This window comes from Henckelia pumila, chromosome 4 (assembly GCF_033568475.1).
Source record: "Henckelia pumila isolate YLH828 chromosome 4, ASM3356847v2, whole genome shotgun sequence".
NCBI classification, from domain to species: Eukaryota; Viridiplantae; Streptophyta; class Magnoliopsida; order Lamiales; family Gesneriaceae; genus Henckelia; species Henckelia pumila.
The window spans coordinates 130524401-130668579 of record NC_133123.1 but is presented as its reverse complement, the minus strand read 5'-3'; the positions used below and the strand labels follow the sequence as shown (position 1 = coordinate 130668579).

At 38.7% G+C, this 144179-nt stretch overlaps 6 protein-coding genes and 1 pseudogene across 10 annotated transcripts; 4 read left to right on the top strand and 3 right to left on the bottom strand.

Annotated features, from left to right (window-relative positions):
• Positions 1–86068: 86068 nt before the first annotated feature.
• LOC140861751 (uncharacterized) lies at positions 86069–88413 on the bottom strand (annotated as a pseudogene).
• Positions 88414–89386: 973 nt separating this feature from the next.
• On the top strand, positions 89387–91231 carry LOC140864589 (F-box protein SKIP23-like). Of its 2 annotated transcripts, XR_012144286.1 has the most exons (3): positions 89387–90373; positions 90487–90641; positions 90940–91231. XR_012144286.1 is itself a non-coding variant. In XM_073268867.1 (2 exons), exon 1 carries the CDS (start codon positions 89477–89479, stop codon positions 90638–90640), a length of 1164 nt encoding a protein of 387 aa, XP_073124968.1. In that variant the 5' UTR covers positions 89387–89476; the 3' UTR covers position 90641; positions 90940–91226. The 2 variants fall into 2 exon arrangements, 1 of the variants encoding a protein (XP_073124968.1); XM_073268867.1 differs by having other exon boundaries at positions 89387–90641; positions 90940–91226.
• A 3952-nt stretch (positions 91232–95183) lies between these two features.
• On the top strand, positions 95184–96775 carry LOC140865736 (tyrosine--tRNA ligase, chloroplastic/mitochondrial). Its single transcript, XM_073270479.1, has one exon. It carries the CDS (start codon positions 95187–95189, stop codon positions 96597–96599), a length of 1413 nt encoding a protein of 470 aa, XP_073126580.1. The 5' UTR covers positions 95184–95186; the 3' UTR covers positions 96600–96775.
• Positions 96776–98719: 1944 nt separating this feature from the next.
• On the top strand, positions 98720–101277 carry LOC140867001 (protein kinase STUNTED-like). 2 transcript variants are annotated; one of them, XM_073272067.1, is made up of 6 exons: positions 98720–99255; positions 99339–99448; positions 99525–100305; positions 100447–100689; positions 100770–100919; positions 100997–101277. In XM_073272067.1, the coding sequence occupies exons 1-6, from the start codon at positions 99013–99015 to the stop codon at positions 101105–101107; spliced, it is 1638 nt and encodes a 545-aa protein (XP_073128168.1). In that variant the 5' UTR covers positions 98720–99012; the 3' UTR covers positions 101108–101277. The 2 variants fall into 2 exon arrangements, with proteins under 2 accessions (XP_073128168.1, XP_073128169.1); XM_073272068.1 differs by having other exon boundaries at positions 99158–99255; positions 99352–99448.
• A 22372-nt stretch (positions 101278–123649) lies between these two features.
• LOC140866165 (probable glycosyltransferase At3g07620) lies at positions 123650–125804 on the top strand. 3 transcript variants are annotated; one of them, XR_012144810.1, is made up of 3 exons: positions 123650–124810; positions 125114–125350; positions 125537–125804. XR_012144810.1 is itself a non-coding variant. In XM_073271073.1 (2 exons), the coding sequence occupies exon 1, from the start codon at positions 123747–123749 to the stop codon at positions 124803–124805; it is 1059 nt and encodes a 352-aa protein (XP_073127174.1). In that variant the 5' UTR covers positions 123650–123746; the 3' UTR covers positions 124806–124843; positions 125114–125471. The 3 variants fall into 3 exon arrangements, 1 of the variants encoding a protein (XP_073127174.1); XR_012144809.1 differs by having other exon boundaries at positions 123650–124843; positions 125537–125803; XM_073271073.1 differs by lacking the exon at positions 125537–125804 and having other exon boundaries at positions 123650–124843; positions 125114–125471.
• A 262-nt stretch (positions 125805–126066) lies between these two features.
• Positions 126067–129487, bottom strand: LOC140866163 (L-ascorbate oxidase homolog). Its single transcript, XM_073271071.1, has 8 exons — positions 129083–129487; positions 128897–129006; positions 128559–128829; positions 128327–128429; positions 127650–127995; positions 127187–127555; positions 127030–127108; positions 126067–126935 (listed from the first exon to the last, which is right to left on the bottom strand). The coding sequence occupies exons 1-8, from the start codon at positions 129233–129235 to the stop codon at positions 126732–126734; spliced, it is 1635 nt and encodes a 544-aa protein (XP_073127172.1). The 5' UTR covers positions 129236–129487; the 3' UTR covers positions 126067–126731.
• A 2301-nt stretch (positions 129488–131788) lies between these two features.
• On the bottom strand, positions 131789–135004 carry LOC140866164 (lysine histidine transporter-like 8). The gene is made up of 5 exons (XM_073271072.1): positions 134484–135004; positions 133995–134131; positions 133480–133907; positions 133029–133160; positions 131789–132642 (listed from the first exon to the last, which is right to left on the bottom strand). The coding sequence occupies exons 1-5, from the start codon at positions 134885–134887 to the stop codon at positions 132154–132156; spliced, it is 1590 nt and encodes a 529-aa protein (XP_073127173.1). The 5' UTR covers positions 134888–135004; the 3' UTR covers positions 131789–132153.
• Positions 135005–144179: the final 9175 nt, after the last annotated feature.

The following is a 144179-nucleotide window of genomic DNA, read 5'->3' as shown; positions in this document are numbered from 1 at the left end:
ATCAATCTATCAATACAAGAATTAGAGAAGAATTTCAAAGAATATATTGATTTAGCAACGACTAGATTAATAATTGAACAAGAAAGACATAGTAATGAAATATTAAACTATCTTAAGAAAGTTTTTCCAATAGATAAAGGAAAAAGAAAAATGAAAGAAGAACCACCATTCAAAATTTAATCATGGTATAGAAATCCCCTTAGTTATGGCAAACATAAGTATGTTTAGTGAAACCGACTCATCTGATTTTGAACAAATAGGAGTAAATACAGAAGAATTATATCATTCAGAATTATATCATTCACATCAGGACTCAGAACAATACAGAGATATGGATATTTCAGAATCAGAATCTGAAGATGATTCTAGACCACGATTAAATCTACGAACGAATGTAGAAGGTAGTGGTGGAAGAGATTATGAAGAATTTAAATATAACAGAGACCAATACTCTGGATCTTATAAAGATGTTAGAGATATTCTTAGAGAATCAAAAACATCAGGATTTGTGAAACAAAATATCTTAGATTTAGGATGTTCAACAGCCAAAGAAAGAAAATCAAAGATAGATCATTGGGCAAATGAACTATCAGTACAAACTTAATTAACACCATTATTAGACAAAAGTGAGAATATTCAAGTTTTAACTCATGGGATGATAAAAATGACACTGGTAGGAGCAGTAAGAACTTGGGCTGAAAACCTAGTAATTACTAATCTACCACAAGGAATGACAGGACATCGATATTTCGAACTATTTGTTGATGCCTTGTACCAAGAATTTTTAGGAGTTTCTAATAATGATGCTAATTTGGTAGCTAAGAATATAGAACAAAATAGAGCAATCTTTATATTAGCTAATATTAAATTATGCAATTTATGTTACTTAGAAGAATTTATTTGTGATTATGAAACAAACTATTATCAATTAATAGATGCTGATAAAAAAGAACATTATAAACTAAGTATCTTTAATAAGATACCTAATATACCTATACACAGTAAAGATGAATTCTTAACTAGTCCTTATGCTAAAACTTTAGAAGGAGCTATTAAATTCATCAAAGACATAATAACAAAGAAATGTCATGAAGTAACACTAAATAAAAGAATCTCTAAATCCTACAAACAAAAAAATAAACTTTGTTGTGACAAAATGGAATTCACAGTAAAAGAATACGGTTGCAAAACAAACATGTCACACAAATATTTAAAATGACAGAAACAGAATAAATTTAATAAACCTTATAAATCTTTTAATAAGAAATTTATTCCCTATAAGAAAAAGAAATTTAAAAAAAATTTCTTCATAAAACCTTATAAAAGAAAATTTTATAAAAATTTTGATAACAAAAAACCACCTTGCCCAAAGGGTAAAGGAAAGAATTGCACATGTTGGTTGTGCAACGAAGAAGGACATTATGCGAATGAATGTCCAAAACGAAACGAAAAGAAAAATAAAATTAAACTTCTTGAAGAAATATATACTATTGGATTCTATCCCGTAGAAACAATTGAATTTTCATCCGATGATGAAAATATTTATTATCTTGATGAATCAAGTGAATCAGATTTTGAATCCGATTCCACATTTGATAATTCAAGAAATAATAATGATTAAAATAACGACAAGGGCATTTTCGGAAAGACAAATATAGGGAGTAAATTGAAAGTTATGTTTGATTTAGGGAGTTATCTATAAGTTGCCCTTATTTATTTTATTTTTTTCATGATTAACGCAATTTTTTTTAAATCCTCCTCTACCTATAAATATTTTGCTATATGAAAATTGTTTTTTTTTTTTTGCCATACAAACTATTTTAGAGAAGAATATTTCAACGTACTAGTTCATGTTTCAAGTAAATTTATTTATTATCTCATTATCTTTATATTCAAGTTATATTCATAAAATTTCTTTCTTAAAATGAAATTCTTTTCCTCATGTATTCCGAGTCATAGATTGAGATTATTTTGACCATAATTCTTCCTTTATATTTTTAAACAAAAATATGTCCATTTTCTCAAACCTATCAACTTATTGAGGTTTTATTCTAAATAATTTTTTCATTCCTTAAATTCCATCCTCTTACAATAAAATATATTTAGGGATTTTATTTAAGCAACTTCATTACTAAATTCTCATGCTTTTATTGGGACTGATGAAAACTGATCATGATATCTATTATTGGAAAATTATGTTTTAGTAGTTATTTTAGCCGCTGCATTTAGACTTCGTATTTTTTTATTGTAAGAGTAATTTGATTTTGTTACCCCGAGAAAATATTTCAACCCGAGCCCATGTATAATGAGTCTATCTGATAGGGCCCGATATCTTAAGGTCCAGCCCAGTCCGTAATATGTTGGGCTTTGTTATGACCAGGAGTGCCTCTGTTGGGCTTACCCGAGCTGGGCCTAATGGGCCGCGCATATCTTTTGTAGTTCAAGTAGGAATCAGATGCCTACAAGATAAGTTTGATCATCTTCAGATATTCACGAGATAGGGATAAACTTAAGGGTGGTCCAATGAATTAAGAGTCCTACTCCAGGACATGTTATCATTGGACTAGGTAACTTACTCTCTTAATCCCTATAAATATAGGTACTGTTATTGTTGTGTTCATTCATCAACACTCACTTTTACCTTTACATTCACTGTAGTAGCCCGTAACCAAAATTAGTGATTAGGAAATTAATCATAATGACTTGGGAAGGGTTCGGAAGCTCCGAAGGTGAGTTCGGAAGCTCCGAACAGGATCGGAATCTCCGAAGGAGCGATCGGAAGCTCTGATCGAATTACGTCAGGCATGACGTGTGGCAGGATCGGAAGTTTTGATCACCTCTATCCGAAGTCAACCAGTGAGATTTTGACACGTGGCAGATAAGTGAGATCGGAAGCTCCGATGTCGGGATCGGAAGTTCCAATCGTGATCGGATGTTTCGATCGAGGAACGGAGGTTCCGATCGTCGTCTATAAATAGGGGGTGCCGAGCTCACATTTGAGTGCACCAATTCCTCTCTTCTCTCTCAATTCCTTAGCCTTCTAACTCAAATCTAGGGAATTCTAGGCGTCCCGCGGGGAATCCGGAAGTGGCATAGCGATCCAGGCGTCGTAGCGGAGCTGTGGCCTAGTTTTGAGGCACTCGACAACAAAGGGCTAACGACGGACGAAGGTATAGCTTTTGCTTCCTACAAATATTTAGGAGTATGCAATAGCTTAGTTAAGGCTTTTAGAGCACTTTAATGATAGTAGTATCATTTGGCAGTGTAGAGCAGACTATAGGCGTGGACCTAGAGTTGGTAGAGCTTGCACTGATTTGAGGTACGAAAGTACTATTCGAGATATCCTGACTGAGTATGCATGTATTATGTGACTGCATGGTTTATATGTCATTGATTTATGCTGCATTCATTTGCATACTGAGCTATCTCCTTCGAGATGTCTATTAGTAGGGTTGTACCCTATCCTGTTAGTGGATGGACTTCCATGGCTTTGGGTCCAGTAAATCCACTGGTATTATGGTATGGGAGCCACCTCCTGAAGCGACAGCACAGCGTGCTACATACCAGGGCCCGATCTGTCTCTGTTATCTGATCCTTGACCTTGAGTTTATAGGGAGTTCACTTTGCATGCATGTATACTCATACTCTCGTGCTGAGCGTTTTATGCTCATGTCTCATACTCTGTATTTTCTGGACACCCTATTCCATGGGGCAGGTTTGCGATTGGATGAGGCGGGTGGATCCAAGAGGGGCTAGGCAGTGGTTGGCCAGCTGGAGCTTCGCCTAGGTTTTATTTCTGTTGTTATTTGGATTAATACAGCTGTTCGATATGGTTGTATTATATTTGGGTATTTACAGATTCCTTGCCTTGGGATTGCATATTGTTTATGATTTTTCCAGTTTTATTCTGATATCCATTTAATCAAGTTAATTGCATGCCTAAGTTCTGTTTAGTAGGTGATCTGGGTAAGGGTCACTACATTTATGGTATCAGAGCATGCAAAGTATTCTTGGGATTTAGATTCTACATAAAGATAACCGTTAGGTTAATTTTGTAGATAGCAGATCGTGACGACCAGAGTTTTCATGGCAGTATTGGTGGGCGTTGGGGTGATGCCGATCGGGAGCCTCGTCGGGAACGCCGCCATCATCATCGAGATGAGGACCGTTTCAGTGTACGTCGATTCTTGGAGATGGGGCCTAAGCCCTTGGTTGGAGGTGAGTCTTCGGAGGATGCGGAGAACTGGTTAGACCGCATGGAGACGACTTTTCAGACTTTCCAATGCACCGAGGAGCAGAAGATGGAGACACTGGGTTATCTTCTGGATGGACGTGTGCGCAGGTGGTGGAGGTTTACTTCTGCACCTTTTGTTGCGGCGAGAGGAGTGGCCACCTGGGCCGAGTTCCGCACATCTTTTCAGAAGCTGTATTTTCCTCCTGCACTCCGCCAGTCGAAGGCGGGCGAGCTACTGAGTCTGCGACAGGGAGCTATGTCTATTTATGAGTATCAGCAGAAGTTCTTTGATCTGCTATCCTATTGCCCCGAGATTGCCGACAGCTCCGAGATGAAGTATAATCTGTTCCTTCAGGGCCTTAACCCTGAGATCCATGACCGTGTGGCGGTTGGTGACGACATGTCCTACGAGGGTTTGGTGAGCTGTTGTCACCAGGCAGAGGACAACATTCGATGGAGCAGGTCTTTCTCTCAGTCGAGACCTGCTAGTTCTTTGGGTCCCCGTGCCCAATCTTTCATGAAGTCTGGATCTACTTTTTCTTCCTCTGGCTCTGCTGGTGTTGTTCGTTTCGGAAAGAAGGACAAGTGTGATCACTGTGGGAAGAACCATCTGTAGTGACCCTGCATGGTATCACCTACTAACTGGCAACTAATAGCATGCATTAAACTTAATACAGCAAAATAACTTAACAGAGTAAAACATGCGGAAACAAAACCATAATTTACATATCAGCTTAGTAACATAATCCAGGCTTAAATCTGTAGTGATACAATCAAAACCTTAAATAGTAAACATTATACAGCTATATCGAATCCTGCTGTATAATAAAATCCTCAAGGCTCCTGCTCCCTAGTCCTGCCTTGAACTACCAGCTCCGTCCATCCTGCGACCTGCCCCATGGAATAGGGTGTCCAAGATAAAAACTAGGACGTGAACACCAACGCCCAGTACATAGACATGAGTAAACATATGTATATAATGCATGCAACATGATGACTGGTACAGGGTCATCTGAAAAGTCATGCTCAGAACCGGCGCCACATGAGTGCTGCCACCGCACGGATCAACCTCTGGGTACAACCACACTCGTCCAGTACACCAGAGTAGACAGACATAAATTCCCCCGCCGTCGCGGTACTCTCAGTGACAAACTATCGAATATAGAGCTGAGCGGCTCTATAGTCAGGTATAACAAGGTATAGGCTCAACGTGTATATGCACATGATATATGAATATAGAAAACGGTAAATCATATATCATGCCATATAATAATGCCAAATAAATGCAACATATAAACATGTATACTCGCTGGCAATCTCAGTCAATGTGTACGTACCTCTAGACTAGTTCAAGTATAGTAAGATCCTAGGTTCTAAGCCTATATTCAAAAGTTCACCGTATCACTACATAAATTCTATAAGCCTTAACTAAGCTAATAAGTACTCCCAAAACTTAAATAGATTCCCGGACCATACCTTCGTCCGTAGTTAGCCCTTTGGAGTCGCTAGTTCCGGATGACTATAACCACAACTTGGTTATTCTAGAACCTCTATTATAACTGATAGGACCCTCAAGTGTATATCTCACACTATATAACTGAAGAAAGAAACTCAGGAATTCGTATTTAGAAATGAATCTGAGAAGCCCTATTTATAGGCAAAATTCCCGGCCAGGATCGGAACTTCCGATTTCAAGATCGGAGCTTCCGATCCAGCTCACTGCGTTCATGTGTGACACGTCAAGATCGGAACTTTCGATCGGGCGATCGGAGCTTCCGATCTGCTCTACGTTCATCACTTGTCAAAACTCGCGGCTGAGTCATCGAGCATTGCTGGCAGCAGGAGATCGGAATGTCCGTTCCAGGATCGGAGCTTCCGATCTCTGTGCTTCCGATGAGGTTCCGAAGTGGCTAGGATCGGAGCTTCCGATCTGGGTTCGGAGCTTCCGATCCAGCCCAAAATCAAAAACCCAATTTAAACTCCGGAATCAGTTAATTACTAACCCTTAATCATGTTTAACATATTATTATCTTAAAATAGAATCTGGGTGACTACTTAACATATTATTATCTTAAAATAGAATCTGGGTTACTACACCATCCATCCGACAAGTGTCGTAGAGCTTCTGGAGCTTGTTTCCATTGTGGGGAGACTGGTCATATCCGGAGGGATTGTCCACTATCTGGGGGAGGCGGTTCTGGTTCTGGTTCAGGATCTGGTTCTCAGGGCACCGTTCAGCAGAGGTCGCAGGGACAGCCTGCTGGGAGTTCTCATTTGAGGCCACGAGCTTCTGGCCAGGTGTTTGCCCTGAGACATGATCAGGCAGTGGAGGAGAATGAGAAAGTCATCGCAGGTACATTTCTGCTTTATGGTATACCTGCTCTTGTACTTATTGACACTGGTGCATCTCATTCCTTCATTTTTGCACGTTTTGTTAAGAGGCATAAGTACTCATGCATTGCACTAGATGTAGTGATGTCTGTTTCTACTCCGACGGGCCAATCTACTTTGGCTAAGCGTCTAGTGATGGGTTGCCCTTTAGAGTTCGAGGGAAACATTCTGTTAGCAAATCTCATGGTTCTTGCGATGGATGACTTTGATTGCATTCTGGTAATAGATATGTTGACTACCTATCGAGCTTCAGTGGACTACAACTAGAGATTAGTACGCTTTCATCCGGAGGGGAGTGATAGCTGGTTTTTCTATGGAGAGGGAGCGCGTCCCCCGATGCCTTTGGTATCAGCTTTGAGAGCCTGTCGAGCTCTAGAGTCTGGCGGGGAAGGATACCTTATCTATGCAGTTGATTTGTCCGCTTAGAGCATTGAGATAGAGAGTATTCCTGTTGTGGATGAATTCCCAGATGTATTTCCTGATGAGATTCCGGGTTTTCCTCCTGTTAGAGAAGTAGAGTTTGGCATAGAGTTGATGCCGGGTACTTCTCCTATTTCTCGAGCACCGTATCGTCTGGCTCCATCAGAGATGCGTGAGTTGAAGAATCAGCTACAAGATCTTTTGGACAAGGGGTACATTCGTCCTAGTGTATCTCCTTGGAGAGCTCCTGTTCTTTTGGTGAAGAAAAAGGATGGGTCTATGCGGTTGTGCATTGACTATCGGCAGCTGAATCGAGTTACTGTGAAGAACAAGTATCCTTTGCCTCGTATTGATGACTTGTTTGATCAGCTGCAGGGCACTTCAGTTTACTCCAAGATTGACTTGAGATCTGGGTATCATCAGTTGAGAGTCCGAGATCAGGACGTAGCCAAGACTGCATTCCGTACTCGCTATGGGCATTACGAGTTTCTAGTGATGCCATTTGGCTTGACTAATGCGCCGGCTTTATTCATGGATCTGATGAACCGTGTTTTCAGGGAGTATTTGGACAAGTTTTTCGTGATCTTCATTGACGACATCTTGGTGTATTCGCGTAATACGGAAGAGCATGTTTCTCACTTGCGGTTGGTACTGCAGACTCTTCGGGATGAGCAGTTGTACGCCAAGATGAGCAAGTGTGAGTTCTGGATGGATCGAGTGGTCTTTCTTGGCCATATCATATCTAGGGAGGGGATTTATGTTGACCCAAGCAAGATTGAGGCGGTGCTTAATTCATCACGTCCGACGACAGTTGCTGAGATCCGTAGTTTTCTGGGTCTAGCAGGGTATTATCGTCGCTTCATTCTGAACTTCTCTCAGTTAGCTCGACCTTTGACGCAACTTACCCGCAGAGGTGTTGATTTCGAGTGGTCCTCCGAGTGTGAGGAGAACTTCTTGAGCTTCGACGGCGGTTGACTTCTGCGCCGGTGTTGGCATTACCATCAGGATCTGGAGGGTATGTGGTGTACACTGATGCTTCTCTGCAGGGGTTTGGTTGTTTCCTGACTCAGAATGGGTATGTGATCGCATACGCTTCTAGACAGCTGAAGCTTCACGAGGACAACTACCCAGTCCATGATTTGGAGTTAACAGCCATTGTGTTCGCTTTGAAGATCTGGCGTCATTATCTGTATGGCGAGAAATTTGAGATCTTCACCGACCATAAGAGTCTCAAGTATTTGTTCACTCAGGCAGAGTTGAACATGAGGCAGAGACGTTGGATGGACTTGCTTAAGGACTATGATTGCGAGATTAAGTACCATCCAGGAGCTGCTAATCTCACCGCTGATGCATTGAGTCGCGAGGTGCGACTATCCGCACTTCAGACTTGTTCGATGTCTAGTGCGATTAGTGACTGTTGTACTTCAGGATATACTTTCAAGCATAAGAAAGGAATGCAGAGTATCCAGATGTTTGCGATATTATCTGAGCCAGCTTTGTATTCGCGGATTCGAGATGCTCAGATGTCTGATTCGAAGACCCAGCGTTTAGCTCATCTAGCTAACGAGGGTAGCTCGTCTGGATTTCACTATCAGTCAGATGTCTTTCTGTGTTTGTCTGGTAGGCTTGTGATTCCGCAGGATGTAGAGTTGCGAGAGGAGATTTTGTCTCAGGCGCATCGCACTAAGTTGAGTATTCATCCTGGGAGCAACAAGATGTACAAGGATCTACGTACTCGTTTCTGGTGGAAAGGAATGAAACGCAGTGTTTATCAGTTTATTTTGAGATGTTTGGTGTGTCAATAGGTCAAGGCAGAGCACCGACGACATGGAGGATTGCTTCACAGTCTGCCTACTCCTGAATGGAAATGGGAGTTTATCACAATGGACTTTGTGACCCATTTGCCGGTATCCCCGAGGAACTGTGATGCTATCTGGGTTGTGGTGGACCGACTCACCAAGTCAGCGCATTTCATTGCCTATAGCCGGGAGTACAATGTGGATCGTATGGCTCAGTTGTACATTCAGGAGATCGTTCGACTTCATGGAGTGCCTGTAAGCATTGTCAGCGATCGGGACCCCAAGTTTACTTCTAGATTCTGGGGGAGTGTTCAGCGTACGATGGGTACTACTCTCAGTTTAAGTACTTCCTATCATCCGGAGACTGATGTTCAGTCAGAGCGCACTATCCGTACTTTGGAGGATATGCTTAGAGCGTGCGTCATGGATTTTGGTTCAGCTTGGCAGGATCATTTGCCATTGATCGAGTTTGCGTACAACAACAGCTATCATACTAGTATTGGGATGGCACCTTTTGAAGCGTTGTACGGACGACGTTGTCGTACTCCACTCTTCTGGGAAGAAGTGGGGGAGAGACAGACTGAGGGACCGGATTTTATCCAGCAGGCGGTAGACATTGTTGATCAGATCAAGAAACGGATTAAGACTGCACAGGATCATCAGGCCAGCTATGCTAACACCAAGCGTAGGCATTTGCAGTTCGATGTCGGGGAGAAAGTGTTTCTGAGAGTGACACCTTTTCGCAAAATTCTCAGATTTGGCCTTAAGGGCAAGTTGTCTCCCAGATTTATCGGTCCGTTTGAAATCTTGGAGAGCATTGGCGATTTGGCTTATCGACTAGCTTTGCCACCGCATCTTTCCAGTATTCATGAAGTGTTCCACGTATCTCTATTGCGACGATATATGGCGGATAAGTCTCATATTTTTTAGAGGTCTGAGGTTCAGGTGAGCAAGGATTTGACCTATGTTGAGAAACCTATTTGTATCCTAGATTATAAGGATAAGGTTTTGCGGAACAAAGTCATTTTTCTGGTTTTAGTTCAGTGGCATCGCCGAGACACTGAGGAAGCTACTTGGGAGCTTGAGGACAGGATGCGTGAAGACCATCCTGAGTTGTTTTGATTTCATTCTTAAAGTTGTATTCAGTTACAAACTCTGTAAACGTTTGATTTGAATAAAGAATGTTTCTAATTTCTGTATTACATTCAGTACTTAAGATCTGATTTCGAGGATGAAATATCTTAAGTGGGGGAGAATGTAGTAGCCCGTAACCAAAATTAGTGATTAAGGAATTAATCATAATGACTTGGGAAGGGTTCGGAAGCTCCGAAGGTGAGTTCGGAAGATCCGAGCAGGATCGGAAGCTCTGAAGGAGCGATCGGAAGCTCCGATCGAATTACGTCAGGCATGACGTGTGGCAGGATCGGAAGCTCCGATCAAGATCGGAAGTTCCGATCACCTCTATCCGAAGTCAACCAGTGAGATTTTGACACATGGCAGATAAGTAAGATCGGAAGCTCCAATGTCGGGATCGGACGTTCCGATCGTGATCGAACGTTCCGATCGTGATCGAACGTTCCGATCGAGGAACGGAGGTTCCGATCGTCGTCTATAAATAGGGGTGCCGAGCTCACATTTGAGTGCACCAATTCCTCTCTTCTCTCTCAATTCCTTAGCCTTCTAACTCAGATCTAGGGAATTCTAGGCGTCTCGCGGGGAATCCGGAAGTGGCATAGCGATCCAGGCGTCGTAGCGGAGCTGTGGCCTAGTTTTGAGGCACTCGACAACAAAGGGCTAACGACGGACGAAGGTATAGCTTTTGCTTCCTACAAATATTTAGGAGTATGCAATAGCTTAGTTAAGGCTTTTAGAGCACTTTAATGATAGTAGTATCATTTGGCAGTGTAGAGCAGACTATAGGCGTGGACCTAGAGTTGGTAGAGCTTGCACTGATTTGAGGTACGAAAGTACTATTCGAGATATCCTGACTGAGTATGCATGTATTATGTGACTGCATGGTTTATATGTCATTGATTTATGCTGCATTCATTTGCATACTGAGCTATCTCCTTCGAGATGTCTATTAGTAGGGTTGTACCCTATCCTGTTAGTGGATGGACTTCCATGGCTTTGGGTCCAGTAAATCCACTGGTATTATGGTATGGGAGCCACCTCCTGAAGCGACATCACAGCGTGCTACATACCAGGGCCCGATCTGTCTCTGTTATCTGATCCTTGACCTCGAGTTTATAGGGAGTTCACTTTGCATGCATGTATACTCATACTCTCGTGCTGAGCATTTTATGCTCACGTCTCATACTCTGTATTTTCTGGACACCCTATTCCATGGGGCAGGTTTGCGATTGGATGAGGCGGGTGGATCCAAGAGGGGCTAGGCAGTGGTTGGCCAGCTGGAGCTTCGCCTAGGTTTTATTTCTGTTGTTATTTGGATTAATACAGCTGTTCGATATGGTTGTATTATATTTGGGTATTTACAGATTTCTTGCCTTGGGATTGTATATTATTTATGGTTTCCGCAGTTTTATTCTGATATCCGTTTAATTAAGTTAATTGCATGCCTAAGTTCTGTTTAGTAGGTGATACGGGTAAGGGTCACTACATTCACGCACTCATATTCTCTTGTTTTCGCATTCATCATACTCTCTGCCTTCAAGACACTGACTTAGGCATCGGATGGGTCACGCCGAAAACACCTTCGGCGCCCCCCTGACCTAGTTATTGCTTGTGCAGAGTTCATTGGTACCCGACCTGATCTGCTTCATAAAGGATTTGGAGGATCCAGTCTACCAGACCGAACCCGAGGTAAAATTCCGACCTCATCAATTGACGCCGTCTGTGGGAATTTGAAAAACAAACGTTTCGTTGGCTAATCTGAATAGAGATAATCCAAACATGGAGCAATTAGTGGCACAAGCTATCCAGAGGGCTTTGGCAAAAAGGGATGAGGCTAATCCTTTGCACCCCAATCAAAACACTCACATGGAGGAGATCAAAAAGTTGAAAGAGGAGATGGAGCAACTAAGGAAGAAGCAGGCCGGGTATCTAGCTACCACAACCAGAAACATTCCTTTCACTCAGGAGATATTGGATGTCGACCTCCCTAATCATTTTAAATTGCCTCATGTCGGGGAGTATGATGGTAAAGGAGATCCAGAAGAACATCTAGCACTCTTTGAGAATGCAGCACTGTTGCATAAATACTCTGACTAGATTAAGTGTAGGGCTTTTATCACTACTCTCATAGGACCAGCCCAGCAATGGTTTAATATGCTACGCCCTAGGGAGATCAAGGAATTCAAGGATTTTAGTAAATCCTTTTTGCATCACTTTGCTAGTGGAAAAAATCATCCTACTACTACTTTCAGCCTCTTTGCAATCAAGCAACGTGAACATGAAAACTTGAGAGAATATATTCGCAGGTTTAGTGTCTTGGCTCTCAAGGTACCCATGGCTACGCCAGACCAGCTTATCAGTGCCTTCATGCAAGGGCTGGATACAAAAGACTTTCTCAAATCTCTAATAAAGAGGCCGCCTGAAACGTACGAGGAATTACTCGCCTGAGCTGAGAAATATGTCAACATGGAATAAACACAGGTCTTGCGGGCAGTTGTAAAGAGGGAACAGCCCAAAAGACCAAAGAGCAATAGGGTCCCAAGCAGTAATCCAGGGATGGGACAATCATCCCGACCCGCATTTTTGGGTGAATTCACCTCTTACACTCCTTTGCGCATGAGCAAAGCCCAAGATCTGCGAATTTGTGATGATCGGCAACTCACAGAAAGGCCTCCATGGACTGAGAAGGGACCTCGAAATCGGGAATCAGATAAATATTGTCACTTTCACAAAAAGTATGGGCATACTACGGAGAACTGTCGTCAGTTAGATCAAGAAATTGAAAGGATAATGCAGCAAAATTCTGAAGTAAAGAATATATTAACTCGTCAAGAGGGATATCACCCGAATAGAAGACAGCGAGGAAGATCTAGACAAAGAGCCAGAACTGCTCCTCCCCAATAAGATTTCAATCGTCCTAATCAAGACCAGGACAGGAATGACCGAGCTCATCAAAGACCAGCTCCACTTGCTCGAGGAATTATTAACATGATTTTTGGAGGGCCCACTGATGGAAATTCCAACAGAGCCAAGAAAACTAGCAGCAGAAAATTAATAAATATGGAGATTGACAATCAAATTGTCCATACTGGTCCGACCCTCTCTTTTGGGCTGGAATATTTGAAAGGGGTTTATACCAATCATAATGATGCACTGGTAATAAGGGCCATGGTCGCAAATATGATGTGGCCCGGATATTTGTGGATTCAGACAGCTCTGTAATGTTCTTTTCCATGAAGCAATAAATCAAATGGATTTGTGGCAGTACAAGATGGAGCCCGTCGTAACATCACTTTTTGGTTTCACGGGTTAACTTTAGGAAAAAGAAATTCTCGTAAGACCAGGATTGTAAGTTTCATTATAGTAGATGCTCCATTTGCCTATAATGTCATACTAGGCAAACATGCCATGACCACCTTTATGGCTGTCACCTCAGCTCTGCATAAGAAAATAAAGTTCCCGGTGGGTAATGAGGTCGGCGAGGAACATGGTGATCAAGTTATTGCTCACAAGTGTTATGTGGAGGATGTCAGAATAGAATAGAAAATTGCTAGAACTGATAGTGTTGACCGACCTGGACCCTCTGGCATGGAACAAGTCAACCTGATAGAAGACACAACCGTCACTACGGAAGAAGAAGTCGAGGAAATCATGATCTCCCCTCCTTCGAGAATTGTAAAAGTTGCTCGCACCCTTGAAGCACAGTTGAAGAAACACTTATTGGAATTCTTGGAAAATAATAAGGATGTTTTCGCATGGTCAGTTGCAGATCTAGTTGGTGTACGTCGGGAGGTAGCAGAACATAAACTCAATGTAATAAAATATTGTCGTCTTATTATTCAAAAGAAGCGTCATTTTGGTCTCGAAAAAGATGCGGTAATAAAGGAACAAGTCGACAAGTTACTCAGGGCTGGACACATTGAGGAAGTCCACTTCTCGACCTGATTATCTAACATAGTCCTAGTTCCAAAGTCTACGGGAAAATGGAGTATGTGTGTAGATTTTCGAGATCTAAATAAAGCATGCCCTAAAGATTGCTACCCCTACCTAGAATCGATCAGTTGGTCGATTCAACTTCAGGACATGAATTACTTTGCTTCTTGGATGCTTATCAGGGATATCCAGATCCCTTTAGCAATGGAAGACAAAAACAAGGTGAGTTTTGTGACTTCCACATGAACTTATTGTTATGTGGTCATGCCGTTTGGGCTCAAAAATGTTGGGGCTACATATCAAAGACTGATGGATAAATTATTCAAGCATAAAATTGGCAAAAACATTGAAGTTTATGTGGATGACATCCTGGTCAAGACCCGGACTTCCCACCAATTCATTGCCGACCTAACTCAAACCTTTCAGATGCTGAAAAATTATCTACTGAAGCTAAATCCTAGCAACTGCACTTTTGGAGTTCGGGCTAGAAAATTTCTGGGTAACATGGTTACAAGGAGGGGAATCGAGGCTTACCCTGAGAAAGTCCAAGTCATCATCTCTATGAGCTCCACTAGGAACATACAAGAAGTACAGAGATTAACAAGAATGATTACAGTGTTAGCTTGGTTTATAAGCAGATCTGCGGATAAAAGCTTATCTTTCTTTAAAGCATTGCGGAAGACAAAAATTTTTGAATGAAATGAGGAAAGTGAAAAGGCCTTTCAGGATTTGAAAGCCTACTTAAAGAAATTGCCCGTACTGAATAAACCTACCCAGGGGGAAGAACTGTTCTCTATTTGGTTGTTACTCCTCAAGCAGCCAGTTCGGTCCTGGTCAGGAAGGAAGGAATAAATCATCACCCCGTTTACTTTGTGAGTCATGCCTTGAAAGGGGCCGAGCTCAATTACTTATCTCAGGAAAAGCTTGTTTTAGCTTTGGTCATCACAGCAAGAAAATTAAGGCCTTACTTCCTCTCACATCCCATCACCGTACTCACTAATAGTGCTTTGGAAAAAATTGCAACTAACCCAGACGCATTAGGAAGACTGGTCAGGTGGTTCACAGAACTGAGAGAGTATGATATTAAATTTGAACCCCGATCAGCCATAAAAGCTCAGGCCCTAGCTGACTTCTTGGCCAAAATAGTTCAGTTAGATCACGAAGAGCTATGGAGGATTTTTATCGACAGGTCATCATGTCAAACAGGAAGTAGAGCTGGAATTGTAATCATATCGCCTTGGGGTTAAGAAACTAATATCTCCATTAGGTTGGACTTCTGAGCCTCTAATAATGAAGCAAAATATGAGTCATTATTACTTGGACTCAAGGCAGCACGGAATTTGGGTATTTTCCGGGCCACTCTGTACTCCGATTCCCAATTAGCCATCCAGCAGAGCAATGGAAAGTTTGAGATCAAAGATGATAAGATGGTGAAATATGCCAAGGCATTAGACAAAGCCAAACAAGGATTCTCCGAGCTGAACTTGGAGCTCATCCCCCAAGCTGAAAATATCAAGGCCGACCATTTGGCTCATTTAGCTAGTGCATTGAGCGACAGGCCTGACCCCATTGACTCAGGTCGGGAACTCGTATCCCAGCTAAAAACGCTTGATCTTATTATAGCTCAAGTACTAGATGGGGATTGGAGATATGATATACACAAATATCTGACCACGAAAGAATTGCCGAGTGATAATAAGAAAGCTAAGGAGATAAAACGAAGGGCACTTCGTTTCGTCATGATCGACCAAATTCTGTTCAAAAGATCTTTCTCTCAACCTTTGTTAAAGTGTTTGGGTCCCGACGAGGCGAAGTATGTATTACGGGAAATTCATGAAGTTTCTTGCGGAAGTCTTGCCCTAGCTCGGAAATCTCTTTTAGCTGGTTTCTTTTGGCCCACTATGCGAAGGGACTCATCAGCCCTGATTAATTCATGTTATAATTTCCAGAAACATGCTCACTTACATTGGAGACCCGCAGAGTACATGAAGGCAGTTGTGACAGCCTATCCTTTTGATCAATGGGGGATGGATATTGTTGGGTCATTCCCCGTCAGCACGGGACAAATGAAGTTCTTGCTAGTTGCAGTTGATTATTTTTCTAAATGGGTAGAGGCCGAGCCTCTAGCTAAAATTACAGAAAAAGAAGTGCTAAATTTTCTAAGGAAAAATTTAGTGTGCCGTTTTGGGATCCCGCGCAGGTTGGTATCAGACAATGGGAGACAATTCTGTGGATATACATTCCGAGCACGGTGTCAAGAAATGAAGATCGAGCAAGTTTTCACATCTGTAGCGTACCCGCAAGGGAATGGTGATAAGTGCAATTTATGCACTTGATATATATATGATTTGTCTTGACTTTCTTGATGTATCGAGTGGATATTATGTGTATTAGTTTTTGTTTTTGTGAATTGCAAGGATTGGTGCAAAAGTAGCAAGAAGAAGTGAAAGGATGCATTATGGAGTATCAACTTCAGAAAATTACTGGAAATGATTGAGGCATCAAAATCCAATCTCTAACGTCCATAATAAATTTTAGGATGTTTTGAAGCTACTGTCAAAATTTCAGCTCAATCCGACGGTTAGATTGTGAGATATGATTTTTTAAAAATTATCGCGCGATGCAGATTTTCTAACCCGAGAGGTGTGCGCGGGCATGCCTCATTCACGCGCGGGCGCACGTCAGGGAAAATTTTGAGCATCCGGAGACAGAGAGTCATGCGCGGGTGCCCCTCTCTTTAGGCGTGGGCGCGCCATCGCGAAATTTGATTTTTTTAGTTTTTCGAGAAGGAAACCTTTGGACTTTCGTGGGCTTTTATTTGTTGGATTTGAAACACATATAAAAGAGATTCTTTTGCACACAATTGAGGGGGGAAGCCGCCGCACATCAGAGGAGAATCAAGTATCGATCAAGAGAGATTTTGGAGACTTTGAAAGAGAAAATTCTGCACAAGTTGGAAGAACATCAAAGAACAAAGACGAAGATAGATCGTCCGGACACGGAAGATCGAATATTTGGATTTGTTTTCTTTCTCTTGAATTTATATTATTGATTTGATGTCTAGTTTCATGAATATGAATTGGTTTCAACTATTTTTAATTATGAACTAAACTTTTTAAGTCTAGAGGTTGATGTAGCTTGGTCAAGACATGTTTATGAATTTTTGATTTTATTGAATTGAGTTCTTCTAAATTAATTGTGATTCTAGTTTTGAAAGTCTTTTCAATTTACTGGCCATAAATTGATTTGTCATATTTATTTAGAATCCGGCACTCGGGAGAGGGGATTTAGAATAGGATCGATAGAGTTCACACTATTAATTGTTTATATGACTCGGAAGAGCTTATAACTTTAATAGAGCCTAGAAAGAACATTGTTTTACACATATCGCTACAAGTAGATTCTCAATAGGGATATTAGAATTGATCTGTGGTTGATACACTCTGTTTGACACTCGAGAGAGGGAAATAGAATTATCTATGTGTTCTTGGTTATTAATTGAAATGAACTCATGAAAATAGGTTAATTAGGAATGAATATTGTCGAGACCAGGTGAAATCAAAACCTCTAGACTATTTTTCTCTGATTTATAATCTTGTAAAGATTGTGTGTGCGCGTGCTTTACAACCTTATTTATTTATTTAATTTGTCAGCAAACCTCTAAAGTTCAATTTTCTAAATAAAATTAAGACTATTTTAATTACAAGTATTGAATATTTTCAATTTACTCCTTGTGGGATCGACACTCTCTCTATCACTATATTAAAACTTGACACTCGTACGCTTGCGAGTAATTTTCACAACAAGTTTTTGGTGCCGTTGCCGGGGAGTAAATTTTGATTATTTTTTAGTCTTGTTACCAATTAGTATAGATTTTAATTTAGAGTTTTTTATTTTATTTTTAATTTACTAATTAATTTCTTCTTATTTTTAATTGCAGTTTATGCGACGATCTCAAAGTGCTAATTCTCTACTGTTTGATCCGGAGATTGAGCACACTGAACGTGCTTTAAAAAGAGCTAGAAGAGAAGAAATTGAGAGAATGGCTGAATAAGAAGCAAATCAAGCTCCCCTGGTGCCAATTAGAGATCACTTCAGGCCAGTAATCCAGGCTCACTACTCTGGAATAGCTCGTGGAACTATCAATGCCAATAATTTTGAGCTGAAGACGGCCTTGATCAACATGGTTCAATCGAACCAATTTAATGGGAGCGCCACAGCTGATCCTCACTTACACCTACGCACCTTCTTAGAAATTACTGATACGGTAAAAATTAATGGTGTGTCTGAGGATATTAGACGCTTACACTTATTTCCGTTTTCTCTCAGGGATCAAGCCAAAAGTTGGTTGCAGTCACTGCCGCTTGGAAGCATTACTACTTGGGAGGGGATGGCAGAAAAATTTCTTGCAAAATATTTTTCACCTGCCAAAACCACCCAACTGAAGATCAAGATCAGTACTTTCAGGCAGATGGACTCTGAACAGCTCTACGAGGCATGGGAAAGGTACAAAGAATTACTTAGACGTTCTTCTAACAACAATTTTTCAGATTCGGAACAGATCGAGTGGTTTTACAACGGACTAAATGAGCCTACGAGAATGAATGTGGATTCTGCGGCTGGAGGTACTATATTTGCAAAGGATCATGTTCAGGCTTATGATATGTTGGAGGAGATGACGGTCAATAGTTTCCAATGGCCATCTGAGCGTATAGGAGTAAAGAAGCCAGCTGGAGTGTATGCTGTGGATCCTCTCACGTCCATCACTGCTCAATTATATGCACTGACTACACAGGTAGCTTCTTTGAATAAGATTAATGTTGCAGATTCAACTGGAGTTGAAGGATCACATGCCCTAGAGGAAGTTAATTATATCACTCCTAATGGCTACCGTGGTTATGGAGCTTACAGAGGTAACCCTGTACCAAATGCTTATCACCCTAATTTGCGGAATAATGAAAATTTTTCATATGCTAACAATACTAATAAGGGTGATGGTAAGTTTTCTTTGGAAGATGTGGTTAGTACGTTTGTGCAGGAATCAGGTAAGAGGATGGCGAGAACTGAGTCTCACCTAGACAACCTAGAGACGCATGTGGCCAACATGGGCGCGGTGTTGCAATCCATGGAGACTAGCATTGGGCAGTTGGCGAACGCACTGAAAGACAACAACTGTGGTCAATTCCCAAGTAATACTGAGGTGAATCCCATAGAACACTGTAAGGCCATAGAGTTGAGGAGTGGGAAAGAAGTTGGAGTCCAATAACCTGCTATTGAAGAGAAGAAAATTGAGGAAGAAGTCGAGGAGCAACAGTGTGAACCTAAACTGAAACCGATGTACAAGCCGCCACTTCCATATCCGTAGAGATTCAAGAAGAAGGCGTTGGACGAACAGTTTGCCAAGTTTCTTGAGATCTTCAAGAAACTTCACATCAATATTCCATTCGCCGAATCTTTGGAGCAAATGCCGAATTATGCTAAATTCTTGAAGGAAGTGATGTCAAAGAAGCGGAAGTTGGAAGAGTTTGAGACAGTGAATTTGACTGAGGAGTGCAGTGCTATCCTGCAAAAGAAGCTACCACAAAAATTAAAGGATCCAGGGAGTTTTACGATTCCTTGCATTATTGGTTCTTCTAATTTTAATAAAGCACTTTGTGATTTAGGAGCTAGCATTAACTTAATGCCTTTATCTATTTTCAGGAGCTTAGGACTTGGCGAGGTAAAGCCCACAACAATCATGTTGCAGCTAGCTGATAGATCTATCAAATATCCGCGTGGAATAATCGAGGATGTTCTGGTAAAAATAGATAAGCTTATTTTTCCTGCGGATTTTATAGTGTTGGATATGGAGGAAGATGGAAATATGCCATTGATATTGGGGAGACCGTTCTTGGCTAGAGGTTAGAAAAGGTGTGTTGACGATGGGTGTAGACGGTGAGAAAGTTACTTTTAATGTGTTCAAGGAGGCTGAAAATCCATCAACAGAGAAGGTGTTCCTGATTGAACAATCAAAGAAGATGAAGAGCTGCTATGAAGTCGAGAGAAAATTAGAATTGCCAAGAGAGAATGATCCGAAGGTTCCAAAGAAGAAGAAGAAAAACAAATCAAAGTTTAAGAGGATCGTTGAGTATGTTTGGAGGGTAAAGGAAAAGGGAAAATCCTCCAACAAGACTAAACCGGGCTAGAACCAGAGTATAGTCGGGCTATGGACTATAAACTAAGCGCTTCTTGGGAGGCAACCCAAGATTTTTTTTATTTATTTGCTTTATTTGTATTTTTTGATTTTAGTTGTTTTTGTTTTTTTTTATCATGAGGAAACTAGACATCAATAATGATTTTAAGTTTTGTAGTTAAAAACTTTGAAGCGGTGAAAGTTTAGACGCCACCCCTGCATGAAGAGCTTTGAAGTGATTAAGATGGTGCCGAGTACTGACGCTCGGTGCCCAAGGTATGTGTCCTTTTTTTTTATTTACTACTGTACATTGAGGACAATGCACAATTTAAGTTGGGGGGAATGTTTAAAAATTGTAAAAATTTGAAAATTTTGTTGAGTGGTTTGAGTTAAAAGTGATATGTAATTGTGATTGGCCTATGATGAAAATAAATTTTTTTCGCTGAAAAAGTTCATGTTAGTTATATTTAATCTTGAGTTCTCACATTCATGCACGAATGCCATGATTTTCGATACTCCTAGAAATTAGAGAAATTATGTGGATTTGTGTTGTGGATTAGAGGATTTGATTCTTAACTCTTGTGATTTTTACTTGAAATTAAGGTAGATTTTTTTAAGAGCACAGAAGTGATTTAGGCATTTTTGAATTCGTTGAGCCTTTTTAGCCAATATTCATTTGTTAGTCATATAAATCATGAAAAATCCAAAACAAAATGAGTAGCTAAAAAGTTAAAAAAAAAGTAATGGCGGAGAAAGTAAGGTGAGGGGAGGCCTTGAAAAGAAAAAAGAAAATGGATTGAAATTCTAGTCCAAATACAAGGCATAAAGATGGAGATGTATGGACTAGAAGAAAGCCAAGACTAATGTCTGGCAATGCAAATAAAAATTTTAGCTACTCATTATCCTGCACAAATTGGAAATATTCAATTCCCTTTGCTTTGAATTCTGAGTCCTTGTTTACATTGATATACATATGGATGCTTATCTTCTGTTGATTATACTTGAGCCTAATGTTAACCGAAAAAGTCCTGTTGATCTGTGTAATTATAAGTTGAACTTGGTGGAGAGTGTCTTAAAACTTGAGGGCGGGATTAATGAATCTGTGAAGCTTCCGGATTGCATGATTTTATCGAAAGTTGGGTGGGTAGATAAGATTGGCGAAATCACACACACACATGAGAACTCTTGAGAAAATTAGCCTACATGTGTATTTAATCTTGGAATGTAAAAATTCGGAGGCCGATATATTGCTCATTATTGTTTTTGCTCGGGACGAACAAAAGTCTAAGTTTGGGGGAATTTGATAAGTGTAATTTATGCACTTGATATATATATGATTTGTCTTGACTTTTGTGATGTATCGAGTGGATATTATGTGTATTAGTTGTTGTTTTTGTGAGTTGCAAGGATTGGTGCAAAAGTAGCAAGAAGAAGCGGAAGGATGCATTATGGAGTATCAACTTCAGAAAATTACTGGAAATGATTGATGCATAAAAATCCAATCTTCAACGTCCATAATAAATTTTAGGATGTTTTGAAGCTACTGTCAAACTTTCAGCTCAATCTGACGGTTAGATTGTGAGATATGATTTTTTGAAAATTGTCGCGCGATGCAGATTTTCTAACCCGAGAGGTATGCGCAGGCGCGCCTCATTCACGCGCGGGCGCGCGTCAGGACAAATTTCGAGCATCCGGAGACAGAGAGTCATGCGCGGGCGCCCCTCTCTTTAGGCGCCGGCGCGCCATCGCGAAATTTGATTTTTTTAGTTTTTCGGGAAGGAAACCTTTGGACTTTCATGGGCTTTTATTTGTTGGATTTGAAACACATATACAAGAGATTCTTTTGCACACAATTGAGGGGGGAAGCTGCCGCACATCATAGGAGAATCAAGGATCGATCGAGAGAGATTTTGGAGACTTTGAAAGAGAAAATTCTGCACAAGTTGGAAGAACATCAAAGAACAAAGACGAAGATAGATCGTCCGGACACGGAAGATCGAATATTTGGATTTGTTTTCTTTCTCTTGAATTTATATTATTGATTTGATGTCTAGTTTCATGAATATGAATTGGTTTCAACTATTTTTAATTATGAACTAAACTTTTTAAGTCTAGAGGTTGATGTAGCTTGGTCAAGACATGTTTATGAATTTTTGATTTTATTGAATTGAGTTCTTCTAAATTAATTGTGATTCTAGTTTTGAAAGTCTTTTCAATTTACTGGCCATAAATTAATTTGTCATATTTATTTAGAATCCGGCACTCGGGAGAGGGGATTTAGAATAGGATCGATAGAGTTCACACTATTAATTGTTTATATGACTCGGGAGAGCTTATAACTTTAATAGAGCCTAGAAAGAACATTGTTTTGAAAGAGTGGGTGCCAGGTGAGCCAACTTGTGGCTAAGGGCTTTTATGACTCTATGTATAAACAATCTTTTGTTTAATATAATTTACACTTTTATAATGGCATTTACTTTATCTTTTATCTTATTATTATGTTGTGACATACTATAAGATGTTTAGATGAAGACCTTGAATATACTATAGTGTATGTAAGATGTGGTGGCACATGGGGATGGCTATCATGAAACACATCTTATAGTCACTGTATATTCTAAACAGTTCCTAGTCGATTGAGCCGTCCGTTAATAAGGATAAGGATCGCTCGAGATTGAGACTAGCATTTGCGATGCCGAGTACCACATTTCATTGGTATGGAACATAGAGATGTTCAAAGCATGCAAATGGATATTCATACGATGAATGATCGAACTACCCTATCCGGACTTTCCAAGTGGTTATCACTTATCGAGTGGATAAAGTCCGCGGTTTTGGTTGTACACCATTAGTCCTTACTACTTGAAACATCATTGAGACTCTATATGCTAGTACTGTACTTTGACTCGTTTACCGACTCTATTGGGGTCATCAGGTGTCGGGATTGGGTGCAGTTACGACACATATAGAAGTCGATGCTTTGTTGTCAAGGATTCACCACATACTTGCTAGTGTGGATATCCTATGCAATCTGAGGAGATATTAGTGTGACGAATCTCTGGCCAGAGTACATGATGTGTTTTAAGATATGGTTTCTTACTAGCACATGCGATGTCACTATTTGATCTTCAAGATGCATTGCATAGTTATCGAATCTCGAACGACTCTCGATTTACCAATGGTTGTTGATTCGATCGGGATATATGGATGAAGGGATCGTACTGTACGCTAACCAAAATCTATTGGTTCTTGCAGGCACTATCAGTGATACCTAGGGAATCATGGGGCGATGTTGCTAGGCGCTCTTACCATGATTCGATGGACAAGTCGGAAATTGTTGTTCCGAGTCACAAGGAGTTGTGAGCCCACGGCTAGCTGTATCCCTGAACCATTGAGGGTCACACAAGTAATGGATTTTTAATCTCCGTTGAGATAATTAAATTTAAAGAGTTAAATTTAATGAATAAAGAAGTGGGACTTCTTATTTAAGAGTAGAGGGAGTAAGATTTCCTAAAATGACATAGTGATGGACATTTTTGGAAACCACTGAATTCGGATTCAGAAAATTTATCTTGACTTTAAAAGATGCAGAAATGGTTTCTGTGCACATTAGTGAAATTGGTTTATCAATCTGAGTCACGATGAATTTTATATTAATTTCTGAACATGCGGGCTTTGCTTGTCAAGCTTGAACTTATGACTAATGGGCCCTAAGCTGTTAGCAGCCCACATTATAAATAAGTTACTGCAGTACAGAAATTACACAACAGAGGCTCATAATTTCGAACACTAGGGTTTTTGAGACCTAGAGTGGCCGCCCCCCCCCCCTCTGTGTTTTCTCTCTGAAAATTCCAGCCTGTGAATTTTGAATTTGCAGTCTGGTTTAACGGATCAAATTCGTTAATTCTCTTCGTAGAAACTTCTGATAGATTTTTTAGTGCAATCTATCAGAGAGATTAAACATCTGTTCGTGGACCTAATTGAAGAATTGTTCGTCCATCAGTTTTTGGGATATACAACAAGAGCAGAGTTATCTGTTGGTGTCCATAATCTCGTTTCGAGATTCAAGGTAAAAATTTAATTGTTATTTAATTTTTACACGCACAATTTAATCGCAAAGTTTTGATACCCATGATATGGAATCGTTCCATATAAAAATTTAAAACTTCCGCTGCACCGGGTATCAATTCTGATTGATTTGATCACCGTTTTCCAACAGTGGTATCAGAGCCAGATTGCTCAGATCAAGCGATTAAATTAATCAATTGTACAAAAAATTTTTAAGCCTCGGTTTTTGAAACAAAACAAATTTTTAAAATAAAATTTTTTTGACGGGCAAAACTCGGGCAGCGATTGGATCGCTGCCAATCGCTGCCCATGGGCAGCGATCGTCGCTGCCTAAGGGGCAGCGACGGGCTGCCCGGCCCGAGCCGCTTTTGGGGCGCGGGCTGCCCGGGATCGTCCCGGGCGGCCCGGGAAAATTAATTTTATTAAAATTTTAATATGTTAAAATTCTATTTTTTGGTCCGATCGAAAATTGTTTTTGATTGGTCCACGAGGCGTCGGATCGAATTGTTCGAGTCCGAAAATTTTAAAATTGATTTTTGGATAAATTTGAATTTTTGGAAAATTTAAAGATTTTATCCGTTAAATCAGATTTTATGAAATTAATTATTTTTGGTACAATTGATGATAAGATATGATCTTATGGAAATATTGAGTAAAATATGATTTTATGTATAAAATTGGATTTTATATGTAAAATATGATTTTATTTGATAAAAAGATAAAATATGATTTTGTATGTAAAATAAAATTTTATATATGGAATATGATTTTATCCTTTTTAATTTAATTGCCATTGCATGTTATCCAATAAATTAATTTTGAATTAAATATTATTGGATAAGGATGATCGATTGCCATGACCAATTTTGTAGGTGTATGTTAAGGAATTTACATTTGTTTTTATTGTTGTTGGATTTATTAATGGGCCTGGTTTATGGCCCAATATGAATTGTCATATGTAATAAAAGTGGGCCTGGTTTATGGCCCGTTCCCACCCCTTAAAATGTATCCCCTACTTGTCATAGTTATTTATTGTAAATACATTAGACTTAGTGGGAGATGAAGATTTGAAGACAAAGGTGGGCCCAGCAGACAATAAAGACTGAAGAAATGTAAATTGGAAGCTCAATGTAATAGGATTGCATTGCATACTTGCATATTACCTAGGATTGGACTTAGACTCGTGATTGGCAACCACGGGTCGATTAGAAATGGAATCGATCATCCTATATAATATATGATATTATCGTTGTATGCATGTTTTAGACTAAATTGTATGAATCCCGCAAGCATACAAATTTTTAAATGATGAGACAAATTTTTCAAAATTAAAATCCCTCATTTTAAATATGATTTAAAATTGATATCAAGATAAATAAAAGAAATTTAAATATTGTTTAAATGTTCCTACCTTCCATCAACGATCAATGTATGAGATGCTACCCGCGGATACGGTCCGGCTCATATTATTGGGGGGGCCCGTTCGTCGGAAAGCTGTACATTGGATCGACACATGTTGTAAGTTGGGTGGAACTCCCATGGGATCGGCTCATATTATTGGGGGATCCACATGGCGACCGTCCATCACAACTTAATATTGATGGGTCATCTTGACATGTCACAATAAACGGCGTCATATTATTGGGCCCTTATTGGACATGAGGTAAAAAAATGGAGGTTGCTTTGGAAGCAATTGGGCTCTACCTTTTGAAAATTATGGTTGGCTTATATTATTCGGGATCATAGTTTGTCAATTGGACTCCATGTTCCCACTAAGGAAAACAGTTTTCCGTTTTCACTAGAGGGTAGTGAAATCGTTAAAATAGTGGGAGTGAGATTCATAAAATAAATTTCGCCTATTTTATGTCTAAGTAAATTAATTAAACAATCACTGATTATTGTCTGTTTCTTTTCAGTATTTCATTAAGATGAATTCGCGCAATCCACTATTCTCTATTCTCGAACAAAATAAACTGACTGGCGCAAACTATACGGAATGGTTCCGTAAGTTGAAGATTGTCTTGACCTCGGAGAAGATGCTCTATGTGTTAGAAAAATCTCCTCCGAAGGAAGCACCAGCTGATATAAGTCCGGAAGAGTTGGCCAAACTTGATATATGGTGAGACCATGATATCAAGGCCAAATACTATATGCAAGCTTCGATGTCTGATGAACTCCAGAGGCGATTTGAGGATACCGTGAATGCTGCTGACATTCACGTACAACTCAAGAAACTTTTTGGGGCTCAATCGAGAGCTGAAATGTTTGCTACTGTAAAAGAGTTACTGACGTGTCGCATGCGTGAAGGGACTTCGGTCCGTGATCATGGGGTACGAGTGATTTGGCTCATTCAGAAGTTGGTAACGCTTGATTTGGTATTGGAGCATGAACTCAATGTGGACTTATTACTTCTTTCTCTTCCTTCATCGTTTGACGGTTTTGTGGTGAATTTCAATATGAACAAGATAGAGGCCTCCCTTGAAGAGATGGTCAATATGCTTGTAACATATGAAGCCACTTTAAAGAAGGATAAATCAGTTCTCTTGGTGGGCTCCTCTTCTTCTGCTAAGAAGGGGCCAAGTACAAAGGGTAAGAAACGTTCTGCCCCATCCAAGAAAACCGGACCCGAGAAGAAGAACAAGACAAAGGCTTCAAACATGGAAAAGTCCAAGGATGTTTGCCATCACTGCAAGAAACCCGGTCATTGGAAACATAACTGCAAGGAATATCTAGAGCAGTTGCGAACTGCGAAGGGTATGTTCTATATTGAAATAAATGTTTCACTTAATACTACTTCTTGGGTATTGGATACTGGATGTGGATCTCACATTTGCAATGATTTGCAGGTGATGACAAGAAGTCGCAAGCTTAGAATGGGTGAGACCCAGCTGAGGCTCGGAAATGGTTCTAGAGTTGAAGCCAAAGCTGTGGGAGACGTTTATTTAATTTTGCAAAATGATTTTAATTTAATTTTGAGAGATGTTTTATTTGTTCCAGATTTGATTAAAAACATTATTTCTGTTTCTATGCTTGATAAAGATGGTTTTTCTTGCAATTTTGTGAATGGGATTTGCAATATTTACAAGAATGAATGTTTGATTGGAAATGGACAACTTGAAAACGATCTATATAACTTAAAATTAAAATATGTTCCAATAAATTATGTTGATAAACCGGTAACAACAAACAAAAAGAAAATCGATAGTCAAAACCAGGCAAACCTTTGGCATGCTAGGCTAGGTCATATTTCCTCAAGGAGGATGAACAAGCTAGTGGAAGAGGGCATGTTTGATATGTCTGATATTAACTCTCTACCTACTTGTGAGTCCTGCCTGAAAGGAAAAATGACTAAATCTCCTTTTAAGGGGAAACCTGAGCGTAGTCAAAATCTGTTGGATTTGATCCATACAGATGTTTGTGGTCCATTTAGAATTGGTACTCAATTTGGCCACACCTACTTCATTACCTTTACTGATGATTATTCTAGGTATGTGTATTTATATTTAATGAAATATAAGTCTGAAGCATTTGAAAAGTTCAAAGAATTCAAGGCTGAAGTAGAAAACAAGCTAGGTAAAAGTATTAAAGCACTTCGATCGGATCGAGGTGGAGAATACTTACGTACCGAGTTTTTGGACTATCTGAAAGAGAATGGGATTCTCTCTCAGTGGACTCCTCCTATGACACCTCAGCTGAATGGTGTATCGGAGCTTCGTAATCGAACTTTGTTGGACATGGTTCGATCCATGATGAACTTCACTGAGCTTCCACCTTCGTTTTGGGGCTACGCGCTTGAAACGGCGGTATTGTTGTTGAACAACGTCCACACCAAAGCAGTGAACACAACCCCATACGATTTATGGAATGGCAAAGCTCCTAAGTATTCATACTTGAGGATTTTGGGATGTCCAGCTTACGTGAAGCAGACAGTGGGAGATAAGTTGGATAGTCGATCCACCTTATGTTATTTTGTAGGGTATCCGAAGAATTCAATCGGATATTATTTCTATCATCCTACTGAAACAAAAGTGTTTGTTTCAAGGAATGCCACCTTCTTGGAGAAGGAGTTCTTATTGGATAAGAAAGGCAAGATGATGGAACTCGAAGAAATTCGAGAAGAACCCAAAATACAAAATAATGATCCCATACCTCAAGAATCTTCAGAGGACACGCCTATACTTAGAAGATCCGAGAGGACTTCTAGACCTCCTATTCGATATGGTCTTCTTCTTGAAGGGGATCAAGATGAACCCGACGTTGGATGTGATCCAAGAAACTTCAAGGAAGCAATTTCTGATGCGGATTCAAATTTATGGCTTGAAGCTATGCAGTCGGAAATAGATTCGATGCATACAAACCAAGTTTGGTCTTTAGTAGATCCTCCCGATGGAATTGTTCCAATAGGGTGTAAATGGATCTACAAGAGAAAGCTTGGGCCTGATGGTAAGGTATTGACCTACAAGGCACGATTGGTGGCGAAAGGTTATACTCAAAGACAAGGAGTTTACTATGATGAAACCTTTTCACCAGTTGCAATGTTCAAGTCCATAAGAATCCTTATTGCCATAGCTGCTTGGTATGACTATGAGATATGGCAAATGGATGTGAAGACTGCATTTCTTAATGGAAACATTAAGGAAGAGATCTATATGACGCAGCCTGAGGGATACACATCCATGGGAAGTGAGCATAAGGTATGCAAGCTTCAGAGATCAATCTATGGTCTCAAACAAGCATCAAGAAGTTGGAACCAGAAATTTGATGAAACAATAAAGGATTTTGGTTTCATCAAGAACCCGGAGGAACCGTGCGTGTACAAGAAAGTAGTTAAGGATGCTGTGACATTCTTAGTACTTTATGTTGATGACATCCTACTCATTGGGAATGATGTAGGGATGTTGCAGTCAACAAAGATATGGTTATCAGGTAGATTCTCGATGAAGGATTTGGGTGAGGCATCCTATATTCTAGGGATACAGATCTATAGAGATAGATCTAAGAGAATGATAGGACTCACTCAATCAACTTACATCGAAACCATATTGAAAAGGTTTTCAATGGATGGGTCCAAGAGAGGACATCTACCTATGTGTCATGGAGTTTCTCTATCCAAGTCCATGTGTCCCAAGACTGATGAAGAGATAGAGAAAATGACACATGTACCATATGCGTCAGCCATAGGTAGTATCATGTATGGGATGATATCTACCAGACCGGATGTAGCATTTGCTCTGAGTGTCACGAGCAGATATCAAGCCAATCCCGGTCAAATGCATTGGAAAGCCGTGAAGGACATTCTTAAGTACTTACGAAGGACTAAGAATATGTTCATGGTTTATGGAGAAAGAGAACTGAAATTAGAAGGCTATACCGACTCTAGCTTCCAAAGTGACGTGGATGACTCGAAGTCAACCTCTGGATTTGTGTTCATGCTCAATGGCGGTGCTGTCTCTTGGAAGAGTTCCAAGCAGGACACCACAGCGGATTCCACCACTGAGGCAGAATACATTGCGGCATCAGCTGCTGCTAAAGAGGCCGTTTGGATGAGGAATTTCGTCCAAGAGTTGGGCGTCATTCCTGAAGTTGTTGGTCCAGTCCCGGTGTACTGTGACAACACGGGTGCCGTTGCTCAGGCAAAGGAACCAAGGTCTCATCAAAGATCCAAACACGTACTGAGGAAATACCACAACATCCGGGAGATCGTGGAAAGAGGAGACATCACTGTCAAGAGAGTGGCCTCTGCAGACAATATCGCTGATCCACTTACTAAGCCCTTTCCAGGACCATTATTTGACAAACATCGCGAAGCAATGGGACTGCGTAGTATGACTACTTGGCTTTAGGGCAAGCGGGAGATTGAAAGAGTGGGTGCCCGGTGAGCCAACTTGTGGCTAAGGGCTTTTATGACTCTATGTATAAACAATCTTTTGTTTAATATAATTTACACTTTTATAATGGCGTTTACTTTATCTTTTATCATATTATTATGTTGTGACATACTATAAGATGTTTAGATGAAGACCTTGAATATACTATAGTGTATGTAAGATGTGGTGGCACATGGGGATGGCTATCATGAAACACATCTTATAGTCACTGTATATTCTAAACAGTTCCTAGTCGATTGAGCCGTCCGTTAATAAGGATAAGGATCGCTCGAGATTGAGACTAGCATTTGCGATGCCGAGTACCACGTTTCATTGGTATGGAACATAGAGATGTTCAAAGCATGCAAATGGATATTCATACGATGAATGATCGAACTACCCTATCCGGACTTTCCAAGTGGTTATCACTTATCGAGTGGATAAAGTCCGCGGTTTTGGTTGTACACCATTAGTCCTTACTACTTGAAACATCATTGAGACTCTATATGCTAGTACTGTACTTTGACTCGTTTACCGACTCTATTGGGGTCATCAGGTGTCGGGATTGGGTGCAGTTACGACACATATAGGAGTCGATGCTTTGTTGTCAAGGATTCAGCACATACTTGCTAGTGTGGATATCCTATGCAATCTGAGGAGATATTAGTGTGACGAATCTCTGGCCAGAGTACATGATGTGTTTTAAGAAATGGTTTCTTAGTAGCATATGCGATGTCACTATTTGATCTTCAAGATGCATTGCATAGTTATCGAATCTCGAACGACTCTCGATTTACCAATGGTTGTTGATTCGATCGGGATATATGGATGAAGGGACCGTACTGTACGCTAACCATGTTGGAAAACTGTGATCAGATCAATCAGAATTGATACCCGGTGCAGCGGAAGTTTAAAAATTTTATATGGAACGATTCCATAATGGGTATCAAAACTTTACGATTAAATTGTGCGTGTAAAAATTAAATCACAATTAAATTTTTACCTCCAATCTCGAAACGAGATTATGGACACCAACAGATTACTCTGCTCTTGTTGTATATCCCAGGAACTGATGGACGAACAATTCTTCAATCAGGTCCACGAACGGAAATTTAATCCCTCTGATAGATTGCACTAGAAAATCTATCAGAAGTTTCTATGAAGAGAATTAACGAATTTGATCCGTTAAAACCAGACTGCAAATTCAAAATTCATAGGCTGGAATTTTTCCAGCAGAGAGGGAGAGGGGGGCGGCCACTTAGAGAGAAAAACAGCTAGGGTTTTCGAAAATTGTGACCTCTGTTGTTTAATTTCTGTACTGCAATAACTTATTTATAATGTGGGCTGCTAACAGCTTAGGGCCCATTAGTCATAAGTTCAAGCCTAACAAGCAAAGCCCGCATGTTCAGAAATTAATATAAAATTCATCATGACTCTGATTGATAAACCGATTTCACCAATGTGCACAGAAACCATTTCTGCACCTTTTAAAGTCAAGATAAATTTTCTGAATCCGAATTCAGTGATTTCCAAAAATGCCCATCCCTATGTCATTTTAGGAAATCTTACTCCCTCTACTCTTAAATAAGAAGTCCCACTTCTTTGTTCATTAAATTTAACTCTTTAAATTTAACTATCTCAACGGGGATTAAAAATCCATTACTTGTGTGACCCTCAATGGTTCAGGGATACAGCTAGCCGTGGGCTCACAACTCCTTGTAACTCGGAACAATTTCCGACTTGCCCATCGAATCATGGTAAGAGCGCCTAGCAACATCGCCCCATGATTCCCTAGGTATCACTGATAGTGCCTGCAAGAACCAATAAATTTTGGTTAGCGTACAGTACGGTCCCTTCATCCATATATCCCGATCGAATCAACAACCATTGGTAAATCGAGAGTCGTTCGAGATTCGATAACTATGCAATGCATCTTGAAGATCAAATAGTGACATCGCATGTGCTACTAAGAAACCATTTCTTAAAACACATCATGTACTCTGGCCAGAGATTCGTCACACTAATATCTCCTCAGATTGCATAGGATATCCACACTCGCAAGTATGTGGTGAATCCTTGACAACAAAGCATCGACTCCTATATGTGTCGTAACTGTACCCAATCCCGACACCTGATGACCCCAATAGAGTCGGTAAACGAGTCAAAGCACAGTACTAGCATATAGAGTCTCAATGATGTTTCAAGTAGTAAGGACTAATGGTGTACAACCAAAACCGCGGACTTCATCCACTCGATAAGTGATAACCACTTGGAAAGTCCGGATAGGGTAGTTCGATCATTCATCGTATGAATATCCATTTGCATGCTTTGAACATCTCTATGTTCCATACCAATGAAACGTGGTACTCGGCATCGCAAATGCTAGTCTCAATCTCGAGCGATCCTTATCCTTATTAACGGACGGCTCAATCGACTAGGAACTGTTTAGAATATACAGTGACTATAAGATGTGTTTCATGATAGTCATCCCCATGTACTACCACATCTTACATACACTATATTATATTCAAGGTCTTTATCAAAACAACAATAGTATATCACAATATAACAATATGAAGAAAGATAAAGTCATTGCCATTAATAAAAGTATAAATTATATTAAACAAAAGATTGTTTATACAAAGAGTCATCAAAGCCCTTAGCCACAAGTTGGCTCACCGGGCACCCACTCTTTCAATCTCCCACTTGCCCTAAAGCCAACTAGTCATACTATGTAGACCCATTGCTTCGCGATGTTTGTCAAATAATGGTCCTGGCAAGGGCTTAGTAAGTGGATCAGCGATATTGTCTGCAGAGGCCACTCTCTCGACAGTGATGTCTCCTCTTTCCATGATCTCCCGGATGATGTGGTATTTCCTCAGTACGTGTTTGGATCTTTGATGAGACCTTGGTTCCTTTGCCTGAGCAACGGCACCCGTGTTGTCACAGTACACCGGGACTGGACCAACAACTTCCGGAATAACGCCCAACTCTTGGACGAAATTCCTCATCCAAACGGACTCTTTAGCAGCAGCTGATGCCGCAATGTATTCTGCCTCAGTTGTGGAATCCGCTGTGGTGTCCTGCTTGGAACTCTTCCAAGAGACAGCACCGCCATTGAGCATGAACACAAATCCAGAGGTTGACTTCGAGTCATCCACGTCACTTTGGAAGCTAGAGTCGGTATAGCCTTCCAATTTCAGTTCTCTTCCTCCATATACCATGAACATATTCTTAGTCCTTCGTAAGTACTTAAGAATGTCCTTCACGGCTTTCCAATGCATTTGACCGGGATTAGCTTGATATCTGCTCGTGACACTCAGAGCAAATGCTACATCCGGTCTGGTAGATATCATCCCATACATGATACTACCTATGGCTGACGCATATGGTACATGTGTCATTTTCTCTATCTCTTCATCAGTCTTGGGACACATGGACTTGGATAGAGAAACTCCATGACACATAGGTAGATGTCCTCTCTTGGACCCATCCATTGAAAACCTTTTCAATATGGTTTCGATGTAAGTTGATTGAGTGAGTCCTATCATTCTTTTAGATCTATCTCTATAGATCTGTATCCCTAGAATATAGGATGCCTCACCCAAATCCTTCATCGAGAATCTACCTGATAACCATATCTTTGTTGATTGCAACATCCCTACATCATTCCCAATGAGTAGGATGTCATCAACATAAAGTACTAAGAATGTCACAGCATCCTTAACTACTTTCTTGTACACGCACGGTTCCTCTGGGTTCTTGATGAAACCAAAATCCTTTATTATTTCATCAAATTTCTGGTTCCAACTTCTTGATGCTTGTTTGAGACCATAGATTGATCTCTGAAGCTTGCATACTTTAAGCTCGCTTCCCATGGATGTGTATCCCTCAGGCTGCGTCATATAGATCTCTTCCTTAATGTTTCCATTAAGAAATGCAGTCTTCACATCCATTTGCCATATCTCATAGTCATACCAAGCAGCTATGGCAATAAGGATTCTTATGGACTTGAACATTGCAACTGGTGAAAAGGTTTCATCATAGTCAACTCCTTGTCTTTGAGTATAACCTTTCACCACCAATCGCGCCTTATAGGTCAATACCTTACCATCAGGACCAAGCTTTCTCTTGTAGATCCATTTACACCCTATTGGAACAATTCCATCGGGAGGATCTACTAAAGACCAAACTTGGTTTGTATGCATCGAATCTATTTCCGACTGCATAGCTTCAAGCCATAAATTTGAATCCGCATCAGAAATTGCTTCCTTGAAGTTTCTTGGATCACATCCAACGTCGGGTTCATCTTGATCCCCTTCAAGAAGAATACCATATCGAATAGGAGGTTTAGAATTCCTCTCGGATCTTCTAAGTATAGGCGTGTCCTCTGAAGATTCTTGAGGTATGGGATCATTATTTTGTATTTCGGGTTCTTCTCGAATTTCTTCGAGTTCCATCATCTCGCCTTTCTTATCCAATAAGAACTCCTTCTTCAAGAAGGTGGCATTCCTTGAAACAAACACTTTTGTTTCAGTAGGATGATAGAAATAATATCCGATTGAATTCTTCGGATACCCTACAAAATAACATAAGGTGGATCGACTATCCAACTTATCTCCCACTGTCTGCTTCACGTAAGCAGGACATCCCCAAATCCTCAAGTACGAATACTTAGGAGCTTTGCCATTCCATAACTCGTATGGTGTTTTATCCACTGCTTTGGTGTGGACGTTGTTCAACAACAATACCGCCGTTTCAAGCGCGTAGCCCCAAAACGAAGGTGGAAGCTCAGTGAAGCTCATCATGGATCGAACCATGTCCAACAAAGTTCGATTACGACGCTCCGATACACCATTCAGCTGAGGTGTCATAGGAGGAGTCCACTGAGAAAGAATCTCATTCTCTTTCAGATAGTCCAAAAACTCGGTACTTAAGTATTCTCCACCTCGATCTGATCGAAGTGCTTTAATACTTTTACCTAGCTTGTTTTCTACTTCAGCCTTGAATTCTTTGAACTTTTCAAATGCTTCAGACTTATATTTCATTAAATATAAATACCCATACCTTGAATAATCATCAGTAAAGGTAATGAAGTAGGTGTGGCCATATTGAGTACCAATTCTAAATGGACCACAAACGTCTGTATGGATCAAATCCAACAGATTTTGACTACGCTCAGGTTTGCCCTTAAAATGAGATTTAGTCATTTTTCCTTTCAGACAGGACTCACAAGTAGGTAGAGAGTTAATATCAGACATATCAAACATGCCCTCTCCTACTAGCTTGTTCATCCTCCTTGAGGAAATATGACCTAGCCTAGCATGCCAAAGGTTTGCCGGGTTTTGACTATCGATCTTCCTTTTGTTTGTTGTTACCGGTTTATCAACATAATTTATTGGAACGTCTTTTAATTTTAAGTTATATAGATCGTTTTCAAGTTGTCCATTTCCAATCAAATATTCATTCTTGTAAATATTGCAAATCTCATTCACAAAATTGCAAGAAAAACCATCTCTATCAAGCATAGAAACAGAAATAATGTTTTTAATCAAATTTGGAACAAATAAAACATCTCTCAAAAGTAACTTAAAATCCTTCTGCAAAATTAAATAAACATCTCCCACAGCTTTAGCTTCAACTCTAGAACCATTTCCGAGCCTCAGCTGGGTCTCACCCATTCTAAGCTTGCGACTTCTTGTCATCACCTGCAAATCATTGCAAATGTGAGATCCACATCCGGTATCCAATACCCAAGAAGTAGTATTAAGTGAAACATTTATTTCAATATAGAACATACCCTTCGCAGTTCGCAACTGCTCTAGATATTCCTTGCAGTTACGTTTCCAATGACCGGGTTTCTTGCAGTGATGGCAAACATCCTTGGACTTTTCCATGTTTGAAGCCTTTGTCTTGTTCTTCTTCTCGGGTCCGGTTTTCTTGGGTGGGGCAGAACGTTTCTTACCCTTTGTACTTGGCCCCTTCTTAGCAGAGGAAGAGGAGCCCACCAAGAGAACCGGTTTATCCTTCTTTAAAGTGGCTTCATATGTTACAAGCATATTGACCATCTCTTCAAGGGAGGCCTCTATCTTGTTCATATTGAAATTCACCACAAATCCGTCAAACGAAGAAGGAAGAGAGAGAAGTAATAAGTCCACGTTGAGTTCATGCTCCAACACCAAATCAAGCGTTACCAACTTCTGTATGAGCCAAATCACTCGTACCCCATGATCATGGACCGAAGTCCCTTCACGCATGCGACACGTCATTAGCTCTTTTACAGTAGCGAACCTTTCAGCTCTCGATTGAGCCCCAAAAAGTTCCTTGAGTTGTACGTGAATGTCAGCAGCATTCACGGTGTCCTCAAATCGCCTCTGGAGTTCATCAGACATCGAGGCTTACATATAGCATTTGGCCTTGATATCATGGTCCCACCATGTATCAAGTTTGGCCAACTCTTCCGGACTTATGTCAGCTGGTGCTTCCTTCGGAGGAAATTTTTCTAACACGTAGAGCATCTTCTCCGAGGTCAAGACAATCTTCAACTTACGGAACCATTCCGTATAGTTTGCGCCAGTCAGTTTATTTTGTTCGAGAATAGAGAATAGTGGATTGCGCGAATTCATCTTTATGAAATACTGAAAAGAAACAGACAATTATCAGTGATTGTTTAATTAATTTACTAAGACATAAAATAGGCAAAATTTATTTTATGAATCTCACTCCCACTATTTTAACGATTTCACTACCCTCTAGTGAAAACGGGAAACTGTTTTCCTTAGTGGGAACATGGAGTCCAATTGACAAACTATGGTCCCGAATAATATCAGCCAACCATAATTTTCAAAAGGTAGAGCCCAATTGCTTCCAAAGCAACCTCCACGTTTTTATCTCATGTCCAATAAGGGCCCAATAATATGACGCCGTTTATTGTGACATGTCAAGATGATCCATCAATATTAAGTTGTGATGGACGGTCGCCATGTGGATCCCCCAATAATATGAGCCGATCCCATGGGAGTTCCACCCAACTTACAACATTTGTCGATCCAATGTACAGCTTTCCGACGAACGGGCCCCCCCAATAATATGAGCCGGACCGTATCCGCGGGTAGCATCTCATACATTGATCGTTGATGGAAGGTAGGAATATTTAAACAATATTTAAATTTCCTTTTAATCTTGATATCAATTTTAAATCATATTTAAAATGAGGGATTTTAATTTTGAAAATTTGTCTCATCATTTATAATTTGTATGCTTGCGGGATTCATACAATTTAGTCTAAAACATGCATACAACGATAATATCATATATTATATAGGATGATCGATTCCATTTCTAATCGACCCGTGGTTGCCAATCACGAGTCTAAGTCCAATCCTAGGTAATATGCAGGTATGCAATGCAATCCTATTACATTGAGCTTCCAATTTACATTTCTTCTGTCTTTATTGTCTGCTGGGCCCACCTCCATCTTCAAATCTTCATCTCCTACTAAGTCTAATGTATTTACAATAAATAACTATGACAAGTAGGAGATACATTTTAAGGGGTGGGAACGGGCCATAAACCAGGCCCACTTTTATTACATATTACAATTCATATAGGGCCATAAACCAGGCCCATTAATAAATCCAAGAACAATAAAAACAAATGTAAATTCCTAACATACACCTACAAAATTGGTCATGGCAATCGATCATCCTTATCCAATAATATTTAATTCAAAATTAATTTATTGGATAACATGCAATGGCAATTTAAATTAAAAGGATAAAATCATATTCCATATATAAAATCTTATTTTACATACAAAATCATATTTTATCTTTTTATCAAATAAAATCATATTTTACATATAAAATCCAATTTTATACATAAAATCATATTTTACTCAATATTTCCATAAGATCATATCTTATCATCAATTGTACAAAAAATAATTAATTTCATAAAATCTGATTTAACGGATAAAATCTATAAATTTTCCAAAAATTCAAATTTATCCAAAAATCAATTTTAAAATTTTCGGACTCGAACAATTCGATCCGACGCCTCGTGGACCAATCAAAAACAATTTTTGATCGGACCAAAAATAGAATTTTAACATATTAAAATTTTAATTAAAAATAAAAAATTAATTTTTCCCGGGCCGCCCGGGACGATCCCGGGCAGCGACCATCGCTGCCCGTGTTTTGCCCGAAAAAAAAAATTTATTTTAAAAAATTTATTTTGTTTTAAAAACCGAGGCTTAAAAATATTTGTACAATCGATTAATTTAATCGCTTGATCTGAGCAACCTGGCTTTGATACCACTGTTGGAAAACTGTGATCAGATCAATCAGAATTGATACCCGGTGCAGCGGAAGTTTAAAAATTTTATATGGAATGATTTCATAATGGGTATCAAAACTTTACGATTAAATTGTGCGTGTAAAAATTAAATCACAATTAAATTTTTACCTCCAATCTCGAAACGAGATTATGGACACCAACAGATTACTCTACTCTTGTTGTATATCCCAGGAACTGATGGACGAACAATTCTTCAATCAGGTCCACGAACGGAAATTTAATCCCTCTGATAGATTGCACTAGAAAATCTATCAGAAGTTTCTACGAAGAGAATTAACGAATTTGATCCGTTAAAACCAGACTGCAAATTCAAAATTCACAGGCTGGAATTTTTCCAGCAGAGAGGGAGAGGGGGGCGGCCACTTAGAGAGAAAAACAGCTAGGGTTTTCGAAAATTGTGAGCTCTGTTGTTTAATTTCTGTACTGCAATAACTTATTTATAATGTGGGCTGCTAACAGCTTAGGGCCCATTAGTCATAAGTTCAAGCCTGACAAGCAAAGCCCGCATGTTCAGAAATTAATATAAAATTCATCATGACTCTGATTGATAAACCGATTTCACCAATGTGCACAGAAACCATTTCTGCACCTTTTAAAGTCAAGATAAATTTTCTGAATCCGAATTCAGTTATTTCCAAAAATGCCCATCCCTATGTCATTTTAGGAAATCTTACTCCCTCTACTCTTAAATAAGAAGTCCCACTTCTTTGTTCATTAAATTTAACTCTTTAAATTTAACTATCTCAACAGGGATTAAAAATCCATTACTTGTGTGACCCTCAATGGTTCAGGGATACAGCTAGCCGTGTCACAACTCCTTGTGACTCGGAACAACAATTTCCGACTTGCCCATCGAATCATGGTAAGAGCGCCTAGCAACATCGCCCCATGATTCCCTAGGTATCACAGATAGTGCCTGCAAGAACCAATAAATTTTGGTTAGCGTACAGTACGGTCCCTTCATCCATATATCCCGATCGAATCAACAACCATTTGTAAATCGAGAGTCGTTCGAGATTCGATAACTATGCAATGCATCTTGAAGATCAAATAATGACATCGCATGTGCTACTAAGAAACCATTTCTTAAAACACATCATGTACTCTGGCCAGAGATTCGTCACACTAATATCTCCGCAGATTGCATAGGATATCCACACTCGCAAGTATGTGGTGAATCCTTGACAACAAAGCATCGACTCCTATATGTGTCGTAATTGTACCCAATCCCGACACCTGATGACCCCAATAGAGTCGGTAAACGAGTCAAAGCACAGTACTAGCATATAGAGTCTCAATGATGTTTCAAGTAGTAAGGACTAATGGTGTACAACCAAAACCGCGGACTTCATCCACTCGATAAGTGATAACCACTTGGAAAGTCCGGATAGGGTAGTTCGATCATTCATCGTATGAATATCCATTTGCATGCTTTGAACATCTCTATGTTCCATACCAATGAAACGTGGTACTCGGCATCGCAAATGCTAGTCTCAATCTCGAGCGATCCTTATTCTTATTAACGGACGGCTCAATCGACTAGGAACTGTTTAGAATATACAGTGACTATAAGATGTGTTTCATGATAGTCATCCCCATGTACTACCACATCTTACATACACTATAGTATATTCAAGGTCTTTATCAAAACAACAATAGTATATCACAATATAACAATATGAAGAAAGATAAAGTCATTGCCATTAATAAAAGTGTAAATTATATTAAACAAAAGATTGTTTATACAAAGATTCATCAAAGCCCTTAGCCACAAGTTGGCTCACCGGGCACCCACTCTTTCAAACCAAAATCTATTGGTTCTTGCAGGCACTATCAGTGATACCTAGGGAATCATGGGGCGATGTTGCTAGGCTCCCTTACCATGATTTGATGGGCAAGTCGGAACGAGTCACAAGGAGTTGTGAGCCCACGGCTAGCTGTATCCCTGAACCATTGAGGGTCACACAAGTAATGGATTTTTAATCCCCGTTGAGATAATTAAATTTAAAGAGTTAAATTTAATGAATAAAGAAGTGGGACTTCTTATTTAAGAGTAGAGGGAGTAAGATTTCCTAAAATGACATAGTGATGGACATTTTTGGAAACCACTGAATTCGGATTCAGAAAATTTATCTTGACTTTAAAAGATGCAGAAATGGTTTCTGTGCACATTGGTGAAATTGGTTTATCAATCTGAGTCACGATGAATTTTATATTAATTTCTGAACATGCGGGCTTTGCTTGTCAGGCTTGAACTTATGACTAATGGGCCCTAAGTTGTTAGCAGCCCACATTATAAATAAGTTACTGCAGTACAGAAATTACACAACAGAGGCTCATAATTTCGAACACTAGGGTTTTTGAGACCTAGAGTGGCCGCCCCCCCTCTGTGTTTTCTCTCTGAAAATTCCATCCTGTGAATTTTGAATTTGCAGTCTGGTTTAACGGATCAAATTCGTTAATTCTCTTCGTAGAAACTTCTGATAGATTTTCTAGTGCAATCTATCAGAGGGATTAAACTTCTGTTCGTGGACCTGATTGAAGAATTGTTCGTCCATCAGTTCCTGGGATATACAACAAGAGCAGAGTTATCTGTTGGTGTCCATAATCTCGTTTCGAGATTCAAGGTAAAAATTTAATTGTTATTTAATTTTTACACGCACAATTTAATCGCAAAGTTTTGATACCCATGATATGGAATCGTTCCATATAAAAATTTAAAACTTCTGCTGCACCGGATATCAATTCTGATTGATCTGATCACCGTTTTCCAACAGGTTTTACACATATCGCTACAAGTAGATTCTCAATAGGGATATTAGAATTGATATGTGGTTGATACACTCTGTTTGACACTCGGGAGAGGGAAATAGAATTATCTATGTGTTCTTGGTTATTAATTGAAATGAACTCATGAAAATAGGTTAGGAATGAATATTGTCGAGACCAGGTGAAATCAAAACCTCTAGACTATTTTTCTCTGATTGATAATCTCGTAAGGATTGTGTGTGCGCATGCTTTACAACCTTCTTTATTTATTTAATTTGTCATCAAACCTCTAAAGTTCAATTTTCTAAATAAAATTAAGACTATTTTAATTACCAGTATTGAATATTTTCAATTTACTCCTTGTGGGATCGACACTCTCTCTATCACTATATTAAAACTTGACACTCGTACGCTTGCGACTAATTTTCACAACAAATGGACAGGTGAAATTTACCAACCGGACAATAGTTCAAGCTCTCAAAACACGATTGGACCCAGCCAGAGGTAAGTGGGTCGCAGAGCTCTCATCAGTACTGTGGTCATACAGAACTACAGCCCGATCTGGTACGGGCGAAACACCATTCAGCATGGTTTATGGCACTAAGGTTGTCCTTCCCGCAGAGATAGGGCAGGAAAGTGCGCGGATAATGGCATATGGAGAAAACAATCAAGAGCTGAGGGCAATGGATTTGGACCTGCTAGAAGAGCATAGGACCCGGGCAGCAATAAGGCTTGCAGCTTATCGCAAGCGAATGACCCAGACCTACAATAAAAGAGTATACCCTAAGGTCTTCAAGGAAAGAGACCTGGTCATGCGAAAAATCCAACATCAAGGAGAAAGAGAAAAACTGGATGCAATGTATGAAGGGCCATTCAAGGTGGTAGGAAAGGCCGGGGTAGCCGCTTATTACTTGGATGCTCAAGGCAAGAAAGGAAAAAGGCCATGGAATGCTCAACACATGAAAAGATATTACCCTTAACAGCTCAGTTCAGGTCTGTTTTTGTTATACTGAGCTGGTCTCCGTCTATTTAGTCATATTTTTTCTATTTGTTTTTTTTTTCAAGAGTCAGTCCTGTTTCCAGAAGTTAGTATGTTTTATTATAATTTTTGAGAAACATTCTCTCTTATTATCATATTATCACTTGAAACATAACACAAAGTCCACATCAGTGAAACTCAAAGCCCAGGCAAGTATGACACTCAAAGTCCACATCAATGGCCCACATCAGTGAAACTCAAAGCCCAGGCAGGTCTGGCACTCAAAGTCCACATCAGTGGCCCACATCAGTGGAACTCAAAGCCCAGGCAGATCTGGAACCTAAAGGCCAAGCAAGTCTGGCACATCAAAACTAGTGTCAAAAACCCACATTGATGGTACTTAAAAGTCCAAGTTTGTAGGGCTTAAATCGCTTAATTTTATGGCTTGACTGTTATTCAGCCAGTCCGGATACATGTAGGACGGGCCCTTAAAGAGTTGCATTAAATAAATTTTGTGGCTCAACTGTCATTTGCATTCATAATAGTGAAAGCATGTTAGAATATAAGTATCATTTTAGAAGCCTGAATCGGGCAAAAATATTCATTCATGAAAAAGAGTAACAAGCAATGTATCAGTCCGACCTGGGCAACAACCAAAATCAATGACCGCGTAGGGTCTATAATACGGATCATATTGTTCAAACAACCAAATGAATAATTAAGCAGGGGCATCGTGGGCCTTAGAGATCTGGTCGGGATTTGTTGTTTTCTCCGGCTTGACCTCCTCCGAATCTTCTTCGGGCATGTCATCAAGAGCCTTGGTACAATCCAGAAAAAGGGTGAGGTGCTCGGTCTCCGAGTACCCGTTAGCTCGGAACTGAGCTAAGCACCCTTTGAAGCCCTCATCAAAGAAAGTAGCTGCCTTCTCTGCTACTGAGTTAGCAAAATCTGTCGAATTCAGAAACTTTTTCTTCCCGACCTCCTTGGCAATATCAAGTTCTTTGGTCAAGGCCCACACTTGGCTTTCTAGTTCAATTTTATCTACTTCCAGATCTGCAGCCTTTTTGTTGGCAGCCTCAAGAGCATCTCGTCCGGACTCGATCTCCACCCTCATCTCGGTCACCTTTGATCATGTTCATCTTTCATCTCACGGGCTTTGCGGGTTAGCTCGGAAATACGGGTCACAAAAGCCTCTTGGTTGGCAATATGTTCTCCCGGGGTTCTTAGAGATCGGGTGGTGATCTCTCTCTCCTCTCTCCCCCCCCCTCCCCCCCCCCCCCCCCCAAGCCAGAGCCTGTATAACAGCGAAAAGCAGTTAAGAAATGAAGGCATCATAAAGTTTTTTTAGATTAATATAGACACATACCTGCATAAACGCCAAGGCAAAATTTTGCTCAGCCTCCAAGTCTGGCACCGCTCGCAAAATTTTTAAATCTGAACGGGAAATCAAATTTTGCATTATGCCCAAACTTCCTTGGGGGTCGGATTTTGAAAAAAAGGACATATCTGGGACCCCGGATAGGCTAGACATTCCTTGAGGAACAGCATCAGGGAGGGACTCAAACTCCCTAAGGGGCCCTTGCCATGAGCTCGGGATGGAGCAACAAGGAGCGTTTGCTGGAACTCGGGCACGACAGTGCTGCGCTGATCTTTGGCCTTGGAGGTTTTCTTCTTAGCTGGTTTGGTAGGAGGGGGCTCGGGATGAGTATTGGCCTCACTATCTTCTGTCTTTTTCCTTTTCAAGTTTTTGAGGGCAGCTCTGAAATTGGCAGGCATAGTGGCAGATATGATCCTGTCGTCTGAGCAAATAAAAATACAATAAATAAATAAGTTTACAAAAGGTTAAATAAAGGTAGCACGGGTACAGGGGTACTACCTACATCCCCTTGGATCTTTACTCCCTTTCCACTGAAGTCATAATGACAGAGCATATCATCCTCAATATCAAAGGTTTGCGCGGACATTGTGTTGATAAAGTTTGTGAAGTCATGAGTGGACAGAGCTGGCGGTTCAGGAGTTGTGAAATTATAGCCCAATTGGACCGAAATTCCCAGGGCTGGTTGTGTTTAACAAAAAAATATATGTTTGTCAAGCCCTTGTGTGAGCTAGGCTTATCCCTCAAAAATGGGTATTCGGGTCTCGTGGAAATGTAAAAACGGCCCGGGGCAGTTTTCCTAATTTGCAGGAATTGGATGAAATTTCCTATGTCTAACGGAATTCTGAAAAAACAGAATAGGACAGATAGGGATAATATCAAACTAAACGAATTCGGGGACAGCTGACTTGGAAAAACGCAAAAATATTGACATAGGTATGACACGCAGCTCGGAATGGGAAATCTTAGACCCATCTTTACTTGATCTAGGTAGAAGCTCAAAAAGTTAGGGGGTGGTTTGTGAGCCGTAATTAGGGGATGGTTTGTGAGCTCGGTCTTTATGGCTCGGGATTATAAGGTCATAATTATTGGGCATGCCCGATCTCTTCCTAATGAGGGGACCTAGGTCAGGACATAGATGGGAGGCCAATACCTCAAACCATTGTCTATCCTTAGCAGATAATCATGCTTCGTCTGACCTAAGTCTGTGCACTCGCTTCAATTTTTCCTCTCGAGTCTCAGATAAATCAAGGTCTGAGCTTGGATTATCAGAGTCGGAGGGCTCGGGGTTGTTATGGGGAGAGTTGGGTGCTTCAACAAAATCTACTATTTCTTTAATAGAAGTCTCATCCGGGGAAGACATATTAGCTAAACTAGCGAAAGGAAGGTAGGACTTACAGATGGAAGGGTTGCAGCTCGGTAATGATATAAACAGGTCGGGAGCAGGCAGTCCAGGTCGGGAGAGCTCTCAAAATTTTGACAGCGTAACAGTGCAAGTGAAAGATGAAAATCAAAATTTTTACTGACCTATATATAGAGAAGGTGAATTGATCTCGACCGTTGATTGTCACCTCAATCTACGGCTCGGGACGGGACAAGTCAAGGCCATCTAGCCTCGGGAAATAAACTGTCAGAAGGCATCTGGGCCGTTTGTTGAAAGCACATCACACGGATCCTGATCTGGGCCGTCCAAATAAAACACATCACGTGGATGAAAACCTGGACTGTCCAAAAGAAACACAAGGAGTTCGGGGTCCGGTCTGAATTATTGGTCTAAACTCATTCTTCTTTTAGACAAGTTAGGGAGGTACTATTGTTAGCCCTAGAAAATATTTCAACCCGAGTCCGTGAATAATGAGTCTATCTGATAGGGCCCGATATGTTAAGGTCCAGCCCAGTCCGTAATATTTTGGGCTTTGTTATGACCAAGACTGCCTCTGTTGGGCTTACCCGAGCTGGGCCTAATGGGCCGCGCATATCTTTTGTAGTTCAAGTAGGAATCAGATGCCTACAAGATAAGTTTGATCATCTCTAGATATTCACGAGATAGGGATAAACTTAAGGGCGGTCCAATGAATGAAGAGTCCTACTCCAGGACATGTTATCATTCGACTAGGTAACTTACTCTCTTAATCCCTACAAATATAGGTACTGTTATTGTTGTGTTCATTCATCAACACTCACTTTTATCTTTACATTCACGCACTCATATTCTCTTATTTTCGCATTCATCATACTCTCTGTCTTCAAGACACTGACTTAAGCATCGGAGGGGTCACGCCGAAAACACCTTCGACGCCCCCTGACCTAGCTATTGCTTGTGTAGAGTTCATTGGTACCCGACCCGATCTGCTTCATAAATGATTTGGAGGATCCAGTCTACCAGACCGAACCCGAGGTAAAATTCTGACATCATTAGATTCCATTTTTTGAAAATACGATGTATTTTAGTTTATAATGAAAAGACTAGTTATTTTTCTAAAATTCCTGAAATCCAAGGCTTGTTGTTTAATGTGAAAATGTTAAATAATGCCAATGTCAACCAGGTCCCGATTTCGGGGCGTGAAAGATGAAGAGGAATGTATATCAATACGTTTTTAGATTCTTTATCTTTCAACAAGTCAGGCCGAGCATAGATGACCAGGTGAGTTATTACAGAGCTTAGAGGTTCTTGAATGGAAGTGAGAACATATGACCATGGATTTTGTCACCCATTTGACTATGACATCTCGGCAATATGATGATTTTTTTGTCGTTATGGATCTTCTGACGAAGTTTGCACATTTTATTCCTTACAACCTGGATTACTCTTTCAATCGCATGACACGGTTGCACAACTAGGAGATTGTATGCTTCCATGGAGTTCCATTGAGTTTAGTAAGTGATAGAGATCATTTACCTCACGATTGTGAGGTAGTTTTCAGAAGTCATTGGGTACCACTCTGAGCATGAGTACAACATATCATCCAAATCCTGATGGATAGTCAAAACAGAGGATATGTACATTGAAGGATATGTTGAGAGCATCTGTGATGGGATTTGGCTTGTCTTGGCAGGATCACTTACAGTTGGTCAAGTTTGCCTATAATAACAGTTATCACCGCAACATTGGCATGCCACCCTTTGAGACATTTTATGAATGACGATGTCGTACTCCACTATTTTGGGATGAAGTAGGATAACGAAAGGTTGAATGGCCTGAGCTGGTGCAACAGATTGCGTATAATGTGGACTTGATCAAGCAGAGGATCAAAGTTGTCTAGGATCGACAGACGATTTATGCCAACACTCAGTGCAGGCCGTTGCAGTTCGAGCCTAGAGAGATGTTTCTATGAGTGTCAATTTTTTGAAAGGTCGTGAGATTTAGCTTGAAAGGCAAGTTATCACCAAGATACATTATACCATTCCAGATTCTGGATGAGATATGAGACATCGCTTATTGTCTGGTTTTACTGCCACATTTATCCATTATTCATGACGTATTACACATATAACTGCTTTGATAATATATATAGTTGACGAGTCACATGTGATACAACCAACTGAAGTTCAACTAGAATCGGATATGTCATATGTAGAACGACCATTTCGAATCCTTGATAAGAAATACGAAGTACTTTGGAACAAAAACATATCATGGTATAGTGGCAACATAGGGGTACTAAAAAGGAAACGTGGGAACTTGAAAGCCGTATGCGGAAAGAATATCCTGAGTTTTTTGATACATATCCTCTATATACATATGGATATCATGTAAATATGTATGATATTTTCTGATGAAATAGAGCATGAATTTCAGTTATCTTGATTTGCTACCATGTACTTAGATTTCAAGGATGAAATTTCTTAAGTTGGGGAGAATGTAGTAACTCGTAACCTGTTTTAATTTAATTAAATGTTAAACGTGATTAGGGGTTACTAATAAAATATTTAAGGAAATAAATGGACTTAAAATATGAATTCCAAACTCTGGAACTATCAAAGATATCGGAGGATCCGAATAATAGTTTGGAAGCACTGAATCAAACCCTTGTTCAAGTTCAGAAGCAGGGCAGTTCAGAAGATATGAACTCCACGCACTTTGGAAGCATGATTTTGGGTTCGGAGGATAGGGAACAGTTCGGAAGATCCAAACTGTAGATTGGAAGATCCGATCTCTAACATCAAGTAAGCAAATGAATTCATGTTCGGAAGTTGGCCACGTCGACAATCGTAACCTCTGAAGTTGTGATCGGAGCTTCCGAAGTCTACCATACACGTGGAGTTCCGAGCATCAGTGACTCATCTCAACATGCAGAGTTTGGAACCACCAAATTATGATCAGAACGTCCAAATTCTATCGATTGAAAATGTGTCGAACATGAAGAGTTTGGAACGTCCGAACTCCGCCTATAAATAGGGGCTTCGTGCCTCATTTTCAAGTCACAATTCACATTCCTCTATACAACAATTTATAATTGAGGACCCAACAATAATAATGACCTGCGTCTGGAATAGCATCAAAGTGTGAGTAGGAACTAGGTTATCAACATCAACAGGCTGACTATGGATGAAGTTATGATCCGAGAATCCATTTTAAAATAGGAATATATGTTAGCTTAGTTAAAACCTTTAAATCATGTTTAGCGATATGATAATTACTTATAGTAACCCGCACCCAAGTAAGGTGATTAAGTAATTAATAATAATTAATTAATTTGGTATTAATCGTGATTATGATTTTCCTAAGTTCGGACGGTCTGAAGTAGAGGATCAGAGGGTTCGAACTAGGGAGAGTTCGGAAGCTACGATTGGGGAATGGAAGCTTAGAAGGACTTCTGATGATCCGATCGGAGTTTGGAGGCTTTGAACTCTAGCAGCTAGTTGTCCGAGATATTACGTCATTGGTGACGTTACTGAGGAGACTTTGGATGCTCCAAAGGTGGATCGGAGGCCCCAAACTAGTGTCGGCAGGCATCCTCTGGAAGCTATACACGTGTATGGCCAGGAGAGATCGGATGGTCCAAACCAGATCAGAGTCTCCAAACCCGAGATCGGATGCTCCGATCTCTATCTATTTAAAGGGGTGTCAAGCTCATTTTGAGATGCATCGAGTTCCTTTCTCCTCTCTTCTTCTTCTAGCTAGTTTTAGGCTTTCTAGGCATCCTATTGACGGTCCAAAAGTGGTTAGGTGCTACAGGGATAGTAGCGGAGCTGTGCCTAAGTTTTGGGACTATCTTCATCAGCGGGATAACGACGGACGCAGGTATAGGATTGGCTTTCTTAAAATATTTAGGAGTATGAAATAGCTTAGTTAAGGCTTTTTAGAGCTTAAATAGTGATGCATGGGTATATGCATTGTAGACGCAGCAGTGTGGACTTGTAGGCGTGGGATCTAGACCGGTGTTCTAGGATTTGGCTTGCAGTGTTAGAGGTACGTAAGTACTGACCGAGATAGTCGGCATGATATATATGCTTATATGTTTCATTTTTAAGTGCTTTTTATTCCATATTTTACCGCTTTAGCATATGCATGATTTACATGAGACTACATCCAGTATGATGCGAGTCGAGACTGTTTCTATCGGTGATGAGTTACTCCTTATGGATTCGTGTTTGGGGAGGCTCAGCCCTAGTTTTTGATATCACTAGGAGCGACCACGACGATGGAGTAGACGCTATAGTTTATAGGGGAATATACGAGTATCCCGCAGAGTCGCTCTCTTAGCATTGTACTATGTATTCATGGTGCCCCTGAGCATACTGTTTTACCCAGGATTTTAAAGTCATTTGCATGCTCATATTTGTTTATATATCATTGCTTTCATAGTGAGCGTAGTCGCTCACGCCCTTATGTTTGGTTCTCTTGGAATACCTTGTGATGAGGCAGGTTTGAGGCTGGACGGTCCAAGAGTTTCGCACCAGGAGTGAGGTCGGTGCCACTTGCAGTGAGAGTTTAGTGGTAGGGCTTGATACCCTAAAACTTTCGATTTGGTTGTATAATAGTGTTATACACTTTTTACTATCATTGGTTGTATTATGCCGATTAGATTTGTTATATTTAAATTATCCGCTCTTTATGCTTTAATTATTTACTACATGCGCTAATTACTCTGATTAGGTAGTGGATCCGAGAGGATCACTATATTTATTGGTATCAGAGTGCATTGAAACTGGTTTAGTAAAACTGAAGAAAACATTATCTGTTATTATTTGACAGATGGCAGACTACGACGAGAGCCATGACAATGGAGGCAGACGATGGGGCGATCGTGACGACATTAGGCGTGACCATCACAGACACCGCGAGGAGCGTAGGAGATTTAGTATGCACCGTTTCCTACAAATGAGTCCTAAGCCGTTAGTAGGAGTTGAGTCACCCGTAGTTGCTGAAGACTGACTAGAGCATATGGAAAATTGTTTCAGAGAGTTCCAGTGCACCGAGGAACAGAAGATGAAGACGTTGGGTTTTCTTTTGGAGGGTAATGCTAGAAAGTGGTGGAGATTTATTTTCGGACCGTTTATAGCAGCCAGAGGAGCAGCAACTTGGGTCAAGTTTTGGACTGCTTTTGAGAGGCTATACTTTCCTCCAGCCCTGCGACAGTCGAAGACTAGCGAGTTGCTGAGTTTGCGGTAGGGGACGATGACTAATGATGAATACCGGCAGAAGTTATTTGAGATTCTCCCTTATTGTCCTCAGTTCACCAGTATTTTCGAGGCGAAGTATGATATTTTTCTTCAAAGTCTCAAACCTGAGATTCATCAGCTGGTTTCAGTTGGCAGTGACATGACTTACGAGGGTTTGATGAGCTGTTGTCATCAGGCTGAGGACAGTCTTCGGAGGAATAGATCCATGATTTCTTCCTCATCTAGACCGACTAGCTCCTTGGGTCCGAGAGGCCAATCATTCAAGAAGCAGAGAGGCAATTCTTCTTCTTCTTTTGGATCTGTAGGAGTGCAACATTTTGGTAGCTAGAGGATGAGTCGTTGTCATCAGTGTAGGCGTAAGCATCCCGCGGGCCCGTGTCCTTGTACGATCGGCGCATGTTTCCAGTGTGGACATGAGGGACATATGAAGAGAGATTGTCCTAATCTGATGGGAATAACTAGTGGTTCCGGAGGTTCTTAGGCATCTGTCTAGCAGCAGCAGTGCCAGTAGTCGCAGCAGTCACAGCGGCAGCATTCTCAAACTTCTTCCCATGGTCATTTTTTTTATAGTCGCAATGACTTCTTCTAAAAAAATTTTTTATAGTCGGTATGAATTTTTTGAATTGTTTATAGTCAATATGACTCTTTTTGAAAAATTTTTATAGTCGCTATGACTTTTTTGAATTTTTTATAGCTGCTATGAATTTTTTTGAAACTTTTTTTTATAGTCGCTATGACTTTTCTTGAAAAAATTTTTATAGTTGCTATGACTTCTTCTGAAATTTGTTTTTTATAGTCGCTATGATTTTTTTGAATTTTTTATAGTCATTATGACTTTTTTTGAAAATTTTTATAGTCTCTATGACTTTTTTGAATTGTTTATAGTCGCTATGACTTTTTGTTGTGTTTCAAGATAAATAATGCAGTGCTTAACATGGAGTACTTAAGAATGGATCAAGTTCCCAAGATTTTGAAAGAGTGGGTGCCCAGTGAGCCAACTTGTGGCTATGGGCTTTGATGACTCTTTGTATAAACAATCTTTTGTTTAATATAATTTACATTTTTTAATGGCAATGACTTTATCTTTCTTCATATTGTTATATTATGATATACTATTGTTGTTTTGATAAAGACCTTGAATATACTATAGTGTATGTAAGATGTGGTAGAACATGGGGATGTCTATCATGAAATACATCTTATAGTCACTGTATATTCTAAACTGTTCCTAGTCAATTGAGCCGTCCGATAATAAGGATAAGGATCGCTCGAGTTTGAGACTAGCATTTGCGATGCGGAGTACCACGTTTCATTGGTAGGGAACATGGAGATGTTCGAAGCATGCAAATGGATATTCATAGGATGAATAATCGAACTACCCTATCCGGACTTTCCAAGTGGTTATCACTTATCGAGTGGATTAAGTCCGCGGTTTTGGTTGTACACCATTAGTCCTTACTACTTGAAACATCATGGAGACTCTATATGCTAGTACTGTGCTTTGACTCGTTTACTGACTCTATGGGGGTCATCAGGTGTCGGGATTGGGTACAGTTACAACACATATAGGAGTCGATGCATTGTTGTCAAGGATTCACCACATACTTGCGAGTGTGGATATCCTATGCGATCTGAGGAGATATTAGTGTGACGAATCTCTGGCCAGAGTACTTGATGTGATTTAAGAAATGGTTTCTTAGTAGCACATGCGATGTCACTAATTTGATCTTCAAGATGTATTGCATAGTTATCGAATCTTGAGCGACTCTCGATATACCAATGGTTGTTGATTCGATCGGGATATATGGATGAAGGGACCGTACTGTACGCTAACCAAAATCTACTGGTTCTTGTAGGCACTATCAGTGATACCTAGGGAATCATGGGGCGATGTTGCTAGGCGCTTTACCATGATTCGTTGGGCAAGTCGGAAATCGTTGTTCCGAGTCACAAGGAGTTGTGAGCCCACGGCTAGCTGTATCCCTGAACCATTGAGGGTCACACAGTGTAATGGAGTTTTAATCCCCGTTGAGATAGTTAAATTTAAAGAGTTAAATTTAATGAATAAAGAAGTTGGACTTCTTAAATAAGAGTAAGGGAGTAGGATTTCCTAAAATGACATAGGGATGGACATTTTTGGAAACCACTGAATTCGGATTCAGGAAAATTTATCTTGACTTTAAAATGTGCAGAAATGGTTTTTGTGCACATTGGTAAAATCGGTTTATCAATCGGAGTCACGATGAATTTTATATTAATTTCTGAACGTGCGGGCTTTGCTTGTCGGGCCTCAACTTATGACTAATGGGCCCTAAGGTGTTAGTGGCCTGCATTATAAATAAGTTATTGCAGTACAGAAATTACACACAACAGGTCATAATTTGAGACAGGTTTTTCGAAAACCCTAGCCTCCTCTCTCTCAAATTCGGCCGCCCCCTCCCTTCTCTGCGTGAGAAATTCCGGTCTGTGATTTTGAATTGCAGTCTGGAATAGCGAATCAAATTCGTTTATTCTCTTCGTAGAAAACTTTTGATAGATTTTCTAGTGCAATCTATCAGAGGGATTAAACCTCCATTCGTGGACCTGATTGAAGGAGTTCATCAGTTCCTGGGAGAGACAACAAGAGCAGAGAAATCTGTTGGAGTCCAATAATCTCGCTTCGAGATTGAAGGTAAAATTTAATAATTGTTATTTAATTTTACACACACTAATAATTTAATCGTTAAACGGTTGATACCCACACTATGGAATTGTTCCATAATAAAATTTTTAAACTTCCGCTGCACCGGGTATCAATCGTGATTGATCTGAACGCCAGTTTTCCAACAGTGGTATCAGAGCCAGGTTGCTCAGATCAAACGATTAAATTAATCGATTGTACAAAAATTTTTGAGTCTTGTTTTTTTTTTTAAAACAAAATAAATATTTTAAATAAAAAAAATTTTTTTTTTTCGGGCAAAACCCGGGCAGCGATTGGATCGCTGCCCGGTGGGGCAGCGACGGTCGCTGCCCCGGGCGGCGCACGGCGCCGCCCAAAGGGGGCGCACAGCGCTGCCCACGGCGGCGCACGTCGCCGCCCAGGGGCAGCGCTCAGCGCCGCCAGGGCAGCGCTCGGCGCTGCCCAGCGCAGCGCAGCGCAGAGCGCTGCGCAGGGCAGCGCTCGGCGCTGCCCAGGGCGGCGCACGGCGCCGCCCAGGGCCGCGCACGGCGCCGCCAAGGCATCGACTGTCGCTGCCCTAAAGGGGCAGCCGGGCTGCCCCGTTCCACGGGTGCGGGCCGGCCCGGGAGTGTCCCGGGCGGCCCGCGGGAAAAATTATTTTTTTATTTAAATTAATTTTAATGTGTTAAAATTTTATTTTTGGTCCGGTCAAAAATTGTTTTTGATTGGTTCACGAGGCATCGGATCGAATTGTTCGAGTCCGAAAATTTTAAAATTGATTTTTGGATAAATTTGAATTTTTGGAAAATTTTAATATTTTATCCTTAAATTGAATTTTGAAATCAATTATTTTTGGTACAATTGATGATAAGATTTGATCTTATGTATATATTAAGTAAAATATGATTTTATTTAATAAAAGTAAAATATGATTTTATATGTAAAATATGATTTTATATATAAAATATGATTTTATCCTGTTTAAATTTAAATTGCCATATGCATGATATCCAATAAATTAATTTTGAATTAAATGTTATTGGATAAGGATGATCGATTGCCATGACCAATTTTGTAGGTGTATGTTAGGAATTTACATTTGTTTTATTGTTGTTGGTTTTATTAATGGGCCTGGTTTATGGCCCAGTATGAATGTCATATGTAATAAAAGTGGGCTTGGTTTATGGCCCGTTCCCACCCCCTAAAAATGTATCCCCTACTTGTCATTGTTATTTATTGTAAATACATTAGATTTAGTGGGAGATCAAGATTTGAAGATGGTGGGCTCAGCAGACAATAAAGACAGAAGAAATGTAAATTGGAAGCACATGTAATAGGATTGCATTGCATACTGCATATTACCTAGGATTGGACTAAGACTCGTGATTGGCAACCACGGGTCAATTAGAAATGGAATCGATCATCCTATATAATATATGATATTATGATTGTATGCATGTTTTAGACATAATTGCGTGAATCCGGCAAGCATGCAATAATTTGAAATTGATGAGACAAATTTTTATAATTAAAAATCCCTCATTTTAAATATGATTTAAAATTGATATCAAGATAAATAAAGGAAATTTAAATTTGTTTAAATATTCCTACCTTCCATCAACGGTCAATGTATGTGATGCTACCCGCGGATACGGTCCGGCTCATATTATTGGGGGGGCCCGTCCGTCGGAAAGCTGTACATTGGATCGACACATGTTGTAAGTTGGGTGGAACTCTCATGGGATCGGCTCATATTATTGGGGGATCCACATGGCGACCGTCCATCACAACTTAATATTGATGGGTCATCTTGACATGTCACTATAAACGGCGTCATATTATTGGGCCCTTATTGGACATGAGGTAAATACATGGGGGTTGCTTTGGAAGCAATTGGGCTCTACCTTTTGAGAATTATGGTTGGCTGATATTATTCGGGACCGTAAGTTTGTCAATTGGACTCCATGTTCTCACTAAGGAAAAAGTTTCCCGTTTTCACTAGAGGGTAGTGAAATCGTTAAAATAGTGGGAGTGAGATTCATAAAATTAAATTCGCCTATTTTATGTCTTAGTAAATTGCTTAAACAATCATTGATATATGTCTGTTTTTCTTTTCAGTATTTCATACAATGAATTCGCGTAATCCATTATTCTCGATCCTCGAACAAAACAAGTTGACTGGCGCAAACTATACGGAATGGTTCCGAAAGTTGAAGATTGTCTTGACTTCGGAGAAGATGCTCTACATGTTAGAGAAATCACCTCCGAAGGAAGCACCAGCTAACGTAAGTCCGGAGGAATTGGCCAAACTTGATGCATGGTGGGACCATGACATCAAGACCAAATGCTATATGCAAGCCTCGATGTCTGATGAACTCCAGAGGCGATTTGAGGACACCGTGAATGCTGCTGACATTCACGCTCAACTCAAGGAACTTTTTGGGGCTCAATCGAGGGCTGAAAGGTTCGCTACTGTTAAGGAGCTAATGACGTGTCGCATGCGTGAAGGGACTTCGGTCCGTGATCATGGGGTACGAGTGATTTGGCTCATACAGAAGTTAGCAACTCTTGATTTGGTGTTGGAGCATGAACTCAACGTGGATTTACTGCTTCTGTCTCTTCCTTCTTCGTTTGACGGATTTGTGGTAAATTTTAATATGAACAAGATAGAGGCCACCCTTGAAGAGATGGTCAATATGCTTGTGACATATGAATCCACACTTAAGAAGGATAAGCCAGCTTTCTTGGTGGGCTCCTCATCTTCTGCTAAGAAGGGGCCAAGTATGAAGGGCAAGAAACGTTCTGCCCCACCCAAGAAAGTCGAGCCCGAGAAGAAGCACAAGACAAAGGCTTCAAAAATGGAAAAATCCAAGGATGTTTGCCATTACTGCAAGAAGCCCGGTCATTGGAAGCGCAACTGCAAGGAATATCTAGAGCAGTTGGGAACTGCAAAGGGTATGTTCTATATTGAAATAAACATTTCACTTAATACTACTTCTTGGGTATTGGATACCGGATGTGGATCTCACATTTGCAATGATTTGCAGGTGATGACAAGAAGTCGCAGGCTTAGAATGGGTGAGACCCAGCTGAGGCTCGGGAATGGTTCCAGAGTTGAAGCTACAGCCATTGGAGATGTTTGTTTAATTTTGCAGAACGGTTTTAAGTTATTTTTAAGAGATGTTTTATTTGTTCCGGATTTAATTAAAAACATTATTTCTGTTTCTATGCTAGATAGAGATGGTTATTCTTGCAATTTTGTGAATGGGATTTGCAATATTTACAAGAATGAATGTTTGATTGGAAATGGACAACTTGAAAACGATCTATACAACTTAAAACTAAAAGACGTTCCAATAAATTATGTTGATAAACCGGCGACAACAAACAAAAGGAAAATCGATAGCCAAAACCCGGCAAACCTTTGGCACGCTAGGCTAGGTCATATTTCCTCAAGGAGGATGAACAAGCTAGTGGGAGAGGGCATGTTTGATATGTCTGATATTAACTCTCTACCTACTTATGAATCCTGCCTAAAAGGAAAAATGACTAAATCTCCTTTTAAGGGGAAACCTGAGCGTAGTCAAAATCTGTTGGATTTGATCCATACAGATGTTTGTGGTCCATTTAGAGTTGGAACTCAATATGGCCACACCTACTTCATTACCTTTACTGATGATTATTCAAGGTATGGGTATTTATATTTAATGAAATATAAGTCTGAAGCATTTGAAAAGTTCAAAGAATTCAAGGCTGAAGTAGAAAACAAGCTAGGTAAAAGTATTAAAGCACTTAGATCGGATCGAGGTGGAGAATACATGAGTACCGAGTTTTTGGACTATCTGAAAGAGAATGGGATTCTCTCTCAGTGGACTCCTCCTATGACACCACAGCTGAATGGTGTATCGGAGCGTCGTAATCGAACTTTGTTGGACATGGTTCGATCCATGATGAGCTTCACTGAGCTTCCACCTTCGTTTTGGGGCTATGCGCTTGAAACGGCGGTATTGTTGTTGAACAACGTCCACACTAAAGCAGTGGACAAAACACCATACGAGTTATGGAATGGCAAAGCTCCTAAGTATTCGTACTTGAGGATTTGGGGATGTCCTGCTTACGTGAAGCGGACAGTGGGAGATAAGTTGGATAGTCGATCCAGCTTATGTTATTTTGTAGGGTATCCGAAGAATTCAATCGGATATTATTTCTATTATCCTGCTGAAACAAAGGTGTTTGTTTCTAGGAATGCCACCTTCTTGGAGAAGGAGTTCTTATTGGATAAGAAAGGCGAGATGATGGAACTCGAAGAAGTTCGAGAAGAACCCGAAATACAAAATAACGATCCTACGCCTCAGGAACCATTACTGGACACGCCTGAACCTAGAAGATCCGAGAGGACTTCTAGACCTCCTGTTCGATATGGTCTTCTTCTTGAAGGGGATCAAGATGAACCCGACATTGGATGTGATCCAAGAAACTTCAAGGAAGCAATTTCTGATGCGGATTCAAATTTATGGCTTGAAGCTATGCAGTCTGAATTGGATTCAATGCATACAAACCAAGTTTGGTCTTTAGTAGATCCTCCTGATGGAATTGTTCCAATAGGGTGTAAATGGATCTACAAGAGAAAGCTTGGGCCTGATGGTAAGGTATTGACCTACAAGGCGCGATTGGTGGCAAAAGGTTACACTCAAAGACAAGGAGTTGACTATGATGAAACCTTTTCACCAGTTGCAATGTTCAAGTCCATAAGAATCCTTATTGCCATAGCTGCATGGTATGACTATGAGATATGGCAAATGGATGTGAAGACTGCTTTTCTTAATGGAGACATTAAGGAAGAAATCTATATGAAGCAGCCTGAGGGGTTCACATCCATGGGAAGCGAGCATAAGATATGCAAGCTTCAGAGATCAATTTATGGTCTAAAACAAGCATCAAGAAGTTGGAACCAGAAATTTGATGAAACAATAAAAGATTTTGGTTTCATCAAGAACCCGGAGGAACCGTGCGTGTACAAGAAAGTAGTTAAGGATGCTGTGACATTCTTAGTACTTTATGTTGATGACATCCTACTCATTGGGAATGATGTAGGGATGTTGCAGTCAACAAAGATATGGTTATCAGGTAGATTCTCGATGAAGGATTTTGGTGAGGCATCCTACATTCTTGGGATACAGATCTATAGAGATAGATCTAAGAGAATGATAGGACTCACTCAATCAACCTACATCGACACCATATTGAAACGGTTTTCAATGGATGGGTCCAAGAGAGGACATCTACCCATGTGTCATGGAGTTTCTTTATCCAAGTCTATGTGTCCCAAGACTGATGCAGAGATAGAGAATATGACACATGTACCATATGCATCAGCTATAGGTAGTATCATGTATGGGATGATATCTACCAGACCGGATGTAGCATTTGCTCTGAGTGTCACGAGCAGATATCAGGCTAATCCTGGTCAAATGCATTGGAAAGCCGTGAAGGACATTCTTAAGTACTTACGAAGGACTAAGAATATGTTCATGGTATATGGAGGACGAGAACTGAAATTGGAAGGCTATACCGACTCTAGCTTCCAAAGTGACATGGATGACTCGAAGTCAACCTCTGGATTTGTGTTCATGCTCAATGGCGGTGCTGTCTCTTGGAAGAGTTCCAAGCAGGACACCACAGCGGATTCCACCACTGAGGCTGAATACATTGCAGCATCAGCAGCTGCTAAAGAGGCTGTTTGGATGAGGAATTTCGTCCAAGAGTTGGGCGTCATTCCTGAATTTGTTGGTCCAGTCCCGGTGTACTGTGACAACACGGGTGCCGTTGCTCAAGCAAAGGAACCAAGGTCTCATCAAAGATCCAAACACGTACTGAGGAAATACCACATCATCCGGAAGATTGTGGAAAGAGGAGACATCACTGTCGAACGAGTGGCCTCTGCAGACAATATCGCTGATCCGCTTACTAAGCCCTTGCCAGGACCATTGTTTGACAAACATCGCGAAGCAATGGGTCTACGTAGTATGACTAGTTGGCTATAGGGCAAGTGGGAGATTGAAAGAGTGGGTGCCCAGTGAGCCAACTTGTGGCTATGGGCTTTGATGACTCTTTGTATAAACAACCTTTTGTTTAATATAATTTACATTTTTTAATGGCAATGAATTTATCTTTCTTCATATTGTTATATTATGATATACTATTGTTGTTTTGATAAAGACCTTGAATATACTATAGTGTATGTAAGATGTGGTAGAACATGGGGATGTCTATCATGAAATACATCTTATAGTCACTGTATATTCTAAACTGTTCCTAGTCGATTGAGCCGTCCGATAATAAGGATAAGGATCGCTCGAGTTTGAGACTAGCATTTGCGATGCGGAGTACCACGTTTCATTGGTAGGGAACATGGAGATGTTCGAAGCATGCAAATGGATATTCATAGGATGAATAATCGAACTACCCTATCCGGACTTTCCAAGTGGTTATCACTTATCGAGTGGATTAAGTCCGCGGTTTTGGTTGTACACCATTAGTCCTTACTACTTGAAACATCATGGAGACTCTATATGCTAGTACTGTGCTTTGACTCGTTTACCGACTCTATGGGGGTCATCAGGTGTCGGGATTGGGTACAGTTACAACACATATAGGAGTCGATGCATTGTTGTCAAGGATTCACCACATACTTGCGAGTGTGGATATCCTATGCGATCTGAGGAGATATTAGTGTGACGAATCTCTGGCCAGAGTACTTGATGTGATTTAAGAAATGGTTTCTTAGTAGCACATGCGATGTCACTAATTTGATCTTCAAGATGTATTGCATAGTTATCGAATCTTGAGCGACTCTCGATATACCAATGGTTGTTGATTCGATCGGGATATATGGATGAAGGGACCGTACTGTACGCTAACCAAAATCTACTGGTTCTTGTAGGCACTATCAGTGATACCTAGGGAATCATGGGGCGATGTTGCTAGGCGCTTTACCATGATTCGTTGGGCAAGTCGGAAATCGTTGTTCCGAGTCACAAGGAGTTGTGAGCCCACGGCTAGCTGTATCCCTGAACCATTGAGGGTCACACAGTGTAATGGAGTTTTAATCCCCGTTGAGATAGTTAAATTTAAAGAGTTAAATTTAATGAATAAAGAAGTTGGACTTCTTAAATAAGAGTAAGGGAGTAGGATTTCCTAAAATGACATAGGGATGGACATTTTTGGAAACCACTGAATTCGGATTCAGGAAAATTTATCTTGACTTTAAAATGTGCAGAAATGGTTTCTGTGCACATTGGTAAAATCGGTTTATCAATCGGAGTCACGATGAATTTTATATTAATTTCTGAACGTGCGGGCTTTGCTTGTCGGGCCTCAACTTATGACTAATGGGCCCTAAGGTGTTAGTGGCCTGCATTATAAATAAGTTATTGCAGTACAGAAATTACACACAACAGGTCATAATTTGAGATAGGTTTTTCGAAAACCCTAGCCTCCTCTCTCTCAAATTCGGCCGCCCCCTCCCTTCTCTGCGTGAGAAATTCCGGTCTGTGATTTTGAATTGCAGTCTGGAATAGCGAATCAAATTCGTTTATTCTCTTCGTAGAAAACTTCTGATAGATTTTCTAGTGCAATCTATCAGAGGGATTAAACCTCCATTCGTGGACCTGATTGAAGGAGTTCATCAGTTCCTGGGAGAGACAACAAGAGCAGAGAAATCTGTTGGAGTCCAATAATCTCGCTTCGAGATTGAAGGTAAAATTTAATAATTGTTATTTAATTTTACACACACTAATAATTTAATCGTTAAACGGTTGATACCCACACTATGGAATTGTTCCATAATAAAATTTTTAAACTTCCGCTGCACCGGGTATCAATCGTGATTGATCTGAACGCCAGTTTTCCAACAGATTTTGTCTCATGAGGAAGTCCTGAACCCACTCTGTTAGGTGTTGATGTATCCCGCGATTTTATTTTTGTCGTCTTGACCTCTTATAGCATCGTGGCTTAGGTAGTCCTTCAGGGCTAGCCAAATCTCTGATGGATGAGTAGCCTTAATGATTGCATGGGTCGTGATTCGTGACGTATGAGTTAAACATTCGTTGATGGAACTATGTTTTAAGCTGTTAGCAGCCCACATTATAAATAAGTTATTGCAGTACAGAAATTAAACAACAGAGCTCACAATTTTCGAAAACCCTAGCTGTTTTTCTCTCTAAGTGGCCGCCCCCCTCTCCCTCTCTGCTGGAAAAATTTCAGCCTGTGAATTTTGAATTTGCAGTCTGGTTTAACGGATCAAATTCGTTAATTCTCTTCGTAGAAACTTATGATAGATTTTCTAGTGCAATCTATCAGAGGGATTAAACTTCTGTTCGTGGACTTGATTGAAGAATTGTTCGTCCATCAGTTCCTGGGATATACAACAAGAGCAGAGTTATCTGTTGGTATCCATAATCTCGTTTCGAGATTCAAGGTAAAAATTTAATTGTTATTTAATTTTTACACGCACAATTTAATCGCAAAGTTTTGATACCCATGATATGGAATCGTTCCATATAAAAATTTAAAACTTCTGCTGCACCAGATATCAATTCTGATTGATCTGATCACCGTTTTCCAACAGGTTTTACACATATCGCTACAAGTAGATTCTCAATAGGGATATTAGAATTGATATGTGGTTGATACACTCTGTTTGACACTCGGGAGAGGGAAATAGAATTATCTATGTGTTCTTGGTTATTAATTGAAATGAACTCATGAAAATAGGTTAGGAATGAATATTGTCGAGACCAGGTGAAATCAAAACCTCTAGACTATTTTTCTCTGATTGATAATCTCGTAAGGATTGTGTGTGCGCATGCTTTACAACCTTCTTTATTTATTTAATTTGTCATCAAACCTCTAAAGTTCAATTTTCTAAATAAAATTAAGACTATTTTAATTACAAGTATTGAATATTTTCAATTTACTCCTTGTGGGATCGACACTCTCTCTATCACTATATTAAAACTTGACACTCGTACGCTTGCGAGTAATTTTCACAACAAATGGACAGGTGAAATTTACCAACCGAACAATAGTTCAAGCTCTCAAAACACGATTGGACCCAGCCAGAGGTAAGTGGGTCGCAGAGCTCTCATCAGTACTGTGGTCATACAGAACTACAGCCCGATCTGGTACGGGCGAAACACCATTCAGCATGGTTTATGGCACTAAGGTTGTCCTTCCCGCAGAGATAGGGCAGGAAAGTGCGCGGATAATGGCATATGGAGAAAACAATCAAGAGCTGAGGGCAATGGATTTGGACCTGCTGGAAGAGCATAGGACCCGGGCAGCAATAAGGCTTGCAGCTTATCGCAAGCGAATGACCCAGACCTACAATAAAAGAGTATACCCTAAGGTCTTCAAGGAAAGAGACCTGGTCATGCGAAAAATCCAACATCAAGGAGAAAGAGAAAAACTGGATGCAATGTATGAAGGGCCATTCAAGGTGGTAGGAAAGGCCGGGGTAGCCGCTTATTACTTGGATGCTCAAGGCAAGAAAGGAAAAAGGTCATGGAATGCTCAACACATGAAAAGATATTACCCTTAACAGCTCAGTTCAGGTCTGTTTTTGTTATACTGAGCTGGTCTCCGTCTATTTAGTCATATTTTTTCTATTTGTTTTTTTTTTTCAAGAGTCAGTCCTGTTTCCAGAAGTTAGTATGTTTTATTATAATTTTTGAGAAACATTCTCTCTTATTATCATATTATCACTTGAAACATAACACAAAGTCCACATCAGTGAAACTCAAAGCCCAGGCAAGTATGACACTCAAATTCCACATCAATGGCCCACATCAGTGAAACTCAAAGCCCAGGCAGGTCTGGCACTCAAAGTCCACATCAGTGGCCCACATCAGTGGAACTCAAAGCCCAGGCAGATCTGGAACCTAAAGGCCAAGCAAGTCTGGCACATCAAAACTAGTGTCAAAAACCCACATTGATGGTACTTAAAAGTCCAAGTTTGTAGGGCTTAAATCGCTTAATTTTATGGCTTGACTGTTATTCAGCCAGTCCGGATACATGTAGGACGGGCCCTTAAAGAGTTGCATTAAATAAATTTTGTGGCTCAACTGTCATTTGCATTCATAATAGTGAAAGCATGTTAGAATATAAGTATCATTTTAGAAGCCTGAATCGGGCAAAAATATTCATTCATGAAAAAGAGTAACAAGCAATGTATCAGCCCGACCTGGGCAACAACCAAAATCAATGACCGCGTAGGGTCTATAATACGGATCATATTGTTCAAACAACCAAATGAATAATTAAGCAGGGGCATCGTGGGCCTTAGAGATCTGGTCGGGATTTGTTGTTTTCTCCGGCTTGACCTCCTCCGAATCTTCGTCGGGCATGTCATCAAGAGCCTTGGTACAATCCAGAAAAAGGGTGGGGTGCTCGGTCTCCGAGTACCCGTTAGCTCGGAACTGAGCTAAGCACCCTTTGAAGCCCTCATCAAAGAAAGTAGCTGCCTTCTCTGCTACTGAGTTAGCAAAATCTGTCGAATTCAGAAACTTTTTCTTCCCGACCTCCTTGGCAATCTCAAGTTCTTTGGTCAAGGCCCACACTTGGCATTCTAGTTCAATTTTATCTACTTCCAGATCTGCAGCCTTTTTGTTGGCAGCCTCAAGAGCATCTCGTCCGGACTCGATCTCCACCCTCATCTCGGTCACCTTTGATCATGTTCATCTTTCATCTCACGGGCTTTGCGGGTTAGCTCGGAAATACGGGTCACAAAAGCCTCTTGGTTGGCAATATGTTCTCCCGGGGTTCTTAGAGATCGGGTGGTGATCTCTCTCTCCTCTCCCCCCCCCCCTCCCCCCCCCCCCCCCAAGCCAGAGCCTGTATAACAGCGAAAAGCAGTTAAGAAATGAAGGCATCATAAAGTTTTTGTAGATTAATATAGACACATACCTGCATAAATGCCAAGGCAAAATTTTTCTCAGCCTCCAGGTCTGGCACCGCTCGCAAAATTTTTAAATCTGAACGGGAAATCAAATTTTGCATTATGCCCAAACTTCCTTGGGGGTCGGATTTTGAAAAAAAGGACATATCTGGGACCCCGGATAGGCTAGACATTCCTTGAGGAACAGCATCAGGGAGGGACTCAAACTCCCTAAGGGGCCCTTGCCATGAGCTCGGGATGGAGCAACAAGGAGCGTTTGCTGGAACTCGGGCACGACAGTGCTGCGCTGATCTTTGGCCTTGGAGGTTTTCTTCTTAGCTGGTTTGGTAGGAGGGGGCTCGGGATGAGTATTGGCCTCACTATCTTCTGTCTTTTTCCTTTTCAAGTTTTTGAGGGCAGCTCTGAAATTGGCAGGCATAGTGGCAGATATGATCCTGTCGTCTGAGCAAATAAAAATACAATAAATAAATAAGTTTACAAAAGGTTAAATAAAGGTAGCACGGGTACAGGGGTACTACCTACATCCCCTTGGATCTTTACTCCCTTTCCACTGAAGTCATAATGACAGAGCATATCATCCTCAATATCAAAGGTTTGCGCGGACATTGTGTTGATAAAGTTTGTGAAGTCATGAGTGGACAGAGCTGGCGGTTCAGGAGTTGTGAAATTATAGCCCAATTGGACCGAAATTCCCAGGGCTGGTTGTGTTTAACAAAAAAATATATGTTTGTCAAGCCCTTGTGTGAGCTAGGCTTATCCCTCAAAAATGGGTATTCGGGTCTCGTGGAAATGTAAAAACGGCCCGGGGCAGTTTTCCTAATTTGCAGGAATTGGATGAAATTTCCTATGTCTAACGGAATTCTGAAAAAACAGAATAGGACAGATAGGGATAATATCAAACTAAACGAATTCGGGGACAGCTGACTTGGAAAAACGCAAAAATATTGACATAGGTATGACACGCAGCTCGGAATGGGAAATCTTAGACCCATCTTTACTTGATCTAGGTAGAAGCTCAAAAAGTTAGGGGGTGGTTTGTGAGCCGTAATTAGGGGATGGTTTGTGAGCTTGGTCTTTATGGCTCGGGATTATAAGGTCATAAGTATTGGGCATGCCCGATCTCTTCCTAATGAGGGGACCTAGGTCAGGACATAGATGGGAGGCCAATACCTCAAACCATTGTCTCTCCTTAGCAGATAATCATGCTTCGTCTGACCTAAGTCTGTGCACTCGCTTCAATTTTTCCTCTCGAGTCTCAGATAAATCAAGGTCTGAGCTTGGATTATCAGAGTCGGAGGGCTCGGGGTTGTTATGGGGAGAGTTGGGTGCTTCAACAAAATCTACTATTTCTTTAATAGAAGTCTCATCCGGGGAAGACATATTAGCTAAACTAGCGAAAGGAAGGTAGGACTTACAGATGGAAGGGTTGCAGCTCGGTAATGATATAAACAGGTCGGGAGCAGGCAGTCCAGGTCGGGAGAGCTCTCAAAATTTTGACAGCGTAACAGTGCAAGTGAAAGATGAAAATCAAAATTTTTACTGACCTATATATAGAGAAGGTGAATTGATCTCGACCGTTGATTGTCACCTCAATCTACGGCTCGGGACGGGACAAGTCAAGGCCATCTAGCCTCGGGAAATAAACCGTCAGAAGGCATCTGGGCCGTTTGTTGAAAGCACATCACACGGATCCTGATCTGGGCCGTCCAAATAAAACACATCACGTGGATGAAAACCTGGACTGTCCAAAAGAAACACGAGGAGTTCGGGGTCCGGTCTGAATTATTGGTCTAAACTCATTCTTCTTTTAGACAAGTTAGGGAGGTACTATTGTTAGCCCTAGAAAATATTTCAACCCGAGTCCGTGAATAATGAGTCTATTTGATAGGGCCCGATATGTTAAGGTCCAGCCCAGTCCGTAATATTTTGGGCTTTGTTATGACCAAGACTGCCTCTGTTGGGCTTACCCGAGCTGGGCCTAATGGGCCGCGCATATCTTTTGTAGTTCAAGTAGGAATCAGATGCCTACAAGATAAGTTTGATCATCTCTAGATATTCACGAGATAGGGATAAACTTAAGGGCGGTCCAATGAATGAAGAGTCCTACTCCAGGACATGTTATCATTCGACTAGGTAACTTACTCTCTTAATCCCTACAAATATAGGTACTGTTATTGTTGTGTTCATTCATCAACACTCACTTTTACCTTTACATTCACGCACTCATATTCTCTTATTTTCGCATTCATCATACTCTCTGTCTTCAAGACACTGACTTAAGCATCAGAGGGGTCACGTCGAAAACACCTTCGACGCCCCCCTGACCTAGCTATTGCTTCTGTAGAGTTCATTGGTACCCGACCCGATCTGCTTCATAAATGATTTGGAGGATCCAGTCTACCAGACCGAACCCGAGGTAAAATTCTGACATCATTAGATTCCATTTTTTGAAAATACGATGTATTTTAGTTTATAATGAAAAGACTAGTTATTTTTCTAAAATTCCTGAAATCCAAGGCTTGTTGTTTAATGTGAAAATGTTAAATAACGCCAATGTCAACCAGGTCCCGATTTCGGGGCGTGAAAGATGAAGAGGAATGTATATCAATACGTTTTTAGATTCTTTATCTTTCAACAAGTCAGGCCGAGCATAGATGACCAGGTGAGTTATTACAGAGCTTAGAGGTTCTTGAATGGAAGTGAGAACATATGACCATGGATTTTGTCACCCATTTGACTATGACATCTCGGCAATATGATGATTTTTTTGTCGTTATGGATCTTCTGACGAAGTTTGCACATTTTATTCCTTACAACCTGGATTACTCTTTCAATCGCATGACACGGTTGCACAACTAGGAGATTGTATGCTTCCATGGAGTTCCATTGAGTTTAGTTAGTGATAGAGATCATTTACCTCACGATTGTGAGGTAGTTTTCAGAAGTCATTGGGTACCACTCTGAGCATGAGTACAACATATCATCCAAAGCCTGATGGATAGTCAAAACAGAGGATATGTACATTGAAGGATATGTTGAGAGCATCTGTGATGGGATTTGGCTTGTCTTGGCAGGATCACTTACAGTTGGTCAAGTTTGCCTATAATAACAGTTATCACCGCAACATTGGCATGCCACCCTTTGAGACATTTTATGAATGACGATGTCGTACTCCACTATTTTGGGATGAAGTAGGATAACGAAAGGTTGAATGGCCTGAGCTGGTGCAACAGATTGCGTATAATGTGGACTTGATCAAGCAGAGGATCAAAGTTGTCTAGGATCGACAGACGATTTATGCCAACACTCAGTGCAGGCCGTTGCAGTTCGAGCCTAGAGAGATGTTTCTATGAGTGTCAATTTTTTGAAAGGTCGTGAGATTTAGCTTGAAAGGCAAGTTATCACCAAGATACATTATACCATTCCAGATTCTGGATGAGATATGAGACATCGCTTATTGTCTGGTTTTACTGCCACATTTATCCATTATTCATGACGTATTACACATATAACTGCTTTGATAATATATATAGTTGACGAGTCACATGTGATACAACCAACTGAAGTTCAACTAGAATCGGATATGTCATATGTAGAACGACCATTTCGAATCCTCGATAAGAAATACGAAGTACTTTGGAACAAAAACATATCATGGTATAGTGGCAACGTAGGGGTACTAAAAAGGAAACGTGGGAACTTGAAAGCCGTATGCGGAAAGAATATCCTGAGTTTTTTGATACATATCCTCTATATACATATGGATATCATGTAAATATGTATGATATTTTCTGATGAAATAGAGCATGAATTTCAGTTATCTTGATTTGCTACCATGTACTTAGATTTCAAGGATGAAATTTCTTAAGTTGGGGAGAATGTAGTAACTCGTAACCTGTTTTAATTTAATTAAATGTTAAACGTGATTAGGGGTTACTAATAAAAAATTTAAGGAAATAAATGGACTTAAAATATGAATTCCAAACTCTGGAACTATCAAAGATATCGGAGGATCCGAATAATAGTTTGGAAGCACTGAATCAAACCCTTGTTCAAGTTCAGAAGCAGGGCAGTTCAGAAGATATGAACTCCACGCACTTTGGAAGCATGATTTTGGGTTCGGAGGATAGGGAACAGTTCGGAAGATCCAAACTGTAGATTGGAAGATCCGATCTCTAACATCAAGTAAGCAAATGAATTCATGTTCGGAAGTTGGCCACGTCGACAATCGTAACCTCTGAAGTTGTGATCGGAGCTTCCGAAGTCTACCATACACGTGGAGTTCCGAGCATCAGTGACTCATCTCAACATGCAGAGTTTGGAACCACCAAATTATGATCAGAACGTCCAAATTCTATCGATTGAAAATGTGTCGAACATGAAGAGTTTGGAACGTCCGAACTCCGCCTATAAATAGGGGCTTCGTGCCTCATTTTCAAGTCACAATTCACATTCCTCTATACAACAATTTATAATTGAGGACCCAACAATAATAATGACCTGCGTCTGGAATAGCATCAAAGTGTGAGTAGGAACTAGGTTATCAACATCAACAGGCTGACTATGGATGAAGTTATGATCCGAGAATCCATTTTAAAATAGGAATATATGTTAGCTTAGTTAAAACCTTTAAATCATGTTTAGCGATATGATAATTACTTATAGTAACCCGTACCCAAGTAAGGTGATTAAGTAATTAATAATAATTAATTAATTTGGTATTAATCGTGATTATGATTTTCCTAAGTTCGGACGGTCTGAAGTAGAGGATCAGAGGGTTCGAACTAGGGAGAGTTCGGAAGCTACGATTGGGGAATGGAAGCTTAGAAGGACTTCTGATGATCCGATCGGAGTTTGGAGGCTTTGAACTCTAGCAGCTAGTTGTCCGAGATATTACGTCATTGGTGACGTTACTGAGGAGACTTTGGATGCTCCAAAGGTGGATCGGAGGCCCCAAACTAGTGTCGGCAGGCATCCTCTGGAAGCTATACACGTGTATGGCCAGGAGAGATCGGATGGTCCAAACCAGATCAGAGTCTCCAAACCCGAGATCGGATGCTCCGATCTCTATCTATTTAAAGGGGTGTCAAGCTCATTTTGAGATGCATCGAGTTCCTTTCTCCTCTCTTCTTCTTCTAGCTAGTTTTAGGCTTTCTAGGCGTCCTATTGACGGTCCAAAAGTGGTTAGGTGCTACAGGGATAGTAGCGGAGCTGTGCCTAAGTTTTGGGACTATCTTCATCAGCGGGATAACGACGGACGCAGGTATAGGATTGGCTTTCTTAAAATATTTAGGAGTATGAAATAGCTTAGTTAAGGCTTTTTAGAGCTTAAACAGTGATGCATGGGTATATGCATTGTAGACGCAGCAGTGTGGACTTGTAGGCGTGGGATCTAGACCGGTGTGCTAGGATTTGGCTTGCAGTGTTAGAGGTACGTAAGTACTGACCGAGATAGTCGGCATGATATATATGCTTATATGTTTCATTTGTAAGTGCTTTTTATTCCATATTTTACCGCTTTAGCATATGCATGATTTACATGAGACTACATCCAGTATGATGCGAGTCGAGACTGTTTCTATTGGTGATGAGTTACTCCTTATGGATTCGTGTTTGTGGAGGCTCAGCCCTAGTTTTTGATATCACTAGGAGCGACCACGACGATGGAGTAGACGCTATAGTTTATAGGGGAATATACGAGTATCCCGCAGAGTCGCTCTCTTAGCATTGTACTATGTATTCATGGTGCCCCTGAGCATACTGTTTTACCCAAGATTTTAAAGTCATTTGCATGCTCATATTTGTTTATATATCATTGCTTTCATAGTGAGCGTAGTCGCTCACGCCCTTATGTTTGGTTCTCTTGGAATACCTTGTGATGAGGCAGGTTTGAGGCTGGACGGTCCAAGAGTTTTGCACCAGGAGTGAGGTCGGTGCCACTTGCAGTGAGAGTTTAGTGGTAGGGCTTGATACCCTAAAACTTTCGATTTGGTTGTATAATAGTGTTATACACTTTTTACTATCATTGGTTGTATTATGCCGATTAGATTTGTTGTATTTAAATTATCCGCTCTTTATGCTTTAATTATTTACTACATGCACTAATTACTCTGATTAGGTAGTGGATCCGAGAGGATCACTATATTTATTGGTATCAGAGTGCATTGAAACTGGTTTAGTAAAACTGAAGAAAACATTATCTGTTATTATTTGACAGATGGCAGACTACGACGAGAGCCATGATAGTGGAGGCAGACGATGGGGCGATCGTGACGACATTAGGCGTGACCATCACAGACACCGCGAGGAGCGTAGGAGATTCAGTATGCACCGTTTCCTACAAATGAGTCCTAAGCCGTTAGTAGGAGTTGAGTCACCCGTAGTTGCTGAAGACTGACTAGAGCATATGGAAAATTGTTTCAGAGAGTTCCAGTGCACCGAGGAACAGAAGATGAAGACGTTGGGTTTTCTTTTGGAGGGTAATGCTAGAAAGTGGTGGAGATTTATTTTCGGACCGTTTATAGCAGCCAGAGGAGCAGCAACTTGGGTCGAGTTTTGGACTGCTTTTGAGAGGCTATACTTTCCTCCAGCCCTGCGACAGTCGAAGACTAGCGAGTTGCTGAGTTTGCGGTAGGGGACGATGACTAATGATGAATACCGGCAGAAGTTATTTGAGATTCTCCCTTATTGTCCTCAGTTCGCCAGTATTTTCGAGGCGAAGTATGATATTTTTCTTCAAAGTCTCAAACCTGAGATTCATCAGCTGGTTTCAGTTGGCAGTGACATGACTTACGAGGGTTTGATGAGCTGTTGTCATCAGGCTGAGGACAGTCTTCGGAGGAATAGGTCCATGATTTCTTCCTCATCTAGACCGACTAGCTCCTTGGGTCCGAGAGGCCAATCATTCAAGAAGCAGAGAGGCAATTCTTCTTCTTCTTTTGGATCTGTAGGAGTGCAACATTTTGGTAGCTAGAGGATGAGCCGTTGTCATCAGTGTAGGCGTAAGCATCCCGCGGGCCCGTGTCCTTGTACGATCGGCGCATGTTTCCAGTGTGGACATGAGGGACATATGAAGAGAGATTGTCCTAATCTGATGGGAATAACTAGTGGTTCCGGAGGTTCTTAGGCATCTGTCTAGCAGCAGCAGTGCCAGTAGTCGCAGCAGTCACAGCGGCAGCATTCTCAAACTTCTTCCCATGGTCATTTTTTTTATAGTCGCAATGACTTCTTTTAAAAAAAATTTTTATAGTCGGTATGAATTTTTTGAATTTTTTATAGTCAATATGACTCTTTTTGAAAAAATTTTATAGTCGCTATGACTTTTTTGAATTTTTTATAGTTGCTATGAATTTTTTTGAAACTTTTTTTTATAGTCGCTATGACTTTTCTTGAAAAAATTTTTATAGTCGCTATGACTTCTTCTGAAATTTGTTTTTTATAGTCGCTATGATTTTTTTGAATTTTTTATAGTCATTATGACTTTTTTTGAAAATTTTTATAGTCTCTATGACTTTTTTGAATTGTTTATAGTCGCTATGACTTTTTGTTGTGTTTCAGGATAAATAATGCAGTGCTTAACATGGAGTACTTAAGAATGGATCAAGTTCCCAAGATTTTGTCTCATGAGGAAGTCCTGAACCCACTCTGTTAGGTGTTGATGTATCCCGCAATTTTATTTTTGTCGTCTTGACCTCTTATAGCATCGTGGCTTAGGTAGTCCTTCAGGGCTAGCCAAATCTCTGATGGATGAGTAGCCTTAATGATTGCATGGGTCGTGATTCGTGACGTATGAGTTAAACATTCGTTGATGGAACTATGTTTTTGCCTATATAATTGAATAAAAAAAATAAACATGTAAATGTAAGTTTATTATTAAACTTAAAATAAAGTAAAAATAAATAAAAAATTTTGATCTGCAGAGCAAATAAAGTAGCAACATGCAATTTATTTTAGCTTGCATGTGTTTTCCCTCTGCATGTAGAGTTTCTTTAGATTGGCACGACTCAAAGTCTTGCGTTATATTTCGTCGTATTTTCCTTCTCGCTTTCTTTTTCTCGAGGAGTGCAACTCATCAACTTCCTCCATGCGTATGTATTTTTAGGCTCTATCCAATAGCTCCTACAAGGTGTTCAGGGATTTTCATGTTATTGATTCCTTGAACCTTCCAGAGCGCAAGTTTTGTTGAATTATTTCATACAACAAAACGTAATTCACGTGTAGGACTTCGTGAACTGCGTGAGTAAACCGTCGAACATATTCTCTCAAGCTTTATCCTTATTTATGAACAATATTGAATATGTATGCTGCTATTTTCGGGTATTTCTTGTTAATTGAGAATTGCTGCATGAAACACTCAATGAGTTGCTCCAATTTGGCAATAGATCCAGACGGCAACTTATTGAGGCATGAGAGAGCTCGCCCTGATAACGATGTTCGAAATATCTTGTAGTAAGCAGCATCTGTGATGTCATGCAAATCTAATTTTGTGTAGAATTTGTTAATATGATCTTGAGGATCACTAGTTCCATCGAACTCAGGTAGGCTGGGGATTTTGACTCTTTTAGGCAGTGCTTCAGAAAGAATGACGTTAGGAACGGGCTCCAATGTGCAGGAAATATGGCTAGCGAATTCTCTCCAATTACATATGTGTGAGATCCAACTCCACGGTTTGGAATAGTGGTTTTTATTTTGTCAGAGATATCGTGAACTGTGTGAGCACTTGCTTCACCATATTTATGAGTAGTATTTTTCTTGGTCCCCTCAAGATCTTTGTTATTAACTTTAGACTTAGTTTTCTTTGGGTCTTTTTTATCAGGGTCACGAGATGATGAACATTCACTCTAGGCTCTCTTTTTGATGCTTTTGCACTTACGGGATGCCACGAACTGAGCAACTGCTTCTGTTGCTGCACGTGCGGTTGTTCCTTCCATTAAGGCTGTAAAAGTTTTTTGGGTGAAACTAAATCCAGGCGGTGGTTCGGAGATGAGAGGTGGGTCTCCATTGCGATTATTTTCTTGAGATATTTGTGATGTAGTATGCATTCTCAATGATGCAGTGACAATTTCTCACAAACGGCGCCAAGCCGATGTAGCAAAAAATTGATATTACCCGATTGGAGAAAGTTTGGGTAAATTGTGGAGATCTAGATAGACGGATTAATACTCGAACTATTCCAAAGACAAAACTTCGTGGGTTGTTACCTGCATCACAAAGAAAAATGTAGTGACCCAGCAGTGAATCACCTACTAACTGGCAACTATAGCATGCATTAACTTAATTAAAGAATAATTACTAAACAGAGTAAAACGTGCGGAAACATAACCCATAATTTACATATCAAAGCTTAATACAGTAGTTCAAATCTTATTCTCAGTAGTGATACAACCATATTGAAATAACTTAAAAGTAAATATTATACAGCTATAACGAATCCTGCTGTATAACATATCCCCTACAAGCTCCTGCTCCCTAGTCCTACCTCGAACTCCCAGCTCCGTCCATCCTGCGACCTGCCCCGTGGAATGGGGTGTCCAAAATAATAATTAGGACGTGAGCGACTAACGCCCAGTACGTAAACATGAGTAAACATATATATATATATATATATATAATGCATGCGACCGTTTGTAAGGTCCAAAAAGTCCACTAGCTTAATCACGGTTAATTGATTAAATTATATGATTTAATGCATGTTATTTAGAATGTTTAATTGTTATGTTTAATTATGTGATTAATTTAAATGCCTGAAATTGTAAGCATATGTATGATTTTAAAGTTTTCATGTTGGAATTAATCTTGGGTTGCAGGAACGAGTCTAGCCTTGAAATGAGTTAAGAAAATATTTTAAATTAAGTTTAAAAGGATGCAGTGATTTTTATTTAAGTGGGAGATTGAAAAAAAAAATTTAAAGGATTTTAAGAGTAACTAATGGGCCGTGTTGGAGCCCATTAGTCACAAAAGAAAAGCGTTCAGAATTTATTTCTGAACACTCATTTTGAACGCTCACTTTTCTTTTCTCAAAATCTCTCTCGAACACTGCGATCTTCAGGCTAGGGTTCTTCCACTTCTCAAGGCTCGATCGTTCCGCCGTCCAGGTTAATCCCAATCAGACGATTCAGGCAAGTTTTTACTGTTTTTAAACCCATTCAAGAATATAGATATTTTCAAGATAAAACCCTAGGTGTTGATTGATGATCTATGAATGTTTCTTGAAAATTTTATGAGTATGTTGCTTGATTGTGATACGTGAAGCATTCCTGAGGTGTTCGGTTCATGTTTATTGAGTTTTGAAAGATTTGAATGTAATATATCAGATTTTTTGGGTAAAAGTAGTTATGAAGGTTTTTGACTCAAAATCTTTGAATGTTTGATGTATTGGTACAAGTTATTTTGAAATTTTGATGTTGTTGAATGGTATTTTTGATGGAAAATCATCCCTAAGAAATGTGGTTTTGAAAAAGTGCAGAAAAGATCAGTTTTCGGAAAAAAGAGTCGCGACGGGCGTGCCCGCGCCTGAGTCGCGCATGTCTGTGCACAGGAGGCGCGCCCGCGCTGCCAAGCAGCGCGCCCGCGCCAAGAGCCCGCACTTTTGCGAGCGGGCGGCGCGCCCCCGCCGCAGGCTCGAACTTCCCACCCCATTTACGAGTTTTTGAGTCCTAAAAATCATGATTTTGATATTTTAAGGTATTTTAATTATTTTTAAGAATGTTCATGAAGAATGTTAAAGTTTTCAAGGTTCGAAACGGACGGAATACCTCACGTGGATCGGTCAAGTTATGTATTGCATGATTCTGTGATTTTCTCACGAAAGCTAATTTCTCATGAAATGTTTTGAAGGAATTTAAGCATGTAGCATCACGAGAAATTTTATGAGCATGTTACGAGGTTTATGAAAATGATATGATATGATTTGATAAGATGAATGATACGATACATGAAAAATATTTTGATGAATTATGCGTCTTGTGGTGATTATATGGGGTATGCACTTCGGGATGAACTCCGGAGCGGCTATCCAAACATGGCTCACGGGATGATTATATGGGGTATGCACTTCGGGATGAGCGCCGAAGCGGCTATCCAAAGAATGAAAGTTTACGGGCGTAATGTTATATGCTTGTTGATCAACAGGAATCTACGAATGGCTCATTATGACGGTTGCCACACTATTCATACTTCATCACCCCAAATATTTTTTATGATATGGCTTTATCAAAGTTATGTTTATTGCATGAAAGTTTAAGTTAATGTTTTCTCTTTTAAAGTTAGAAAATCCTTTTTCTGCATGTTCTTGCTGAGTCTTTCGACTCACTACACTTGAATGGTGCAGGTAACGATGATGTGGATGTTTTTATTGATGATTATGTGGGCGGACATAAAGAAGAAGCAGGGGTCGGTCCAATGGGTAATGCATGAGTGTGAATGCTTTAGAATGAAAGATGTTTTAAACATTTTTATTTGATGAGAGGCAAACAATTTTTAATTTTTAAGTTGATGGTCATGTTGGCAAATATTTTTGGATGCTATTCTATTTTTATGCACTTATTATACGCTCTTTTAATAAAGAAGATGATGTTTTCGCAAAGTTTTTATTTTTTTACCAAATTTAAGTATGTATGTTTGAGTAACGTTTCGATGACGTTACAGTGATGACTGGTAAAAGGGTCATCTGATAAGTCATACTCAGTACAGGCGCCACATGAGTGTTGTAACCTCACGGATCAATCTCTGGGTACAACCACACTCATCTAGAATACCAGAGAAGTCAGACATACATGTCCCTGCCGTCGCGGTACTCTCAATGACAGACTATCAAGTATAGAGCTGAGCGGCTCTATAATCAGGGTATAACAAGGTACAGGCTCAACGTGTATGTGCACATGACATATGAATATAGAAAGCGATAAAACATATATCATGCCACATAATAATGCCAAGTAAATGCAACATATAAACATGTATACTCGTTGGCAATCTCAGTCAATATGTACGTACCTCCTACGTGCTAGTTCGAGTACAATTCAGGACCTAGGTACCAAGCCTTCGTCCAACGTTAGCCCTTTGAAAATGCTGCTTAGGTGCCCTCTATATAGTTCAATTCGGGTCGGGAATATCAGTTCGGGTCGGGAATATCAGTTCAGGTCTTTCCAATATTGGCTCGGGTCGGATCTCTCGATCTCTTAGTTCAGGTCGGGAAATTGTAGTTCGGGTCGGGATTCATATCCTCACTTGAGCATGGTCTCACTCTGAAAAATGTGTTTTGAAATGAATCTGTGACCCCCTATTTATAGGAAAATATCAGGGGTGTTCGGGATTCTCGAGCCGATGTCGAGACATCCGAGCTCCTGTATGCATGCCACGTATCAAATGCTTGAGCTGAGTCATTACCATTTTTGACACCTCATGTTTAGGCGCCAGCTGTCACTCATGCAAGCGTCCACGCACCTGCCTGCCTGTCCTTAAGGGTTCGGGCTTCCCTAATAGCAGTTCGGAATTCCCTAGCAGCTTTTCAAACTTCCTTATTAACGGAATTCCCTAGTAGCAGAATTACCTAGCCGTAGAATCCCTAGAAGGAGAATTCCCTAACAGTAGAACCCCTAGAAAGAGAACTCCCTAGCTAAAGAATCCCTAGCCGTATAATCCCTAGCAGCAGATTCCCTAGCTGCTCATGTTTTCCTAGCTACTCGAATTTCCCTAGCTGCAATTCAGCAGCTCAATAGTTCAGCATTTTAGACTGGACCCTTAATCATTATTATCATATTATTATCTTAAAATGAAATCTGGGTCACTATAAAAGTGAGTGGCGTCGGGGGTTGCTCGGCGAAGATACTCCGACGCTCAAGTCAGTATTTGCCCAATAAAAGTTATAGAGAACTGGAACATGTGACTATAGATAGCGTACTTTAATAATGAAAGGACTTGAGCTATTTATAGATAGTCGGATAGTTTCATGTGCTTGAGCCTCTTACGGGCTTTTAAGAATTTATGTATCTTGATAAAGTGACCAAATAAATATTGAATTAATATGAGACCCAAATAGATTGAATCATTGGGTTTGGGCAACGAGAAAATCAAATTGGATCATAACAAATCACCGACTGAATTAAATTGTGAATAATACAAATCTGTGGAAAGATTACGTTGATATGCATACTTCGCCTAAGCAGATATATCTTGATGAAACAATAATAATCTAAAATTAGAAAAGTATTTATGACATAATTTAATATTTTAGAGATTTAATTTACTTAGTTGTATCTATGTCTACGTATTTATAATTTTGCTTTGAAGGCACCTTATACAGAAGTAATGAAGATCCAATCAGCTTCCCAGCAACGAATTGTATCGAAGCTCCTGGAATATATATGGATGGATTATGTATAATATATGGACAAGAACAAAGATTAATTAAGACAAAAAGTCAAAACAACAGTTGATCGATTTTGCCAAAAAAAGTTGGGGTTCGGAATGAGGTGGGAACACCAATCTAGAGAGTAAGTGGCCTCGCACTAACCGATGAAGCTCGGTTGTGGAATTTTTTAATGATAACCACTGCTACTCTGTCAAGCGGAACAGTTGCTGATATCTATCCAGTCAAACCCGTCTCCAAGGGAGTCATGCCAAGGGCGTTCAAACCCTTGGAGGATGGTGATCACCTATAGTCAATCAATTCCTCGACTTTATAGCCCCCGCTTAGGTTACAGGCCCTCGCAACCGAGCTCGATAAACGAGTGTGCGTGGAAACTGGTTTTTAAAGTACAAATTATCGTTCAAATACTCTATGTGGGAACAATATATCCCATATTTTTTTTTCCTTTATTACAAATATTTTATGTTTTTGAGTAAATAATATTATTATGAAAATAATAATAAAGTATTAATGATTATGATAAAATTAATAATAGTAAAATCATAAATCATATTTCCGAGAATTGGCCATCTACTCTCCTTCGTGTGTAGATAAAATTTGATCACATCACCTCTTGATTACGTTCCCCAATATTACATGGAATGTTTTAGAGATAATATTTACTTTACAAATCAACTTCACTCATTAACCCACAAACACTATCTCGGCAATCAATCTCCACTCGGATGATGTATATAAGTATATTATCTAGCACGGGAAAATATTATTTAGTTTTAAGATAAGATAAGATGATTTCATCCACAATTAACCAAAAATCCTAAACTTTTCATTTCGAGGATATATATATGTTGGATCTTTCAGTTTTGGTGATAACAAAACAATACATCATTGTTATAGTACTTACCGCTTTTTTCATTGTACAACAAGTATCGAGCTTGCAAAGAAGACTCGTATCGACTGCTTGCAAAAAAGACTCGCATCATCAACCGCTTATGTAGTAATCCGTCTCCACATTAAGTTAATCAAATGCCTAAATTATGGTTAAAATATGATTAAAGAATCCTCAAATGGATTTAAGGAATTGAGGAATGGATCCAGAACGATCAAGAATGGTACGTTAGAGCTTTGAGCTTGGAAAGGATCGGAAGCTCCGAAATGATCGGAGCCATAGTTTTGGGTTCGAAAACTCTGGGGAGTTCGGAAGCTCCGAAGAGGAATCGGAATCTCCGAACGTGCCAGTTGTTCGGAATATTACATAAGCAGTAATTTCAGTCAGATCGGAAGCTCCAAAGTGGGATAGAAAGCTCCGATATACTCCTGCCTCTAGAAGCAAGACATGTGGTTGGCGGGGAGAGATCGAAAGCATGGATCGAAAGCTCCGATCTTGCGATTGTATATATAGTCATTCATCATCATTCCCCTTTCATAAACAGTGGCAAATCGAGTTTTCCCAGGCCTAATAATTTCTCTTTTACCTGTGAATTCTCTCATCATGTCCAAGACTCGTGGCGTATTGTATATATAGCCATTCACAATCATTATCCTTTCATAAACCTTCTTCAGTGCTGGAATCTTGAACAAATCTTCAAGCATTAAATCCAAACAATGGCAGCACGTGGATTCCAGAATATGTGTTGAAATCTAGACATCAAATACTTTCATGCATATTAAAATTTTATGTTATTACTTATAAGTAACAAATTTAGTAATTATTAGAAAGTAACCACTTGAATTCACATTTCATACCTACTGAAATGACATTATCTATAACCACTTGAACAACATTTTTTGGACCAATTTGCTCCACATACTTTTTAAATAACTCAAACAACTTGAGACCTGTATGAGAAAATCCTGAGGCATCCACAGATTCCAGAAATATTGTCACTTTTGGACCGTTCACCAAAAAATTAATCGAACTTCTATTTTTTCCATCAGTCCACCAATCAGCCATCAGTGAGCATCCATATTTTCTATAGTCTGCCTCGTACAGTCGTACTCTCTAAAAAAAAAAAAAAAGAGTTTTTTACTTGGTATTTCTTTATTTAAATAAGTTGCTCTAACTTCATGGTAATTAAGTGGCTTCTAATCAATGGTACAATAAGTTGCAGCTTTACAAAATTCCTTAAAGTTATCATACTTTACACCTACATCGTACATCCATTTGGCAAAAATGTTGTACCACAGAATCTCACTCTTTTTTGAACTTCATTACATTTCTTTGAATTTTTGCTCCCTTTTGCTTTCCTTGATTCACAACTTGATCCATATTTATGACAAAGAAATAATCAAGTGAACCAACCCTCTTTGTATTTTGACTTGAGAAAACAAAGGGGCTGGCGGTAGAACTCGCTGTTGAATTTGTCATTGGTTGTTTTTATTTTCGAGATATTGGAAGAAACACATCATCTTCCAAATTTTCCAATTGCTCAGCAAATTCATCAAAATAAGGATTCATGTCCATTTGCTGCTCGACTTCTTATTTGTTTTGGACACGTAAACTTGAATTTCAATTCTAACATGCTCAGGACATTTTGGACATGCTTTGGCATTTCAATGGCCTTCAGCAAGATGTTGCTTGAGGTGAAAAATTCCTCCCTTTAGAGTTTTGCCACAAAAAACACATTGCACTGAATTAGTATCTTTTTGATTGATTAATTTCCCATAGTTCCAGCCAAAATCTTTTTGGTTGTCCAAATTTTCAGAAGTTGACATTAATCTGGAGAAAAATTGCAACCATGAATATGTATATTATATCAGTATTTCAGTATATCTAATAACAGATAACAAATTAATAAACCATACAGAAACCAAACAAAAACATTTCACAATTAAAATTTAAAATCGAATACAATAAAAGAAATTTAAATATGCATATAAAGATTTAAAGATGGATATGAAAATTTAACAATGAACATAATAGTACGTACATTGCAATCATATATCTTTACTTTTTTACTATTTAATAATGCTTAAGCCCCTTGTAATAACTGAAATGATCAATTTAATGTTTAGACACATAAAATTGTGACTCAAGACCCCAAATTTCATGAATTCAAAAGTCAAAACCAAGCCCACTGCACCAATTGAATCCCATGTTTTGTCTGCCCTCTGATCATTCTCATTTTCATATTCACTTCACTCCCTCTTTTTCTCGACTGATTGTCAGGTAATGCTCTCAATTTTTCTTTTTCAAATATTTTCAAATTGTAGTACTTATCCCAAAAATCACTTTCTCTCATGTCTTCTTTTCAACCGAATACCATGTATGTATTAGATAAGGCTCTCCATTAATTTTTTTCCAAATATTTTGAGATGATCTTATCATAAAAATAGTGCATGCATGCAGACTCTATTGGTTAGTTACTTTCGCTGCAGATGGTTGCTTTAGACGATTGTGTTGCAAATTTTTCGTCCATTGTGTTGCTTCACTCTTTTGTTTTTCATTTTCATCATCTATGGAGTCTTCAATTCGGCTTCGAATTTCGGGCTCCTTCCTCATTTAATGACTAATGGTACCGTCTTCGTTAAAATTTGTATTTTAGTTTACTTAATTAATTTTTGCTAATTCATTTACTGAAAGTTTGTGATTTAGATTTCAAGTTTTACGAAAACGAACTTTTATTTGTTTACTTTCTATCCTAAATTTTCACTTCATTCACTGAATTTTCGTTTTTATCATTCATGCATGGATTATTCGAAAAATGAACTGATACGAATATGGACACTAAAGAGAAGACCAGGAGCAAGAGATTGAAAAGTCTTCCTAGAAAATTAATGGATTATGTAACCACTTCAAATTAGTCAATGAAAGAGTCAATAAGTCAATACATAGAAATATATGCAAGTTACTAGTGGGTGGAGAAACACGTGTAAAGATAGCAAAAATATATAAATACTGAGAAACACATGAATGAGGGATTATCAGAAATAAAATTCTCAAAATTCGTTTAACTCTTTTTCACAATTCTTCTCAATCTTTCTCCTTTCTTGAGGATCTCGAACTCGAATCTTAACATTGGTGCTCTCGTCGACTTTCTCCAATGGCGGAAGGAACGAGACTTGCAAAATTTGAAGAAATTTTATCCAAAATCACTGCGACGCAAGACAAACAAAATCACAATATGGAAATTCTCTCAAACTCGTTGAAGGACCTCGCGATCGGCTTACAAACTCTAGACGCAAAGGTAGAGCAACATCTGCATAAATCTGCAAATGCAACCACAGATCCGCCGGGGTCGGGATCGGATAACTCAAATATGCAAGCTCCAGGGGTAAATACACCTTTAGATTGGGGAAATCAGTTACGAACAATGCGGTTGGATGTTCCTCGATTTTTCGGGGATAATGCCTTGGCCTGGATTTCCAGAATACAGAGGTATTTTGATTTCTACAACACATCTGATACACAACGACTTTTGATTGCTTCGTTTCACCTAGATGGCGCTGCGTTGGATTGGTTTGATTGGATGAGTAAAAATAAATTGTGCGAGACTTGGAGTGAATTTTTTATTGCGGTTGAAAAACGTTTCGGTCCTTCATAGTACGAGGATTCTTTCGGCAAGTTAGCAAAATTGATGCAAACAGGGCCATTAGCCATGTATCAACATATGTTTGAACAACTTGTGAATAAGATTCCTGGGGTTCCAGAACATGCTCTTGTCAGTTGCTTTGTTTCGGGGTTACGCAATGAGTTACGAAAGGAAATCCAAGTTTATAAACCGCAATCCCTGGTTCAGGCTATGGGACTCGCTAAGTTGTTTGACGATAAGTCTTTGGATGCTAAATGGAGTTCAAAATTTTGGGGCGAGAATCCGAGATCTGATCATTCTACAAGCAATTCAAGAGTTCCACCTCTACCACCGTTACTCCCAACTCCAAGTTCTGCATTGCTCCCTTCGCATCAGAAACCTAAAATTCCTGGTATCATGAGGAAATTGTCTCCCGTGGAAATGGAAGCACGTCGTGAGAAAGGTCTATGTTATAATTGTGATGAGAAATTTTCGATAGGTCACAAATGCAAAGGTCGCCTTTCCTTCTTTATTCTGGAGGAAGCCGACGGACCGGATGAGGAGTCCATACCAATATTGGAACATAACGAGGATGGATCTTATGTGCCGGAAATTAGTCTTCATGCCAGGGCAGGACATTTATCACCTCAGACTTTGAGAATTCAAGCGTTGATTGCTGGGGTGAAACTTCAGACTTTAATTGATAGTGGGAGCACCCATAATTTCATACAGGAACGTGTTGCCAATTTTTTGAGACTGCCAGTCTGTCCTTCACCACATTTTTAGTTTTTGGTTGGCAATGGTCAGGCTTTGAACTGTCAAGGCTATTGTCCGCAAGTGCGCATTCAGCTAGGTTCGGAGTTATTTTGTATCGATTTCTATGTGCTCAATATTCAAGGAGCTGATATAGTTTTGGGGGTGCAATGGCTGAAATTGTTGGGTCGCATTATCTTCGATTATCAACAACTTTATATGGAGTTTATGTGGGAGCAGCGCTTGTTCAGGCTACAGGGTGAGCCTTTATTACAGTGGGATCAACTTCAACTACATCAAGTTCGTAAGTTGGTCAAGGCAGACGGTATTTCTGAATGCTTTCAGCTGCTTTCTTTGACAGCTTCGGAGGAACCAGTACAACAGGTAGTTTCTAACAAAGAAGAGCTTTCCTCTTTGCTTGACTTGTATAAAGGTGTGTTCGAAGAACCAACAGCACTTCCCCCATACCATTTAATTGATCACCAAATCCATCTTTTTCCAAATACTAAACCTGTTAATGTCAAACCCTATAGATATCCACACTTCCAAAAATCCGAGATTGAGAAACTTGTGGCAGAAATGCTTCAAGCTGGCTTGATCCGTCCTAGTCAAAGCCCATTTTTGTCTCCCGTTTTATTAGTTAAAAAAAAGGATGGCACTTGGCGCTTTTGCGTTGATTATCGTGCTTTAAATCAGGTCACTGTTAAGGATAAATTTCCTATTCCTACTGTTGATGAACTACTAGATGAACTTCAAGGGGCTACTATTTTTTCAAAAATAGATTTACGAGCGGGATATCATCAAATTCGTATTCAACCACCTGATATTCCTAAAACAGCTTTTAGAACTCATGAGGGTCACTATGAGTTCGTTTTCATGCCCTTTGGGCTTACCAATGCTCCATCTACCTTTCAAGCTTCCATGAATAACCTTTTTAAACCATACCTTCGTAAATTTGTTATCGTTTTCTTTGATGATATCCTAATTTTCTGTCCAAGTTGGAGTCTTCACCTTGAACATATGGCCACAGTTTTGAATTGCCTTCAACAAAATTCTTTTTTTGCCAAACGTTCCAAGTGTTCTTTTGGCAAAACTTCCATTGACTATTTAGGTCATGTTGTGTATGCTCAAGGGGTGAAACCCGATCCCCTTAAATTGATTGCTATACAACAGTGGCCCCGTCCCAACACACTAAAATCATTGCGGGGATTCTTGGGATTGACGGGATATTACAGAAAATTTGTGAAGGGCTATGCATCTTTAGCAACACCTCTTACTGAACTTTTTAAAAAGGATCAATTCGGGTGGTCTATGGCCGCTCAAAATTCTTTTGACTCACTCAAACTCGCCTTAATTCACCCACCTATTTTGGCACTTCCCAATTTTTCTCTTCCATTTCAGATCCAAACTGATGCTTCAGGGACAGGAATCGGTGCTGTCCTTATGCAAGACAACCACCCTATTGCTTATTGTAGCAAAAAACTACAACCCAAATTGGCCAAAGCCTCAACCTATGTTCGTGAGCTCGTAGCAGTGACTCATGCTGTTACCAAGTGGCGCCAATACTTACTTGGTCATCACTTTACCATTATCACCAACCACCAAAGCCTAAAAGAAATACTGACCCAAGTTATCCATACACCAGATCAACAAAAATACCTTGTTAAGCTTATGGGTTATGATTTTGAGGTGCTATATAAACCTGGGAAAATGAACGTGGTTGCTGATGCATTATCTCGTCAATTCGAAGTTCTCTCTCCCCGTCCCATCGGTCCTTCTTCAGCTCTTGCTTTTACAGTCCCTATTTTTCCTTTCCTTGATGACTTACGAGCTGAAGTCCGCGGTGACCCATTTTATCAGTCTCTTCTCACCAACACTGCCTCTTCTAGTTCATCTTCTGCTTCCTTTCAGCTTCGAGCCGGTCTTCTTTACAAACATCACAGATTATGCCTTAACCCTGTATCTCCTTTAAAACCCAAAGTGCTTTTTGAGTTCCACAATACACCTTTGGCAGGTCATGGCGGAGTTTGGAAGACTCTTTTGCGTTTGGCTGCTTGTTTCTATTGGCCCAAAATGCATCGGGATGTACGGCATTATGTGTCTAGTTGTCATGTTTGTCAACAGACAAAGTATAGTACGGATAAGGCTGCAGGGCTATTGCAACCTCTTTCAATTCCTCAAAACATTTGGGAGGATGTATCCATGGATTTCATTACTGGACTACCCCTGTCTAATGGATTTTCTGTAATCTTGGTGGTTGTGGATCGTCTCTCCAAGTACGCACATTTTGGCACTTTAAAAGAGCGTTTTACAGCGGAACATGTGGCTTCCTTGTTTACTGACATTGTGGTTAAACATCATTCATTTCCGAAGTCTATTGTGTCCGACCGTGATCCTATTTTCTTAATCCGATTCTGGCAAGAATTGTTTAAAAACAGTGGGACTACTTTGCAAATGTCCAGTGCCTATCATCCTCAATCCGATGGTCAAACGGAGGTCTTAAATCGTTGTTTGGAGCAATATCTTCGCAGCTTTGTGTTGGAAACTCCTAATCGATGGGTTTTTTTTTTTACCATGGGCAGAATTATGTTACAACACTAGTTTCCATTCTGCCATTTTAATGTCTCCTTTTGAAGCGGTGTTTGGAAAATCTCCACCTGCACTGCCCTCTTATGTTCTGGATTCCTCTACAGTTGAGGTTGTGGATAATTGCTTGAAGGACAGGGAGGCTCTATTGCGCTCTCTTCGAGCCAATCTGGAAAAAGCTCAGTTACGAATGAAGGTGCAAGCGGATAAGCATCGTCGTGAGATCCATTTTGAGGAAGGGAAGTGGTGTTATATTAGGTTGCAACCTCATCGGCAGAGTTCTGTTGCAGGTCATAAATTTACTAAACTCAGTAAATGCTTTTATGGTCCCTTTTAAATTTTGAAGCGTGTGGGCCCTGTTGCATACAAGCTTGCTTTACCTGGCCATAGCAAAATTCACCCCATCTTCCATGTGTCGGTTCTCAAATGGTGTCCCAATCCAGAGGGTGTTAACCTGTTACAGCTTCCTTCATCTTCTGTTGACAATCAGCCACTACTTACGCCTTTGGCAGTCCTTAATGTGCGGCAGATAAAGAAGAACCAATCTTGGATTTCCCAAGTCTTGGTACAGTGGGAAGGTTTACCATTGGAGGAAACTTCTTGGGAGGATATCACTTCTTTTCAGCAAGCTTATCCTCAATTTCACCTTGAGGACAAGGTGCTTTCTAATGCAGGGGGTAATGATACGAATATGGACACTGAAGAGAAGACCAGGAGCAAGAGATTGAAAAGTCTTCCTAGAAAATTAATGGATTATGTAACCACTTCAAATTAGTCAATGAAAGAGTCAATAAGTCAATACATAGAAATATATGCAAGTTACTAATGGGTGGAGAAACACGTGTAAAGATAGCAAAAATATATAAATACTGAGAAACACATGTATGAGGGATTATTAGAAATAAAATTCTCAAAATTCGTTTCTCTCTTTTGTACAATTTTTCTCAATCTTTCTCCTTTCTTGAGGATCTCGAACTCGAATCTTAACAGGAACCTTCGCTACCAGGGGCGGAGCCAGGATCTTGGCTCAGTGTGGGCAACAATATACTATAATTAAATAAAAAAAAATAGAATATTCTGGTCATAAAACACCATAAAATAATTACCTTACAATTGTTCTTTTCGAGTCTTCATATTTTGAAACCTTTGTATAATAGTTTCATTATCAATTGTTAGAAATATTTCTTTCTCCACATAAACAATGAGACTATCATTCATCCACTCATCACCCATTCGATTGCACAACCTGTCTTTCACAATTCCCATAGCAGAAAAAACTCTCTCTACACTTGCAGTCGCAACTGGTAGAATTAATGCCAATGTCAAAAGCTTATAAACCAATGGATAAACCTTGTTTTTCTTTGACATAACTAACTTCTCTGAAAGATCGCCAAGGACTTTCAATCCTTGAAATGATTTGTTCGAACGCATATCACATATATAAGTTTCAAGTTGATCATCAAGTCTAAGGAGATCAACTCTAGAGAAATCTTGTGGATAAAACTCAGCTAGTTGTATCAATTTCTTCTTCTCAAAAGCCGAAAATGAGTTTTGTGGACACAAACAAGCTACACATAATAGTAACTCCATACCTGCCTCTCATTTAACTCTTGAAGTTGCATATCAATAACACCATAGAATAAATCAACACGATAGTGATGCAAATTTGTCACTTTTGGTTGATTACGTTGTGGACGACCACGAGGTGCCCAACGTATGAACATACCATCCATTTTGAGAATATCAATGTAATGTTTCTCACAAAAACATTAAACCTTTTCTAAAAATGAATCCCAACCATCATCTCTCATCCTTTGGAGTTGGTTTTTGCATACTTGTACCAAATCCATAGCATTCACAATATCCTGATCTTTCTTTTGCAATGTCATCGCCAGTTCACTCGAAATCCCTAAGATATGTTTCATCAAGTAAAGATTGAATGCAAAATCAAATGAAAGTATTGACTCCAATAAATTAAATGCCTCAGTTTTTTGATTAGGAAAACTGAAATCATCTTCTGAAATAATTTCAAGCACATTGGTAACAGCAGAGAACATGGCAATTAAGCTGATCAAAGAATTGTGATGTGACCCCCAACGTGTATCCCTAGCACGTTGAAGGGTAGTTTCTTGATTAAGACCCCGACCACTTGAAATCTCACCCAGCTCCAATGCCTCAATAATAAAATCTGAATGTTTCTCCCGAAGAAGATCAGAACTTTTGCAGGATGCTCCAACAACATTTACCACATCACCAACAACACGAAAAAAATTAGAAATCGGAAGATTTTTCTTAGCCACAGCTATAAGAGCTAGTTGAAGCTGATGTGCAAAACAATGCACATAAAATGCACATGGGTTCTCTTTTAAGATGAGTGCTTTTAGACCATTAAATTTACCCCGCATATTACTCGCTCCATCAAAACCCTGCCCTCTCAACTTAGACATGCTCAAATTATATCTAGAGAACATCTTATCAATTGCAGCTTTAAGTGAAAGTGCTGTAGTACTGGTAACATGCTCAATTCCAATAAAGCGTTCATTTACATGCCCACTACTATCCACATACCGCAAAACAACCGACATTTGCTCCTTTGTTGACACATCATGAGATTCATCAACTAAAATTGAGAACAATGACTCGCCAACATCTTTGATAATAACATTAGTCGTTTCACAAGCACAAGCATTCACTATATCTTTTTGAATACCAGGTGATGTTAATTTGCAATTTCTAGGAGCGTTTTTCAATATCACATCATTGATCTCTTTATTATGAGCACCTAAAAACTCCAATTGAATAAGAAAGTTACTTGGATTAAGAGAACCTTCAGTTTCATCATGACCACGAAATGAATGGCCTTGTCGCAACAAAACTCTAACACAATCAATCGAAGCATTGAGACGGATACGATAATCATTTTTTATTTGCTTTGACTGTTTGTGCAAAATTGATTGAATGTGTTCATCTTGATTCATCAAAGCTTCACAATTCATTCGAGCTTTATGATGTTCACTGTCATGTTGGCCAACATGAATATTTAACCTATCTTTACCCTTCCAATTTGTAAATCCTTCGCTAACAAAAGCCTCTCCTCCTGCTTGTTTTCCATTTGTTGTCTTGAAGAGATAACAATACAAACAATACGCTGCATCTTTTTCTATACTATACTCCAACCAATCACCAAATTCCTTGAACCATGAAGGATTAAATCGTCTAAATTGGCTTAATCCAAATTTTCGTTTTGGGAATTCATAACCTGAAGGTTGACATGGACCTTTTTGCAGATATGTCCTTCGAACTTGATCTCTAATATTAGCATTATAAGAACAAATTGGAGTTCTTAGTTCAGGATCTGCCGGTAGTTGTGAAAAATCAAATTCTTCAATCCTAACATCTCCAATGCTTTGTTCATCTGTTTCTGGTTCTTTTCTTTTAAAATATCTATGCATTATAGATATATGAATTTCCTAGAAAAATAGCAATTGTCAAATTAGGAAATATCATATTGTTGATCACAAAAAAAAAAAAACCAGTTAAATAAATCAATCAATCCTAAAACCAATTAAATAAATCAATCAATGCATTCAATATACGTACATCCTACTCCACGTTATATACATTTGTTATTGGTCCAACTTTTGTAAATCATTCCAGAAAAATAAAATAGAATAAAATAAATAAATAAATGACACGAAAATTACTTTCTAAATGCACAACCCCATTTAATATCCACTACATAGAAGTATTAAAATAATCGGAATTCTGGAAACTTTCTTCATCTTAATTCGTAAACCTAATTAGTAATTATTATTTTTAATTAATGCATGGAAATATCGTTAAGAAATCAACGAATAGAACCCTAACCTGTATTGTTTAATCTCTACTTTCTTCAAACAATTTCTCTTCAAATTCAGGATTCTGTAATCTACCGTTCCACCAATTAAAAAAACGAGAGAAAAGAAAATACAAAAATCATCCGATTGCAATTTGCATATAGCGCATAAAAAACGTTACAAATTCTGAGTGAGTGTGGGCTAGTTTAAACTTTTGGGCCTATAAATTTTTTTTTTTAACTAAAAAAATTGGTTTGAGGTATGATATAAGTAATATATAGATAAGTAGTATAATGTAATAAAAAATAAATAAGAAATGATAGTTAAAATTGTATTGGATTTGATTGATAGATTATGGTTTATTTGATTTGATTGATTAAATTTTATATAAAAATGTTAAATGATTATTTTGTCCTTTTAATAATAAATAAAATAAAAATTATATTATTTATAAAGGGTAATATAATAATTTAAATTCAATGATTTGATTCATGTAAGATAAATAATTAATAATTTGATTGATTTAAAATAAATAGTTAATATATAATTGTCAAAAGAGCAATCGAACGGAGCGATCTCTTGCTGATGATCAAATCACTTGATTTGCAAAGATAATTGGGCCCGTTGATGCTCATCTAATTACACCCGCACACAGTTCAGCCAAATTTCAATTTGATCGATGGCGAATTGGGCAAACCTCCCGGGCGAGCTCCTCCACCACATCTGTCAGTACCTCCCCACCGCAACCGACCTCCTCCGCTTCCGCTCCGTCTGCCCCACGTGGCGCTACGCCGCCCCATCACCGCCATCCACCGCCTCCCGCTTCCCTATCCTTCCCAATTCAGGTATCTCTGACACCACTTGGGGTTTTTATCTCTCTAAACGCACTATATACTCTGTCCACTCATCCCAAAACCACGATCAACCGCCATGGATTGTCAAACTCGAACGCGATAATTCCTACCGGAACAACCTTCTCAACCCGCTCACCCGTTGCTCTCTCAAGCCTTACCCCGCTGGTTTCCCAATGTTTTTTAGCTTCTTAGACTTTAGGGTTAAGGAGTTGGGACAAGAATATGCCCTTCAGTATATTGATTTTAAACCCAGGGCTAACTCCATTGCTGAGGCTGGAAATCATTACATGGAAAAAGTTGCTGTTCTTTTTGATGTAAATGACGGGTTTGTGCTTTTGACCATTCATCTTTCTGGAAAGTTGGTGGTTTACAAGTCTGGTGATGAGAAATGGAGGGTTATTGACGATTTGCCTTCACCTTACGATGATGTGATTTTTAGGGAAGGCAAATTATACGCAGCTGATGACTCGGGGAGGCTTGTTTTGGTGAATTATGTGGATTTGACCGTTGATGTTGTTGCCAATTCGGTATTTGGCGGTGATAAGAAATTTCTTGTAGATTTGGACGGCGAATTGCTGTTGGTGGACATGTATTTGAACACTGGATCTGAGAATAAAATGGATTTTGATGAATGGTTCCAGTTTTATGATTGTTGTATGCACGAGAGGACTTCAAAGTTTAGGGTGTTCCGTCTGGATGAGATTACGGGGACATGGATTGAGGTGAGTGATTTGGGGGATATAGTGTTGTTTTTGGGTGAAAATTCTAACTTATCCGTCAATGCATCGGATCTAAGTTGCAAAGGGAACTGCATAATCTTTACTAATCATTGTAGTGGGAGGCAAGAGGACCAGGTGTGGAAGAGTCGGGGAGCTGGAGTGTTTGATCTGGATAGTGGGAGAATCCATCCAATTGGTAGTCGAAGTAAGTATACCAAGATGTTTTGGCCGCCTCCAGAATGGGTGTACTCCATCCCCCTCCTCAATTGAAGTAAGTGCTGAAATCTTACCAAACATAGAGAAAACTTTCTGGGTCTCATTTGGTCATCTAGTATGATCCTTTTACTTCTAACAAAGATTATTTGTTACAAAGAAATTAATTTTGTATCGAAGAAACTGGCCACCTTGGTGGCATTAATGTAAGAAGATGGTGAAGATGTTTAGGCAGTAGTTGAAGATGGTATTGATAGTTTGCCTCTCAGATTAAACATGGCATGTTGTACATTTGTGTTTTGGATTTCCATTGTAAGGAGCAAACTGAATTTTTTGTTGTTCCTACCTGTGTGCAGGCTTGGCTGGATCTACTGAATAAGCTGGTGGCCTATGTCACTATATCTATGAAGTAATTATATTAGTATTGAAGTTGTAACTTCGAGTGCTCGTCAATTATCAGTTTACTTTTTTTTTAAATAATTTCATTCATCTTGTTGAACCTTGCTTTCAATTCTGTCCTCTCTCAAGTTGGGTGCTAATTGGCCAACCTTTGCTAATTTATAAATCAGATTGTACATTTCATCACCTTGCTTCAGAATGTCCATGTGTTTTTATATAATGGCTCTTGAGTTATTCCCCAGGCTATGGTTTAATTTGTTAGCCAGCACTGGTATAAAAGAATAAGCATGCACTTGTAGTTTTGCCCTCTCTTGTATTGGGCCTCTAGCTTTATGCGTGTATAACTCAGTCACACTCCAGATCATCCCCATGAACTCTTCTGGAAACCTCACGGTAAGACCAGAGATTGTCCAAGTTAGCAGGCACCCAATGGTTCGAGGTTTGATAATCCCAGTACCCACTCTTACTGAGCTGAGGCCTGGGAAACAGATCTTCCCGGGTACTCGGGCAATGGCCGCGCTGAACAGAAGGTCGAATCTTAATGGAGGTGGACTATGCAACATCTTCTTTCTGTATGGAAGGCCATTAGAACCCTCCTAATTTTAATATAGACAACAAACTCTGCTGCAGCACACAGAACGCTATAATTTTGAGTGCTATGGTTTCATTTAACCATGAGCAGTTTTCTAGGATTGCTAGCCCAACATCAACATGCCAAAACTCTGTACCCCGAATTTTGCCATTCAAATTGGAGTTATTTGCACTCAACCCTGTGAAATATTGAAAATGCATACTTCTCCCTTGTGAAATTTTAATAGGTATCTTAAACCCTAACTTTTTAAAAAATTAGCACACTCGCCCTTTCAGATGAGAGATTGTTGCGCACGCGCCCCCCTTATGCGACTGGGCAAAGATTTTGATATTTTTTTTTGCACCAAATACCCCTGTGAAATATTAAAAATGCATATTTAATCCCTGTGAAAATAATTTTTAAATCTATTCAACTTATAATACACAATTTTTAATAAAATACAATTATAAATATTTAGCAAACATTTTTTGTTTTATTAATTTTTATTTTTTTATTTTAAATGTATTATCATTAATTAATTATTTTCTAAAAAATATTATTATTTTATCTTGTTATCATTATTTTATTAAATTCACTTCGTATTTTCAACTTTTTCATTAAACATGCATTCATAAACAACTATTTAAATAATTTCAAGTACCAAAATATTGAACTAAACTAATAAGTTCAAACATATTGCTTTTTCAATTTAGAACTATATATTATTGAACAAAAATTTAAATTTTTCGAGAATATGCATTGCACAATTTGTAATAAATAATAAAAAATAACATGATTATATAATTCTAAATCGAAAAAGTAACATTAATGAACTTATCATTTGGTTCAATATTTTGGTATTTTTAGTTATTTAAATCCTTATTTACGAATCATGTTTAATGGAGAAGTTGAAAATACGAATTGATTTGTTAAAATAATGATAACGAGATAAAGTAGTAATTTTTTTTAGAAATAAATTAATTATAAATTATAAATTTAAAATAAAAAATAAAATAAATAAAATTAAAAATTTTTGGTACTTATCATGAACTTATTATTTTGTTTTGATATTTTGGTACTTTTAGGTATTTAAATCTCGTTTATGAATGCATTTTTAACGGAGAAGTTGAAAACAAGAAGAAAGTTTAATAAAATAATGATAAAAAGATAAAATAATAATATTTTTTAGAAAAAAATTATATAATCATAATAAATTTAAAAATAAAAATAAAATTAATAAAACGAAAAATGTTTGCTAAATATTTTATAATTATATTTTAATAAAAATTATGTATTATGGGTTGAATAGATTTAAAAATTATTTTCACAAGGATCAAATTTGCATTTTTAATATTTCACAGGGGTATTTGGTGCAAAAAAAATATTAAAATCTTTGTCCATTCGCATTAGGGGCGCGTGCGCAACAATCACTCATTTGAAGGGGCGAGTGTGCTAATTTTTTAAAAGGTCAGGGTTGAAGATGCTTATTAAAATTTCACAGGGGAGAAATGTACATTTTCAATATTTTACAGGAGTGTTTGGTGCAAATAACTCATTCAAATTGTATCAAGCTTCTTGAGTGGTGGTAAATTCATATACAAATTGGTCGCCATTATCTCATATGTGCCCTCCACAAGGGGTAAAAAAATTTAGGAGCTAATAAGGGAATGTTTGCAATAGATTGTGCTTTTGTAGAAGTGATTAATTTATAGATTATAAAAAAAGTTAAGAAAAATTAAAAGTTGATAGTGTTTGGAAACAAATGTGAAAATCTAAAAATCAAAGTTTGGTAATGTTTGATAAATAAGTGATTAAAATGATTTTAATAATGACCTTCTTATTAGAATCACTTTTGGAGAATCATAATCACCACATGACTAGCTTTTGGATTTCAATTAAGTTAAGTATAAGCTAACACATAATCTAGGTTTAAGAAACACACAAAAATGATTTTTTAAGTCAAAAACTAACAATCACTTTTTTTTAGTGATTGCAAACACTCCCTAAATAAGATAGTTTCACCTCTACACCAACGATGGAACATAAATTTAGGATCTGGATCGTCTGTTGTGGAGAGAGAAACAACACAGAATACTGTGCAATATATAGACTTCTGTAATTCATATCACATGATTAAATAATTAATTATTTAATTAATTACACACATGAAATATTGAAATCATGTATATTTTGATGCACAGTATCCTGTGCTGTTTCTCTCTACACAGTATCTTTTTCCATAAATTTATGGCCACAAATGGCAAATTTTACCCTATTTTGAAAATGTGGTTTTTTAATTTAAAAAATGTGATAGTAAATGTTTTCTTTATTTTACTTTAGTCTTTCATATCAATATATAGTAATCAATTATCATATATTTTTAATTAAAAAAAGAAAATGATATCTATATTTCATAAATGGTTAAATACACTCAATATTGAATTTTTTGCATTAAAAATCCAAGAATTACCTTTATGTTCTTTCTTAATTTCACCATAAAATCAAACGCTTTTAAAGTATAGTTTATAGCTGTTTATTTGAAATTTTATGCATTACAATTATCTTGTTTATTTGGTACCCATAATTTCATTTCACTCGCCAATGAGATCTTGACCTAGTGGTCAAGACTGAGGCTCTGAGACCACGAGGTCTCAGGTTCGATTCCCGCTGACTGCGGGTAGATTTTCTAATTTATTTAGGTAGATTTAGATACTTTCTTAACTCGAGACAAGCACGTCTCGAGTCCATGCTCAAGTCCCGTCGGTTGTGCGGGCAAATTTCACTCTTTAGTGTTGCAATATGCTGTAATTTCGATATTCGATGCAATTTGTACTCAAAAAAAAAAATTTCAAAAAATTTCATTTCACTCTTAGAGCCCGTTTGGGAACAGTAGATATTTTGGAAAAAACACTTATTTTTTTAAAAAAATAATTTTCTTAAAAAGTTATGTGTTTGGTTACAATAGACGTTTTAAAAAAGCATTTATTTAAGCCCAAATAAATGCTTTTTTAAAAGCCAGAAATTTTGATTTTTTGGCTTTTTGGATTTTTCTTATGTTTTAATTTCAAAAAACACTTTTATAACATTTATCCAAATACTAAAACTACTTTTGCTTTTTTTTATTATTAATAAAAGCACTTTAAAAAACTGAACGTATTTAAGTGCTTTTTTAAGCCAATAACTTATGTTTCCAAACGTGCTCTTATTGTTGGATAGATATCTTTAGAAAATGAATATTTATCTGAGAATTAAAAAATAAATAGCTACAAAAATAATTTCAACAAAAAATCAAATTGAAAAAATAAATACTTTTTTTAAAAAGGAAAGTATTCATAAATATTAATTCACACATCACACTGATTTAAAAGTTTTACAAGGAAATAAAAAATCCAACCGATAAATGCTTACCAATACAAAATTCATTTCTAAATTTCTTATTTTCAAATAATTTAAATTTAAATCAACAAATGACAATGTATGAATCCGAGGATTGGAGAAACGATTCTTACAAATTTTAAAAGTATTTCCTTTTGTTAAAGGTTGATAATTTATTTTTATAATATTAATTTTTTAAAAAAAAGTTTCACTTAAATAAATAAAGATTTTGCAGTGCGAGAGCGAAAGAAGAGATAGATGGGTTTCATTGCTAATTCTTTTGTGCGGAGTCACTCTCTTCTTGTCTCCGCCACCAATTGGAGACTGTTATTCCCTTCTTCCTCCGCCTCTCTTCCGCTTCATCTCCGCCCCCTCAACCGCCTTTACTCTTCCCGCCGGAATGTGGTGGAAGTTCTACAAGAGAGGGGGCTTCTCGATTCCATCACCCACGAATCACTGCGCCATTCACAATCACAGTTGTCTCCTTTGAAGGTATATTGTGGCTTTGACCCCACCGCAGACAGTCTTCACCTCGGAAACCTACTCGGCATCATCGTTATCTCATGGTTCCTCCGCTGTGGCCACTCGGCGGTTGCTCTCATCGGCGGAGCCACCGGTCGCGTCGGTGACCCCTCGGGGAAGTCACTTGAGAGGCCCGACCTCGATCCTGCTGCAGTGGATAATAACGTATCTGCAATCTCAGCCACCATTCAGGGAATTATTGGACGTGACTCTTCTTCTTCTTTCACGTTGTTGAACAATTACGACTGGTGGAAGGATGTAAAGCTGCTGGATTTCTTGAGGGATGTGGGAAGATTCGCCAGGGTGGGCACAATGATTTCTAAGGACAGCGTTCGCAAGAGGCTTGAATCGGAGAAGGGCATGAGCTATACCGAGTTCACATACCAGCTGCTTCAGGGCTATGATTTTCTCCATCTTTTCCAGGAGCACGGGGTCAATGTTCAGATTGGAGGCAGCGACCAATGGGGCAACATCACTGCTGGCACCGATCTCATTCGAAGAATTCTTCAGGCAGAAGGAGCTTATGGGCTTACTTTCCCTCTTCTCCTCAAGAGTGATGGCACCAAGTTTGGCAAATCCGAGGATGGTGCCATTTGGCTCTCTCCCTCCCTCATGTCACCTTACCAGTTTTACCAGTACTTGTTCTCTGTTTCAGATGCTGATGTTGTCAGATTTCTCAAAATCCTTACATTCCTCAATATGGATGAGATCTCTCAGATTGAAAAGTCAATGCAGGGACCTGGCTATGTCCCCAATACTGCTCAGCGTAGGCTTGCGGAGGAGGTTACCCTTTTTGTCCATGGGCGAGAGGGACTCGACGAGGCGCTAAAAGCTACCCAGGCATTGAGGCCGGGTTCCAAAACAGAGCTGGATTGGAAGACAATTGAGACAATCTCGGAGGATGTTCCATCATGTTCTTTGCGCCAAGACCAGGTCTTAAACCTGTCTCTTGTTGATCTCTATGTCTCTACTGGTTTGCTGGAGAGTAAATCAGCAGCCCGCCGGCTGCTCAAGCAAGGGGGACTTTATTTGAACAACATCAGAGTCGATAGTGATGCCAAGAAAATTGAGCTTCATGACATTGTGGATGGGAAAGTTATTCTTTTATCAGCCGGGAAGAAGAATAAAATGATTGTGACGATATCCTGATTGATTACCTTTTGGAATTTTGATTATCTGAGTGTAATGATATTCTTTGTATATGACTGGCAATTCCCTACTTCGGATAACGCATCTCTTTATTAGATACCTAGGAAAAAAGATATTTCTTGGTTCATTATCACGTGTATCTCTCTATTTGAGTATATTTGTCACTTACCTATTCACTTATACTCCTGAAACTGAACGTAATCTCTCGACATACAACATAGCTCATGATGCATTCACAAATCACACTCTTGATTTCATAGAATTTAGTAACAGTGTTTCAGGGTTATTGGTCGAGTTGAGTGATGCCGTCTTGCTAGTTTTTCCGTCAAAGCATTTGTTAGGATTTTCATATAGTTGGATTTGTTGCAAGTAATTTGACATTCAGTTCCTGCCTTTGGGTGATTATGTATTAGCAACATCTCATTTGAATTATGAGTACTTGCATTACCAAACTTTGATTTCTGTCATTTTAATTTAAGTGGAGAAAGTGTACATATTTCTGTATTTCCTTTTGCATCTTCAATTAACTGAAACACACCTTTTGGGAACAATAATGATTTGTGATACAATCCAAGTTTGTGCTCTAGAAAATTAGAGTTTGTGGATACGCGTTCCCTTTTCTCCTGGTACTGGGATCTTGTGTTTCGTCATGGTTTCGTGCAAAATCTACCTAAACATTGAGGCTGTGTCAATAATGTTGGCTTCAATCTGCTGGCGATATTCTTGTATCAGGTTCTGATGATATCCTATCATACTCTGAGATTGGGAAACTGAAGGTGTTGAACTTTCGTTCATTCAGGTGTGATGAATATTTTCCAAGTTCATGGTATCTCACTGGAGTCCTTGTTATTGTTAACTGCGTTGCTTTGCTGATGGACATGTTTTTTTATTTTTGTTCTCTCACCCCAAAAGATCATGATTGAGTTGGTTTCAAGATATTTCAATGTATGATTTTTTTTTTGTTGCTATCTTATCCATTTAATGATTGGATTGTAGTTGCTGTTGAATTGAAAAGTTGCCGTGAAAGTTTAGGCTCATGATATATATATATATATATATATCATGATTAATTCCAATGTTGCAGTCTGCATGGATTGTTAGGAACTCCTGAAAATTATTCACTCTGAAAGATGAAGGGTTTTTTTATTCATAAAACATGAAACATGTTCTTCAAATTAATTAGTTATCTCAACCTTTACTTATGGATTTTCTTTCTTTTTTTTTAAAAAAAATAATAATTTGATTAACCTTGGTTCTACATAATTTTTAGCAAGCGTAATTCCATTAAATGTTTTATGATATGCTAATTTATTCCTATTGGCTTGTTAGATTTGATGGTCTCCAAGACAGAACCAATGAAGAGGCAGCCTTGCACATTTGTGTACCTGGGAGGGTTTTAGTTAATTGATTCTATAGACTAAAAAACTCTAGCATAGATGGAGTCTTTTGGGAGATTTGAATTTGAATACAGGCAGGCTGTGTCATTTTGTATAAATATGAATGACTATGCTCACTGGATTGTTGATATTTGTATGCAAGTGAGAAAATTGAGTGCGAGAGCAATCCACGATTAATAATGTAAGAAAGATTTGAAATTCCAGAATCAAATCAGGTAATGACCCATATAATGTAAAATCAAAAGAGAAGACAAAATTGAATAATCGGCAATAGCTTCAATTTTGGACGGAAGATGCATGTGTTGTCTCAACTTTAAACTTTTGAGACGCACATGCACTACTCTTTTTTTTTTTTTCACTTTTGTGTCCTTTGAGAAACACCTGGAAATAGTATGGTCAAAGGCCCTTAAGCACACCCCCGTGAAAATACGAACATGGATGGATTCGTTAAGAGATAAATTAGACGCACCAATACTTGGATGAGTAATTTGAGAAACTCTCTGTACAAGAAATAATAACATAAAATAAAATCGAAATTATTTCAATATTCAATTTTGTTGTAATGACTGGAAAGGATATCAACATCATAAATGAAACGGAAAGGGAAATGTCTCTGTCATGTCTGCTGATAAGAAAGCTCTGATCATGTAATCTTTTAATTGTTACTTCTTTGCAACCTACTGGGGAATCACATGTTTGGTGCTGCCAACTTCACAAGATCAAGAAACTATAGAAGCTAGCTTAGTTAGTTATCCGGACTCTGAATTATTTCTAGTTTCCCTTCTTAAACTTGTTCTTTTCCATGCATTTAATGCCGTAGATCAATATTTATTATCCTGTCCATTTCTCCCTTTAACTCGTTGTCTTTCTTGTGCCATTATGAGCTGTATTTAGTTTTAAATACTCTTACCGCCGTTGGTATTTATTTTGGGTGAAAATATTCAAAGAAACATGAATTTATGTGAAATAATCTGCAATGGGATGCCTTCTTTTCACTGAAAACCATTTTCCCTCTAATGGATGAGAATCCTAGGAGGAGTGGCGGGATTTTCTCACGCCGAGGAGCAAGGCCGCGGAAGAAAAAGACCGTCATCATTGGTTTGAAGCATGATAATTGCAGCAGGGAGATGCTGCTTCGGTTGCTGAATTTGGTAGTTGCCAGTGGGGATAGTGTTCTTGCTGTTCATGTCCAGCAGTCCGATGACACGTTCGATCCCAATACGTTCCACATCCACGAAGACATCTGTAAATCTAAGCAGGTTGTAATGCCTTCTATACTTTGTTATCGACTTGGAGATTCTCTTTTTATTATTGTTGTTGTTGTTGCTGCTGATGTTTTCAGGTGGATTTTGAAGTAAAGATTTGTGCTGGAAGCTGCTACATTACTGAACTAGCCCACCTAGTTCGAATGAATTTCGCAACCATTCTTGCAATAGGATGCAGTAGTCAATGGTAAAAAAATGTGGATCCATCACTTTTTTAACTACAAGAGAGCGATTTCTGACTCTGCTTTTATACTCCTCTGCAGCACGGAAGATTCGGTCATCGCTGGATTCTTGAGAGCATTGCCTCCCACTTGTGACCTATTGGTAATGGATAATGGAGGGAAAGTCCTTCTTCAGATCGCGGGGACTTCGCAACAAGGCTCGACTAACAGGGTTCTTCGATCTTCCTTGTCATCCCCGGTATCTGCTTCCTACTGCTGTGGCAAGCCTGAAACCAGACCTCAGTTCAGAAAGTTTTTCTCCATGCCTACATCCTGGACATCTCCATCATCAGAACTTGCTGCTACGAAGAAGAATCATCAGCACGATCGTTTTTCCCCGAAATTCTTCCAGAGAGTGGCTTTGTTAGAAATGAATGGGCACATCAGTCGATTTACCTATGAAGAACTCAGCTGCGCAACAAAAAGTTTCAGTCCGGATACTTTGATCGAAGAACGGGAGAGTACTCAAGTATACCAAGGCGATCTCCACAATGGGTTTGCCGCGGTAATCACGGTGATCAAGGCCTCTCAAGATTCTGAAAAGATCATCTGTAGAGAACTAGAAATGCTGAGTGGATTCAAACATGAGAACATAGTCCAACTTCTTGGATATTGCTGCTGTGCAGAAGTGTTTGCAATTGTTTACGACTCGGTGGATTCCAGTCTGAAGCAAAGGCTCAAACAGCTGATTTGGAGGGAGAGGATGAAAGTCGCGGTTGGAGTCGCCAAGGCATTAGAGTATCTCCATTCAAGTTATCCTCCCATAATTCACAGAGATTTGAAGTCATCTAATATTCTCCTCTCTGAAGACTGTGAACCACAGGTAAGTTCTGTTCTGTTCGAGCTGCATTCGAATGTATGATTAAGGAAGGCTATTGGAGTTGCTGCAACTGACAACCAAGATTCTAAGGACTAAAACCTGCTTTATCTCAGATTATGATTTTTCTTTTAAAAACACTTTCAGCTATCAGAATTTGGAGCTGCAGCGGCGGATGATCTTCAAACCGAAGAATCAATTCCTGACTACATAATGCCAGCTTATATGAGTGGATCATTTGGATACCAGGCACCCGAGTACGTTATGTACGGCAAAGTTGACGAAAAGATCGATGTATACTCTTATGGGGTTGTGATATTGGAACTAATCACAGGAAATGAGGCCATTCGCACAAGCCCTGACTCTAATCAAGAATGCCTAGTACTATGGGTAACAAAAACTGAGTTCATGTTGATCCAATCCTCTTGTTTTCTGGATGATGTCTAAGAACACCAATGCAATATATGCAGGCAAGATCTCTACTCAACAGCGGCCTATCTGAACGGCTAATCGATCCAAACCTTCACGGAGAACACGACGAGGATGAGATGAAAGTAATGATGACCGTGGCTCGCCTTTGTCTCTTGCATTCATCTTCCAGAAGACCCGCAATGAAAACAGTAACATTCAGCTGAAATGAAATTTCTATATGTATATCAATCAAAAGCTGCTATAGTTTATTTTTTTGAATTGGCAGATATTGCGCTTGCTGGAGGAGCCTGACTATTGGTTGGAGATGCAAAAAATGAGAGATGAACATGTGAACCGAATTGGACGCAGCAACTTTATGCTGGAAGAAAATGAATAACACCAGAGGCCATCATCTCTGTACATTCTTACCATTGTCTCCAAGATTCTTTCAAACATTCTTTCACACTTTTCTTTGTCTTGCCATGATACATGTAATATGTTTTGTCTTGCAGTTTCTGCAAAAAGGGTTGTATTTATTACCACACTGCTCTCTTTTTACACTCAACATTTGCGGAAAGAAAAATATTATTTGGAAAATGAATGTCGTACTTATGGTTACACAAGTTTATTTTAAAATCACGATAAATAAATAATTTTGTAATCTATTATCTATTATCTATTACATATGTGAGTTCAATTGTGAATTTACATGGTTATTCTTTTTATTATTATATAATCAATGTGTTCTTTTAATTATTTATTCATTTGACTCTTCAATTAACTCATTTATTTCAAATTATATCATTCACTTTTTCAAATAATCTATATATTATATATTACATATATAAATATGTGTGTCAATTGTGAATTTACATGATTAAATTTTCCATTATTATATAATTATATAAGCAATGTGTTTTTTTTAATTATTTATTTATTTGACTCTTCAATTTACTCGTTTATTTCAAAATTATACTATTCATTTTTTCAAATAAAAAAGTAAAAATACTATTACTATTTTTAACATATTTTTTACCATGCGTTCTAATTTATGTTATCCGATTATATAATATTTCACCTATGAACAAGTACGTGGAATATTAATAATAATAATAATTAAAAAAATTTCTTATCTTACAAGTAGTATATGAATACTATAAATACAAAATTTCATATCCTACTTTACTTTTTTTATAATTAATTTATATATTATCTATTCTATTATTACCATTATTATATAATTATATAATCAATGTGTTTTTTTAATTTTTTTTTTATTAATTTGACTCTTCAATTAACATATTTATTTCAAAATTATACCACTCACTTTTTCAAATTAAAAAGTAAAAATACTATTACTATTTTTAACATATTTTTTTAGCATATGTTCTAATTTATTTTATCCGATTATATAATATTTCACCTATGAACAAGTACGTGGAGTACTAATAATAATAATAATTTTTCTTATCTTACAAGATAGTATATGGATACTATATATACAAAATTTCATATCGTACTTTACTTTTTTTAATTAATTTATCTATTATATATTCTATTATCTATTATTATTATAAATATATGAGAAAAAATTGTGAATTAACTCAAATATTTTTTGTTTTTTACACACTATTTTTCTGTGGTGTCTTTTCATATTTTGTGCATCTAATATTTTTTATTTACTTCTTCTCTTATTTGATTTTTTCCTAAAAAATATTTTTAACTTATTTAATACACACTAATTTTCTATTAATCTTATAAGATATAGTATATGGTTACTTAAAATACAAAAGTTGCATAATGTACTTTATTTTTGTTATTATCTATCTATTATCTATTTTATTACTAATATAAATGTATGTGTGACAATTGTGAATTAACTTAAATATCTTTCTTTTTTACAAATTATTTTTTTGTTAATCTATTATTTATTATTAATATTATAAATATGAGTTATAATTAGAATTAATTTATATATCATTGTAGTTTACACACTATTTGAGTTCTAATTATGAATTTACTTAAACATTCTTGTTTTGTATACATTATTTTTTCATAAATTTTTCAAAAACATGATAGAATATCATTTTTTATGTCTTTTTTTAGATTTTATAATTTTTTTGAATTTATAATTATTTTATTTGTTGCGTTGACTAAAACTATAATGTGTTTAAAATTTAAAAAAAAATTAATGCAACCAACATTTTTTTGGTTACCTTTATAAATTACTTAAATAAAATAATTATATATTTAAATAAATTAAATATATGTCACGTGACTTGGTTTCCAATATCTAATTTGTTTTTATTTTTATTTTTATGGTTTTTATTTAAAAACTACTTAAATAAAATTTGATAAAAAAAATTTGATGTGTTATACTTTTTATGTCTAAATTTTCCAGTTTTTAAATCCCTTTAGTTGTTATTCTACCCTGATACACTACTAATCACTTGATACGTAAGCAAGTGTCCAACGTCCGTAAAATAGCCTGTGAAAACTTGTCCCAAAATAAACGACATTAAAGCAGAGCTTGTCACGTGTCTTTGTCTTTTTCCCAAAAAAAGGTGCAGTGGCTCAGAGGCTATTTGGACTATAGTAAATATGGAAATCGACGACTCTTTTAATCCTTTGTCTTTAATGAGAATATTTTTGAGCAATCCTTGAGTGCATCAGATCGAATGTCAGATGGAATATGGATCAGTTCAAAATGGTTTTCTTGTGTAGCAAAACTTTGTAGAAATTTGAGTTTTGAAATGCTAAAAGTAAAACTCTCACGTACTTCGCCCATTTAAAATATTTCATCTGGTTTTCAACCTCTTGGAGAGCCAGGTTAATTGTAGTTTGGGTGGAAGGATCCATAGTTGTCATTTCCTTTCCTTTGATTTTGAACTGCTCCAATCCAGAATCCGTTTTGATCATATCTTTCCCCGTTATCACAATTCCCAGATCATATCGTGGAGATTGGAATAGATGGAATAGCGGGGAGCTAAATTGGTGGAGTGATCATATGCTTGACCAGCTTGGATATCTTTTTCTTTGGGTGACGGGTTATCTTAGGAGGTTTGGTATGCTTCTTCTAAGCTGGTTCCTTGGTTGGACTTGATTTTGTCTTGATAACCAAGCCATCCGTTGGTGATATATAGATTCTTGGTCCAGTAAGCTACATTAGATATCTCATTCAAAATCTTGTGCACATGAAAAGTTGAAGTAGCACATAGCTGAATGCCAAAAATTTTCAAAATACAACTGATTTGGACCATGAACCCATTGAGATTGGATATTAGGGATGGTGATCATAGAAGTGAGATTCTTGAACAAAATTTCAGACAAGTTGATCTTGATCCCAGCAGTGATAGCAGCCATCACATGCAGCTAGCTTTTCCACGGTGATGGTATAGCTGCTTTTCCACTGTGATGGTATTAAACGAACACGTGTTAGCACAAAGAGACTTTGCTACAATATCAACAAGAAGTCTGTACTCCATCTTTATGTCTTTCTTCGTGCATGATGACTTGATAAGAACATTTTTTATGGAGTATCTTGACTTTATGAAACGACCCTAACTCTATAATTATTAAATAAATAAATATGCGGAATTTTTTTTTTTTATATATATACTTACTAAAAAAATATGCACATATATGCCCATACATACATGCACAGAATAAAAGATTTAAAATAAAACAAATAAATAACTTAAATAAATGACTAAAATAAATAACTTAAATAAAAAATTGCATTCTTTAAATAAAATAAATATCTGATTCAAATATTTAATTAAAAATACTGCATAAGAAAAATGATGTAAAATTTGCATGCACTGAAAATATTCAAAACCACAACCACTGAAAAATAATTAAAAAGTGTAACATGCTGACATAATTAAAACATGCAGTGTGACTCAGACATCTATCACGGTCACGGGGTCACTGCATGTCCGCTCATAGGTCCTCGCCGCCGGTAAGAGCTACATCCTCCTCTACGAACTCACCTGCACCATACCAGTGTAGTGAGCCTAGAGGCCCAACATGCTAACATAACAAGGGTTTAAAATAATTTAAATCACTTTGATACTAATACATAACATATACATAAATGAGCATGCTTAAAAATATCACGACATAAACATAACATAAATTAACTTAAATAACATAATACATAAACATTGTTGAGCAGTTAAATTTCTAACATCACATGGTTGTATCCGTAGTGTAACCTTAAATCATACATTAAATACTGATCAGCGTGAAAACCAACGTACGTGGCGGTGACGAATCACCTCTTAAATTGGCAGTAAACTGCCCTTCAATAGTTCACATATGGGAACGAATCCCTCTTAAATTGTCACACTATTTCAACTTCCAACATAAAATATTTTATTATTGCTCAACCTTAAACATTTAATTATGCATAAAATTATTTCATGAATGCATGTACTTAAATAAAATTGTGTGTCCTTCATATATATTTAATTTAATTTCTTACTAACATATAAATATTAAAAAAACTTCAATGCATAAAAATAATTAAATATATAATCCGGACACATGCAAATTTTTCATGGATTGTACTGGACTGCTGGCCCTAACACTCAAGCCCAATTACTTAAATCTGGCCCAATCACATACTTAAGCCCAATAAAATTATTCTAAGCCCAATTAAAATAATTTAAAGCCCATAAAACATTCTAGGCCCAAAAACAACTTAAACCGGCCCAATGGGCCCAAAAGCCCAAAGACTGGCCCAATAACTTTCATGGGCTCAAAAGCCCATAAAATTAATGGACTAACTTAATTAAAATTTTTAAAGCCCAAATAAAATTATTTGGGAGTCCAAATAATTTTATTTCTAATTAATTGGCCCAAAAACCAATTAATTCATAAAATACTTTAAAAATAAAAAGACTCGAGCCCGGCCCACCAACCCGGACCCGGACCAACTTAACCCGACCCACTACCCTACTGACCCGACCCGGACCCAACTGAAAACCCTAGGACCCGTCGCCCTATCCCTTCTCGGCGGCGGCCGTGAGCAGCAGCCACTCCGTGGCTGTTGCCAGCCTGCTCCGATCGCCCCTGGCCGGAGCGCCGCCGCCCAGACGTAGCCCACGTCTGGGCGGATTGAACCTGGCCCCTGACCCCGGCCCATGCACCCCACAGGACCCAACTCGAAGCCTCAAACCCAAAACCCTAGTCTGCGCACATAGAGGTGCAGTCCGCCTTTACGTCTCTCCTGGGCTCGTTTGGCTCGAACCACTCGAGCCATTTGAGTCCAGGCCACACCAACACCCCCTCTAGACCCTCGGCCAGCAGCTAGACGTGCCATGGAATGAAGAAGCGTGAGCATGAATGGATAATACATCAAATCGAGCACCAAGAACAAACTCAAATAAATTTCTGAAAATTTTCAAGAACAAATCACGCATACACCACGCACACATAATATTCACTGATATTTTACGAAAAAGTAGAATAAAAACATGCCTAGCACCGAAGTTTGAAGAGAAAAACGAGCGTGGGACGATTCCGAGACGACGGGACGACGAAAAACCTTGAAACTTTGAAGAAAATCGGCTATGGGGTCCTCCCTCGGCTGCTGGATCGACGAGGAAGATGATGGAGATGGGGTGATGCGGCTGATGGAAAGAAACGTGGGGTTTTGGGTAGATTAGGTTAGAGTTTTTAATTTAATTAAAATAGGTTTTATGATAATTAAAAGTTTTAAATATAAAATATAGAATTTTAAAACTTCAAATAAAAGTTAAAATCTGATAACTTAAGTTAAAAATATAAAAATCCCGAAATTACAAGTTTAGGGAATTTTAAAAATAATTAAAAGTCATTAAAATGACTAAATTTGGATAAAAATGGACTCCTAAAATTATATAAAATTAAATACTAAAAATTTTGAGGCAATAAAACTCAAAATAATATTTTTGGGCTCTAAAAATGCTCATGGAATAAATTGGCTAGAAAGTTGTCATCTCGTCCGTCCACGGTCCCGTCTACGCGATAAAATAATTAAAATACTAAAAATCATAAAAATCATAATTATGGGTTAAATGCTTAAAAATAAATTAAATCATGCACAAATAATTCACATAATTATTTAACCCATAAATCACAAATTTAAATAATTAAATACCCTAATTATGCATACGGATTTACGTATTTAAAATACCGGGTGTTACAATTCTCCCCACCTTAAATTGAATTTCGTCCTCGAAATTTAAAGTACTTACCCGAACAACTCCGGGTAGCGAGTCCTCATGTCTGCCTCGGTCTCCCAAGTAGCTTCCTCCTCTGAGTGATTCAGCCACTGGACTCTGACCATCGGTATGACCCGCGTCCTAAGCCTCCGCTTCTCCCTAGCCAAGATCCGCACTGGCCTCTCCTCATACACTAGATCTGGTGGCAACTTCAAGGGCTCGAAATCCAACACATGCGACGGGTTAGAGACATATCTCCGAAGCATGGATACATGGAAAACGTTGTGCACTGCCGCTAGCCCTGGTGGTAAAGCTAAACGGTAGGCCAACGTGCCAACTCTCTCCAAGATCTCGAATGGCCCTATATACCTCGGATTAAGCTTGCCTCTCCGGCCAAAACGCACTACTCCCTTCATAGGTGACACCTTCAGGAATACGTGATCACCTACAGCGAACTCCAAATCTCGTCGTCTGGCATCTGCATAACTCTTCTGACGACTCTGAGAAGTCCTCATCCGATCTCGAATCTGAGTCACAATGTCAGCTGTCTGCTGCACAATCTCAGGACCCAGTAAAATCCGCTCACCAACCTCATCCCAATGCACAGGAGATCTGCATCTCCTCCCGTACAATGCTGCATAAGGAGCCATACCTATAGACGACTGAAAACTGTTGTTATAGGTAAACTCCACTAATGGCAGTCTAGTCTCCCAAGAGCCCCGAAAATCAATGACACAAGCTCTCAGAAGATCCTCGAGAACCTGGATCACCCTCTCCGACTGACCATCTGTCTGGGGATGGAATGCTGTGCTGAACAAAAGCCTAGTCCGCAAAGCTGTGTGCAGACTCTTCCAAAACGCAGATGTGAATCTCGGATCTCTGTCTGACACAATAGACACTGGTATGCCATGCAGTCTAACAATCTCTCTGATGTAAAGCTCTGCATACTGTGTCAAAGAATAAGTAGTCCTCACCGGCAAGAAATGAGCTGACTTGGTGAGTCTATCCACAATCACCCAAATCGCTGTGCAACCTCTGGCACTCCTCGATAAGCCAACCACAAAGTCCATCGTAATATTCTCCCATTTCCATTCCGAAATAGGAAGAGGTCTAAGAAGTCCTGCTGGACGCTGATGCTCTGCCTTGACTTGCTGACAAGTCAAGCACTCTGACACCACTCTCCCGATGTCACTCTTCATCCCAGGCCACCAATAAAATAGCTGCAAATCTTTGTACATCTTCGTACTTCCGGGGTGAATGGAGTACGGAGATGTGTGAGCCTCTGCTAAAATCTCAGCTCTCAACTGATCGACGTTCGGTACCCACATCCTACCACGGTACTGAACGATACCATCCACCACTGTATACAAGAGGTTACCCCTAGCCTCATCTCTCTGTCTCCATCGCTGCAACTCCTCATCAGTAGACTGTCCATCCCTAATCCGATCTCGCAGAAATGGCTGCACCGTCAACACAAACAAGCTCGGTGCATGACCACTCGGATAACAATCCAAGTCAAATCTCTGAATCTCGCTCTGTAGTGGTAACTGTATGGTCAAACATGAGACCACTGACGACTTCCGGCTCAAAGCATCTGCTACTACATAAGCTTTACCCGGATGGTAGCTAATGTCACAGTCATAATCTTTCACCAACTCCAACCATCGGCGCTGTCTTATGTTCAACTCCTTCTGTGTGAAGAAGTACTTGAGACTCTTGTGGTCTTTGAAAATCTTGCACTTCTCTCCATACAGATAGTGCCTCCAGATTTTCAAAGCGAAAACCACTGCTGCTAACTCCAAGTCATGCGTCGGGTAATTCTGCTCATGAACCTTCAGCTGCCTCGACGCATACGCAATAACCTTGCCACACTGCATAAGTACTGCGCCTAAACCCAGTTTAGACGCATCGGTGTACACCACTAACTCCTCATGTGGTACTGTCACCGCTAACACTGGTGCAGTAGTGAGTGCTTCCTTCAGCTGATCGAAGCTCCTCTGACAGTCTGAACTCCAGATAAAATTCGCATTCTTCTTGGTTAAGGAAGTCAAGGGTACTGCAATAGAGGAAAAACCCTTGATGAACTTCCTATAATATCCTGCCAAACCCAAGAAACTGCGAATCTCCGAAGCATTCTTCGGAATACCCCAATTCTGCACTGCCTCAACCTTCGACTGATCAACTGCAATCCCATCTCTCGAAATAATGTGGCCAAGAAATGCCACCTGCTCAAGCCAAAACTCGCACTTGCTGAACTTGGCATACAAACGATGCTCCCTCAAAGTCTGCAAGGCTGTCTGAAGATGCTGTCTATGCTCCTCGATGCTCCTAGAATAGATCAAGATATCATCAATGAAGACTATGATGAACTGATCTAGATACGGCTGAAAGACTCGGTTCATGAGATCCATGAAAACCGCTGGAGCATTGGTCATCCCAAATGGCATCACTAAGAACTCGTAATGCCCATATCGTGTCCTGAAAGCAGTCTTGGACACATCTGCATCTCTAACACGCAACTGATGATAACCAGATCGCAGGTCGATCTTGGAGAACACCGAAGCTCCCTGCAACTGGTCAAATAAATCCTCTATCCTCGGCAGTGGATACTTGTTCTTCACTGTGACCCTGTTGAGCTCTCGGTAATCGATGCACAGTCTCATACTGCCATCTTTCTTCTTCACAAATAATACCGGAGCTCCCCACGGAGAAAAGCTAGGACGAACAAATCCTTTCTCTAACAACTCCTGAATCTGCTCCTTCAACTCTTTCATCTCGGTAGGAGCAAGTCTGTACGGTGCCTTAGAGATAGGCACGGTGTCTGGCACTAACTCGATGCTGAACTCCACATCTCTCACTGGTGGAATCCCTGCAACATCCTCTGGAAAGACATCCGAAAAGTCACGAATCACCTCTATCTCTGACAAAGATCTGCTAGATGGTTCTGAGGCCGTGACAATACTGGCTAGGAACCCCTGGCAACCCCGTCTCAACAGCTTTCTCGCCTGAATATGAGATATCACCTGAGGAATATCACTGCTCTGAGATGCATGAAAAGTGAACGGGTCGCCTACTGTAGGTCTCACTGACACTGATCTCCGACGAAAATCAATCGAAGCTCCATTGACTGTCAACCAGTCCATACCCAAAATCAAATCGAATCAACTCAATGGCAAAACCACCACATCTGCTCGAATGGAGTGTCCCTGCAGCTCCAACTCCAGTCCTCGAATAACCTTCGAGGTAGAAATAATCTGCCCTGACGGCATTGTAACATCATACCCACTGTCAATACTCTCAGGTGTGATGCCTACCCGCCTGATAAACTCCAGGGAGATAAACGAATGCGTAGCCCCTGAATCTAGCAACGCAAACGTGGAGTTGCCTCCAACTAGAATTCTCTCTGCACGCAAAAAATTTCCAACAGTTTCATACCACTACTAAATTTTTCCCCAACGAGTCACTACTAATTCTTAATTCTAATCACAAGTAAGACATGCTTCATATTCTAACATACAGTTAAATAACCCAAATTAACAACAATTCCAAAATAAAGACGAAATTTTAATCAAAGGAGAATTATTAAAATGCTAGGGGTAAGATATACCGTTGATCAAGGAGGTGTCTGGATCTACCTCCTCGGCCTGCATCACAAACACTCTACCAGCGGTGTTTTTTTTCCTCGGGCAGTTAGCTATCTGATGCCCTGGCTCCCTACAGTGGTAGCAAACTCCTGCTCCCAAAAGACAAGGTCCCGAATGCATCTTTTGACACTTCGGGCAAGTAGGATAACCTATGGCATTAGGGGCCCCGCCCCTCTGCTGCTGCGGCCTCTGCTGCTGTGGCCTCTGCTGTGGATTCGGGCCCTTAGCCGGCCCTGTAAACTGCTTCTTCGCAGGAGGCTGCGAAGATGGTCGCTGATACCCAGCCTGAAACTGCCTCTTCCCCTGCTGCTCCCTCTGGATCTCTCTCCGACCCTCCTCGGAACGCAAGACTCTACTGACTGCAGACTCATAAGTAAGGACGTCTGCCATGCGAACATCATGCTTGATATCCGCCTTCAAACCCTCCACAAACTGCCTCAACTTCTCTGGTGGACTATCTGAAATCAGAGGCACAAAGTGACAGCCCCTCTCGAACTGTCTCACATACTCGACCACTGTCTTGTCCCCCTGACGGAGACTCATAAACTCACGGATCATGCGACTGCGCACATCCTCAGTGAAGTACTTGGCGTAGAAGATACGCCTAAACTCTGTCCATGTCAGTGTAGGAAGGTGAACTCCCCTGACAGCACCCTCCCACCAAAGCGTTGCGTCACCCCTCAGCATGTACGTCGCACAGTTCACCCTGTCGGTGTCTGTGATCCCCATATAATCAAAGATGGACTCCAGAGATCGAATCCATCCCTCAGCCACCAAAGGATCGGTGGTGCCAACAAACTCCTTGGGTCCCTTCTTCTGGAACCTCTCAGCAACGTCCTCCTCATGGGACAACCTAGGGCGAGTAGCCTGCTGCTCTAACAGAGCAGTAATCCCTGCCATCATATTCGCATTGGCCTGCTCCAATGCTGCTAGAGGGTTCTGCGGAGGTGGAGGTGGAGGTGTAGGTGGAGATCCCCCACGTCTGTTCATCGATCTGGGAGGCATTCTGCACCACCACATATTTCTTTACGTAAATCGCCATGCATAACTAAGTTGTTTAAAAGTAATACTAACTTAAATCCAAAGAATTAAATCATGCTATAAACACTTAAAACTTACAGACCGGTAGCGTGGATTTCTGAGCTCGCATAGCAGTAATGACCCCTCCAAGGACCGTGCTTTGATACCAACTGAAACGACCCTAACTCTATAATTATTAAATAAATAAATATGCGGAAATTTTTTTTTATATATATATATACTTACTAAAAAAATATGCACATATATGCCCATACATACATGCACAGAATAAAAGATTTAAAATAAAATAAATAAATAACTTAAATAAATGACTAAAATAAATAACTTAAATAAAAAATTGCATTCTTTAAATAAAATAAATATCTGAGTCAAACATTTAATTAAAAATACTGCATAAGAAAAATGATGTAAAATTTGCATGCACTGAAAATATTCAAAACCACAACCACTGAAAAATAATTAAAAAGTGTAACATGCTGACATAATTAAAACATGCAGTGTGACTCAGACATCTATCATGGTCACGGGGTCACTGCATGTCCGCTCATAGGTCCTCGCCGCCGGTAGGAGCTACATCCTCCTCTACGAACTCACCTGCACCATACCAGTGTAGTGAGCCTAGAGGCCCAACATGCTAACATAACAAGGGTTTAAAATAATTTAAATCACTTTGATACTAATACATAACATATACATGAATGAGCATGCTTAAAAATATCACGGCATAAACATAACTTAAATTAACTTAAATAACATAATACATAAACATTGTTGAGCAGTTAAATTTCTAACATCGCATGGTTGTATCCGTAGTGTAACCTTAAATCATACATTAAATACTGATCAGCGTGGAAACCAACGTACGTGACGGTGACGAATCACCTCTCAAATTGGCAGTAAACTGCCCTTCAATAGTTCACATATGGGGACGAATCCCCCTTAAATTGTCACACTACTTCAACTTCCAACATAAAATATTTTATTATTGCTCAACCTTAAACATTTAATTATGCATAAAATTATTTCATGAATGCATGTACTTAAATAAAATTGTGTGTCCTTCATATATATTTAATTTAATTTCTTACTAACATATAAATATTAAAAAAACTTCAATGCATAAAAATAATTAAATATATAATCCGGACACATGCAAATTTTTCATGGATTGTACTGGACTGCTGGCCCTAACACTCAAGCCCAATTACTTAAATCTGGCCCAATCACATACTTAAGCCCAATAAAATTGTTCTAAGCCCAATTAAAATAATTTAAAGCCCATAAAACATTCTAGGCCCAAAAACAACTTAAACTGGCCCAATGGGCCCAAAAGCCCAAAGACTGGCCCAATAACTTTCATGGGCTCAAAAGCCCATAAAATTAATGGACTAACTTAATTAAAATTTTAAAAGCCCAAATAAAATTATTTGGGAGTCCAAATAATTTTATTTCTAATTAATTGGCCCAAAAACCAATTAATTCATAAAATATTTTAAAAATAAAAAGACTCGAGCCCGGCCCACCAACCCGGACCCGGACCAACTTAACCCGACCCACTACCCTACTGACCCGACCCGGACCACAGACCCGACCCGGACCCAACTGAAAACCCTAGGACCCGTCGCCCTATCCCTTCTCGGCTGCGGCCGTGAGCAGCAGCCACTCCGTGGCTGCTGCCAGCCTGCTCCAGCCGCCCCTGGCCAGAGCGCCGCCGCCCAGACGTAGCCCACGTCTGGGCGGATTGAACCTGGCCCCTGACCCCGGCCCATGCACCCCACAGGACCCAACTCGAAGCCTCAAACCCGAAACCCTAGTCTGCGCACATAGAGGTGCAGTCCGCCTTTACGTCTCTCCTGGGCTCGTTTGGCTCGAACCACTCGAGCCATTCGAGTCCAGGCCACACCAACACCCCCTCTAGACCCTCGGCCAGCAGCTAGACGTGCCATGGAATGAAGAAGCGTGAGCATGAATGGAGAATACATCAAATCGAGCACCAAGAACAAACTCAAATAAATTTCTGAAAATTTTCAAGAACAAATCACGCATACACCACGCACACATAATATTCACTGATATTTTACGAAAAAGTAGAATAAAAACATGCCTAGCACCGAAGTTTGAAGAGAAAAACGAGCGTGGGACGATTCCGGGACGACGGGACGACGAAAAACCTTGAAACTTTGAAGAAAATCGGCTATGGGGTCCTCCCTCGGCTGCTGGATCGACGAGGAAGATGATGGAGATGGGGTAAGGCGGCTGATGGAAAGAAACATGGGGTTTTGGGTAGATTAGGTTAGAGTTTTTAATTTTATTTAAAATAGGTTTTAGGATAATTAAAAGTTTTAAATATAAAATATAGAATTTTAAAACTCCAAATAAAAGTTAAAATCTGATAACTTAAGTTAAAAATATAAAAATCCCGAAATTACAAGTTTAGGGAATTTTAAAAATAATTAAAAGTCATTAAAATGACTAAATTTGGATAAAAATGGACTCCTAAAATTATATAAAATTAAATACTAAAAATTTTGAGGCAATAAAACTCAAAATAATATTTTTGGGCTCTAAAAATGCTAATGGAATAAATTGGCTAGAAAGTTGTCATCTCGTCCGTCCACGGTCCCGTCTACGCGATAAAATAATTAAAATACTAAAAATCATAAAAATCATTAATTATGGGTTAAATGCTTAAAAATAAATTAAATCATGCACAAATAATTCACATAATTATTTAACCCATAAATCACAAATTTAAATAATTAAATACCCTAATTATGCATGCGGATTTACGTATTTAAAATACCGGGTGTTACAATTCTTCCCACCTTAAATTGAATTTCGTCCTCGAAATTTAAAGTACTTACCCGAACAACTCCGGGTAGCGAGTCCTCATGTCTGCCTCGGTCTCCCAAGTAGCTTCCTTCTCTGAGTGATTCAGCCACTGGACTCTGACCATCGGTATGACCCGTGTCCTAAGCCTCCGCTCCTCCCTAGCCAAGATCCGCACTGGCCTCTCCTCATACACTAGATCTGGTGGCAACTGCAAGGGCTCGAAATCCAACACATGCGACGGGTTAGAGACATATCTCCGAAGCATGGATACATGGAAAACGTTGTGCACTGCCGCTAGCCCTGGTGGTAAAGCTAAACGGTAGGCCAACGTGCCAACTCTCTCCAAGATCTCGAATGGCCCTATATACCTCGGATTAAGCTTGCCTCTCCGGCCAAAACGCACTACTCCCTTCATAGGTGACACCTTCAGGAATACGTGATCACCTACAGCGAACTCCAAATCTCGTCGTCTGGCATCTGCATAACTCTTCTGACGACTCTGAGAAGTCCTCATCCGATCTCGAATCTGAGTCACAATGTCAGCTGTCTGCTGCACAATCTCAGGACCCAGTAAAATCCGCTCACCAACCTCATCCCAATGCACAGCAGATCTGCATCTCCTCCCGTACAATGCTGCATAAGGAGCCATACCTATAGACGACTGAAAACTGTTGTTATAGGTAAACTCCACTAATGACAGTCTAGTCTCCCAAGAGCCCCGAAAATCAATGACACAAGCTCTCAGAAGATCCTCGAGAACCTGGATCACCCTCTCCGACTGACCATCTGTCTGGGGATGGAATGCTGTGCTGAACAAAAGCCTAGTCCCCAAAGTTGTGTGCAGACTCTTCCAAAACACAGATGTGAATCTCGGATCTCTGTCTGACATAATAGACACTGGTATGCCATGCAGTCTAACAATCTCTCTGATGTAAAGCTCTGCATACTGTGTCAAAGAATAAGTAGTCCTCACCGGCAAGAAATGAGCTGACTTGGTGAGTCTATCCACAATCACCCAAATCGCTGTGCAACCTCTGGCACTCCTCGATAAGCCAACCACAAAGTCCATCGTAATATTCTCCCATTTCCATTCCGGAATAGGAAGAGGTCTAAGAAGTCCTGCTGGACGCTGATGCTCTGCCTTGACTTGCTGACAAGTCAAGCACTCTGACACCACTCTCCCGATGTCACTCTTCATCCCGGGCCACCAATACAATAGCTGCAAATCTTTGTACATCTTCGTACTTCCGGGGTGAATGGAGTATGGAGATGTGTGAGCCTCTGCTAAAATCTCAGCTCTCAACTGATCGACGTTCGGTACCCACATCCTACCACGGTACTGAACGATACCATCCACCACTGTATACAAGAGGTTACCCCTAGCCTCATCTCTCTGTCTCCATCGCTGCAACTCCTCATCAGTAGACTGTCCATCCCTAATCCGATCTCGCAGAACTGGCTGCACCGTCAACACAAACAAGCTCGGTACATGACCACTCGGATAACACTCCAAGTCAAATCTCTGAATCTCGCTCTGTAGTGGTAACTGTACGGTCAAACATGAGACCACTGACGACTTCCGACTCAAAGCATCTGCTACTACATTAGCTTTACCCGGATGGTAGTTAATGTCACAGTCATAATCTTTCACCAACTCCAACCATCGGCGCTGTCTCATGTTCAACTCCTTCTGTGTGAAGAAGTACTTGAGACTCTTGTGGTCTGTGAAAATCTTTCACTTCTCTCCATACAGATAGTGCCTCCAGATTTTCAAAGCGAAAACCACTGCTGCTAACTCCAAGTCATGCGTCGGGTAATTCTGCTCATGAACCTTCAGCTGCCTCGACGCATACGCAATAACCTTGCCACACTGCATAAGTACTGCGCCTAAACCCAGCTTAGACGCATCGATGTACACCACTAACTCCTCATGTGGTACTGTCACCGCTAACACTGGTGCAGTAGTGAGTGCTTCCTTCAGCTGATCGAAGCTCCTCTGACAGTCTGAACTCCAGATAAAATTCGCATTCTTCTTGGTTAAGGAAGTCAAGGGTACTGCAATAGAGGAAAAACCATTGATGAACTTCCTATAATATCCTGCCAAACCCAAGAAACTGCGAATCTCCGAAGCATTCTTCGGAATACCCCAATTCTGCACTGCCTCAACCTTCGACTGATCAACTGCAATCCCATCTCTCGAAATAATGTGGCCAAGAAATGCCACCTGCTCAAGCCAAAACTCGCACTTGCTGAACTTGGCATACAAACGATGTTCCCTCAAAGTCTGCAAGGCTGTCTGAAGATGCTGTCTGTGCTCCTCGATGCTCCTAGAATAGATCAAGATATCATCAATGAAGACTATGATGAACTGATCTAGATACGGCTGAAAGACTCGGTTCATGAGATCCATGAAAACCGCTGGAGCATTGGTCATCCCAAATGGCATCACTAAGAACTCGTAATGCCCATATCGTGTCCTGAAAGCAGTCTTGGACACATCTGCATCTCTAACATGCAACTGATGATAACCAGATCGCAGGTCAATCTTGGAGAACACCGAAGATCCCTGCAACTGGTCAAATAAATCCTCTATCCTCGGCAGTGGATACTTGTTCTTCAATGTGACCCTGTTGAGCTCTCGGTAATCGATGCACAGTCTCATACTGCCATCTTTCTTCTTCACAAATAACACCGGAGCTCCCCACGGAGAAAAGCTAGGACGAACAAATCCTTTCTCTAACAACTCCTGAATCTGCTCCTTCAACTCTTTCATCTCGGTAGGAGCAAGTCTGTACAGTGCCTTAGAGATAGGCACGGTGTCTGGCACTAACTCGATGCTGAACTCCACATCTCTCACTGGTGGAATCCCTGCAACATCCTCTGGAAAGACATCCGGAAAGTCACGAACCACCTCTATCTCTGACAAAGATCTGCTAGATGGTTCTGAGGCCGTGACAATACTGGCTAGGAACCCCTGGCAACCCCGTCTCAACAGCTTCCTCGCCTGAATATGAGATATCACCTGAGGAATATCACTGCTCTGAGATGCATGAAAAGTGAACGGGTCGCCTACTGTAGGTCTCACTGACACTGATCTCCGACGAAAATCAATCGAAGCTCCATTGACTGTCAACCAGTCCATACCCAAAATCAAATCGAATCCACTCAATGGCAAAACCACCACATCTGCTCGAATGGAGTGTCCCTGCAGCTCCAACTCCAGTCCTCGAATAACCTTCGAGGTAGAAATAATCTGCCCTGACGGCATAGTAACATCATACCCACTGTCAATACTCTCAGGTGTGATGCCTACCCGCCTGATAAACTCCAGGGAGATAAACGAATGCGTAGCCCCTGAATCTAGCAACGCAAACGTGGAGTTGCCTCCAACTAGAATTCTCCCTGCACGCAGAAAATTCCCAACAGTTTCATACCACTACTAAATTTTTCCCCAACGAGTCACTACTAATTCTTAATTCTAATCACAAGTAAGACATGCTTCCTATTCTGACATGCAATTAAATAATCCAAATTAACAACAATTCCAAAATAAAGACGAAATTTTAATCAAAGGAGAATTATTAAAATGCTAGGGGTAAGATATACCATTGATCAAGGAGGTGTCTGGATCTACCTCCTCGGCCTGCATCACAAACACTCTACCAGCGGTGTTTTTTTTCCTCGGGCAGTTAGCTATCTGATGCCCTGGATCCCTACAGTGGTAGCAAACTCCTGCTCCCAAAAGACAAGGTCCCGAATGCATCTTTTGACACTTCGGGCAAGTAGGATAACCTATGGCATTAGGGGCCCCGCCCCTCTGCTGCTGCGGCCTCTGCTGCTGTGGCCTCTGCTGTGGATTCGGGCCCTTAGCCGGCCCTGTAAACTGCTTCTTCGCAGGAGGCTGCGAAGATGGTCGCTGATACCCAGCCTGAAACTGTCTCTTCCCCTGCTGCTCCCTCTGGATCTCTCTCCGACCCTCCTCGGAACGCAAAACTCTACTGACTGCAGACTCATAAGTAAGGACGTCTGCCATGCGAACATCATGCTTGATATCCGCCTTCAAACCCTCCACAAACTGCCTCAACTTCTCTGGTGGACTATCTGAAATCAGAGGCACAAAGTGACAGCCCCTCTCGAACTATCTCACATACTCGACCACTGTCTTGTCCCCTGACGGAGACTCATAAACTCACGGATCATGCGACTGCGCACATCCTCAGTGAAGTACTTGGCGTAGAAGATACGCCTAAACTCTGTCCATGTCAGTGTAGGAAGGTGAACTCCCCTGACAGCACCCTCCCACCAAAGCGCTGCGTCACCCCTCAGCATGTACGTCGCACAGTTCACCCTGTCGGTGTCTGTGATCCCCATATAATCAAAGATGGACTCCAGAGATCGAATCCATCCCTCAGCCACCAAAGGATCGGTGGTGCCAACAAACTCCTTGGGTCCCTTCTTCTGGAACCTCTCAGCAACGTCCTCCTCATGGGACAACCTAGGGCGAGTAGCCTGCTGCTCTAACAGAGCAGTAATCCCTGCCATTATATTCGCATTGGCCTGCTCTAATGCTGCTAGAGGGTTCTGCGGAGGAAGAGGTGGAGGTGTAGGTGGAGATCCCCCACGTCTGTTCATCGATCTGGGAGGCATTCTGCACCACCACATATTTCTTTACGTAAATCGCCATGCATAACTAAGTTGTTTAAAAGTAATACTAACTTAAATCCAAAGAATTAAATCATGCTATAAACACTTAAAACTTACAGACCGGTAGCGTGGATTTCTGAGCTCGCATAGCAGTAATGACCCCTCCAAGGACCGTGCTTTGATACCAACTGAAACGACTCTAACTCTATAATTATTAAATAAATAAATATGCGGAATTTTTTTTTTTTTTTATATAAACTTACTAAAAAAATATGCACATATATGCCCATACATACATGCACAGAATAAAAGATTTAAAATAAAATAAATAAATAACTTAAATAAATGACTAAAATAAATAACTTAAATAAAAAATTGCATTCTTTAAATAAAATAAATATCTGAGTCAAACATTTAATTAAAAATACTGCATAAGAAAAATGATGTAAAATTTGCATGCACTGAAAATATTCAAAACCACAACCACTGAAAAATAATTAAAAAGTGTAACATGCTGACATAATTAAAACATGCAGTGTGACTCAGACATCTATCACGGTCACGGGGTCACTGCATGTCCGCTCATAGGTCCTCGCCGCCGGTAGGAGCTACATCCTCCTCTACGAACTCACCTGCACCATACCAGTGTAGTGAGCCTAGAGGCCCAACATGCTAACATAACAAGGGTTTAAAATAATTTAAATCACTTTGATACTAATACATAACATATACATGAATGAGCATGCTTAAAAATATCACGGCATAAACATAACTTAAATTAACTTAAATAACATAATACATAAACATTGTTGAGCAGTTAAATTTCTAACATCGCATGGTTGTATCCGTAGTGTAACCTTAAATCATACATTAAATACTGATCAGCGTGGAAACCAACGTACGTGACGATGACGAATCACCTCTTAAATTGGCAGTAAACTGCCCTTCAATAGTTCACATATGGGGACGAATCCCCCTTAAATTGTCACACTACTTCAACTTCCAACATAAAATATTTTATTATTGCTCAACCTTAAACATTTAATTATGCATAAAATTATTTCATGAATGCATGTACTTAAATAAAATTGTGTGTCCTTCATATATATTTAATTTAATTTCTTACTAACATATAAATATTAAAAAAACTTCAATGCATAAAAATAATTAAATATATAATCCGGACACATGCAAATTTCTCATGGATTGTACTGGACTGCTGGCCCTAACACTCAAGCCCAATTACTTAAATCTGGCCCAATCACATACTTAAGCCCAATAAAATTGTTCTAAGCCCAATTAAAATAATTTAAAGCCCATAAAACATTCTAGGCCCAAAAACAACTTAAACTGGCCCAATGGGCCCAAAAGCCCAAAGACTGGCCCAATAACTTTCATGGGCTCAAAAGCCCATAAAATTAATGGACTAACTTAATTAAAATTTTAAAAGCCCAAATAAAATTATTTGGGAGTCCAAATAATTTTATTTCTAATTAATTGGCCCAAAAACCAATTAATTCATAAAATACTTTAAAAATAAAAAGACTCGAGCCCGGCCCACCAACCCGGACCCGGACCAACTTAACCCGACCCACTACCCTACTGACCCGACCCGGACCCAACTGAAAACCCTAGGACCCGTCGCCCTATCCCTTCTCGGCTGCGGCCGTGAGCAGCAGCCACTCCGTGGCTGCTGCCAGCCTGCTCCAGCCGCCCCTGGCCGGAGCGCCGCCGCCCAGACGTAGCCCACGTCTGGGCGGATTGAACCTGGCCCCTGACCCCGGCCCATGCACCCCACAGGACCCAACTCGAAGCCTCAAACCCGAAACCCTAGTCTGCGCACATAGAGGTGCAGTCCGCCTTTACGTCTCTCCTGGGCTCGTTTGGCTCGAACCACTCGAGCCATTCGAGTCCAGGCCACACCAACACCCCCTCTAGACCCTCGGCCAGCAGCTAGACGTGCCATGGAATGAAGAAGCGTGAGCATGAATGGAGAATACATCAAATCGAGCACCAAGAACAAACTCAAATAAATTTCTGAAAATTTTCAAGAACAAATCACGCATACACCACGCACACATAATATTCACTGATATTGTATGAAAAAATAGAATAAAAACATGCCTAGCACCGAAGTTTGAAGAGAAAAACGAGCGTGGGACGATTCCGGGACGACGGGACGACGAAAAACCTTGAAACTTTGAAGAAAATCGGCTATGGGATCCTCCCTCGGCTGCTGGATCGACGAGGAAGATGATGGAGATGGGGTGAGGCGGCTGATGGAAAGAAACGTGGGGTTTTGGGTAGATTAGGTTAGAGTTTTTAATTTAATTAAAATAGGTTTTAGGATAATTAAAAGTTTTAAATATAAAATATAGAATTTTAAAACTCCAAATAAAATTTAAAATCTGATAACTTAAGTTAAAAATATAAAAATCCCGAAATTACAAGTTTAGGAAATTTTAAAAATAATTAAAAGTCATTAAAATGACTAAATTTGGATAAAAATGGACTCCTAAAATTATATAAAATTAAATACTAAAAATTTTGAGGCAATAAAACTCAAAATAATATTTTTGGGCTCTAAAAATGCTCATGGAATAAATTGGCTAGAAAGTTGTCATCTCGTCCGTCCACGGTCCCGTCTACGCGATAAAATCATTAAAATACTAAAAATCATAAAAATCATTAATTATGGGTTAAATGCTTAAAAATAAATTAAATCATGCACAAATAATTCACATAATTATTTAACCCATAAATCACAAATTTAAATAATTAAATACCCTAATTATGCATGCGAATTTACGTATTTAAAATACCGAGTGTTACACTTTATTTCTTCTCGAAGTTGCCCAAAAATTAGGGAGAAGTCAGTGAGTTCAGGTGAGGGCAGATCAAACCCCTCGGTGAATATTGAATCCTTAGTGATGGAGATTGAATCCCATCAATAGAGTTTTATACTTATATCATTTGTGACGTTCACGACGTGAAAAAATTTGGGCAATGCCTACTTATAGATCTGGTTGCCACAACTCAGAAATTTTCACAGTCTAGATGCTTATAGAGATCGGAACATATATATATATATATATATATATAAACAATTATAAGTGAGTTGACATCGGTCGGCATGAAGTGAAAAACAGTCGATACGAGTTGGAATTTCTTCAAAATAAGTCAAACTCGGTGTACTCGGTTCATATCAGTAGATATATATAAACTAAAAATCAGTCAAAACCAATCAAAAATCAGTCTATGTGAACTAAATATCAGTCAAATATTAGTCCATATGAATTGGAAATCATTCCATATGACTCCTCATGTGTACTTGAAATAACTTGGTCAAATGTGTGTGTGAGTGTATACACACACTAGAAAGGTAGGTCATAAAAAGTGTGAAAGTCAACTTGGAGAATGTTTTGGGAGATTGGAGACATGGTTGCAACATAAATTTGTGAAATGAAGAACATGAAAGACTTAAATCAGATAGAAAATTTGTAAGCACAAAAATTCTAAATGCGGTGAAAAACAACAAGAAGAAGAGATTGAGTTACAAAATATTTAGTATACAGTCGCTTAGGTAAATTCGTCGGTCCACGTGACAATATGTTTAAAATTTTAAAAGTTAAAGGCGGTTTAAAAAAATTAGTAAAAAATAAAGCGTAAATAAAAATAAGTAAAATTTAAAAAGAGTAACTAATTTTGACAGTTTCATAGTACATTAATATTTTCGAAGTGATTGTTAACTAATTCAGAACTATTGGATAAGATTAGACTAAGTTTTGAAAAATTGAGATGTACCAGCTTGATTTCAAAATTGAATTGTATCAGCTTGTGTTCAAAATCGAGTTGTACCAGCTTGAGTTTAAGAGTGAGTTATACTAGATGGATTTTCAAAATTAGGCTAACAATTGTCTTATCAGTTCAATTTTTCATTTCTCCCGAGTCAATTCGTAATCAATTTAAATCAACTAAACCAATAAGTATGAAAACTTAGCTCGAGTAGTGGCTTAGTGGAGATGTTTGCCACTTTTTGATCAGTTAAATATATTCAAGCTAAAATTCATTCTTCATAACACGATCTCGAATGAAGTGATGGCTGATGTCAATATGCTTTGTTCTGAAAATCTTTGAGACGAATCAACCTTGCTCGGATTTTCAAATAAAAATAATACTTTTGACATAAAAATAATAATTTTTCACGGTGTGTCAAACAAGAATTTCGTCTCATAAAATTGGCTCGTAAGATCGTCTCATAGGAGTTTTGTGTTAATTTTGTTTCGTTTTTTAATTACTCCAACATATGTTTTTCACGTGCAACGCACGTGCCTAATTTCTAGTTTAAAAAACTAAACGTGTGGAACTGAATCGTAAGACGAATATCTTATACATCCATCTACCGTGACTCACCTAAAATTAAAACCCTTCTGTCGGTTCTATTGTCTTGTAACAAAATAATAATGATACTATAATTTTTTAATTAAATATATAATATAATAACGTTATTAACAGTAATTATTAATGGATCAGGACTTTATAATTAATAGTAATAATGATAAGCTAATCTTTGCCATTCGGAAAGACTGGAAGAAGCAGTTGAAATAAATGTTCCAACAACCGTAATTATTGCGACAAAAAGCTCAAGCTTCAGCCTTTGACTTCAATGGCCGCCGCCGCCGCCGCCGTGAATTTCTTCCTCTTCTTCGCCGTCCTCCCATATTTCGCCCTCGCAACACCCTCCCCATACATGTCCGCCGCCACGCTCTTCCAAGACTACCAGAACATGCTCACAACGTTCAAGATTTTCATCTACGATACACCAAAGTCGTCATTCTCTTTCCCCGAACCTCCCGCTTCGCTGTTCTACAATTCCCTTTTACGCGGCCCCTTTCTCACCCTGGACCCCGCGGAAGCTCACCTCTTCTTCGTTCCCTTCTCCCCTGGCACCTCCATGCGATCTCTGGCGCGTTTAGTCAGAGAGCTGAGAAACAACCACCCCTACTGGAATCGGACTCTAGGAGCTGATCATTTCTTTGTTTCGCCGGCAGGGATCGATTATTCATCCGATAGGAATGTCCTCGAGCTGAAGAAAAATTCCGTTCAAATATCCGTTTTCCCCGTTGTTTCCGGTTATTTTGTCCCGCATAAAGACATTACTTTGCCTGCCTTTAATCTGTCCCCGCTCGCTCTCTCCCACGCGCAGGGCCAAGAAAATCCGATGACCAATAAATCTTTTCTGGGATACATGAAATGGGACGGGAAAAAGGAGCCGGCTTTGGTCAACGAATTGAAGGCGCACAATGATTTTTTGGTGGAGGAGTCTGAGGCTTTGGACTATATGCGGAGTGTTCAAAAGAGCAAGTTTTGTCTGTTTGTTTACAGTGGTGATGTCGCTGGAATGGTGGAGGCGATGTCTGTAGGTTGTGTGCCGGTGTTGATTGTGGAACGTCCCATCCAGGACTTACCGTTCATTGATGTTCTGAGATGGTCTGACATGGCTCTGCTCGTGGCGGCGAGGAGCGGCGGTGACCGAATTAAGGCTGCGTTGAGCGGCGTGAGCGAGGAAAAATACATGGAGATGAGAGAACTGTGTGTGGCGACGAGTAAGCATTTGGTGTGGAACTTGGAGCCTCAGCCGATGGATGCTTTTCATATGGTGATGTATCAGCTGTGGCTGAGGCGGCATGTCATCAGATATGCCCGGAGAGATTTTGCTGTATGACGCTGGTAGACAATCAATTTGTTGAAAGAAATAATCATGTATTGACTCAAATTGTGTTATTTTGTGTGTAAATTTCAGCCATTTTGCCATACCATTTGAATTGTTTTATTTATTATTGTTATTATAACTTGTTGATGTCATATTATATAATTGATCATACACATAAAATGAAGCATTCATTTGCCATCTTCACTTTGATAATATTTTTCGCCATGAACTTGATAATGATATGCTATTCTACTGTCACAATCCACTTATTCTGATACCGAGTACGGCATCTAACATAAATATTTCTTGAGTCTGACTAGCTCGTTAGTTGTCTTTCGCCGGTTGAGAGAAATTTGCTGGTGACACATAATATGGCAGCTAATGGGAGGCTTTATGAGTTGGATGGAACAAATTCCAGAAAAAATACTTGCTGCGGTCTGTACAATGAGTTGCTGTTGAATTACAGGGGCCTTGCGGGCTTAACGATCACGACCACAGCATGCCATATCCACGGTCTCAAATTCTTAGACAGTTGACAGAAGCCAGAAAACTTACAAGTAATGTTAATTCAACCTTTTTCAATAGTGGTTGCATTGACAGCAGGGCAACATATGCTTATCCAAGCTTCAAAATTCTAGTAATATATTGAATTTCTTACGAAAGGCTATTGGATTGTTTATAACATCAGTTGTCATTCTTTATGCATGTCCGTGTGATTGTGAATACTGAATACTTTATGCCAGGAAGTTGTGAGCTGATGTAAGCTAGAAGATTGTCCTGGACTGTGTAGAAAGAATGTGACTGCAAACTGCAAAGTCATTCATAGCGTTGAAGCAGGCATTGGTACCATTAATGATTTTTCTGATGAGTCTACTGGATGGACATCAACCCAATGGTGCCAGCTTATGATGCCACATTTTCTTGCTCCCAGCCCATACAAAGTCTGGTGTGCATGGATATGAAAAATGATCGGTTTAAGGTATGCCCTTATGTAAAGAATTTAGGTTTATTGAAATTGATTTAACCTATGTTAATAAAGAAGTACACCAATGTAGTTAAAACAAGCTGAGATCAGAATGGAGATGAACATATCTTTAGGCATTATACTAATGTTTTTGAAATAACGGTTTATGTCATTGCTCCCTATAATGATGAAGAGCAAAGACTTAGACAGCATCGTTGATGTTGCATCTTGACCTATCAGGGCACTTAGATTGTCTCATGCTGTGGAATATTGAATGCTCTGCTTAGATAACAACACAACTGACTGTTGAGTCCATCAATAATAAATGTAGTCTTAGCATATAATGAAGAAATATAAAATTTAAACCGAGCCTCTGAGTTTGGCCTACCACGTTACTACCACCTGAATCTAGCAAACCAGCACCACCATAGGCAAAGGTTTAGGGGAAAGTAGAAGCAAAAAGAGCGGTGGGAACAAGTATAGTTGACAAAATGGGCATTCCTGCTTAATGACAGAGATCCATGATAGCCTTCTAGGCGATGGCGGATCACTTATCCGCTTTCTGTAAATAATCCTTTTATATTAATTTATATAATATGTTTCTTATCAAAAAAAGACAGAGATCCATGTATAAAATTGATGACAGTATTCTCAAGACATTTTTGAGATCTTTTGTGAGTGTGCATAATTTAGATCGCGAGTCAAATTACATACATGGATAAATAGATTTTACCCTCACCAAGTTTGTCTTTTTTCTTAATAATTTAACGCCACTCTACAATATTATACTTTCATTTGAGATTAAGGATCATAAAGGCAAGCAGTCATTTTAACGAAAGTTATTGAATACAAAGATAATTCAACAAATCCCACCTTCCCTTTCTTGTCTTTATTTGTCAGACATAATGAAGGCTGCTGTGTGTTAGGACCATTATTTATGTTGTATAAATTTAATTTTCCTTGAGGAGGTAATCTTAAGAGATCGGGTTCTTGGCTCTTCCACAAAGCAATGCATTATTAGGAATGGGATACTCGTCCCTGACAGAGTGACTCGGTGTATAAACACGCAGATAAAACTGTTGTCCTAGATATTGCCTTGCCCAAAACTCAGTCCTCAGATTCCACATTCCCACATTGTCAAGAGCTACATAGACGGCTGTCCATGAATCGGGATAAACCTGTAACATAAAAATGTGGCAAGCCCCACACTGTTAAGAAGAGAAAATATATGGGACACATGTTTGTAGAAAGCAATTGACTGAATCTTTGAACCTGTGTGGTTGAGCGCGAAATGGCATCGTTAAGATTGTACTGTTTCCGACAATTAGGAGTCCACTGACCAATGTCCATCCTGAAAACAGTTTTGTGAACGTTAATGCTCCTAAGTTAATCTGCATCCATATAATTTAGACACAGATAAGACGCTTACCCTACAACAAAGAAAGAATATCCATCAAGGTGCCAGCTCTGGATGATGTCTTCATGGTTCTCAAAAACTATTTCCACAAAAGCTCTGTAGTCAGCTCCCATAACAGATGTGTCAAGGTGAATTTGCTGAACAGTGGTGGGGTAATCAGGAATGCTTCCGACATGGAATACTCCTGCAATCTTGAAGTAATCAGCCAGTTTGAGTGGCGTATCAGCTGGAACGAATGAAACACCATTAACTGCATAACGCTGCTTGCTATTAAGTAGAGCGGCTGAATTAGCTAGCTTGATGGTTCTGTTCACTTTGATCTGGCCATAATGGTATGCACCTTGAGGGTTCGGCCTTGGTCCACTTGCCGTGAGATTAGTCCTGAAAATAGCAAAAGCGTGCCCTTTGCAGTGATGAATGGATGATGTCTAGAAAGTTTCCAATAGTGTCATGTCAGTGCATGGCCAAACACTACCTGATAGAACGAGCTTGATTTAGTGACCACTGAATGTCGGTGGTTGGACCAGGTGGCGGAGGGCCAGATACCCATGTTCTGGAGTTTCTGTAGTGAAGTACTGCGGTGGTGATGAGGGCTTGGGTGGTGAATCGCGTTGACACCGCAATGTAGTAGTCCTTAGCACGTTGATCTGCAGTGACAAGCGCTGAGTAGGACTGGCCTACATGGATATCTAGGGAAGATACGGTATTCTGCAAAGTGTGAGTACCCTCCACTTCTACCACCTTCATCACATGTCCTTCAATGCGAAAATTCATCGAATTTTGAAGCCCCACATTTGATATCCTTAACCTGTAGGTTTTCCCTGGAAAAACGATCATGTCGGTTGTGTTTGTACTAATATGAGGTTGGTATCCTAATGCAAAATCAATAATGTAATCAATCTATTATCTATTACCTACATAAATCTATTACATACCTAAAACTATGAATAAAAGAGCAAAATTTTATGATTGTGACTTAACAATTTTGCCCTTTTATTTTACACGATTGGATACAAAACTAGAAAAAGATGAGGGTATAAATGTTAAAGTAAATATATTACCAAGTCTAACTAAATACATCCATTTTATTTTAAAAGTAACTGAAACATCAATGAAATTTCATAAGTTCTAATTAATAGGTGAGATATGTACCTGGTTCAACTGTGAATGACACTCCATTAGGTCCACGGCCATTGATGAGGATTCCATCTGGACACCTGAGCATTTTACCTTGGTCTAGAATGGACTTTAAGTCCTGCAAATTTAGGACAAGTCAAAACACTCGAACCTGATAAATTTTCGTTTGGAAAACTGATTGATCGAATTTCTGTTCTGGATTTTGCTGGAATATATTATTTAGAAACAATGTATTCTTCTTGATGACCTTGTGATTTGCGATGTACCAATCTCCAATGAGAATGGTGAAATCCCCGTGAGGCTCGGGGAATGGAACAGGAACTTCAGGCCTGGTGAGAATCCTGATCCCTCCGTATCCACCAGCTGCTTTGTGGAATTCAAGGGATGGAAAATAATAGAAGCTTCCAATTTGATCTTTGACTTGCATTTGGTAAGTGAAGTTGCTGCCTGGAGGAATTGGACATGTAGTTCCATATACTCCATCTTCGAATGAATTTCTCCTTTGCTGAACCCCATTCCTGCATCGATCATAAAATTAAAAAAACAATAGTAACAATCCAATCTTACTAGGAGTAGTGGATCGACCAGGATAGAAGGAATGGCTCCGGCAGATGATTGTGTACGTTGATTATGAGATTATCGTTCGTGACTGCATGTATATCAGGTCCAGGAAATTGACCATTTATAAGAATCACCTGAAACATTAGAGATCAACCGATCATAAGCGGTGCGTGGTTTTGGAAGGTTTGTTATTTACATGAACTTACATACTTGTTGGCAAATGCCAAAGGGGTAAATTTGTCCGTAAGTGATGTTCCAAGTGAAGAACCTGTAAGGATCTTCAGCACTACCACCAGTTACCCCCCAAAGCCAAATCAGGAGAACTATTATACTAGGCCACACGCGCGTCTTCCCCTGATTCATGAAGAAGATTTATATGGACTGTGAATGGAAATGGAAGAGGACTGGAGGGAGTTACATTTATACGAAGAAAAGGAAAAAGACGAGCCGGCAAGAAGTAGATGGCTCTTCCTGAAGCCTACCATTTTTGCGTACAGTCTCTCTTTGCATGGAACCACTTCTTATGGTACGGTCAAAATTAAAATAATGCTCACATCCATTACAAGAATGGCCTTTAGTTAACCATCTTTCTCAGAAACTCATTGGTCTCGCATGATTTTTTGTTTCCCAGTTTGTTTGGTGCATCTGAGTGATTTTTCCTATCATTCATGGGATTTTCATGCCTTGCTCATTATGTCTCTAAATATATACTGCCCGTCCCAATTATATTGTTCACGTTTTTTTTTTATTTGTCCCAAATATATAGTCATACACCATATTTAGTAATATTTTTTTACACTTTTTTACTAATATACCCCTATTAACTGCACCTTGAAAATTGTGCAATTATTTTTTAATACATTAAATAGGGATAAAATAGGAAGTTTATATAAAATTTACTTTCCCAATAAATTTTTCTTAATTCATGTGAAAACTAAAATAAGACAACATATATGAGACGGAGAGAGTATCGTTTAACTGCATCTTGGTAGGTACTTCGCAGTTGTCATTTATGTGCGGCGCACGTGCACCATCTTAGTTATATCTAAATACTAATTAATTGATTTATTTTTATTTTTAAGTTGTTTGACTATTTAGTTAGATTATACTAATTGAGTAAGATTCTTAATATTTTATTTATGAAATTTTTAAGAAAAATATTTATTTATATCTTAACTGTTTGACTATTTATTTAGATTATACTAATTGAGTAATATTAATAACTTTGTTTATAAAAATTTTAAGAACATATCTAATAAATTAATCTAGTAATAGACAAGTTGATTATTTATTTAGATTATTCTAATTAAGTAATATTCCTAATATGTTGTTAATAAAGCTTTTAAGAAAAACATCTAATAAATTAATCAAGTATTAGATATATCATATATGTAAATTGTTTGACTATTTATTTATATTATATGAATTGAATAATATTCACAATATTTCTTTTTATAGAACTTTTAAGATAAAATATTTAATCAAGTATTATTTTTATTTATTAATTACTTGCATTTATTCATATGGTTTGATTTATTTTAAAAAAAATGATAAATTATACATGTTTTTTTTAAAACTATATATCACAAATTAATCAAGTATTAGCTACATCTATTAGTTCTTGTTTATAAAAATTTTAAGAAAATATCTAATAAATTAATCAAGTATCAGTTATATCTAAATTGTTTGTCTATTTGTTTAGATTATATTAATGGAGTGATATTAATAATAATTTTCATTAAATACTAATTATTTGATGACTTTTTCTTTTTAAGTTGTTTGACTATTTATTTATTTATTATTATTATTTTTTTGAGGGAATTTATTATTATTTTTGAAAGGGACTATTTATTTAGATTATAGTAATTGAGTAATATTAATACTTATTAATTGTTTATAAAATTTTAAAGAAAAACATCTAATACATTAATGAAGTATTAGCTATATCTAAATTGTTTGACTATTCATTTAGATTATATAAATTGAGTAATATTAACTAAACTTTTAAGATAAATAACTGATAATTAATTAATCAAGTATTAGCTATAGATAAATAACTGATAATTAATTAATCAAGTATTAGCTATATCTAAACAATAATTAATTGATGTTTTTTTTTTTATTTTCAAGTTGATTGACTATTTATTTAGATTATGCTAATTGAATAATATTCATAATACTTTGTCATTAAACTTTTATGAAGAATATCTAATTAATTGATTAAGATTAGCTATATCTATCAATTGATTGCATTTATCCATATAGTTTAATTTCTTCAACAAATGAAAAGGTAATAAATTATAAATGTTTTTTTTTACTATCCATTATTTTAAATAAACAAAATAGAATGATATTAATATTTTTTAAATCCACATTGTCTTTTCTATGTTTTATAACCAACAATGATTGAAACTTAAATTATCTAAATAATAGCATTAAGCCCTTTGTGAAGCGTAAAACATCTTATAAAATTTTAATTAATTCCATCTTTAAAAAAAATGAGCTAAAAATTCTTGCGTCAGAACTCATCGTAACACGCCCCTAAAATGTAATTTGTCAGGACTTATAGTGACACCATATTGTTTTAATCTAATTATAACAATCAATATTATGTCATACGCGTGTTATGTTTATCTATTTTCACCATGTTGTTCAAATTATTAATTTTTTTTTTTTTTGCCTAAAAACAATATAACATAATAAAAACTTTATTTTGGGTCAGTGAAGGATACAAAGTTGTATATCAGAATACTGTTCAACCAATATACTAGGATAACTCCAATTAAGGATAATCATCCACATTTATATAAGAATGTCTACTGTTTGAAATAAAAAAACTCACCGATTTGTTAACCAAACAAGTTACTCATTATTTTGTAGATTTTAAAAATAAAAACAAATAGTACTATATTCGAGTAATAATAATTAATAATATGAAATTTAGTAATAATAATGGCAGTAATATACAAAAATTGAGTAAACCGATGGTATTATAAAATTTCTTCTGTATATTACACTCACCACTTTTGTGGTTGGCATGCGCAACAAGGCCCAAGTGCGGGAGGGAGACAGCTAGGTAAGAGTTCTGATAATTCTAAATCCCTCCTCTTTTTCTTTCTCTTTTTTTTTTTTTTTTTTTTGACAAAAACCCACATATCAATACATAAATCACAATCACAAGTATATAGTAATGCTCAAGATCAGACACAAAATGAAAAGAAAAAAAAAATTACAATCCCTGATAACAATTTAACTAGATTCTGATCATGCATGCATCTTAATTACTGAGGCTTGAAGAAGCTAATTTGTACTCCAGTATCTATCACCACATAAAGACCCGCAGCGATTAACACCACGCTCAATCCCATTCCCAGTAGTCCCAATCCCCAGTTCAACCACCATGTTACTCCATACATCTCCGGCTTCTTCAATTTAAGCCACATGAAGCACGGGTACGCCAAAGTCACCGGCAACGCGATCCCTCCTATCAACCCCGCCACGCTGCCCAAGAATGGGATCGCCACAGCAAAGAAGAAGCACCCGAATCCGAACATCGCGCGTATTATTGCCCTGAGCCACCAGGGGCAGGGCTTCTTGAACCTCATGGTGTAGTGGGATTCCATCATGTCGAACATAGGCATCCCATATATCTGGAACGAGCTCAACGCGTTGATGACCACGAAACAACTTATCAATCCTAGCACCCATCGCGCAACATCACGCCCGTGGAACGCAAACACAGCTACTAGCATACCACCATTTGGAGGGATCTGCCATTAATGCATTATATGATATATATATATGATATGATTAAATTCAACTAGTGTTATATATCTTATATTAATTCGTGTATGTGAGTGATCTTGAGTTGAGTTGTTCCTCTATGTTTTCACATTTCAGTTTTAGTCCTGCATGTTTTGATTTTGGCAATTTCGATATTTTTTTTATTAAAAAATGCTTACGTGATACTGTATACGTCAGCACTGAATTGGTGTCACGTCAGCACCACGTCGATAAAAAGGACTAAAATTGCCAAAAAAATAAAGATAGCGGACTAAAACTGAAATCTAAAAATATAAAGGACTGAAATCGCAAAATGACAAACATAAAAGATCAAAAAATAATTTTCCCGATAAAGTAGTGAGTGTATACATACCATGCGACCATAAGCCCAATAGCCGCCGATGGCTAGCGGGAACAAGCAGAGTGCCACGATCAGATATGCGAATTTGACGCCTCTCCACATGGGCACACTAGATGGATGCTTCTCGCTGGAAGGCATGGTGGCCTACGTTCCATGTAATTAATTAACGTCAATTATATTTTACTTGGATTCAAGAATTTCGATCCTTTTCACGGCATTTCAGTACTTTGACGATTTTATTTTATTATGCGACTTTTCCACTTTTAGCCAATGGCCAAAAGTTTTGACCAATTTAAAGTTTGTGTTCATATATATATATATATATATCAGTACTGATTGGGGTAATTTTCTTGATCATGAATGTACCAGTACACACGACTAATGACTTTCTAGTTTGTAAGCAGCAGTGGACTTTGATTGTTTCGCACAACAAGAAAATGATGGAAAAAATATTTGGGCTCACCTGGATTTCAAGGATGAGATTATGTCCTCTGAAAGCGAAAGCAATGATCCCAAGTGCGTTCAGAACATCGAAAACTCTTCCGATTTCGGTGCCTTTCCTCACTGGATCGTACGACACGTTGGGCATCCTGCCCTCGCCCACGGACACGCCCCATATTCCGGTGCAGTACCCCACGGCGGTGAGGGAGCCGATCAACGATAGCCCGGCTATTGAATTCAAGTTGGGAAGCTGAGACAGAAGCACCGCCCCGCACGTAAACACCAAGTACCACTCCACGTTTGTTAAAGGCTTGGCTGTGCATGTGCCTGCACACAGGGTTTGGTAGAGCATTTTCGAGGTCGAGCCGCCGATCACTATTAGCGCCACGCATGTACCCCCGGAGAGATACATGATCGGGAAAGCTGCTAGGAATTTCGACAGCTTTTCTCCTGTAATAATTTGGACAATATTATACTATGATCAATATCTATGTTTTTTTTTCAAATTCCATGACGAATATAATGAACCCTGCTCACCGAAAGTGGCAGCGGCTAATTGCATGTATCTGCTGTATCGGATTCCAGTCTCCGGAGACTCATGGAGCTGAACCAGTAAATATAAAGTGTATAGCTGCCATATGAAAGCCAAGGTCAAGCAAATCACACCCCATGTCCTGCAAAAGATCACAACTTCAGTGAGAATCCAAGTCCAACTTTTTTTTAAAGCCGAAATCACCTTAATTCCGTGTTAGCTAATAAATTTTTTGAAAATTTTTTAATCTAATAACCTCTTGTTATTCTAGATTTGTAGCATACACACTTTTTTCAGCTAAAAAATGACGAAAATACCTCTACATAAAATAAATGATAAATTAAATAGTTCATAAAAGTCGAGGGCTACAAATTTAAAATCACAGCGGTTATTAAGTTAAAAAATTTTCACATGAATTATTAGGTATCATGGAATTCCACAAAGGTGATATATGCAATTTTTCCCCAAAAAATAACTCATGATATATGAATTACCATCCAAGAATGGTGAAAGCAACGGGAAGAACGAGGGCTTGAATCCCAATCCCAGAGCACAAAGTATGGTAAGCTGCATAGTAGGCGTTTCCGTTTCTTGACTCAGTGATGGGAAGCCATGCATCCTGAGGATCAAGCTTGGTGAGCTTGAGTGCTTTTCTCAAAGGGCTTCCCAATGGAGTGATGAAACGCGGGGTACGAAGTCTTGGAGTTTTTTTATTGGTTCCACCAGGTGTAAGGAGCGGCGACCGAGACAGCGACGGCGAGTGGAATTGCGACGGAGGGAGAGACACGATCTGCGGAGTATGGGCGACTGGCGGTGTCGGAGCCACCGACGCTGGCCGAGGAGTTATAGGGGCCGAGTTATGCCCTGTTTCGGCATCAGGATTTGCAAAATCACCCATTACTTATTTTGTTATGCCTTTCTTAATTGGTCTTTACCGGTAGAGATATATATATGATGTGTATATAAAAGAATGTTGTTTTGCTAGTGTTGCATCGGCCCCCACCCTAGCTAGCTAGCAAATTGTTTTGGGTAAATGTGGAGTACTCTATATATACATATATAGATTTGTGATCATTAAAGTGTTATTAAATATTAAATTATGAAAATACCAGCAAGTGGTTAGGTTAGTGTGTGTAAGTTGACCAGGAGAGAACAAAAGATTTGACAAAATCTATGCTTAAAATTTGGGCGGCTACTACTACTGTACACACTGCTGTTATATATGATCTATATATATATTTCTTTGCTTAGAATGTGGATGGGTGGAATCTCGGTTCGCATGGGGTCTAAAGTCATGTTTGGCTGCTAGCACTTGATGCTTTATAATTTAGCTGGTAATTGCGCGAGGGATCAAATGACAAAGGAAGCTGTATGCAACAATTATTTATGTGATTAAATTAAAGCAATCAAAACATGGTATTTGATTGATGTTGTGTGGTTTAAAAGATTGAATTACATCGTTACCATCGACTATAGTTTTAATAAAACAACAAATATTCGATCTTTCAGAAGTAAATGTTGTTGTGTGCTATATGCATGGCAGCACCCGTATTTTGAATATGGATCATTCAACATTCATTTATGCAAGAACAACATTTTAAGTACATTTGACATTTATGACACATTTTATAAGAATTCTTCATGACTCAACTATTATTTAGTTTCATAATCCATACAGAACCATATATGTCATGCATGTTGCAAATATTAGCCGCCATATTGCACCTCGATTTGTTCTTATCCCTTTTGTTTTTGACTTATTAATTATGAAAGGAAACAAAAATAGCAAGAGAAGTGGGGAAAAATTATCCGCATTTATTAAAATAGTGTTCCCAACATGTGTTTCAATGAAATAAGCTGATTTATTGCACATAAATATAGATAAAATATCATAAATTTAAATGGCCAAACAAAAAAAAACCAAAAAGGAAGCAATTATTATGATAACTCTGTCCCGAAAAAATAAAAAAAAATCAAAATGAATATATAACGAGTTCCAATGAACTTTTATAAAACTTAAATTAATCATTTTCGTAAAACGATGATGTAGGAACCCATTGTGTAGCCACACAGGTGTGAACTTAACATCGAAGCGTAACAGTTACATATAAATTAAAATATCACAAGAAATTAAAAAGGTGATCCTGGGTGTGATTTTTAGTGATAATGGATCAACCCATTAACTTGTCTATAATTAATAGGAGCAAGAAAGCATGTTCTTTGATGAATGGCGGTGTTAAAATTTCAAGGAAAGATTGTGTACTTTTGTAGTGGATGACTCCATAAAAATAAAAGGCATCTTTTTTAAATTTTATATGGGGAAAAGAATGCTTCTGATTCCCTTTTCTACTAGAAAGATTTACCGACCGTTTTTCATTTTCTTTGCCATACTTGATGAGTTTTCTTGAACGAATTCTGATGCTTTTGGCTAAATTTTAATAATCTTGAAAACATAGAAATGGCATTAGCGTGTGTCGAGATTCATAGAAATGGAGAGGGTGTTGGCTTAGATGCATAGGAGAGGTGCAAGGCCATGAGAAATTTTTGGAGAATTGCTTTAAATGATCCACATCAAAATCCATGTTAAAATATTGAAGGCTTAGGTTTAGGTTTAGGTTTGGGTTTGGATTTGGATTTGGGTTCCAAATAAATAGAATTGAAATTCTATTTTTTAGTTTGGGTTTGGATTCCAAATACACAGAATTGAAATTCTATTTTTAGTGTTTGGCAAGAAATTAAAACATAATCGTGGAACTGATAATATATATTTTAAATAAATGGTATTTTGTAAAAATTTTAAAAAGAAATTGCATACACTATCTCTGTGAAATACCGAGATTGTTAAAAAACTCTATGAAAAAAGAATGATCTATTAGCTCCCTGTATTTTTTAATCTTATGCAAACACGTCCTTATGTTTTCATAGTTTGAGCACGCACGACCCCTTGTCCTTACTTGTTTTCAAGGGTATTTGTGCACAAAATTTAAAAACATAAGGAAGTTAATAATCATAAGAGGTTTTCAGCCATATCATGATTTCACAAGGATAGTTTATGTAATTATCTCAATTTTTTAAGAAGGCTTGAAATTTATGAGTAAGTTATATATATTTAATGATTTTGTCATCAAATATCAATCTTATTTTAAAATTTTATTTTACAAAATACTAAAACATTATTTGCAAATCCATTTCCCACCAAATCTCCTCAAAATACATTCTACCAAAGACAGAATAAGGACTAAGGAGTGCATCTTAGCATCTATAACCATGCGCATCAACGTATGGTTGAAATTTGAACCATCAAATTTGAGAAGGTGTATTTTTTTGGCGAGACTTTGTGCATTTTTGACCCCCTCCTATTCCAACCTTTTACTCCCTTTTTCATGACTCAGAGTGAGAGGTGTCATACCAATTAAATTTTTAATGCTACAAATATCTAAACAATTTGTTCACTGAAATCTTTATTCAATAGATTTGTTGTCTTCTCTCTTTTTAATCCTTTGTCCGTATTTTGTATGCTTTTTCAGAGCCGAAATCTTAAATCTGTCTCTCAAACGTGCAACCTGATAATAGACATTGGTTGGGAAAAATTTCATATCTATATTGATATCATGATTTAATTTAGACACTATCTTAAAAGAAAACCAACAACATTAATATTTGAATTTTCTGAATATATCTTGACAATCTTGTCGTTTTTTTATTATTATAAGATCGAGCGTGTAGTCGATACAGAGAATGTCTCTAGTCTAAAATAATTGTTGGGGATAAAATTGAGTTGTATCAGCTTGAACTATCTTCAACATCTTGATTTCTTTTATCGACTCAGTTCTTCAATCAACCTATTAATTTGGAACAAGATCTTCCACGGTGGCTTAATCACAGGCTTCACAACACCACGAGCTGTGGCTTGAAAACGGTACCGTTTTGGTAAGTATTTTGGGTTTTTTGTCCATTTATCTCCACTTATTCTTCATTCACTTTTGTTTTAAAATCTTTTTTTTTTGCGTGCTTTAAATGCTTTTCTCTCCTTTTGTCTTTCATTCAATTTTTTTGAAAGAACCTCCAAATTCCAATATACAAGGTTTGAAATTTTTTTAAATTGTTCACCTGTATAATTTTCTTCTAATTTTTTTACTAAATTAATTAATTACAACAGTCAATGGAAATAATAATTATATATTATTTTTAAACAATAAATTATTCATGCAAAGTATATTACTATTAAAAATTAGAAAAACATACTGAATAATTAAGGCTCTGTTTTGATAAATACTTATAAAATGTTTTTTTATTAAAAAATTTAAATTTTTTATAATATATTTTAAATTTGTTTTAAGAGTAAATATGTGTTTGTATGACTATTCTATAAAAACGTTTACAATTAAAAAGTAGTATGTTTTTTTTTCAATTCTAACATTTTTTTAAAAATGTTTTTCAAAATTTTTTTACCAAAATTATGTCCAAACTATACTTTAATTTTTTTTATATAAAACACGAAAAATATTTTTATAATACATGTCCAAACAGAACTAATTATTCCAAAATCTCCCGATACAATATTCAATGATATGTCTTGACTTAAAAAATTAAATCTAAACAAAAAAAATAATTAAAAGATATTTAGATACGAATTTTGCTGTAGCATGATCATTATTAAAACTAAAAAAATATTATAGTCATCCGTTTGATTGTGGCCTAATCACAACACTTACCAAAACGGTACCCCTTTCAGGCCACAGTACACAATGCTGTGATTAGGCCACTGTGACTGTGATGATCTTATTCCTATATATTCCATATAATAGCTTGACTTCTTTAGTCCATATCAGCTTAGTTTCTTAAATACTCATCAGTTCATTTTACTTTGTCATTACTCATTACCAAAACTCAAGACAATTTTTCTTCACACGTTGTAGTTAATTAAATTAACGCACAATATACATATGCATATATTACAATTAATTAAAATAAAGGAGAAATTGCATATATCACCCTTGTGAAATCCTGGGTTTGCTGATAACCCCCTATGAAATTTTTTTAAGCTAATAGCCCCCTGTGATTCTAGATTTGTAGCATATACACCTTTTTCATCTAAAAAATGAAAAAATTACCCCTACATAAAATAAATGATAAATTAAAGAGTTCATAAAAGTTAAGGGTATTTTCGTCATTTTTTAATCAAAAGGGGTGTGCATGCTATAAATCTAGAATCACAGGGGGTTATTAGCTTAAAAAAATTTCATAGGGGGTTATCAGCAAACCCGAGATTTCACAAGAGTGATATATGCAATTTCCTATAAAATAAATTTCAATCAATTTGGTGAAACTTTAATTAAGTTTATTACAAACATACCTTCAAACCCAGCTCATTTTCTTTTAACCTCCCTCAAATTATCTCCAACAAAAGGAAAAATTGCATGTATCACCCTTGTGAAATTTCGGGTTTGGTAATACCCTCTATGAAAATTTTTTGAACTAAAAAACCCTGTAATTGTAGATCTGTAGCATACACACCTCTTCAAGCTAAAAAATGACAAAAATACCCCTACTTAAATAAATAATTAAATTAATTTATTTTATAATTTTATATTTAATTAAATAAAATAATAAAATTTTAGTTAAATAACTATTGAAATTATATATAATTATTTTAGAGTTATTTGCACCAACCACCCCTGTGAAATATTGAAAATGTACACTTCTCCCCTATGAAATTTTAATAGGCATCTTCAACCCTAACCTTTTAAAAAATTAGCACACTCGTCCCTTCAGATGAGTGATTGTTGCGCACGTGCCCCTCATGCGACTGGACAAATATTTTGATATTTTTTTTGCATCAAATACCCCTGTGAAATATTAAAAATGCATATTTGACCTCTGTGAAAATAATTTTTAAATCTATTTAACCCATAATACAAAATTTTTAATAAAATCCAAGTATAAATATTTAGAAAACATTTTTTGTTTTATTAAAATTTTATTTTTTATTTTAAATGTATTATAATTAATTAATTATTTTCTAAAAAATATTATTACTTTATCCTGTTATGATTATTTTATTAAATTCACTTCATATTTCCAATTTTTCCATTAAACATGCATTCATAAATAAGTATTTAAATAATTTCAAGTAACAAAATATTGAACTAAATTGATAAGTCACATATATTGTTTTTTCGATTTAGGACAATATATTATTGAACTAAAATTTAAATTTTTTGAGAATATGCATTGCACAATTTTTAATAAATAATAAAATAATAACATGCTTATATAATTCTAAATCGAAAAAGTAACATTCATGAACTTATCATTTGGTTCAATATTTTGGTATTTTTAGATATTTAAATCCTTATTTATGAATCATGTTTAATGGAAAAGTTGAAAATACGAAGTGATTTGATAAAATAATGATAACGAGATAAAATAATAATTTTTTTAAAAATAAATTAATTAAAATTTATAAATTTAAAAATAAAAATAAAAATAAAAATAAATAAAATTAAAAATATTTGGTACTTATCATTCATTTATCATTTTGATTTAATATTTTGGTACTTTTAGGTATTTAAATCTCGTTTATGAATGCATTTTTAATGAAAAAGTTGGAAACAAGAAAAAAATTTAATAAAATAATGATAACAAGATAAAATAAAAATATTTTTTTAGAAAACAATTATATAATCATAATAAATTTAAAATTAAAAATAAAATTAATAAAACAAAAAATGTTTGCTAAATATTTTATAATTAGATTTTAATAAAAATTGTGTATTATGGGTTGAATAGATTTAAAAATTATTTTCACAGGGGTCAAATATGCATTTTTAATATTTCACAGGGGTATTTTGTGCAAAAAAATATCAAAATATTTGCCCAGTCGTATGAGGGGCGCGTGCGCAACAATCACTTATCTGAAGGAGCGAGTGCGCTAATGTTTTAAAAGGTTAGGGTTGAAGATGCCTATTAAAATTTCACAGGGGAGAAGTATGTAATTTTAATATTTTACAGGGGTGGTTGGTGCAAATAACTCAATTATTTTATATTAATATTTGTTGTACGCGAAATATATTTTAATAGTAAATTGTATTATTACATTAAAGGAAAAATTGCTTTTTTGGTCCTTTATGTTTGTCACTTTGCGATTTTAGTCCTTTATATTTTCAAATTTCAGTTTTAGTCCTCTATCTTTATTTTTTTTTGGCAATTTTAGTCCTTTCACTACAAGAAAATCCTGAATTAACAACAGTAAAAAGACAACATTTTTAAGGATAAACCGTTGTCTTTTATCTTTTAACAACAATTTTAACAAAAACTGTTGTCTTTGAGAGTTTTTTTAAAATTGAAGACAACAAATTTTAAAAAAGACGCTCATTGACAACAATTTTTGTTAAAAATGTTGTCTTTCTGAATTTTTTTAAGATAAGAAGACAACAATTTGAATAAAAATGTTGTCTTTAATTTTTTATTTAAAAAAATTAAATTAAATCTAATATCTAGTAAACGTAAGTCTTTTCCTACATTCATTCTCAAACTAAGATTTCTCGTGGTGCCCTAACCCAATCTCCAATCTGCCGCCCTTGCCGCCCTTAATCCGTCGTAAGCAGGCCGGCAATCTTCGTGACCTTTAGTCCAGGTGTAGTAACTCGCATTTCTAATTAGTAATTAATGAGTAATTAATCACGTGGTCATGTTTAGATTAAGTAAAACATGATTAAGTAAGTTCCTGTTGAGACAATTGACTTCAGAAATGGATTCAGAGCACTCGAATTAGTTGAATTGATTCAGCAGGATTGGACGGTCCGAAGAGGAGTTCAGACGATCCGAAGTGGATCGGAAGCTCCGTGCCAAGATCAGAGGCTCCGAACGAGATCGGACGCTCCGTCGGCAAGATCGGAAGCTCCGATCTGGACTAGGGCACACGTCATTGCTTATGTCAGCAAGGTGACATCATGGCTGACGTAATATTGAGCGATTAGATGCTCCGAAGGTGCGATCGGAGGTTTCGATCGTGTTCGGATGATCCGAACCGGGTTCGGAGGCTCCGAACGTTGCCTATAAATAGAGGGTCCGAGAATTCATTTCTCACACCAATTTCCTCTCTTCTCTCTCGATTTCTAAGCCTTCTAACTCAGATCTAGGGAGATCTAGGCGTCCTACGGAGAATCCGAAAGTGGCTTAGTGATCTAGACGTCGTCGCGGAGCTACGGACTAATTTTGAGGCTATCTTCAGCAAAGGGCTAACGACGGACGCAGGTATAACTTTGGCATCCTAAAAATATTTAGGAGTATGCAATAGTTTAGTTAAGGCTTTTAGAGCTAAATTGTTGATGCATGGATATTTGAATTGTAGTAGCTAGTAGACTGGACTAGTAGGCTTGGAGTCTAGGCCAGCAGAGCTAGGTTTGACAAGCAGTGTTAGAGGTACGTAAGTACTGACCGAGATAGCCGGCATGATATATTTGCTTATATGTTGCATGAGTATGTGCTATATTTTTTATCATGTTTTAGCATGTTTTACCGTCTTAGCACATACATGATTTTACGTGTGACTGCATCCGGAGAGATGTGAGTCATTGACAGTCTCCATAGGGAACAATGATCTCATTTTGGACTTGAGTCAGGTATGACAGTTTCCATATGGGACTTGTATCCTATTTTGGATTCGGGTCAGGATGGGGTTGGCTCAGCCCTGATATGGAATATACGAGTACCCTGCGGAGTAGCTCTCTAGCCGGTGCTGTATATTCCCGGCGCCATGAGCAAGTGTTTTCACTTGAGTTTTAAATCATTTGTGTGCGCATATTTGTATTTATATCATTGCTTTGTATTGAGCGTTCTAGCTCACGCCCCTGTATTTGGGTATTGTGTACCTTATGGCGGGGCAGGTTTGAGGCTGGACGGTCCAGGCGGCTCTCAGCAGGATTGAGCTTTGGGAGTGCGAGGTTGTAGAGGGTATGGATTTATTTACCCTGAACCTTCGATTTGGTTGTATAACAGTATTTATACACTTGTGATAGCGTCGGTTGTATTCTGCCGATTGGATTTGTTGTATTTTAATTATCCGCTCTTTACGCTGTAAGCTTTATTTGCGTGCGCTTTTACTATAACTCTAATTAAGTAGTGGATCCGGGTTGGGTCACTACATTTTTGGTATCAGAGCCACGCATTGCACTGGGAATATTGTAAAGCGGATTAAGTAATTATCTGTTCTTATGTAACAGATGGCAGATTACGACGAGAGTCACGGTAGCGTAGACGGCGGTCGTTGGGGCGATCCAGATGATCGTAGACGTCGGGGACAGCCCGAGGAGCGCAGGCGAGTCAGCATGCGTAGGTTTAAGGAAGTCAGCCCGAAGCCTTTGACGGGTGGTGAGACAGCCGAAGTGGCGGAGGATTGGATGGAGAGGATGGAACAGTGCTTCCAGGAGTTCCGTTGCACGGCTGAGGATAGGATGGAGATCCTTGCCTTTATGCTTGAGGGCAGGGCGAGGAAGTGGTGGAGATCTACTTTCGCACCGTTCATAGCAGCTAGAGGTGCAGCTACTTGGGTGGAGTTCCGTACTGCCTATCAGAGATTTTACTTTCCTCCAGCTCTTCGTCAGGCGAAAGCCAGCGAGTTGTTGAGTTTGCGATAGGGGACGATGACGATCGAGGAGTACCAGCAGAAGTTTTTTGATCTGCTACCCTTTTGTCCTCATATTGCTAATAGTTCTAGGACGAAGTTTGATCATTTCCTTCAGGGGTTGAACCCTGACATTCATCGTATGGTTGCTGTGGGCGGCGATGGGACTTACGAGGATTTGGTGGACCGTTGTCGCCAGGCCGAGGACAGTATTCGGAGAAACAGGGGACTTTTCTCTTCTTCTTCCAGGCCAGCGAGCTCTAGTCCTTTGGGTCCGAGAGGACAGTTCTTCAAGAGGCCAGGGGGTACTTCTTCTTCTTTATCTGGATCTGGTGGGGTGCATCGTTTTGGTGGACAGAGACCGAACCGGTGTACTCAGTGCCGACGCAGACATCCGCCAGGGCAGTGTGGTCGATCGACCACTGCATGTTTTCAGTGTGGCCAGGAGGGTCACATGAAGAGAGATTGTCCTATGCTGATTGGGGCAGCTAGTGGTTCTGGAGGTTCTCAGGCATCTGTTCAGCCAACTCAGTACCAGCAGCCACCTTTCCAGTAGCAGTAT

What these genes read in the sequence shown, in the direction of transcription:
- LOC140864589 (XM_073268867.1), top strand. Translation starts at nt 89,477, where the DNA reads ATGGCGAATTGGGCAAACCTCCCGGGCGAGCTCCTCCACCACATCTGT.
- LOC140865736 (XM_073270479.1), top strand. Translation starts at nt 95,187, where the DNA reads ATGGGTTTCATTGCTAATTCTTTTGTGCGGAGTCACTCTCTTCTTGTC.
- LOC140867001 (XM_073272067.1), top strand. Translation starts at nt 99,013, where the DNA reads ATGGATGAGAATCCTAGGAGGAGTGGCGGGATTTTCTCACGCCGAGGA. An exon ending in ATAGGATGCAGTAGTCAATG is followed by an intron (nt 99,449 to 99,524) that starts GTAAAAAAATGT and finishes ACTCCTCTGCAG; the next exon opens with CACGGAAGATTCGGTCATCG. An exon ending in GAAGACCCGCAATGAAAACA is followed by an intron (nt 100,920 to 100,996) that starts GTAACATTCAGC and finishes TTGAATTGGCAG; the next exon opens with ATATTGCGCTTGCTGGAGGA.
- LOC140866165 (XM_073271073.1), top strand. Translation starts at nt 123,747, where the DNA reads ATGGCCGCCGCCGCCGCCGCCGTGAATTTCTTCCTCTTCTTCGCCGTC.
- LOC140866163 (XM_073271071.1), bottom strand. Translation starts at nt 129,235, where the DNA reads ATGAATCAGGGGAAGACGCGCGTGTGGCCTAGTATAATAGTTCTCCTG. An exon ending in GAGCCATTCCTTCTATCCTG is followed by an intron (nt 128,830 to 128,896) that starts GTCGATCCACTA and finishes TGATCGATGCAG; the next exon opens with GAATGGGGTTCAGCAAAGGA. An exon ending in TTTCGCGCTCAACCACACAG is followed by an intron (nt 126,936 to 127,029) that starts GTTCAAAGATTC and finishes TTTATGTTACAG; the next exon opens with GTTTATCCCGATTCATGGAC.
- LOC140866164 (XM_073271072.1), bottom strand. Translation starts at nt 134,887, where the DNA reads ATGGGTGATTTTGCAAATCCTGATGCCGAAACAGGGCATAACTCGGCC. An exon ending in GCTTTCACCATTCTTGGATG is followed by an intron (nt 134,132 to 134,483) that starts GTAATTCATATA and finishes GATCTTTTGCAG; the next exon opens with GACATGGGGTGTGATTTGCT. An exon ending in ATTGGGCTTATGGTCGCATG is followed by an intron (nt 132,643 to 133,028) that starts GTATGTATACAC and finishes CATTAATGGCAG; the next exon opens with ATCCCTCCAAATGGTGGTAT.